The following is a 142,047-nucleotide window of genomic DNA, read 5'->3' as shown; positions in this document are numbered from 1 at the left end:
AAGCTGTGTTGAAACCCCGGAACAGAATTCGGTTGTTGAAAGGAAGCACCAACATATTCTGAATGTAACACGTGGTCTTATCTTCCAATCCAGTATTCCTAATGCTTACTGGTCTTATGCTGTTGGCCATGCTGTTTATCTGATAAACAGATTGCCTACTGCCACTCTCAACCACAAAACACCTCATGAAATTCTCTACAAACTACCTCCCACCTTTTTAGATCTCAAAACCTTTGGTTGTTTATGTTTTGCCTCCACTCTAGAAAATAACAGAAGCAAGCTTGACCCCAGAGCTAGAAAAGGAATTTTTCTAGGATACAAATATGGTGTGAAAGGATACATTGTGCTTGATCTACACAGTAAGGAATTGTTTATCAGCAGAAATGTCCTCTTTCATGAGGACATTTTCCCTTACAAAGAGCCACATGACAGTAGAGCCCACTGTGATGTTGGGAAGGACAAAGTCGATACCCTGACTGACCTCCTACAAGATCAGTACTCTACCAGTAATGGTGACCATGATGAACTCGACAATACTGACCAGGCAGCAGCAGGGCAGTCAGGAGAACAACCCTCAGATAATGAAGAAAACAGAGCTGGCACCAGCAGTAGTCCCAACAACCAGGAAAATAGAAGGTCTAACAGACCGAAAAGGACTCCCACATACTTGAAGCACTATGTCCACCAGGTGAATCAATCCTCAACTACTAAAAATAGTTTGAAAACTCCCTATCCCATCTCTGATTTATTGTGCTGTGATAACCTTTCAGAGAAACACTTCAAGTACACTATGGCTGTCACTGGGAACAAGGAACCCAGATCTTACAATGAAGCAAAAGAAATGACTGAATGGGTGGAGGCCATGCAGAGAGAAATCCAAGCTTTACAGGACAATAACACATGGGTTTTGACACCACTGCTTCCAGGGAAGGCCACAATAGGATGTAAATGGGTATACAAAACCAAATACAAGGCCGATGGTAGCATTGAAAGGTACAAAGCTCGTTTAGTGGCAAAGGGTTATACACAGCAGGAGGGGATAGACTATCTAGACACCTTCTCCCCTGTAGCTAAACTTACCACAGTCAGATTACTTATTGCACTAGCTGCCTCCAACAGCTGGTTTCTACACCAACTGGATGTAGACAATGCTTTCCTACACGGAGACCTCAATGAAGAGGTCTACATGGAACCACTTCCAGGTCTGGATGGGTGTAATGAAGGACAGGTTTGCAAGTTAACAAAGTCATTGTATGGCCTAAAACAAGCCAGTAGACAGTGGTTTGAAAAGCTCTCCTCCTTTCTAATTACTGCTAATTTTACCCAGTCTAAATCTGATCAATCTTTGTTTATTAAGAGGACACCTACAAGCTTTACTGCTTTACTTGTGTATGTGGATGATATTGTGTTGACAGGGGACTCTATGATGGAGATCAACAACATAAAGGAACTACTCCACAATAGGTTTCGAATAAAGAACCTAGGAGAACTTAAATACTTCCTCGGACTGGAAGTGGCCAGATCTAGAAAGGGCATCCACCTCTGCCAGAGAAAATACGCCTTAGACATACTAGAGGAAACGGGAATGTTGGGGTGCAAGCCTTCATCCACTCCCTTCCTGAGTGACACAAGCACCTTGTACAAAGTGGACAGCTACCTGGATGATCCAGGTCCTTACAGAAGGCTAATAGGGAAGTTACTTTACCTCACAAACACAAGACCTGATCTATGTTTTACAGTCAATTTACTTAGCCAATTTGTTCAATCACCTACTGATTATCACTACCGGGCCATTCAACACATTCTCAGGTACATCAAATCCAAGCCCTCTGAAGGATTGTTTTTCCCAGCTGACTCCCCTATGCAACTGAAGGCTTTTAGTGACTCTGACTGGGCAACATGTCCCAACACTAGAAGATCCACAACAGGGTTCTGTATCTTCCTTGGCTCCTCACTCATCTCTTGGAAATCAAAGAAGCAGAAGACTGTCTCCAGATCCTCCACTGAAGCCGAATGTAGAGCTCTTGCAGCCACTGTATGTGAGATACAGTGGCTCAGTTATCTACTTCAAGACCTTCAAATAGAAGAGTCAGGAACGCCTGCCTTGTATTGCGACAACAAGTCTGCAAGGCATATAGCTCACAACCAGAGCTTTCATGAACGGACTAAGCACATCGAACTTGACTGCCATGTCGTCCGTGAGAAAGTCCAAGAACATCTACTCAACCTTCTACCCATACGCTCCGACCAACAGTTGGCCGACATCTTCACAAAGTTCCCTCACCGCGTCAGATTTAGGTCAACGGTTCCCAAGCTTGGACTGACGACCATTCATCGTCCAGCTTGAGGGGAGGCTATTAGGAATTAAGTTTGATTCCTTACTGTCAAAGAAGACAGTAATCTTGTATTTAATGTTTTCTGTTTTGTTAGTTTTTAGCTTTTAATAGTTTGTTAACAGAGCTCTATAAATAGAGCTCTTCCTCTCTGATCAGAGCAAGAAAAACAATACACAGTTTTACAGTTTTCAATATACCAGACAAAATCATAGAATAAGAAAAGAGAACGTTTTTCTTACCTTTCGTGTTGTGTTCTTCATTTTTCCTTTCTCCGTCGTCGTCAACCGCCGTCTCCTCCGCCGTCGATCTGCACTGGAGTCCCGGAGCTTCATCGCCTGGAGAGTTCTCCCTTTCGCTCTGTTCTCTCTCATCTCACACCATTCTGACGATGCTTGCGTGGCTGGAGTACTACACATACGTTTACAACGTATGAGTCATAGTGGGCTGGGCCGTTTGTGTGTTTACACAGTGCTGGGCCAATCCTAAAAAATAATAGGTTTAATAGCCAATTTAGTCCCCACTTTGGTTGAAAAATCTCAATTTAGTCCCTCGTTATAAAAGTGTTTTACATTAGTCCTAACTTTTAAAATAGTGGGTCAGATTGGTCCCTTTCGTTAAATATAAATTAACGAAATTAATGGATGATGATGTGATACAGCTTAAAGCTGATGTGTTAGATTGGTCCCTCGTTAGCTTTAAGTTGTGTCACATCATCATCCATTAATTTTGTTAACTTATATTTAACAGAAAGGACCAATCTGACCCACTATTTTAAAAGTTAGGACTAATTCAAAACACTTTTATAACGAGGGACTAAATTGAGATTTTTCAACCAAAGTGAGGACTAAATTGGCTATTAAACCAAAATAATAATAATAATAACAATAATAATAATTAATGTTAATTTTTTATTTTTTATAGACATTTTTACAATTAACAATCATTATTTTATATTACTTTAATAATTAGGAGTATTTTAATAATTTTTAATTTCTATTAATTAAACAATTTTTTTTATCTATCACATCAATCAAATCTTAAACTAATTTTCATAAACTTTACTTTACTTTCATATTCATTATCATTTACCTCCAAATCTACTCAAATAAATAACAAAATATTCATCCTCAAATTTTATCAAATTCATCCATTCAGTCACCCCCAAAATCATTTCCTCCAAACAAAGCCTTAATCTCGTAACAATAAAACAACCTCGGAAGAACAACCAGAGAATTGCTGGAACAAAGGGTGAAGTTAGGTACCAGGACAAATTGCTGCTTGATTTTGCCTCTCGCTGACTGGTTGATTTACTCTTCTAACTCGTTTATTTACCTTATTCACTGAATCCTAATAGACTTCAAATTAATCCATGATTAAAAGTTTAAGCTCTTAGTTAGTTTGATTAGTTTAGAGGATAGAACTGATCTTTTACGCCGCCGATTGTAATTGGCTAGCGAAACCAACAGTAATTCACATTTTATGTAATCATCAACTACATTATCTAGTTTAGCAATTACATATGTTATTCACATTCTGTTTGGGAAACTAAGAATATCTTATGGTTTCATCCCGTATACAATTAAAAAATAGCATAATTATATGAGTAGGTTTCAGACAAAAATAAAAAATGAAAATTATTATGTGAACAAGAAGGTGACTTTGTTCTGAACCAAAAAAAAAATATACCTTTGCCGTGCCAACAAAAATAGAGTAAATGTTTAATAGAGAAGGAAATCTTGGATGGGAAGTTTATTTGTGTATACATCAAATTTTTATTTATCTATAACTATTAATAATGGGATTAATTTTCATAACTGCTTTTCATTTACATTTTCCTAATTTGTTTTATTTTTAATTCTAATAAACAATTTTGTTAGTTTTTTTTAATCTATATAACTGCTACTGTGTACAAAATTGTCTATTTTCTATCCCTTAACAAATATTTTAGGTTTTACAATATAACTGAATATTTTTATTTCTCAATTATAACAACTAATAAAATTAATTTTTGTTGTTACTATTTTAGTTTGAATATTTGCTTTCTACCCTGACTATGAGAAAATATATGAGATTATGTGTATTCAATTTTTTTTATGGTAACAAAATAATAAAATTATTATTACTATAATTGTAAAAGTAAATGTAAATAATTTTTACAATTTTATTGCATATAGATATTTTAATTTTAAAGGATAAAAAAACAGAATAAAAAACATTTTGTATAATAGTATAGATAATTGTATAAAACTTTCAATTATATTACCGTGTTTTATTTATATAAGAAGATGTGGACGTGAAAAAGCTATTGCAGTATATAAAACATGTAAACATTATTTCCGATGGAATTTAAAAAAAAAAAAGTGGAAGAATATTCATTTAAAATTTCATAAATAATATATCTGAAAATTCTTATTTAACGATAATTAAGAAACTAACAACTTTAGAGAATTAAAATAATATTTCATCTTCAACAATAAACAATACAGCTTTTGCAACATATGCTATATTGGGCTTCGAAGGGAAAGTGCTTGGGTTGAAGGGCCCAATTCCGGAATTCAACATGGATGAGAGAGAGTTATTCCCTGCACTCTTCACCCTTTTTCTTGAATTTCCACATTCCAAAAATACCAACAGCTTTTAAAATTCATTTAAAAAGAAAATATTTCAACAGATTTTAAAATTCACTCTGAAGAAAAAATCCAATCGAAGGATTTTTCAAAAACTTGAAAATATTTCGAAATTCGTCAAAAGTTTGAAAACTCTTTCAACTGAATTTTGAAATCTATGAAATTTTCTTTTTTAAATTCAAAATCAGTTAACAAAAAGAAATGAGAATGTAAAATTCTTAAAGGATGGTTTTGAAATTTTCAAAAAAATATGGGGTGTAGGAAGAAATGTGGGTGGTGAAGGGTGAAACTCTATCATAGAGAAGAGCCTAACCAAAACTGGAGCGATGCTCCCTCTACTATCATATGTTCTCCCTGCACCTCTTCAAATTTTTTTAAATTCCAAATTTATTTTTTTTACATTTTACTTTTTATTTTTTAAAACCTTAATCCGAATCTTTTCTTACTTTCACTTTCCTTTTCACTTTCAGCAGCAAGCCTTCACCTCCCACTGTCACTTTCTCTCTTCCACTTTCGTGAACACAACATCTTCTTTTTCTCTCTTTCTTCTCCAATGTAACTTATTATTTCTTTTTCAAATCATCTCAATAATCAACAATATGCACTTAATTAAGCTACAAAATAAATATTCTCTTAGTTGAGTTTTCACTGGTTGTGTTTACTAAAGTCTAAATTTCTTCCCCACATGGGCCTCCATGTGATCCCTTAAAATGGGGAACACAACAATGATGCTACTACCTATTTTCTTGTAATCACTTACGTTAATATTATTATTATAACAAGTTTTAATTATACCAATTGTTGCACTACCTAAAAGCTCCTTCTTATAAATGACTACAACTACACTAGCATTGCTTCAATGTCTCTAGCTCTGATGATGGTTGATGTTCCATGGTACAGTATCACATGCAATTAAACAATTATGACAATACGAACAAGAAGTATTTTTTTGAATGCATAGCGAAACGACGCACCACGCACCAAAGGAGAGAAGAAAGAAAGAAGAAACGGAAACAGAAAATGTTATCTTAATGGAAGTGGAAATTAAGAAAAAAAGAAAAAATGACAATGAGGGGGTATGGACTTGCTGCTGAGAGTGAAAAGAAAAGTGAAAGTGAGAGAGAATTAGAATTTTAGAAAATAAAAAGTAAAATTGGTAAAAGTAAGAAGTAAAAAAAGTAAATTTGGAATTAAAAAAAATTGGACAGGTGTGGAGAGAAAATAGGGTGGTGGAGGGAGCATCACTCTCAAAACTGCTATCACAAAGGCCCAATGAACTACGAAAAAGTGTCAAACCCAGACATTCATGCTGAAGTTTGTTGGGCTGGACAACGTACAGAAAGGATTATTGGGCTTTAGAATGCTTCTTTGACTAAGAATTTACGATGCTGAAATTGTGGACAATATCTTAAAGAACATTGTGTTTTTTTCAGGGCTAAAACAAAGGTTTTATATTTTTTAACGATTTAATAAGGATAAGTAAATGATGAATTTAATATCCAACATTACATGTTTCTGTAAGGTATACAAATACACAAGTTAGAGTTTTGTTATAACTTATAAATACTTTTATTTGAGAGAAAACCTTACCAGGCACTATTCACTATGTTTCTTGCGAATTTTCTTTTTTTAATACTATAATCACGAATTACTATTTTAAGTTAACAAATATATTTGAACATTTGTACCAAAATGATCCAGTTTCCTACAAATTAAAAAATTTATAACTAAAATTGGGAAAGGAATTAAAATAAATTTTTTATTTTAATCAAATTTCATGTTATTGTTGGCTTTTAATTTTTTTTGAAAAACTAAAGCAAACTCATGGAAGACTAAGAAAGTGATTAATTTTTAAGAGAAATTAATATTTTTCAAAAAAAGTACCGTAACAACTGTGCCCAATATTAAGAAATAATTTCATTCAGACATTCCCTAACAAGTTTTTGAGGTTTCACACGCATGCTGTTAGTTATACTTCAATTGTAATTGTAATTCCTTTTAAAAGAAAGTAAATAAAGAAGGAAACAATATTTGTAGAGAGAGACATGTTCATTTTCACCCATATACAGAAACTCTTTACACTTAAATTTTAAGTATAATTCATTAAAATCGTAATAAATTGTAATTGTAATTCCTTTTTTATAACTTAAATTTAGCTCTTTCAAAATAAAATTCTACTTATATCTTAAAGATGGGAATCCTATAAAACTCACGCGGTTGGGAATCAAAATTATGATTAAATTATTTAACAGTGTTGATGTTTTTCGTTTCTTATAAATTCATATATACACCTTTTAAACAATTAAAAATTTTAGGCAGATAATTGTATGGTTTAAGCATCACATAAATAGTTTTTATTTTAATTTTTGTAGTATTGAACTAGAGATTAATTTATTGTGTTAAAATAATTAGTGTAATGAGTTTTTTTATATGGCTGAACACGAATATGTCTCTCTCTACAAAAATTGTTTCTCTCTTTATATAACTATTATATTAACACATCATATTATTATAGATTAGTTTATTTTAATTTGTGAAGTTCCTTATTTATTTTCTATCAAGAGCTGATGTCATTCGAACTTGAATGATCTAATGATATTCTTTTTCTCTTTTTCATTTTTCTCCTCATTCTTTTTTCTCTCTCACTAATCTCCAATTAACATATAATAAATGTTTCGTGAAATTTAACCATCAAGAAAATCGACGCTATTTTATCAACAATTCTTTAAAAATTCTAATTACTATACAGTTTCAAAATTATAAAGGACTCATTTTCTAGAAGTAAAAATAAAATAAAAACTGGTCCTCCCACTTGAACTGAAATGCTATTAAAATGATAGCTGCAGATTCAATCTTCTCTTTCTCTCTTCTTCAGATATATATTGGGTTTTAAAGTTTCTTTGCTAGTTGTGAGTTTCTCGAAAATATTTTAAAAGCTCCTGATGTATGTTAGAGAATTTGTGTAAATCACCGCAATCAATTATATTCATTGTTCGAAATTGAAATCTTGAAATTAAAATTTGGAATTAATTTTAACAACAAAATAAATATATTACTCTAATAACGTATAGGAAGTAAAGAGATAACTGGAACACTGTGTAGGACCATGAACACTAACACAAAAGAAAGAAGACAAGAGAAAACAACAAATATAGGCAACGCCAATGTGGACAACCACTGAAGTAAAGATGATGTTAAATCTATTGTTTTTTTTTACTAGTGATAATAGTTACCTTGTGAAAAAGAAAATTGTCTATTTGAAAAGAAAAAAGACGTTTAGAAAAATGGTATTAGAATTCAAAGACACATGCAATGATCATTAGAACATCCATTGGAAGTATTGATGAAAATCACAAAAAAGTTGAATAAGCACAGCTACATATATTGTCAATTAAGGATTTAAATGTTAGGACGAAGTGATTGGAAAATAAATTTAGGAGAGAGTTACACACAATACTAAACGTGAGATATGAATCCAACCATATAAAAAATTGACACCATTCTTTACTTAAAATTTAAAAACAATGAACTAATGAGTCTTTTATCTTTATATAGTGTTATACTTTCTTATTTCTATCTAATGTGGGACTTAGATTCACGTTTGGATTTTCATATGATAATGCATTGGATTATGGGTAAGGAAGGGTTGTGGTAGAGGAAGATTTACATGATGAAGACAAAATGTGGGTGGGGTTTTGTCACGATCCATAAAGAATCAGAATTTTCTTTGGTATGGTTATCAGCTCTTCAATTCGCAGACAAAAAGTGTGCTAGAAACATGAGGAGTGGGTTCAATGTCATGTTTCACTCTGTCAGAGATTCCATAGCCATACACAAACTACACTTCCATCATCTTAGCTCCAATCGTATTCCATCTAATCACTCAGTAGTTTTCTTTTCTTCCTTACAACTACCATTAACACTTGTTCATCATCTTTTCATTGTCAGCCTTTGCGGATAACCAAATTATTTCATTTTGCTCTTTACATTGCTTGTGATCTTATGAGGCGAAACACTAATTTTTCAAACAAAAAATTTTCCCAAAGCAAACGATGGTATTTTGAAGGTGTTTAATTAAGCGTAGTTCCAAATGCAAGGCATGATGATGCTGCCCACCTGCTGCCAGAGAGAATCTTGAGGGTACCCACTGTATGTGCAAGCACAACGCTTTCATTTATTGCCGTATGGTCACGTACTATCATCAAGATCACAACTACCTAGATCAAAACAGCAAAAATATAATGTGGTTTAGTTTCTAAAATTAGACCAGTACGTTAGTTTCGTAGGTTAAATCGGAATTAGTTATGTCAATAATTCCGAGAACTCATACAATTCATTAAAAAAAATAATCCAAAAGGTCAACGGCTTGCCAAGAATTACTCAATAATGAGGAAACTGTTATATAAAAATTTTCGAACATTGTTTTCAACTGAAAATAAGTAAGGTTAAATAAGTTTGTAATCTAAACTAACAATTTCAAGTTTTAATTTATACAAAATCATTAAATACACATAAAAATAATTATAAAGAGTAGAAGTTCTGTATGAACTATAAATTTATATAATCCATCAAATTTATTAATTCGAATTATTATTGTTAGAAATCGGGAATTTAGTTTAAGAGCAATAGGAAAGTTGGAGAAGGAATACTAAAAATAAAATTATATTTAAAAGTTTAAGTTATAAAAAGATTAAAAAAAATTGAGTTCTCTTCTCTTAAAACAGCCATGTCTGAAACTCTTTTCCTATTTTTTTCTGTGGTTTTCTGTTCTCAATTGCTTGATCACTTTTCATTCTTTTGAATATCACATTCTGTAAAAATGTTTCTATTGGTGAGTATTATGAAAGTTATCGATAATTTTTTTTATTTGGGTAAGTTTATTTTTCTTTTTCATTGAGTTTCAATTTGATACGTTAGTGCATGCAACTTCTTTTGGTTGAATATAGTTATTTTACGCTTAAATTGAGTTTATGTTATTTTATAAGTTGAATGGTATGATCCAATGGTGAAATGGATGTTTCTTTGTGTAGGATCCTTTGAATTGTGAAGTGTATTAAAGTGATTATAGGAGGTCATCAATAGGTGAAGCTGATCATCTTATTTTAAATTGAGAGTTTATAATATACAAAATATTTAAATTATTTGGGAGTCTAATTGAATGTAAGTTTGTGCTTTTTGTTTTTATACTCTATGGACATATTTTTGTTTTTGTTGTATTGTATAATGATGAAAGAGAATCATAATTAAAAAGTTAGTGAAGTTAACTATGTTATCTCTTGGTTGGGAACATTAATCTTGTTAGAACATCACTAAAATTTGAAAGCAAGCATCTGCAAAGTGTCATAAGTCCATTTAATATATTAGTCTTCTAGAAACAACTTTTAGATGTATTCCTCGTTGAAGTCATGTTATACTTTGAACCATTTAAGTTTTTTGCTAGATTTTATAAAAATCTTTCAATGAGTGATTGAGTAATGTGGATGAAAAAGAAAGAAAACTGCGTGAGTATTTAACAAAAATAATTTTGAACACAATATAATGGTACAAATTTCTAATTATTTCTCACACCATTTATAATATGATGTATTTCTTTCCACTTTTCTTTTAAGAGTAGACGAGTAAGTAGTTTGGGAGCGGGAGTCACTAATTGCGGATAGCGATAGTTTAGAAAATTAAATCTTTATCGTTAAAAAATTATATCAAACCTATTTCTCATATACTTTAAAATACTTTGATAAGTTTACGAAATTTCATTTTAAAATATAATATTAAATATTGTAATAGTTTTTAAACTTATTCTACATAAATAAGTATGATATTTTGAGTATTGATCCGTAAAGATTTAAAAAATTTAGCTCATATTTTGGATGTTACAATTATTATTATTCAATTATTTATTTTAATTTTCATTGCATAAATTATACGATACAAGGTTTGTATTTTTTTTAAAAGAAAAATTATATATATTTTGTATTGATTTTATTATTTTAAATATTTCACAAGAATTGCTAGTGCACGGAGCATTAGTAGTCTGATAACAAACATCAAAAGTCTTATAAAAAATGAAGCTTGAAGAAGAAGAAAAATATATATTCTAAATAAAAGTTATGGTTTTTATTCTTAGAATTGAAAGACTTCGTGAAAAAGAAATGTCAGAAGTTTCACATAGATGAAATAAGGTACGAAAGAAGTTTTCAAAAATGTTATCTCTTCATAATTATCAGACTCGTGAATTTGAATTATGTTGCTGACAGAGATTTTGCGAGTAGTTCAGTTGTAAGAAATCCATCTTCCACTCTAATTTATAGATATATATAAAAGCAAATTTGGAATTGTTTTAATTTGCGATAATGTGGGTCCAGAAGATGATAGATGGAATGAGACTTTCATTAGACTTTGGTGGAAGATGAGTTAAACCTTGAAGCCTCTCACATGTAGGGGTCCAGAGGTGCTGCTAAACCATCATTTTAGGGGCAAGTATACTTCTATTTCGGAATTCAATAATTTAGACTTGGGAGCTATGGTAAGTACTATAATATGCTTCATTTTCAATGTAATGTTTCCGGACAGTGATCTCAACCAACTTTATCTTTTTGGTGTCCAATTGATACCTAATAACATAAATGCTCATATATTCGGTGTCTGTCAAATTTTATGGATCCGAATCACTTCACATGTTATCTGATTATTCTTCGTGGGTCGGAAGGCAATGGTTGTATATACTACGTCCTGTAAGACTGTGACCTCTGCATTGACTACCACCCCACAAAGCAAAATCCAATTACAGAAATAAAAAGAGGCACAAGCAAGAACCATCTATTTCAAAGGAAACATGCGTATACACAATAGGACGTGCATTCAGTTTCACTGCATTGACAATGAAATTTCCTAGAAATAAGACGAGCAGATGAAATACCCAAAAAAGTGTGGTGAATCTGATCAGGGTTTGATGGTCAAACAGGACTGGGAAAGGTGGTGGGTAAGAGAGGTCTGTCTGAAAGATAGATTTTGATAGATGGGAATAAAGATGTGAGTGAGTGAGTGTGGTGAGGGCTAAAACCACTTTCCCAGTTCACCGGCAATCCCAACAATACAATCTAATCAGACATCACATCTCGAGTTATCTCTCCCTCTTTTTCAGAAACTTAACCAGACTTTGAAGAACGTGGGGTGCTGTCATGTTCATGTGTGTGGTTTAATGGGCATCCTGATTAAGCCTCAGGATTTTGAATGTCAATTTTTGGAGCAAAACTGCTTCACCCATTACCCGTCTCATTGTCAATCTGTCTTGTCAAACGCTGAAATAAAACTACTAAATACATGTTTTTCTGTGGGACTGTGACATATTATAAGTGCAAAGAGAAGAAAAAAAACAAACAAAAAACAACAACACTGCCAGGCCTCGTGAAAAAGCAGACACATTTCTCGGGCTGTACATTTCTCTCTGGGTATCAGTGCCAGCTAATTTTTTAAAACCATAAAAATGTTACATATATATACATATATGTTAATGGATACACAAAATGATTAATATAGTAACGCAAATAGAGAAAAAAATGTATGTACTTATTGGATTGATGGGTGTTAGTAATTATTATCCATCCCTACAGAAAGATTGCTGTTTTAGGAGTGGAAATGTTCGAGATGAAATAGTGGTTTGAAAGAAAGAAGGGTTAAGTGGGTAGAGAGAGTTGTTGCGTTATTTTGTGAATGAGGGCTTTCCTTTTGCCAGTTTTTACTTTTACCTCAATTGATACAAGCAACACTGACACAGGGGTACCCAGCCAAAGCAACTCTGTATCTCTGTTCAACCCAATTGCAGAGAAAGGAGCTTTCTACCCCTCGTGTGTGTACTGCATTTTTAGGGGGAATTCCCCAATTCTCTCTTCTTCTCTTTCGAAACACTCGTCACTCACATGTCATCCACTACAATAATACTATCATCTATCCATAATTGTTGGCCCATTATTTTATTCTTCTTTAGGAAACATCAATTTTAAAGTCACACATATCTTAATCTAGGATTTATGAATTAGGTTCATTCAAAACACACATCAACTTCAATTTGCTCCCAAAAGTAAACAGGAAAGAGTGCGATAATGTGTCTCTCCGCCGTTTGATGTGCATCACTAATCCATTTGTCAACCAGTTTACGCAATGGTGGAGGAAGATGTGCATGGCATTTTCAGAAATACGCAATTTGAATCATGGGGCCTAGCTTCGTGTTTGGTTTCCTCAGTATAAGCATGGACCCCCGTTCAAAAAGTGAACAGGCTAAAATCAGAAATATTGGTTCCATTCATCGCTAAAACATCTCACAATAATTGAAACCTTTTTAAAATCAAATCTCACTTTCAATCATAAGAGCGTTATATTGGAGACGAATCGATGGTTACGACAAGATTACCGTCTCGCCCGTTAACTACACAACGAGTAATAATCGTGTAAAATATTTATGATACAAAACGCTAACCCCCGCATTTTGGGCATAATAACAAGTGTTTATGCATAAATTTCCTTCGAGTTATATGGAATAGAACCCACCTTGTATATATTGAACATGATTACGTACTTTTTAAACTTCATATATTTAATTGAACTAATCCAGGCTTCCATGTTACACAAACAGATGCACTTGGAATTGTTAAAATATAGGGTTTGAATTTAAGTGGTCATTCTGGCCGGTGGGAAACTCAAACTGATGCTTCCAAACAAAGAGAAAAGGAGGAATTCCCTTCGTTAGGTTAAATGTTACGTCGCCTGAGAATGAAAGGAATATGAATGAGGAAAAATGGCAACTTGTACGGTCAAAAAACAATAACTCTCGTCCATTATCAGACACTAATGAAAGAAACAAATGCATCCCCATATGACCTGTATTTCTTTTGTTACTTCGTCGTCCATTCTCCCCATATAATGGTAAGTATATCACTCCGAACTTGTTGCTGTGTCAAACGTTGCTTTCTGCAGAGGTGAAAACACCACTTGTTGGCATGTGCACATTTAATGGAAAACGAAAGGGGGGAGAAGGGGGAACCGGCGCGTGCGCATATAAACAACTCTCACATAGTTCAAATTAAACACTCTCGGCGAAGCAATCACTGAGAGCGATGAGACAGGTCGCGTGATAACAAATCCTCAAAAGTACAAAATCCAAACAATGAAAAATTAAGAATGCAACCTCAAAAACCTAAATGCCTTAAAACAGTAAGGTTCAACCCCTACAAATACAAACAAAAGTTGAGCAAGTTAACCCTGGTAGCCATCCAGCATCATTCAAATACATGTTAGCTCCGTCCTCCGCTATGTATCCGTACGATGGTTATCTGAAGAGAAACTACTCGTCATAATTACAGCTTACAACCTTCATTGACTTGTAATAATATATAGAGGATTGTGGGGTGATGCATGGAGAAGGGAAACAATAGATAGAGAGAAGTAGAAGTGTGTAGTGTGTTAAAAGCAGAGAAAGGTTTAAGATATTCGTCTCGGTAATCACACCTGAACATCTTACATTCCCAACACTCCCTTCCTGACTGTCCCTCCCTCCTTCCCTCAAAAGGTTAATCCAAAATTCAATACTATAAACATCAATAATACTATAAACATAGTACTCTTAAACAACCCAACCTCAGCAGCATTAATCAGTGCATGAAAGGCACTAACACTGAGATAAAAATAAACAAATACCCCAAAGGGAAAATTTAAGACGGCTGCTGCTAGTGTCTGCAATGTTCTCCTGCTCGCTTCTGCCAACGTTTGTGTTCATCTTTTGTACTACGATTTTTATAATCCATAACTATATATGCTAATTTATTAACGTCATGGCATAAAAAGCTTGTTCCCACACTTGCAACGCCATGCTTCTGGGTAGTACTCGAGGCGAATTATTAAACCGGGTTGGACTGGAACGTGAACCGGTATGCAAGGACTGCACCAACCGCACTTGGATCTGCACGACGGCGGCGACGACCCCGGCCCGCCGAATCTCTTTCCCCCAGCCACAAGTCTCTCCTCCGTCACCGCCGGTGACCCATTTTGTTTCTCTTCCCGGTTGAGGTGATTCACAGTCCCACCACCTGAGAAAACCAAAAAGAAAAAAAGAAAATACGTGAGAAGTTAGAACTGAAGCGTGAAAAAAGAAGTGGGGTGGGTTTGTCTTTGTTGAAGGGAGCCCTTACTGGGTTGTGGGATGAGAGTTGTTACGGCTGCAGCGGAATAGAAGAAGAGAAAATAGAAGGTGGTGAAGGCTTTCAACCAGTGGAAGTGATGGTGGTGGCGCATTACGCCTATGGGCGAGGTGGGGGTGCGCAGGTTAGGAAAGAGATGTGAGTTACGAGTTGAAGAGCGAGAAGGAGGATGACGATGTTGAAGGGAGGATATGTATGATTTGTTGTATTATTGTTGCAGAAGTGAAGAAAAGATTATTGCGTGAGAGAGTTGGTGTGGGAGAGAAAGTCCAAGTCAAAAAGAAGACAGTGAGAGAGAGAGAGAGAGAGAGAGAGAGAGAGAGAGATGGAAGTTGTTTGAGTATTAGGGGAAAAGGCCCAAATGGTAGGGGCATGGGTCCTACAAAACTCCACAATGATTGTGATAGGTGGGTTCCAACTAGGTGAATTGTATGAATTTCCTTCAAACAAACAAAGCCCTCATTTGAGTAATTTTCCATTTTAATTCTGTACTTTTTTGTATTTTATTTCTCACATTTTTATTCATTTTAAAAAATTTAACTCACATTATATTTATTACTCGCATCAACATTTACATCGCACATTGAATATTAAGTTATATAATCATAATTACAATTAAACATTATGACTCTAAAATTAAAAGTAATAATAAAAATACACATGTTACTGTTCTTCGTATTATGATTATTTATTTATCCTTTTCTTTCAAAAATAATTGCAGTTAATTTCTTTTCACCTTTTCATCTCTCTACCAGAAATGAAGTGTATGATTGTTATTTATCTCCCAAAAAATATTCACTAAATTATATGTGTTGCAGATATAGACATGTCAGAGGTATAAGTAAACGTCTTTTCATTTTCTGAGAGGGTCGGCCAACAATAAAATAAAATGAAATGAAGATTGGAAAATAGTTTGGATCCAATGTTATTCATCGCACTCGTATTACATGGAGATGTTATAGTTTCGTTTTCAAATATAATATATGGAAAATATGATGGCAAATACATATATTTGGGTTAAATATGTTTTTAGTCCCTGAACTATCAAGTGATTTTGGTTTTAGTCCCTACTCAAAACATTGATGGCATTTAATCCTTGTAGTATTAAAACATGTAAAAATAATCCTTAAAAATGGACGGCGTTAACTTTTGGTTGATCTGGCAAACGGCAATGCCACGTCCTCAGCCAGCTTCACTGTTCTCTATCTGCCACGTTGCTTATATCGTGAAAACCCCTATGTTCATCTTCCTCCGAGAGAAATGCCTAACCCAATAAATCCTCCGAGAGGCGGCAACTGGGTGCGGCGTGAATGGCTTGGATGCACTGTAGACTGTGGGGTTTGGCATCGGAATCCGGTTGGGGCAACTGTCGCCGGGAGTGGAGTACAGGCTTCACCGGATTTGTTATGTGTCAATTTTGTGTTTTCTCTTTCACCTTCAGCAACTGGATTAATTGGTTTGCATTTTCACTGGAAAGATTAAGACTCGCGGATCCCATAAATAATAAACAATAGCTAGTAACTACTTTTCTGATACTTATTTGAGGGGAAATTTCAATGTAACCTTTAAATGTATTCTTACAGACAAACACTCAAACCAATAACCTCAGCAAGACATGTAAACCATCAGAGGAAGACGATGACCTGCTAAAAGCCGATAAACATAGAGTTGAAGGTCAACTTGGTGGCAACTCTCAGAGAAGCGGCACAACTGTGGATATGTTCATATGTTTTGGTTTTGGTCTTCTTCTATTCTTCGTATGAATATGAGGAGTTGGGCCGTTTTCTGCAGAAAATCCAAGGAAGATAAGATGAGGAGAGAAGGGTTCATTGCAACTTCTCACAAAGGAACTTCATCTGCCATTCACAATTAACATTCATCTTTCATTTCAACTTTTTACTCAATTTTTTCTATTCAAATCCAATGATTTTCATTCATACATACATACACACCTTTGTCATTTTCTGTTTGATTCATGCAGTTTCGTTAATTTCCCCTTCTGTTATATAAACAAGATTTAGTGTCTTTTTAGATGGGTTGGATGCGCTGTAGAGGGTGAATGCGTCTTCCTCTCGCGCGAAGGAGAAGGGGCAAAGTGGTGGTGGTCCGCCGTGAAGGGCGGTGGCTTTTTCGGCGCAAGTACCGGCAACACCGTGGACAGCGGTGTGGTGGCTGAGGCAGCGTCCATGTGGTGGCGACCCGTATTTCCGGCAGCACCTCCAATCGGGTTCACATCATGTGTTGGTGACTTGATCTGGCAGATAGAGAACACTGAAGCTGGCGGAGAGGACGTGGCATTGCCGTTTGCCAAATCAACCAAAAGTTAACGCCGTCCATTTTTAAGGACTATTTTTACATGTTTTAATACTACAAGGACTAAATGCCATCAATGTTTTGAGTAGGGACTAAAACCAAAATCGCTTGATAGTTCAGGGACTAAAAACATATTTAACCCCATATATTTCTATGTAAGTACTTTTCGAGTCTATTTTACAGAAATTTCTTAGATTATTGGGAATGAATACGAATAATACCTCACTGTTTTAATTTCTTAGATAATTTAAAATATTATATATTAATTATTTCAGTATTTATTTTGTAATTTTTTTTACATATTTTTTCTTTCTTCTTTTAATTATTTGATTTATTCTATATTTGTTTTTTTAAGGTTTTTTTATCATCACAATATAAATTACAATATTTCTTTGTATAATTATATTTAAATAGTATCTTATTAATTTTAGATCTCACATTCAATTATTTTCATTTTTTTATTATTTTTATTTATTTTTTATTTTCTCATAAGAATGTTTAATTTCAAGAGTTCAGTTATGTAAATTCTTTATTTACTACTTAACATAAAAAAGTTGTCTTCTTTGTTATTTGATCTTTAATTATTGTATAATTTTGAATAATTTCTTCTTTCATTCAAACCATTTTTATTACTGACTTAACTATATTCATGTGTTTGAAAGGTTTATTAAATCTCTGATATATTTTCTATATTATAATATATTTAGTTATACATTTTTTAATTTAATTTTAGATTTAATTATTCAAATGTCTATATTTTTTGTAACTTCTTTTAAATAAGGATTTTTTTTTTCTCAATTGGATCCCAAATTTTGAAAAATAATAGAATTAGTTCCTTGACGCTAATTTCGTACTAACATAGTTAAAGAGATGTCATGTGTCAGCTCCTGATTTTTATTAATTTTTTAATGTTAGTACAAGAAAAATAAAACTTTAATTTGTATAAAAAAATTGTAAAGATTTATACACAAATTAATTTTTATTTGAATTTGGAGAGTAATAAAATTGTTTAGTTAAAAAAATGACTAAATGGAAACAAAATAAAAATACACAAATCAAACTAAGACAAAATAAAAATATTGGGACCAAATTGAGTATGCAACGACATGTGACACCATCAATGCCATGTCATGCAGTCAATTTCATGTGACACAATATCAGCTTGACATGTGGCAATTTTTTTTTAAACAAAAATAAAAATTTTAAAAATTCAAAAAACCCATTAGCTGACACGTGACATCCTCTTAACGATGTTAGTACGAAACTAATGGCAAGAACCTAATTGCTTCAATTTTTCAAAAATATAACTCGATTGAGAAAAAAAAATGAGAAACTTATTTGAGAAAAGTAGCTGAAAATATGAATTATTTGAATGATTAAATCTTAATTTTATGATATATCAAATTGTTTATAAAACACACATTTTATATTTTTGCCTTTTCTTTAATATTTTTATTTATTATTTTTCATTAGTTAAAATATTGTAATAATAATTTTTATTTTCTAATTCATTCTCATAAATTTAATTTCAAAACTAAATTATATAAAGATCTTTGATTTACTATCATATAATAATTTAATATCATACCAATATTTATATTCAAGTTATTATTAGTTTAATATATATATATATATATATATATATATATATATATATATATATATATCATTATAATTTAGGAAAAATTATGTAAAGAGACAATTGAAATATTACAAACTTGAATTGTTTTCTTTTTATATTTTCTTAAGAAATATTTTTTAACTTTGTGAACCTTCTTTCATTAATGTATTCAAAATTAATAAATGTTTCGGTAGTTATAAAATTTTATCTACTTAAAATTATGTAATTTTTTATATAATTCTTTCATTTTTATTCAATTCTTATTAATTACTCTTGATTTGAAATGTATATTGTTATCATTTTTTTTCTAAATATTCTACATTATATATGTAAAATATTTGATGATATAATATGTTTTTTTCTATTTTTTATTTTCTTTTAAAAATTCATTAATTTAATCATTTGAAAATAGTTCAAAGAAAAAAAAGGTATGAATGCACAAATTAGGTATACTCATTGTGTAGTAGGAATGAGATGAAACAAAAGTTTTATGTCCACTAAACATAAAAATGAGATGAATGTAATTTTTACTTTAAAGATGAAAATGAGATAATAACAGTTTAAAAACTTTTGACAAAATTTACATTCATTTTACCACCCATTTTAATAATATAACATATATTAGAATTTTAAATTAAAAATGAAATAAATTTGATGAAAACATTATTACTATTTTGAGATATTAATAGATGTGTTTTATTTGATAGATGTCCAAATATCCTCATCTATAATATATTTATCACAACACATCTTTTAACTTAAAAGTTTCTGTTCAGTTTCATTGAGATATAGATCTTAATTATATTTACGGATTTTAGTAAATTGTATTTTGAAGTAGCATATGCATAATTCATGTTCTCGAGTTGAATTTATATTTGTTGAATTCACTTTCAAACAATAAAAAATCAACCATTGGTTAAGTTATATGCATCGTTAGGTTGCCAGAAACCGAAACTCATGTAACAGTTTTTTTTTTTTCACTAATTAAAACATAACTCATGGGTAAATTTTGTAGTAGTATTACAACTTAATAAAAAAAATATTGTTCACAATAAAATAACATTATTAGACATTATTATGAATTTTAACATCTAAGTTAGGTTGTTATTTTAAAATTCATTGATTATTACATTAAAAATGTTTTAAAAAATTATATTTTGTGAGTCTGAAGATAGATTTGTATTTTTAGAGCAGGTTGAGCTATCTCGCATGTTAGAGAACTTACCAATGTATTTCCCACTACATTTCTAACAACTTTCATTTTTGGAGTGTCTCGATATCTGATGTTCATAACAAAAGTTATGACCTTCTGAAGTTTTTACCACCATAACTCTAAATCAGAGGCTATGTAATATGTGAACACTCTAGTTGTTTTATAAAAACCCTAAAAACGGGAAAGAATATGAGAAAACACCAACCTTTACAAAATACAATAGAAGAGAATGAAAGCTTGAGCACAAACCATCACCACAACATTAACATAGAGTGAAACAGATTAAAGATTAAGCTCCATCGCTAAGAGAACTTTCGTGCAAAATGAGAAAAAACAATAAAGAAATTTCGTCTAAATGGTCTTACACTATTTCTTTTATAAAACGAATTTAAAATATATACACGCACATAAGTTTGTGTATGTGGAGAGAAACTTACTTGAACTTTCATGTCGTTATCAAATATTTCACTTCATCACGATGATCAAAACTCATATATTCTTTTGACACTTCTTCCAAACAATGTCTATTAAGTAGGACGATTTAATTTCTTTTGTAATATTTTTCAAACAATATCCGTAATTTTTAAAATAAATTAACTTGTTTCATAAAAAAAAAGTCATTTATAATAATGTATTACACACTAATAAAAGATGTTGTGGATGAAAATATTTAATAATAAAGGACTATAATTATGTAATTATTATATATATATATATATATATATATATATATATATATATATATATATATATATATATATATATATATATATATATATATATATATATATATATATGTTTATTTCCTCTGAGTGAATTTAGATTGTATTTAAAAAAGAAAAGTAATATTGATAAAACACGGTAAAGATAATTATATTTATATAATTATTTATGTGATTTAAGATGCTTAGCGAAAGATTTAGTATAATGTAATTATTGAGTATAGCCGTTTACAGTAAACTAAAAAAAGATAATAATGATGTTTTTACTTAATATAAATTGTTACTTAATTCAAGTTAGAGAATTTTTCAAGGAGACTTATATTTTATATTTGTTTAATGTTTAGGTAGATCCATATTTTGGTTCGAAATCTCATATAAGTCTCATTTCTTTTCCGCGTATCAATTGGGTCCTTGTTTTTATAAAATTGAAGCAATTAGAGGCCTGCCGTCAAATTGAATAAACGGCCGTTTAAGTATGGGTTACGTGGCATGGTCAATGTATTTACCAAGCACACGTGGCATTAAACAGCCTTCACACATCATCTCCTCCAAACTGTAGACCTTAATTTCATCATCTGACCATGTTGCGCCGCCGCAAGGCCGTCACTGTCGAAAAGTTGTCGCCGTAGAGTCGCATAACCACACTCAACGGCCAGTTCCCATGGAGGCGCAGGGTGGTAATTTAAACGGCGCTGCTGCGGTGCGAAAAAGAAGCTCTGGGTGGCGGTGCGAAGAAGATGGAGCTTGCGAGATTGTGGGTTTTCCCTATTTCTGTTTTGGAATTCTTCTTCTTTGCAGGTTGCGCGAAGGAGATACGTGAGCATGATGGTGGCAGGCCGTGGAGTGTGGCTGCGATGAGATTATGGGTTTTCCCTATTTCTATTTTGGAATTCTTCTTCTCTGCAGGTTGCGCGAAGGATGATAGTGGCAGGCCGTGGAATGTGGTTGCGACGAAGATCACTCAAATGGTGATTGGCCGCGGAGTGTGGCTGGGCGACTCTGCAGCGGCAGCTTTTCGACAATGGTGCGGCAACGCGACATGGTGAGATGATGAAATTAGAATAGATGATGATGTGTCAAGGGTGTTAATGGCCACGTCATTTAAAACTATACTATTAGCATGTCACGTAACATCTCCTTAACGCGTCTTCTAAATTTGACGAAAAGTCTCTATTTGATTCAATTTTACAAAAATAAAGACTCAATTAAGACGTCGAAAAAAAAAAGAACCTATTTGAAATTCTTAACAAAAATAGGGACCTAGACTTTAAATTAAACCTTTTTATTTATAAAGCATGTATTTGAGATTTTAACTTTGTTTAAACATTAGTTATTTATAAACTAAAACTTTAGAATAATAGATAAAACACCATCGTTGATATAATTTTTTTAAATGATTATCAGTATGAATTGTTAAACAAGTCAAGATTCAAGAAATTTAAAAACTTACGACGCATCCAAACAACAGCATTAATATCAAGTGTAAACATTTTTATTGACGGGACGACGCTGTCTCCTGTTCAGAAGGCAAAGCACTAACCCATAGACAGAAAGCATGCACGAGTTTATAAAAAGTTACCTAAAAAAGTTCTAATTATGATGCTTCAACGATATCATCGTATTTAGAGTAATTGTAGGTGAGTGTTTTTCCTCATAAAATTCTATCAATTAATTTATACTCTAAAAAAATAATTATACTAGTTAAGAATAATAATTAAGAATGTTTAAAAGTAATAATTAATGCATCACAGTGACGTGAGTAGTATAAAAGTGAAGTTGATTAATTGAAAAGGAAAAAGGTGAAGCATAAGATATGAATCTTTATGCAGGTGCAGCAGGCCTATGGTACAGTGCCAGAATTCACAACTGAAATTTAATTAAAAGCATGTGACGTAAGTTGTGTGATTCAGGACTAATTGAGTTAGATTTTTTTTTGTATTATTCGAACTTATTTTTTTTCCTTCATTATTCTGTTATGAGTGTTTTTGTGTTGTTGCAGGATCATGGCATCGTAATGCTAAATTTTTGTGCTGTCATATTTGTTTTAAAGAAAATAGAGTGAAAAATAATTGGGGTTAGGTCTGAAAAATAAGGCCCTGTATGCAAAGTGGTCCTTATAGGCCCATTGTATTTCTCGTCTTCTGATTCTGGACTTGGCCGGCTACACATTTTAAGAAACTAAATCATACCATTACTCTTCCACTTGATAACGATATCTTTCGCCCACCAATTATAACCTTTTTCATGGATACCGTTTTATCAGGCATAACAAAGTTTAAGAAAAAGTTTTCTATCACTATTTTTCAGTAACAAATTCATATATTACTTTTTAGAAATGACTCACCCCTTTTAAGTGATGTATAGTGACTGTTTTTATTGTTCACTGTTGTTCAAGTAATAGTATTGATATGAATGACCATACAATTACATTACGACATTCAAGCTGCGTTTCGTTTCGTGTTATATAACTTGATTGAAGAGGTCCAACAAATACATTACTCCAAGATTACAAGAACGATCTCTAGCAATGAGTACTTAAACGTCAAAATGAATGTTTGAATAGAGAAGAGATATAACCAATTATGTTTTCTTTACGTATTTTGTTACAATGATACAGGTTTCTTTACTTAAAAGATTGAAGTTTTTTCTAACTGTGAAGAGTAAAGTCATTCAAATGAATAATTTTAATAAATTTAAAAAGGAAAGTCTGCGAAAATTTTAATAAATGTGATAGATAAAATATATATATATATAAAAATAAAATATTACACATTTCTCTTTCGTAATAACTACATCATAACACACAACGCTATAAAAAAAATAGATTTCATATAAGAAGGATCAGTTTCCTACATACCATAATTGATTTCACCTATGCCATAATCGATTCCCTTACCTGCAGAATTGGGTTCCTCACAACATATAAGAACTGGAGCATGGTCACTTTGGTAAAAACACCTACCATATACAGTATTTACCTTTAAATAACCTTCTCACATCAAAGATGTTTTCTCCCATCCATCCCTGAAATCAACACCCTCAGACATGAGCAAATTTGCTTAAAGGAAAACAAGATCCACTTGTCATTTCATCTTCTTCAACACTTGTCATTTCATCTTCTTGAACAATAAATATGTGGAAGTGAACACAAATGTTAAATATTAATAGGATAATAATACTTTTGACAACATTTTTTTACAACATTTTAACATCATCTATGTGTAATTCTCTGATTGGTCTAAAATTACTTCACAATCAATAATAATAATCATAAAACCCACATGGACCAATCACAGAAGAACACATAAATAGTCTTAAAATGTTGTCAAAAAAATATTATCAAATTATCCATGTTAATATTCAATACACAATCCACTTTAGTTTTAGTAACGTGAAAGGACAAATTTAATTTGATATTAACAATGTATTTATTTATCCAATGTATAAATACAATGTTGAGTGATAATTGATTGTCTTTTTCAATATTATTTATTATGTTTACATAATTAATTATATTTAAAAACATAACACATTATTATCTAAAGTTGTTTTTATATAACTTTTTTTTCACTCAACACTAATTTATGTGTACTGTAAAATTCAGAAAACATTGATGGAGATATAATATTATTCAACCATAAAATTAAGGGTTAAATATGTTTTTAGTCCCTAAACTATTGTCTGTTTCTGATTTTCGTCCATTTTCCAAAGTAAGGTACAATTTGGTCCTCATTCTTTAGAAAAACGTTCGTTTTAGTCCTCAAAATTTTGTTTTTAGTCCTCGTTTTAGTCCTCAAAACGTTCGTTTTTTCGACTAAAACGAACGTTTTTTAAAGATTGAGGACTAAATTGTACCCTACTTTGGAAGAGGGACGAAAACCAGAAACGATCAATAGTTTAGGGACTAAAAACATATTTAACCCTAAAATTAATAAATTCATGAGTCTTGATTTTTTTGTATGATATTCAATTTATACCAACTCTAAAATAGACAATGAATATTTCACTTTCTATATTATATCCTTTTATAACTGATACAAAAATGACACTTTTTATATCAATTTTAAACAATATATTTAATATACTCAATTATATTAAATATTAAATATTAATGAAGTTCAAATACCAAAATATAATTAAATTGCTATGCTAAAATTTTAATTTGTTTCATTAAAAAAAAAGCATATTAATACTCATTCTACTAAAACTACTATTTTAATCACATATCATGTGAGATATATATAAAAGTGAATCTACCCACTCCATCTATTTGTTAAGAGAACACATGTCAATTTATTTATGATGTGAAAAACGAAAATTGCGAACGGAAAGTATTTTGCTCTAATAGGTCAATTTGTTTATAATATTAGAAACGAAAATTGCCAGCAACGATGATAACTTTTTTTTTCTTTAAAGTTAAATGTTATTTGTTTTTTTAGATTATTGCCCAGGGAAATGAATATTTGAAAAAGATTGAAGGATAGTTTAGGATGATGTCTGAGATTTAAAAAAAAAATTGTTTGGGGAGAAGGCTCGAGTGACTCACAAAATACATTTTATGCTTTTACTTTTTTGTCTTATCCACGTCTGTTTTAAGTCCGAGGTACAGTCAAAAATACTTCTTTTAAGTCAGTAATAAATTCGACAGAAGAAAGTTTTAAATTTACAATAAATACGATAATATATCTCTTATTTTTTACTTTTTATTTATAATTTTTAAAATAAGTATAAGATTAATAAAATTCTAATCACAATTTAAATTTGATCAATTTCACTAATTAATACTTACATTTAATCTGGATTCCGATCATATATTTTGAGAAATGTTTTGATATTAAGAATGCTTCACTCATGTATGGCCAGATAGACTTCATCTTCATCTTATCCGATTTTGTTGCAATAAAAGTATGTTATATATATTATTGCATTATTTTTAGTTTATGAAAATCCAATTTAATGAGCTTTTTATCCAATCACTGTATTATTCTTATGAATTTATTGTTCAAAATAGGTTTCTCTTGTCATAAAACAATCAATAACATTTATCGTAGTTGAAATTAGTAAATAATTATCACTTGAAACGTCAAAAAAAAGTTACCAGTATCCCTTGTTTATTATTTCTATGAAGGTTAAATTCTGAACATTGAAGAATAAAATTGTTCACCTTTTTTCTTAATGATTTTTGAAAAACCAAACAAAATGGCAGGAGAGAAAACAAGAGCAGACACATGATCTGTCTTTTAGCAGAGAAATTATTACTGTTATTAATTATTATTATAAAAAAGAGGAGGCAGAGCACCTGATGATAAAATAATACCAAGTGTTAACGGCACAGCACTTTCCGTGGCGTGAGAAGTAATGCAATATTTGGCCATAAATGGAAGAATCTTCCTTCTGCAGTGAGACAACGACGAAGCTTTCAAGCTTCCCACCCTAACCGTAACTCATGCATTGCAAACCCACACGCATCATCTCTTTCTCTTTCGCCAGCTCCTTTTTACCACATCCAAAACTACTATTTTAAAACTCATTAAATGAGATTATCAAAACTTTAATTCAAAGAAAACATATATAAGAAACCAGACACCTTCTGCATCTCACAGCAAGAACTGCAAGAATTTATTTGGCGAAAAATGAAGGTATCTATGTGGTGATGATAACGAAGCCATAACTGAGAAGGGTGAAGAAGAAAGATTACGACGTGACATAGAAAACAACACGGTACATCTGAAAATCTTCCCTCGCCCCGAGGAGATCCAATGCTTCATTTCCTGCTACATCAAATGCCATTCAAGTAAACAAAAACAAAGAAAACACAGTTGGACCATGTTACCTTCTTCTTCTTCACTCTAGTCTTATCCTTTTCTTACCTGTTCGATTTCGCCTTTTATTTCTTCATAAAAAAACTCTTGTGCTGTCTTCAGTAAAATGCACCTTTTTCTTATATTTAATGTTCTTCTGAGTTTAACGTAGAGTAAGACAGATTTCCTGCTATTTACATGTTGCAGTAAATAAACAGTCAGTTTAGATGATTTTCTTTCAGAAAAGTATAAAAACAAAAGTTAATTTTTAATAATTTAAAAATTAGATGATATATTTCTTCATATACACTATCCACTATTTTCATTATTTAATCATGATTATTCTTCTGCCTTTGTCTACATAAATTAACCAGTATTTAAGTAATTTACATAAAAATTTACTCTATGTTTACACGTATCATTATGTGGTTTAATCAATTTTGAATGTCCTGCAAAATGTATATATTGTTCATGTATACTAATAGTGATACAATATGTCTTGTGTTGGTAGTCTTTAGTTTATGATCTTTGTGAGTAATATTTTTTTTTGTCAACAATAAAAAATTATAAATTAAAGGAGTAACGGGCTAAAAAAGATTAAACAAAATCTCCTCTTATTCAAGTGAGATGGCTTATCGATGGACAAAAGATGTGACAAGATCATTGTCAGAACCCTTAAAACCCCAATTTAGTAGAATACATGTGTAAGCGAAAGGAGTGTTTGAAATTCAGAAAGTGGAAGACAGGTGTGTGATGTAGATTGGACGAACGGTTTTGACGGTAGGAGTAAAACTTAAACTTTCAAATTTTTGTGCACTTCTCTGCATGCATCATTCATCTTCAACCTTCTGAATCTCCTCCTTCTCTCTATCGTCTCCACCTTCTCTCTAAGAAAATCTCATCTTTTCTTCTTCCGATCACCACTCAGGCACCGTTTGAACTCTCCCAGCGTCAAGAGCTTTCATTTAAACCGATCGAGTTGTGGTTCTAAGCCAGTGAGTTACTTTCTCCTTAGCACGTTCGTTTTATTTCACATGCAAACCTAGATTTCTGGTTGCATGAGTGGACCATCTTATTCTGAGTATTTCTGGTCTTCTGTTTGGTTTAGTTTCTTAAAGTGTGACTATCGAACGCTAAGGTCTCTGATAGTGGTGAGCTATATTCTGCATCTGTGAGTGTTCGGTTACGTTTAGACGTAAGGGAAGCTTATATAATTTGATTAAGATTCTTGTTTTGAATGGTTGTATGTTTGTATGATACTTTGTTTGATTATTTGAAGAATATGAAATATTCGTGTTACTGCATGTTTGGATGTGTGGATGGATGATTGATAAATGGTGTGAATTGAGTTGAAATAGGGTTTGATCTTCAAACTGCAGTATTCTGAGTAAATTTTGCAATTGTGGTTGAACGTCATTCGTGATCGTTAGATTCTTCATGGAAGTGTAGGGTCTTAACTGAATTCACATGCTTTAGGGATATTGTCTGCGAGTCACTCTGTAATACTCTGCATAATTATGTAAACTGTAACCGAGAGTCAGTATTGACCGTTCGATTTTCCTTTGAGCGTTCGTCTAAACTAAATTCTTCTTCCATAGAGAATTTAGTTAATGATGATCGATTTTATATTATTAAATATATGTAAATGAGTGTTCGGTCTCCATAGTGCTTCTACTGTACTAAGCGCTCGTTCTTGGTAAGTGTTTGGTCTTAGATCAACGCTCGTCCAATATGGTGCTCGGTTTTGTATTAATATTTATGTTAGTAATAGCGATCGATATTATTGAGTTGTGTGGTCTCTTATGAGTGTTCGTTCTTATATTAGTACTCAATATCTTACTTGTACTAAGTTGATAGTGTTCGGTCTTAGACTAGCACTCGGTCTCTTTAATGTTAGTCTCATACAAAAAGCTAAGTATAAATAACGTTCTTTTTCTTCATAGTATCTCATCAGTTATTAGTATTTGGTGTCAAACAGTATTGGTCTATAAATGATGTTCGGCCTAGAGTCTTAGTACTCGGCCTAGTCTTCGTGGCGTCCGGTTTGAACTCTTAAGGGTTAGTTCATTGAAGCGGAATTGTAAATAGCGATCGGTCATGTTAGTTTCTAAGGAGTGTTATTCCATTCAGACTTGTGCTATGATGAGAAAGTGTGATTTTATTTCAGTTGAATATATTGATGATGAAGTATAAGGGAATTTGAAATGTGATGCGAATGAAATAGTTTGGTTATAAAAGAGTATTCCATGGAGGAATATCTTAGAAAGTGGTTATTGAATGTAAAGTATGAATGTGCGCAAAGCTTAGCGGGCGTTTATCCTGATATTCCGTGATTACTCATTCTCATGTAGAGAAGAGTAAGTCATGTGTGAGAATGACAGGAGGTCATAGTCCATAAGGTTAACTTGGACGGAACGGATTAACCTCGGATGACAGCTGTTGAGGGTATCCTAGTTACTACATCACCCAGGTGCACAAATGTCGTAGCTACACATGATTCATACAATCCGGACAGTTAGAGTCAAGTGGTCGGTCCTTGCATGTCATGATGTATGAATTATGATTTGGTTGTTATTTGATTTAAAGATTAAACCAACATTTCTTACCATTATTCTTCACATATACTTTCAGAAAAGATCATGAATATATTTGAGCTCAACCCTATGGATAAAAAATCTTTGCCCAAGTTTATTCCATCACAACATAGGTGAATATATTTAGGGAAGAATATAAGATAAAGTGATATTGTTCGTTTTAAGAAAATTTGAAGGTGAAAATGAAGAGATTTAAAGATAAAATTTATATAAGTTTGTGAACGATTTGATAGATGTGAGAAATAAAAAAAATATTAAATAAATTAACTGGTAAGATTATATATTTGTCCTCGTGATTAAAATTAATAGAAAATAAAATGTAATTAGTTATTATTAATTTAAAATAAAATCTCAATGAATTTAAAAAAAAATTAACAGGTGTAATTAATTTAAAATAAAATGTAATTGGTTAAAAATATTTTTAATTAAATATTGAATTGTAAAAAAGTAATACTATTATTAATCAATTACTTTTGTCATGATAACTTTTATTGGTATTTTATTTTAATAATGTATTATTTTCTCCATTAATATTATTTTTAAATACTTTATATTTCATTATTATTGTTATTATTATATTTTTAATTTTTTTATTATGATTATTAGTTATTATAAATAAATGATTGTAAATTTTAGAAAAAAAGTTAAGGGTCATTTGATAATTACACTCTTATTACCCTTGAAATGACCTGCATAAAAAAGGATAAAATCTCATTTGATAATTGCCACCATCTACGTTTGGATGAGTAGGTAGATGGATTTGAAAGGGAGAGAGTTGTTTGTATACGTTGATTTTCAAGAAAATTTTACTCTAGAAATATAAGGATTTCCTTGTTATTGTGTGAATATTTAGAAGGAAAACCAGCTCGCAATTAATGAAAGACAAAATTGTCCTCTTATGAGACAAAAGAAAAAAAAAATACAAAGGAAGGAGAAGTTGGGTCTATAATAGGTGTGTGTGAATGGAAAGGAGCATAATACAAATAGATTGAAATATAAATAATAATAGTAGTAATTATTATTATTATAATAATAATCCAAACAATAATAATAAATACAAATAATAAAAATATAGATAATAGTAATAATATAAATACTAATAATATAAGTAATAATAAAGTTTTGTAATTTTTAAATTTTTTTTATTCATCTCTTTTATTTGGTTTAATATCTATTTTAGTCCAAAGTATATTTTAAGTTGTCTTTTTTTTTAAAGTTGACCAAGTTATTCATTTTTGTCAATCATTAATGTTATAAATAAAAACTATTAACGTGAACAGTTTTTTAAAAATATAGGACATTAATGAATTTTTGAAAAAAAAGAAGACAATTTTGAACACATTCTAAAAATCGATAGATTGAAATAGGTATCATACCTTTTTATTTTTATCCATGATATGTTGTTGTCTTTATTCTAATCTCATATAAAATATTTCTCAATCTTTTTCACCTCTTTTCTAACATTTACTTGGGTGATAATATTAACTATATTATTTCTATATTATAAATTTATTGATATTCTAATTATATAGATTATAATATCATATAATGAGAAGCTGAAATTATATATAATTTAGCTAGTATAGGTGCATAAGTTACCTTCTCTTTAAACGTGTACGGATCAAACATGTTTAATATATGTGAATATTTTTAAAGACGATTACAGTATCCATTAAAAAATATTGGAGATGTGATTGAGAGTTTTCATACGTTATATCTTATCAAGAATGTTTCAATATTTATTATTGATTATTAAAAAGAATTCTTTCATATAAATGACAATAATAATGTATTAATATAACTTGTATTGTTCTGTATGCTCAGAGTCATATGATATTATATATATGTGTGTAATATATTACTCATATGATATTGTTTTAAATTAAGTTAACTTATCATTCAAATTATTTTCGTTGAGAGCTATAATTATATAATTAAATAACATATGTGTTTTTTATATAAATTATATTGATTAATATGGGTATAATAAGATGCAGGGTGTTCCTCCCTCCACCACCACACCTTTCTCCATCCACCTTCTCTTTACTATTTTGTCCTCCGTAAAATTATTTTTAGGGTTATTATTTTTTAATTTTACCCATTCACAACCTATTTCACTAATAACCTATTATAGTCCCGTGCATGAGTAAAATACTTTTCTTTCATTTTAACATTATATTTCTTCCTCTCTTTCTTTCATCGTTATGAGATACTACAAGTTGCAAAGGTTGGTGGTGGTGGAAAGAATTATCAAGCAGTCTCCCTCTCGTGGTGCAGTATCGCTCTCGTGGTGCAGTATCGCTCTCGTGGTGCAGCGCGTGTCGTGCTTCCTCGTATTCGAATAAACCTTGAAATAAAACCCTAAAATAAAAAACGTAACCTTTAAACGTGACAACCTTCCACGGATGTCAACATCCGTTTAAGGATAAACGTATCCTTAAACGGATGTTGACATCCGTTGAAGATGTCACCTCCTTTTAAAGGTTACTTTTTTTATTTTAGAGCTTTTTTTGATGTATACTTCCTCACGCTGGTTGATGCTCTGGACGCTCTCGATGTTCCTCCACACCACGGCGGCAACGCTCCTTCACACCACGGCGGCAATGGAAGCTTTTAAACAAAAAAAAAACTGGAAAGAAAAAGGAATGGAAGTGTGGGAGGTGAAACAAAATGGGGAAAGGGGAAGAGAGTTCTGTGGGTGGGTGCTAAGAAAGTAAAATTATGGTTTCAAATTATTTAAAATAGGGTAAAAGTAAAAATCTTTTTAACTTAAAGATATAATTGTATTTAAAATAATGTGAGGAGGTGGAGGAAGTATAAAGTGGTGTTGGAGGGAACAACACCCTAAGATGCAAGATTAAGAAATGACTTAATGCATACATTTACCATATATCTAACCCAAATAGTTTTTATCCACCATTTGAAAGATAAATAAAAAAGTTAAACAATTGAATTTAAGTATTTACCTATTTATTATTTAGGGAATCAGTTGGCAAAAACCTCTATACATAAATTTGTTGAATTTATATCACATGCAAAACTAGACATGCCCAAATAAATGTTTCGTATGAAACAATTAAATATTAGTGAAATAAATTTTGTATTCTAATTTATATGGTGTTTGTTTAGAATGATGTACTGTAATAAAAAAAAGAAAAATTGATGTCAAAATTGTTTAGATGAAATGATTAACAAAATTGACTTAAGAGAAAATCATATCATTTTATATTAAATTACTCGAATGACCATCTTTTTTACAAGTTCCTAAACTATGCTTTTTCACTCACATTTAATAATAAATATTTTATTTAAACCAATCACTCGCCCACAATTTTATTTTGAATTTAAGTTTTACCAATCTCATTTTATTTTAATATAATTTTATCATTTTATTTTTTGTATTTCAAATAATAATTCACATTTTATTTTATTATAGTGTATACTTTATGACTAAGAGTAAAATAATACTACTCTAATTTTAATAATTCAAATATTTTTTTTTAATTTATCAAAATCATCATATCATTCACAAAAGTTTCATATATTTTATTTTTAATTTCTTTCGTTTCTTATCATCTTTCTCTTAATTTAAACAATCCCACTTTTATATCTCTAATCTCTCAAATTTCATTTTAAAAATAATTACATCCGTATTGTTTTCATTATCAAACATATTACACATATTTTATTTGAAATAAAAAAAATAACAGTTTTTTTTACATACTTTTAAAAATCTGACTTAAAAAATGATTTAAAGTTAACATATTTTTGAAACCAATTTAAATAATGTTTTAATATTGAAGTTAGCGTTAAAAGCTTTTATGTGCATCTAGCCATTGTAAATCCAGAAGGAATGCACAGTGTGTTTATCTTGAAAAGTGTGAAGGAGTGAAAGTGACGAGTGTGGGAGTGGAAACAGAGCAAGGTTTGGTTTGGTTGGCTTGGACGGAGCGCAAAAGCTAGCGGACAAACCCAATTTATTCACCCAACACAAATTATTACATACTGACGCCAACTCCCACGCCCATCCAACTTACCTTTTACCTTCTCCATTCCACATTTTGTACTCCTTCTGCCATCCAATTTTACATTTTCATACACAATCTTCTTAATCACTATCTTACAATCATTTCTTAATCTTTTTCTAATTATTTCTTTCACAGATAAATTAGACTGTGAAAAATATAACTAATTTGAAACCATTTTTTTTTTTAAAAATGTGAAGATGTGATATTATAAATAAAAATATAGGGAGATAGTAAAAAAAGTAAAAAAGATTGTAAAAAAGAAAAAAAAATGATAAAGATTAAGTGTAATGTATAGTGAGAAAGAAGATTAGTTGCTAATAATGAAGACAGAAACATACGTGGCAGCTTAGGGTTCACCCCAACTCCTAAAAAAGCCCCCCCCTACCCTTCCCCCATTTCCCCCCAACCCAACGCTGCCTGCCAACAACACTCTCTCACTCACTCACTCTCTCTCTCCCTCTCCCTCTCTCTTTCTCTCTCTACCTTTCTTAAATTCATGGTCCCACGCACCACCGGCTGCCGGAATCGGAGGCCATGAACGTCGGCGGAACCGCCACCTTCCGATCCATCCTCGACAAGCCCCTCAACCAACTCACGGAGGATGACATTTCTCAGCTCACTCGCGAAGACTGTCGCAGATTCCTCAAAGAAAAAGGTCTCAGTCTCTTTCTCTCTCCTCTTTTTTCCTCCATGATTTCCGGTACCTGAGAACCTCCATTTCCCTAACACATTATTATGCGACCATATTTTTTCTTTATTAAATGATGACATTAATCGGGATGCGGGTTATTTTTTAATTTAACCTCAATAATCGTAGTTATTTACTTTATTAATAAAGAAATAAATAATTAATAAAACGGAGAAGACACGTGTTCGTACAGGGATGCGCAGGCCTTCATGGAACAAATCGCAGGCGATCCAACAGGTCATTTCCCTCAAAGCGCTTCTCGAACCTTCCGACGATGATTCCCCTCCTCCTCCTCCCCCCATGCACCACCATCCTCATGCTCCTCAACCTCAAGTGAGTTTCTTTTCTTCTTCTTCTTTCGCCTTTGCTTCATCTTCACAGTAAATGTCATCAATAGTTACTCCGTCACTGATTGTAGGCCAATTTGACTCAGCCTCCGCCCAAGGCCCCTCCTCCTGAGGAACCCGCCTTTCTCGCCGCCGACGACATTCAGAAATCTGCCTCTTCTGGGGAAAAACCTACGGAGACTAATGACACCAACACCAACGCTAACGTTGCTAGCCCCAGGTCTGTTTTCCTTTTTCCTCTCTCCTTTCTTTCTTTCTTTCTTTATTTTTTTTAAGCTTGGGGTGTGGAATCCCGTCCAAGCCAGTTTCATCTTTTGATGATTTGTGGGAGAAAATAGTTGTTTTGAGGTTCAGTCAAGAGTGAGGGTTGCGTACTAGAGGGAGTGATACGAGGATTTGAGGTTCAGTGAAGGTTAGTTTTCAAGTGGATTAACTTTTGCTGTCAAGTTCGAATTGATTCATTGTTTTGTTACTTTTTTATTTTTCTGGGTCGGGAAATGATGCAAATGGTGGGTTTTTAGTATCCAGTGAATGTGAGAGGAAAAAGTGGTGGAAAAGCTGTTAGTGAGGTATTCTTAAAAGAATGTGAATGCTTTTTGTGTGTCTAAACACTTTGTGTATGCCTTACGGGATCATGGGCGGGATCTTGCTGTCAGTGCGACTAGAAAAGGTTTTAGGTCATTGGATGTTTGGAATTTTCTGGGATGTATTGGGTAGCACTATGGATTTATCCAATTTCAGACCACCAGTCAGCGCATTTGAAGCATATAACCGCTATTGCCAAATCTAGATAATCACGCAACTCCAATGTGGTTTATTCTATATCTGGTGCTTTGTATTTGTATTTAATGTTTAATTGATGTTTTTTGTTTTCCATTCATGTCTGTCATTCTACAATCTTGTCATTCTACTTAACTTAAAATATCCTATTTAGATATTGCACTAGATATCATGATTGAGTTGGAGACACGATTCATTCAGATTATGCATGTTAAATATCGATAGGAGGAAGACAAACTCTCTATGTTTAAAATTGATTTTAGGTTTAGCATCATCATTTCAAGATTCAAGAAACACAAACAATTAAGACCGAAAACCGAAATTGTGGCCACCAGGTTATTGGAAATTGTATGTTGTGTCTAGGGAATCTCTGGAAATTCTACTCAGTTGCAGCAAGTTGTAATCGTACCTTGCTGAAACTGAAAATGAAGCTGATCTGAGTGTTCTAAGTAGGTGTTATATAACATGAATGAGAAACAGAGAAAAAAAAGGAAAGAAGATTGTATTTTTTTATTAAAATGCATACAACGAAGAGAATCCAATCTCATCCAAGGGTTCCCCTTGATGAAGGTTTCCCTTTTTAAAACATAGCTGACTCTCAGTTTTCGAAATGATAGCAAAACAAAATGAAGGTTTCCCTTTTTAAAACATAGCCGACTCTCAGTTTTCCTTTGCTTCCTTTTATTTATTTATTTCAATTACCCCCTCTAACTATTTATCTCATATTCTAACTGTCTCTGACTAACTTCTACATCTCCACCGTCCTAACATTAAGTGTTCTAGAATTACTACAGTATCTTCATTGATTAATGGATAAATTTAAGCTGCTCTTGAGTCATTCTTTACAAAAAATAGAGTCCTGGATACTCATAAAGTGTACGCAACGATTAGAGCAATTTGGTGGCCTAAAATGTCGTATTGAATTCAATACATTTTGCATAAGTGTATGCAATTGGAGGTAAGCCAGTGTTTCTTTTAAGTATTGTTCATTCATGTTCTGAACATTGCTTGTAAACGTGGTCACAGGGGCTGTGCTACTAGTGGATCAATTGGCCAAATGACAATTTTCTATTGTGGTAAGGTGAACGTCTATGATGGAGTCCCACCTGATAAGGTTGGTAATGATTTATCATTTTGCATACCTGGTCATACATCATCCAATAAGGTTTCACCTTCCAATGCAACTGTACTCTGATTTTGCAGGCACGGGCAATCATGCAGCTTGCTGCAAGTCCTGTCCAGTTTACTCAGGATGATCCTTTACATGGACATGCATCAGCTTGGTCTTCTCCTTGCCACTTACCGATGGATAAGGATGTCCTCATCCCTGTTGATACAGCTATCCTTCAGGTTGCTCAAGCAGGTAGCAAGTAGGTAGAAAGATTACTTAATTTTGCTTTGAACTATCAGTACTCAGATGTGCGAGGGAATGAATCTTCAGTGCCCATTGCGTAAAAAATTTAAAACTTTTCATTGAATGATTTCAGCTGATGATTTGATGCAGAAAATTGCTGTAGCTTTTTTATTTTCTTGAATACCAGATTCAATTTATTTCTTGAAGGAGGATGAAGAGCCAACCTACCTTGCTTTGTCTGACTATGGGAATAAATCATGAAATAGGATTCAAGCTACTAATTGCTTTTTATTGTACTATTTCATTTTCCATTGTTTGTTGAGTTTTTAGTGCAACTGGTTGTTCCTTTTCTGTGCAAACTGATAAATAATTGGATGCCTAGTCATTATGACCAAATTCACTTTGGACGTAGATGTCCAAGCACATGTTCTTTTACGTGCTTAAATAATGACAACAATAATATCCGACTAGATGTTATAATCCACATATTACGCCTGCTGTGGTTTTGGTAACTTGATAATTGGTGTTCTGAATTGGATTTTACAGATAAGATGGTGGAATATCCTCTGCAATACAGAGAGAAAGGGAGCCTAACTCGTGATGCTGGTAGGTATAATTCACTAGATGGAATTTTTTTCTGCTAGAACTTTCCTTGTTCTGTTGTAATTTACCGAAAATTTCAAGTTAATTTTATTTATAAAATACTGGGCTGAATCTGGACCGATGCTGCATCCTTGTTTTTTGGTATAACTGCAAGTTTTACATTGGCTGTCAAGGGCCTAGCACAACCCTCCTTAAAACGCGCATGGGATTGGCTATGAAAAACACAGGCGGAGTTCTCTGGCTAAATATTACTCATGAAGCTTTGATCTCTAGGCATTTCAAATTAATGTCATCGATATAACTGGCTACACCTTTTGGAACAAGACTTTGTTGTTGTTGCTGCTACAGCCGCTCCCTTTGTTGAATTTATATTGATATTGAATTCCATTTATTTTTAGTTTGACTTGGCAAGTTCACTGTGGTCCTTTCTTTTTTTTATCTAGGCGTACTGGGTCACGATTCTTTTGAATCAAGAAAATAAAAAAGTCACCTACTTAGTTTAAGTTTCATTATTGGATAGATCTCAATGGCTTTGTTTGATTCATATTCCCCATGGGAAAAAGTGAAGGCTTTTGTTGTTATTGGTAGTGTTGGACTTATGTTGCAACTTTTCTACCTTAGTGTTGGATTTAAGCTCCACTTATATTTGCTAGAACCTCTTGTATATTTAAGTACCTTGTCTGCTGCTGGTAAAATTGCTATTTGTTAATAAGCACCCACTCTCAAAAGCTAACTATTAAGCAAGGAGAACCAAATGCTTTCCAACCAGCATCCCAAGCTATTCAATGTGGGACTTGCACACTACTCAACTCTCTATCACTTGTATTTAAGAATATTAGCAGTTATCATGTACGAATGGGTACTGGTGCTGATACTATTCATCAATTATGTTTTTACCCTGTGAAAAGGTTCAATGCTTGTACGAGATTGTGTGGAGATACTGGTGCTCATAATTGGCAGCTATTAAGTATCTAGGTAATAATGGGCACATGCTCCAACAATTAAATACCTGGTTAAGAGAACTTTTTGTTGCTTTTTGTGAATCTAAAAGCAATGAAGTATAATGAAATCTTGAGTGTTTGATGTACCATATCAGTATGGGTTAAAAACTCTAATAAATTTCCACACTTCCTATTCTTGAAACTTAAGTATTCATAATATATGTATGTTTTTTCACAAGATATAGATGGTCAAGCAAGCAGAAAAGTGTCATTGCAGCGATATCGTGAAAAGCGTAAGGACAGGTATTTGCAGAGCTGAGCTGCCAATTGTTTTCACATCAATTCTAGCCCCTGTGCTACAAGTGTATTTTTTGGGTGATAGCCTGCTGAATTATCCTCTTAATCTGCCTTCTATGTTAGGGGAAGATTTAAAGGCAAGAAATTGACTGGAATTACTTCATCTAACTTCGAGATGTATTTGAACCTTCCAGTGAAGGTCCATGCCTCAAATGGGAATTCAAGCCGTAGTAGCACTAGTTCTCCACCACAGCCTAGAGTGCCTCTAGCTTCCAGTGGTTCAGCTGACAACCAGCTCAAAGTTGCCCTTCCCATTGATCTCAATGACAAAGGTTTGTTAGTTGAAAATTTTCTTCAACTTCTAGTAGCAAGACAGTATATTTCTTGTATCTATCGAGAATGTGAAAATTTGACTCAAAGCCTTTAAAATTATATCAGAATTATAGTAATTGAAATAAATCAGATTCTCCTGTTTGCTGTATTGATATTTGGGGACGTGAGACTTGCAAACCATCTAACATGCAGGGGGAAATCCTTGTGTGGAGAGCTTCTATGAAAATCTTATAAACTAATGTTAACCTTTTGACTAGTTTACAAACTATTTTTTTTTTGTGATGGCTATTAAAATCTAAATGGTGAGCCAATATATGATTAAAGCGTCAATGCTAGGTTGCCATTTTTTTTTCAATATTTTCTGTTATAAATTTATGTTGTCTGTCTTTGCAGATGTTCAAGAATGCTAAAACATCAACTAGATAGATTATGCAGAATTGGGACTCGTAGATCATTGAAGAGAGATGATCGAAGTATAACTGAAGAGACGATAGCGTCTAGGAGCCTACTGCAAGAATTGACTGCTCTCAGACTGGTCAATTTTAGTATCTTTAACTGTTTTGCAAATTTCTGTTGTTTAGGATAGTGGAGTGCCCTGCTTACCATATCAATTTTGTAATATCAGCCATCTAATTTCGTCCTTCGGGAATTTCTTGTTACTGAAGTTTAAGGTTTTATTAGTAGTAATTTAGAGCCAAGGAGGAGCAGCCATTTTCCCAAGAATATATGATGTGTAAATTGATCTTGCTGCCTCGTTAAATGTTAATAGCTTTTGTGCAGATGCCAAAGTACCCTTACTCTTCTCTCGTGTATACTTTGTAATTGCTGATTTTTTATTTTGTTTCAGGATGAATGTCTCTAGTAATAACATTGATTGTTTGAAATGTTGTAGGATGTCTCATTCTTACTCCATTCTCCTTTGTGCTCCATGTGGTAGACAGGAGAGAAAAAGGGAATGGAAGAGTGAAAGAAGAAAAAGAGGGGGAAAATAAAGGTAGATTAATTGGAAAGAAATACTTGGGCAAGACAACGACGATAAGATTTTGATCTGCGTGTAATAAAAATCAATGAAATAATATTGTATGGGTTAGTTATTTTTAAATTTATTTTTCTAATTTTGATAATATTGTATGGGTTAGTTATTTTTAAATTTATTGGTACGTGCTACTCTTACAAAAGTAATCATATGTAGTTTTAAACAATTTTGTGCACCAAGAAATGAGATGGAGTTCAAACGAAAGTGGAGTCGGTCGTGTATGCAAGGAAATGCCGATAAAACAACAATCTGATGAAATGACGAAGATGATATTTTTTTTCTCCGTGAAAACACCAGCCACATGTACGCGTGCACGTCACATGACGGTCGAAGAGATGGTAAAAAAAAGATAGAAAGAAGTATATAATATGCGCCACAATAATATCGTGTGGTTTATAATTAATTTTTTTAGTGGCATGATAACAAATATATAGAAAGAATGAATGATAATTAGAGTAAGGAACAGGAGTGATTGAAACTTGGAAGTTATCATCATGGCGATTGAGGTGAGTTCTTTCTTCTGTTTTGTGTATATGGATGAATGAAGGTCTAGGTCTGGGTTAAGCATCGTTATTAATAAGACATTCTGACATCACAGGCATGGTTGATGGACGATACCAGTGAAGATCCAAGGCTTCCTCACCGTCGCAATCCCAACGAATCAGTTTCATTGGACCAATTGGCAGGTCACTTCGTCTCTCTCTCCCTCCAACTCTCTTTGATTTTTCTTCATTGTGACGTTTTTTTGAGTTTTTGCAGAATTGGGGGTCTTGTACTGGAAGCTGAATCCAACTATCTACGAGAACGATGAAGAGTTGAACAAAATTAGAGAAGCTAGGGGATACAACTTCATGGTAATATTTATTTTTTATTTCAATTCCTTTTATTTTGTTTTCTGCAATCAGATAACGGTCCATGGATTCCTACCTATTCATTCATTAGCGCCTGATAAGATTAGTATTAGAAGTTCCTGGATAATATATGCATTGAACAAATATATAGGATAGAGAGAGTTGCTACAGTTTTCAGATAAATCCCAGACTTTTGCCTCACATGCTTTTTAAGCCAATAATCGAATAAGAGAACGTTCTCCCTCCAAATACCAAAACCCTTGAATTCCCAGAGCATCATCAAATTTCTCTATATACAACTACAAAGATTGTGGTCTTGAACATTAGAAGGCCTCATTTTTTCAATATAAAGACTGTTATTTTTTTAAATCAGCATAAAGATTATTACTTTAAATAATTAAATAATGAGTTTTGTTATAAAAATTTTAGAAGCGTAAAACTATTTAAAAAGATTAATTTCTTTTTTTTCTATGTAAGTGTTGAGTTATGACAAAATGTTACGTTCTTTTCTAGATGTTCGTTACTTATAAAATATTATTGGTAACACCTATAGTTATTATTGTTTTTTTTTTCTTAAAACGCGTTTATTAAAATTACTTAAAAATTTGATTTGAAGTCAATTATGATGAAAGTTGGGTTAAATGGATTAGTTATATTATTTCTTCAAAATAAAATGACAGATAATAATTTATATTAGACTATTCCCATGTAAATTTTTGGTTAAAGTCCTCAATTTCCTAAACACGCTCCTGTTTTTTCGGTATGGGCGATTTTCATGCTGTATCTTGTTTATGAATTTTTAAGTTCTGATAAATAATTTTTACTTTTATTTTTAAAAGTTTATAAACAATTTTTTTCTTTAAAATAAGTTTAAACATCACACCTATCTTTTATGGGGTACACTAAAAATGTATGATATAAACAACTTAAGTATTTATTTGAAAAGCTTTTAGCAAAGGAGAGTTTAACTATAAATTTGATTGAGAAATTTATAAAAATAGATTAAAAAATAACTTATAAGAAGGTCAGTTAATTTTTTAAGCTCAAACCAGATCGTACGTACGTGATCCCAAAGACTGGATAGACAAAACTTAGTAGTCACACTATATTGTTCTGAGACAGTCCAATTTTCAGTACATAGTAGCAGAATTGCTGAGGTTAATAATGCTATTGTCCGTATAGAGATCTGACAATGTTGAGCTTTATTTATGACTTTTGTCGGAATAGACGTTAATACTGATTTATAATATATATAAGTAAATACGAAAATTAATTTTATGAAACTAAATTAAATTTAAAATTCATTTTTTACTGTTTCTATTCCAATAATTTAAGACAAATAAGGTGAGATCTTCCAGAGCTAATTGCTAAGTGATATTCTAAGTGCGGATGAAAGAAAACTTGAATATAAGTGTTTTATTTGGATGTGTTGTAGGACATGCTTGACTTATGCCCGGAAAAGGTAGAAAATTATGAAGAGAAGTTGAAGAATTTCTACACCGAGCACATTCACCAAGATGAAGAGATTCGGTATTGTTTGGAAGGAAGTGGCTACTTTGATGTGCGAGACAAGGATGATCGTTGGATTCGCATTTTGATCAAGGCTGGTGATCTTATCATTTTACCTGCTGGAATTTATCATCGGTTCACCCTAGACCCCAGTAACTACGTGAAGGTATGAAACCAAAACCATATATTCTCTTGTTAAGGTTTCATCTTCGGATGCAGAAGGAAGAAAACAATTATGTTACCTTAAAGATTGTTTAAATATATCAAGATTCATGAATTTTCTGGGTTGACTAATCATAGTTTTATTGTGTACATATATGTGCTTGCGTGCAGTTGATGAGGTTGTTTAAAGGAGAGCCAGTTTGGACACCATATAATCGACCACAGGAAGATAATCCTTCTCGAAAGGAATACATTAAGATCCTGAATGAAAAATTTGGAGTGCCACTTGCAGCTCATTAGGGCCCTGAAATTCTCTAAACTCTATATAGCTTATAGTTTGTGATGTATATGTTGGGATTTTATTACCTTAAAAGAATACCTATATATATGCGAACCTAAAACGAAGCATGAGATGAAACAGACTTAAGAGCTTATGATGTATGTTTACCTGCTATTAGCTTGTCTTTGTGGAACTGCTATTACATTCTCTTAACTCGTGTTTAGTAGTTTAAATCAAGTTTGTCTTTTTAAGAAGATTCTGACATTTACTCACGTTTGACGGGCTTTAAGAAATGTGTGATTCGTTAGTTATTAGTGTTAGGAATCATGAAAGGTTAATACTTTGAGGTTAGGGGGAAAACATGTTTTGAAATACTTCCTTCAAATCTTGTTTTCTCTCTTAGGCAAATATATGTGATAATGTCAAAAGTTAAATATGTGATATTGGAGATAAAATACTTTTTACACATCAAAGGTTCATCTTTAATAATTCTCGCAGTTGCATTTCTAATAATAAACTTCAATTTATATGCCTAATCCTCAAATAATTCTCACTACCGTCAAGCCTTTTCCAATTATTTTTTCTCCATCTATATTCTCTATTTTCCTTTATTCCGACACTGGTGAGTGATTCTGTTTCAAAATTTCTCTAAGGAACTATGAAATCTGACATTTCCTCAGTATCGCCCAAAACCATTTATTTGGTCTTAAAATATTCAAAGCAATGAACCGTTACTACTTTTGCTAACAGCAACAACACAGCGTTTTGACCTTAGTTATGTTTTAAATCCTTTGTATAAATATATGTATTACTGCTTCTCCTTTTTGTAATATACACGAGAACATCAGTTTTGCTTTTCCGTGTTTCCTTCTCTGTTTCTGGTTTATGTCTTACTTGCCTCTAGGATGGTGACTTTTAAGATTTGGTGCAGTGTTTTATTTTTTTATTGGGTAGTTGTGTTGGGAATTCAAGTATTAGTCTAAGTCTCAAATTGGATAGAAATATGAAAGTAGAATACTATATAAAAGATGAAAGATTTATTAATCTATTGTCTTAAACTTTTGGATAAAGAGTGATGTCTATCTTTTATATAGTTAGGGTCACATCTCATTGGTGTTTGTATATCCCTTTGAACGTACTCCTTGATAGATCCAACAATGGTATCAGAGCCGATGATTTGTCTTGTGTACATAATTAGAGACTGATTACTAAGGATGATTAAGTTCATGTCAGCAAACTTTTGGAAAAACTCGATCCACTCATATATATATATATATATATGCGGCTTGCTAACGCGCGTACGTCTGTTTTTTAATTGGTACATTTTAGCAATGTGTACCGGGTTTTAGTAGACAAAAATACCCTCATATATCATGGATTCTAAGTTTTAAGGTTAAGGGTATTTTAATAATTTTCATTTTCAAAACTAAAAAAAAAGAATCCCCAAAACCCTTACTCATCTCTCTTATTCCTCTAAACCCTTTCTCTTTCATCTCTCTCACTCCAACATTTTCTCTGTCATTTCTATTGTAGCCCCAATTGAAAAAATCAGAAACACCTGACGTTAAACAATTTGTCTTTGTAAAGAGTTGATTCACTGACATAAGCACCTTCAAGGAAAGATTCATTCAAGATTTCTTCAATTTCACCATCTTCACTAACCTATCTAATTTCATCATCTGCATATGTTGAATCATCATCTCTAAAAAAACCCTCCAGGCCAATTACCAATTCCTTTGAATGTCATTATGCTTGTGAAAATTAGATAAAATTATATAAGACAAAAATTATAAAATGAAAACTCATTATAAAATCTTTTTGTAAGAAATTGTTTAACAACGATTGTTTCTGATTTTTTCCAAGCCAATTACCAATTCCTTTGATGTCATTATGCTTGTGAAAATTAGATAAAATTAGATAAGACAAAAATTATAAAATGAAAACTCATTATAAAATCATTTTTTGTAAGAAATTGTTTAACAACAAGTATTTCTGATTTTTTCCTGGTTAATTACCAATTCCTTTATGCTTGTGAAAATGGGATAAAATTAGATAAAACAAAAATTATAAAATAAAAACTCATTATAAATTCATTTTTTTGTAAGATTGTTTAACCGCTAGTGTTTCTGATTTTTTTTAGTTGCGACTATCATAGGATGACAGAGAAAATGTTGGAGTGAGAGAGATGAAAGAGAAAGGGTTGAGAGGAATGAAGAAGGTTGGGACTATTATAGGATGACAGAGAAAATGTTGGAGTGAGAGAGATGAAAGAGAAACGAGGGAGGTGAACAAGGGTTTAATTTTTTTTTTGGCGTACGCATTAACGAACCCTATATATATATATATATTTATATATATATATATATATATATATATATATATATATATATATATATATATATATTTAAGATTTTACATTAAAGTTAAAGCAGGACACGTGTAAATGAATTCTAAAAAATAATAAAATAATGAAATTGTTAATATTCTAATATATTTCAAAAAATAACATTCGTTTGGATTTATATACAATATATTTTTATATATAAAAACTTTCAATCTTACAATAGATTTTACCCATCTCTTAATAATAATAATAATAATAATAATAATAATAATAAATATATAATGGAAGTACAATTCAATATTGACTCATCTAAAATGATTTACTTTTCTTTTTTTTAATATATTGATGAATTACTTCTGTTTATTAACGTCAAAATCTACTTTCTCATGCTCTAAGGGATACAATACAAATGAATTACTTCTACAAAACACTTATCCTTTTTTATCTAAACTACGTAAACTATTGAAATAATTCAAAAGTTCCAACATTTTCTTATATCATACCATTACCATGCGTAAATATACTTTCTAATTAAATATCTGCTACCTATATAGCCTGTTTTCCATTCTTGGCGCTCAGAATTAAAGGAATTCTAAAAGTCCCATGAAGCGACTGTGCATATAGTTTTAAATGCACTATATAAAAATAAAGTCACGATTCAAAATACACTCAATCCAATATATTACGAAAATACCAAAATTATTGTATGAATTTCTACAAAGGTATGGCTTAAAAAGTAATCGAGTGTAGAAATAGCATTCCATGTGAAAAATTTTAATTTGATTCATCATTAGTATGTTAAAAGTTGGATTTAAAAAAAATTATAAAAAAAAAACTAGGTAGTCAATCCCTCCTATCATGTTAATTTAATAAATTAGACGAAAAAGAAGAAGTAAACTGACAATTTAAAAATACCTACTGAATTTATCAAAATTTGACGAACTGCAAAATAACCTATCTCCGTAATAACCTTTACTTTTTCACTCCTAATTATGATGTTAAGAATAAAATAACATTTTAATTAGACATTACAGTACTACGATAAAATAGATAAAAGAAATAGTGAAATATATAATTTTTCAAAAAATTATTCTCTGAAATGAAAAAAAAAAATTATTATTTATTTTCAAATATTGATCGTTATAGACAGGTATTGGTGGATATTTTGTAAATTAAGAATTGTTGAAAGTATTGAAAATTAAGAATTGAGGTAATATAAAGGATAATATTATTGAATTTCTTTGTTTGGTGATTAACCCATCATAGGCCAAGCCATTCAGTAGCCAACTCTGCTCTCTCTGATTCCTTCCACAAATGGCTGCTTTCTCTGTGACAAACACCACTTCACCATCTTCATGCCTCCTTCAACCACACCCTTCCTCATCTTCATCCTATCCACTTGTATTTTTCTCCTTACCTCTGCTTCATGCTTCTGCTCTTTCTACCTCCTTGCTTTTGCGCTTTATGCTTAAAATTGTTATCTGTCTATAATTTAGGTCTCAGTGCCATATAATCGAAAATTTGGGGTTTCTGGGATGCTGGGACTTCCCTTCAATTGGAGGAGGAGGTATTGGATTTGCTATCTGAGCCTGTTTTTATTGAGATTTTTCAACTTGGTAGCAATTTGGGAATTGTTTCAACTTCTGGGGCGTGCTTGATTGGAGTGAAAGTGTGACATGTTAATGTATCTAAAGTTTATTATAAGTATTAGCAAGTAAATAACTTAGCTTCTTAAGCATTTTGTCAGGGTTCCTTTCTTGACCATGTGCATGGATTGATAAAAAGCACTTCGGGAATCTCTACCTATTGAAAGGAATTACTCTCCAGCGATTTGTTGGAGATACTTTTGGTGCCAAAAAACAGTTTATTTTAAGTTGTTATTTTTAATCTTACTATTTTGGTGTCCAAATGTAGCCCCTTATTGTTGTGTTATTTGATACTCTTATTACTGAAGTTGTGAGTAAGTTTGAATCTGAAAACAGGAGAACTTTGATGCGTGCAGTCAATCAAGATGCTGAAGAAGCAACTGTTGAAACTGATAGTCCAATCCGAAAAACAGATTCTTACCAAGTAAGAGTAGGGGCACCTTTCAGTGTGTTTCTCGCCTTTCCGTTTCGTGTTGTCATATCTTGCAGGGATTAGTTTTTGAGCAAGTGTACATTTTGGAAATCTTAAGAGTAAAGATACACGTATCATTATAATGGTCTTCCAATTGGTTCACCACAGGTATATACACGGCATCAATTTGGTCTGTTATTATCAGATTATTGCTCAGGCTGATCTTTGAAGAGTGAAACCAGTGGTATATAACTTTTTATTTGAAGACACGCATGTGATATAAGTAGAGGACTTGTGTGATGTAGCCTATATTTTTGAAGGATCAACATGGGTCCTCACTTTTCTTTTTTATCAAAAATAATTGTGAATTGTGACCCTGTAACTTGTGGGTGGTGTTGCTCTATTGATTTAACCAGCCTATCCCCCCAGTTTGGTAATGTATATTGTGCATGATTATGTAAATTTATGCTTCTTTTGTCTTGTTTAGAATTCATGCTATATTTAGTAGTTGGATACCAATTTGGCTATTCCATGTAGGATGGAAGAAGAACTACTTCCACGGTGTGGGACCCAAGTATTGAAGCCTGGTCTCAATTCGCGATTAGAGTCTCTGGTGAGTGGGATGGATTTGGAGCAGACTTCAGTAATGAAGGAAAGGCAATTGAACTACCCGAGTCCGTGGTGCCTGAAACATACCGGGAGTGGGAAGTTAAAGTATTCGATTGGCAGACTCAGTGCCCCACTCTTGCTGAACCAAATGAACGTGTTCTTCAATATAAATCCATTCAGTTACTTCCAACTGTGGGATGCGAGGCTGATGCTGCTACGCAGTACAGCGTGGATGAAAGGAAAGTGGGAGAAGGAAATAGTGGACTTACTGCCTTTGCTTACCAATCCAGTGGTTCTTATGTTGCTGTCTGGCAAAAGAAAGATAACTTACTAGAGTTTGAGTGCTGCATGGTCAATCCTCAAGATTGTGAATCTCGGGTTAGAGTTATACAGTTTATCCATGTATTAAATAACACAGAGATGGTGCTACAGGGTATTAGAGTATTTCGTGAGCGATGGTATGGGCCATTCAGAAATGGTGATCAACTAGGAGGTTGTGCTATGCGTGATTCTGCCTTTGCTGCTACCGCACCCATGATTGCTTCCGATGTTGCTGGTATCTGGAAGGGATCTACTGCTGTCGCCAGTGTTAGCACTTCAAATACTGTGAGTGCAAGGATCTCCTTTATTACCCTTTATATTTTGCAATCTGGATTGTCCTTGTTTATTGGATTCATTGCCATGATCTTTCTTTTTAATTACAGGGGATCTTTCAGGAGCTTTTTGATGAGAAAGTACAGGACTCTGTCAGAGATGGAGACAGCAACATATTACTTCCTAAGCAGCTGTGGTGTTCACTTAAACAAAGCAAGGAAGGTGAAACACTGAGCGAAGTGGGATGGCTTTTAGATCATGGACAGGCAATCACATCAAGTTGCTTATTCTCAAAGACTGCAAAACCACAGGCAAGTTAACGGTTTTGGTAAATGATTTTTATTTTGATCTAATGATAGACTTGGATAGATATTGAGGATCTATAGGGTTCCATTCCACTCTCATAATATTTTAACTTCATGTATGTGTGCAATATTGTATGTCCGAGTTGCTCTGGCTCTAATTTTGGTTTCCTAAATTTAAGAGTTGGTGTCCACATTTGGGTATGGAAGCACCAACTCTAATAATGCTCGTTTGTGATTTTAAGTTCATCTTTAATATCTAGTGGCAAGTCAGAGATGAACCTATTTACGGTAGAGAAAAAATAATGAAGAGAAAGTTGTCGAAACTAATTAGGAAATAATGAAGGAATAGATTAGTATGACTCTTCCAATCTCTCTCACTTTATCTCAATGTGAATTATTTACATGTTTGCTGGATCCCACCATTGAAAAACAGCACTTGGAAGGGTAACCTACAACAAAATGAATATATCGTATAACAAAATATATCAGTAGAACAACAGTAACAACATACGGGGATGACTCTTCTAGAAGAACACTCTTTTATTGCATCAACGTAGATAGTGAAAAAGCAGATGTTTAGCATATACTATTATGTGTCAGCATGAGATGTTTAAAATTTACGCCTATACCTTTTTGTTTGTTGTCTGGTTCCAATCAATTTTTATTTTTTTTGTTTTCTACTTTAGCCTTATTTCTTCTAACATAGACATGCCCTTCATTTTTCGCAGGAAATATCAATAGCATTAGAAACTAGAGCTTTGGAATATGCATAGCCGGCTATATTGGCAACCCATTCTGACCCAAATTTCTCTCCATCCTAAAAGACAGTACTATCCAAGGTGATTTATTCAAATATGAATAGTTATAATTAAGAGAGAAAGATAGAAAGAAAAAGGGAAGAAGAGAGAGGTGTATAAGATTTTACTTATAAACTAAAAGCTTTCCGTATATATAATTTATATTTCATGGCAAATGTTTAATCATATATACTATTTTTTTTTTATGTTTTAAAGCATCTTTCTTGAATTAGTATTAATTCATGTGTAGTTCCATTAAATATATTTAGATAGAATAAGTTGACCTGTAGAATGTATATAAAAATAGATGGAAGAAAATATTAAAAAATTGATATAACTAATTTATGTACGATGTTAAAATTGAACCATCTATATTGTATAGAGAAAAAAGAAATGTCTACCGTGTTCTTCATAAAATAACCTTGTTAATATTTGAAACATTTCTCCTACTTTGAAAGTTGAAATTATAAATAATAGTTTAATTGAGCTTTTTAAGTCTCAAAAGGATGTTTTGAATTGTAGGATATCTGAAATTCATTTCATAAGAACGTTTCACTAGCAAGGAAAGTATATTTACTGGTAAGAGCGTCAACTCGTTTAACAAATGAAAGTATTATATTCTGAGAATAGCAGACAGAAAAGTTCAAATTTTGTAGATATTCTATCGTTTGGTTTGATAAGAAAAAAAAAAAAAGAATGAATAAGATACAAGCAAGTTCTATAAAAAAAAGTTACTCACAAATTCACGTTCTGAAAATATGTAGCTGAAATTCCAGACACACCTTTTAATCTCCCAATTCCCACAATATAATCTTTACTAAACAAGTGTATAATGATTAAGTTATCGTTATTTTAAGTATTACTCTTTTTAAATCTGTAATAGAGAAACTTATGTTGTTAATGTATATGTATACTTTTTTTTTCCTTTCATTTTTTTGTAATTGATAAAAAGAAAAGAAAATTAACCTTTGTTTCTTTTATTTTACTAAACACACTAAAAAGTGTTTCTATCATTTCTTTTTTTTTCTATTTATTTATTTAATGAAACATGTCTTAAAAAGTGTCAAATTACATACTTACACGTAACATAAGGTATGTAAACACGTGTGGTGTGAAGGGAGTTTTTGAAGATTTCTTTAACCGTTGAGCTTTCAATTTATTGTTGATTAAATTTTATAAATTTGTATAGCGCATGCTTCGACATTTATTAATAAAAAGAAATAAGGACTTTTCTTTCCAAGATGGTGCCATCTTTGCATCTCCTTATTTTCAATCACGTTTATACGTTGCCTCGAAAAATCCTTTTTGTTCTTTTAATAATCGAATTATTATTTAATTATATTATTTTTTATGTTGAAAAATCATTTTTTAGAAAACAAATAACTATCAAACTTTGTAATTTCTTTTAAGGATTATCGTATAGTTACCATGTGATGCATGAGAAATAAAGTTTTTGATTCATTTAATTTTATTAAATAAAAAGCATTCAAAATGTCGGTACATTAATAAGGCGATGCAGGTGACTGTGACTGTTTACAGCAATGATAAAGAAAACAGTGAGAAAAAATTTAGTTGAAAAGAGGAGAACAAGTAATGTGAATGATACTACGACAGAATTTTTTATAAATTCATTCGTAACAATGTGAAAAAAATAAATATAGAAGTTAGAAAGAAAGCTAATAGAAAATATACATATTAAAACCAAAAAACTATATAAAAAACATAATTAGTATTTTTTTTGTCGTTGTTAACAGTGTGACCCATAAATACGCGCTATACCACAAATCACAAATAAGTTAATATTTTAGTATATTTCTTGCAAATAAAAGTTATAATAATGTACGAAAAATATAATAAAAATAAAATAAGAATGTTACCTGAAGACGTAATAAACACAACCTTTTTAATTTTTGGTTTTAGAAGAATACTTTTCAACAAAAAGTTCCTCTAGTCTTAAAAAACATTTTGAGTATTCTATAAGCTGACAACAGAGAACAAAGATTATGAACAAAGAATTTCCTGAGGCATGTAGATCGATTTATCCGCGGTGTATTGCGCAAATCTCCCAGGATACAACAGGAACTTCTCAGAATTTCTGAGGATCTCAGAACTAGCAAAGATTTCTTAAAAAGAGAATAAAAATAAACCCAAAATCTTTTTAGAAAAAGAAGAAAAGAGAAAGAATGAAACTAAGAGAAGAGAAAATGAGAGAGGAATAACTTCTCATGATATTCTTTTGGAGTGAAGGAAGTGCTCTATTTATAGAGTTGGTGAATCAGGCCCATGATCCAAAATATATAACAAAATATCTTTTGAGAAAAGATTTTTTTAATAATATGAACGTTGCAAACAAAAACAAAAGAACGTTGGCAACAATGAAGCACGAAACTTTCGGTAATATCACAACGTTAAAATAATAACGTTCATCCAAAAAAATAGGAAATGTATTTTGCAATATTTTATCCTGCGTGTACAACAACCCCCCACATATTGCAAAATATATATCCAAACGAAAGAGAAAAGAAATTATTTTGGGTTTCACAAGATATAATGCATCAGAGCTGGTATAGTAAGCTATATGACCCAGTCCTAGATCGAGAAACTTAACACACAGTATAGTTGGTATAGCAAGCTATATGAACCAAAGATACTTGAGTGTGTTAGAAGTTTATCAATCACAGTACACCCCCACAATCCTTGTTGTTATCGCTGTGATGCGCTTACTAGACCATGCGCGTGCCCGGTATTCATGAGTGCTCTAGAGATCATGCCAAGATCTCATGCAAGCGGCCCCACTTGACACTCGTATAGGTGATTTCATCAAGTGTATGCTGCAAATCATACATCACCCATAAGGGATATGAAAATCATTAAAAACTTTGTTTAAACTAAAATTATTTCACCACATAGAATTTTAATAACAAAGTTTAGCCTCTCAATAATGCAGTCTCTAGCACTTTCACACACACCATAGGAATGGACATGTTTGATTTAAAATCAAATTAGTGCTATCAAAACTAACAAGTGTCTTGTTTTTACCCATATGAACCTTATTCATGGGATCTCCAATCACAAAGGTTGTCACTTGTTTGTTTTCCAGTGGCTTAAGTCTCATTCCCCTCGATGTTTCTAAGATCATATTTCTTCCCAAGGGTTTTGTCAGAGGATCTGCTAGATTCCGTTCTGATTTCACAAGTCAATGGAAATAGTTCCACTCTTTAGCAGGCTGCTTCACCAAATTGTGTCTCAATTGAATATGTCTAATCTTTCCATTGCAATTCTTGTTTTTAGCTATAGCTATTGCTGATTGGCAATCACAATGTATTGATACCGATGGGTTGGTTTCATTCCTAGGGGAATGTTCGCTAAGAAGTTTTTCAACCACTCAGCCTCATTACCAGCTATCGCAAGAGCAACAAACTCAGATTCCATTGTTGATCTTGCAATAATTGCTTGTCTGGCTGATCTCCGTGTAATCGCACCACTCCCAAGTGTGAATACATAACCACTAGTGGATTTTGTCTCGTTTGAATCAGATATCCAGTTAGCATCACTGTACCCTTCTACTATAGCGGAAAATCCACTATATTCAATGACATAATCCATTGAACCTCTTAAGTATCTCATAAGCCTGGAAAGTGCATCCCAATGTTCTTGATTAGGATATTGAGTGTACCTACTCAGTCTACTTACTACATAAGCAATATCAGGTCTAAAAAAGTTCATCAAGTGTAATAAGCTCCCAATTATTTGGGCATACTGAGGCTGAAATAATGATTCTCTTCTATTTTTCATTAATTTAGATTTAGCATCATAAGGGATACTCACTGGTTTTAGGTCATAAAATCCAAACTTCTTAACAAGTTTCTCAACGTATTGTTCTTGTGATAGTAATATACTATATCTCTCATCTTATAATTCTAATACCTAAAATTACATTGGCTTCACTCATCACTGGTGTCTTTCATTTCAAAGTTTATTTAGTTCTAACAAGAATCATTCTCATTCTCTGTCTAACACTATTCATTCACCATTATCTCATTCAAAAATATAATATCCTAAATAGATTCTACTCAAACAATAATAAAAAAATATAAATAAATATAATTAAATATTAATTCAAAATAATAAATTTATAGTTCCAGTTCGCTGGACCTCTAAGTCCGATAGGTTTAACCTATAGCAATCCAAAGTCCTTAGAACACGTCGTCAGTGACCATCGTGAACTCTCACCGCCGTAAAGCAACAATGAAACACGGAATTTTCGATAATATCACAGCGTTAAAATAATAACGTTGATCCAAAAAATAGAAAATGTATTTTACAATACTTTATCCTACTATCCTACGTGTACAACAAGTAGATTATATGCACGTGTTTTTTGTTTTTGGAGAAGAAGAAAACCGAAAATAGATGAAGACGCTAAAGTTAAAAGCGATTTAGGTTTATTTGGTATTTTTACTTTTAATTGAAAAAATACATTTATATATAACAATTGATAGGATACACCTCTGTAATTTTATTCTTAAAATTGTGATAATTATTTTTTATTGTGCTATTATATTGTGTTTGAAATAAATGAACTAAAAATCATATTGTTACTGGAAATATTTTTTAATTATATTAACTGTTTTTTATTACTATAAAATTATTTTGCCACATCGATAATTACAAAACACTTTCTAGGACTTGATAGAAAACTAAAAAAAGGCAACACTTTTTTCCTACACCAGAAAAGGGTATTTTGGTAAAATCGCGATGCAATTGAAGGGTTTATAATTGGCGTGGGCATTAAGCGTAGGTTTGCAGAAATCTCATTGAAAAAACATTGCCTGGAACAAGCTGTAAGCAAACTCGTTGTCACCATGGTTTCCTCTGTCAAGGTAATCCTCCAACTTTCCTTTTATAACTTTTCAAAATCCTCATTTTTTAATCAGTAAATACTGCCTTTTATCGTAAAGAAATACTCGTTGTTTTCATCTGCTTTTGATAATTGAGCGCAGATTTAATCGTGAGCAACTATGTTAAAAATCTTAGTCTGTTATTTGAATTCAAGTTTTCCTATTTGTTTGTCTATGTGGGTTTTTTAGTTTTCAAGAGGAATAAGTGGCATTTTCGTGATTTGTTACATGCAAATTTGAGGAAAAAACAGGGGCCACGTGTTACCAACATAATTCCTAGGAATTTTGAAACAACCAGATTTATTTAATTTAAGCAATTAGAGGATGCTGTGAGAGGGTTTGGGTAATTTGCAGAAAGTCTTAAGGATGCTGTGTGTCAGGTTCGAAATAATGAACTCTTAATTGGTTGTTTACTTACTTTTCACCACCCAAGGATGAGCGGGTTTGATGTGGATCTGAATGGGTAGTAGGTTCGGAGTTTGGTTGCAAAAATTGGATGCTAACTATCATTCTTCCTGCTCGTAGAGAACTTACTTTTTGTCTAAATGTCTTATGCGATATCATAGCATTGGTGTGATGATATTTTTAGAGCCAACTGTTCTCTATTTGAAATGTTAAGTGCTTTCTGATTACAATTATATTCTTAATCAGTTAGATGTGTAATAAAGTTCTTCAATAGTCATAATACAAATGTATGAACAAATTGAAACAACTGGGTAGAAAACATGAATCAGATAATTATCAAATTTGTTCTGTAAAAGCCAAACGTGTAGTCATTTTGAATAATACATTTATTTTTTTTAAGAATTACAATACTTATAATGATCTTGGAGATACTAATAATACTGGAAAAGAAACTTGGAGATACATAATCTAAGGATCTATATGCGCTCAAAGAGAAAAATAGTTACTTAGAAAAAAAAATTAGAAAAAAGGGTGCAATTCGGTTGTTGCTGTGACTTTTGTGGCTGTGGAGAGGTTGTATGAGTTCCCCATTCAAAAATATGGAGAAATCTCTTCAATCAAATGTTATTCTTTTTTTCACAGGATCCACGAGAGGAAGTCCTTCAAGCATGGTACATGGATGATAGTGATGAAGATCAAAGACTACCCCACCACAAAGAACCCAAAGAGTTTGTCTCATTCGATCAACTTGCCGGTAAGTTTTGCTGCATGTGTTTATTAAATTTATGTGCAGATTAAGAGCTTTACATCCGAATGATCTTTGGTTTGTTTTTTAAATTGCAGAACTTGGAGTTCTTAGCTGGAAACTAGATGCTGATAACTATGAGACTGATCCAGAGCTGAAAAAGATTCGTGAAGAACGTGGTTACACTTACATGGTTTGTTATACTAATGTTTCCTTATAGTTGTTTAGAATTAACTTTCGTTCTACTCAGTAAATAAACTCATGCAGAGAAATAAACAATATGCAAAATAATTGCTATACTTTTTTTATTTCAAACATTGTGCTTTTTGTACGCAAAAGTTAACATTTAAAATTTTTTTATTTCATGTCTAACACGTTTCATTTTGACATCCTGATTATGATTATGTTTTTTATAATTTAACCCGTCACACGTTTTCTTCAGGATGTTTGTGAGGTCTGCCCAGAAAAGTTGCCAAATTATGAACAGAAAATCAAAAGCTTCTTTGAAGAGCATCTTCACACTGATGAGGAAATCCGCTTTTGTGCTGCTGGAAGTGGTACAGACTAATTCTGAAGTTGACTTTGATTGATTTCCTTGCCTCCGTACCCTGTTAAGTTGCTAAAATACACTGCTTTTGTTTAGGCTATTTTGATGTCAGGGATCGAAATGATGCTTGGATTCGCGTGTGGGTCAAGAAAGGAGGAATGATCATCTTACCTGCTGGAATTTATCATCGCTTTACCCTAGATGAGAGCAACTACATTAAGGTATTGGTTGCATGTTTACGAGAGAATTTGTACTTTTACTTTTCTGTTGCAAATGGAAAAGTTCTATGTTCTTATACTTTCATTCCTCTATCCCATTGTTTGCGAACTTGATGTTTTGAACTTGGTTCTCAGAATATATTATAACATTGTCCTGTGCTATTTGGAACGCTTTTTGTGAGTCTATTTGTGTATATAAATTTAAGGAAAGAGCACATGGGTGCAAAAAAAAAAAATAGTTGCATTCTTGTAGATATGTTAAGATTAAGATGTAACTTGGATAATTATCAAAAGAATTTGTATATCTAGTATAGGTGATGAAGTGTTTGTCTTCTTTCTGTCTATTATTTTTCATTGTAGCATTCGGATATCTATCCAGAATCCTGTAACGGCTATAGGGATCTTGAGTTGGCTGCTATATCTAGGATCGAGGACTATGGCAACTTGAAATATGATATCTTACAAGCTTAATTTTGTTATTTTCCGGCAATTAATGTGCACTCTCAAGCGTTCTTATGTTAACTTTTCTGAGTTCAGGCTTCTTACTATTTTATGATCTGCAGGCACTGCGATTTTTTGTTGGTGAGCCAGTTTGGACTCCACACAATCGCCCAAATGACCATCTCCCAGCAAGGTATGACTTGATAAATTAACTAGTCAGGGAAACAACACATGCTTTTTTGCCAAACCTCATAGTATGATTTCGATGCGCAGACAGCAGTATCTAAAGGATTTTGTGGAAAACGATGCCGGTAATCACGCTGTTAATGCTGCTGCGTAAAGATCTTGTCTGCCTTATCTATGCAAGTTGGTGAAAAGGATTAAGACTTTGTTGCTAAAGTAGTATCGTTTGAAAAAGGAAAATAATATGGCTCTTTAAATAAAGATTTCCGTTCTTTTATGTATCGGTTTGTGATGTTGTTAGCTTTGATGTATCCTCGCGTGTTGTTCTTCCCTGTCACTGTATAAAGATTGCATTGTATTATTACAAGAAGTTAGTACAGAATATGCATAAACATGTTTTAGTATCGTATGCTTTGGCTGCATTAAAATTTTACTAGTTTAAAAAATATATTTGATAGAAATCCCAGAATAAGAGAAAACTCAGAAGTTGGCAGGAGGAATCAGTCGTGTTTGTCTAGGTTTCGTTAAATTACGAGTCTTATATAATAAATTCCGCTTATCATTTAATTAAGTTTGCTTGAACTTTATTGAATGTATCATGTCTAAGAAAATGTTTGCTAATGTAATGTGCAGATCTTTTTACCGTTAGTTGTTTTTTTTTTTACATTTAGTAAGTTCTCATGATCTTCTAACAATAGTATTAGTTATGGTAAAGTCTGCTGCTATACATGTTAATGTCTCTATACTTTAAAGCTGCCTATGTTGTATTGTTTTTTTTTAATCTGTGGGAAATATGATATTAATTAATTTTACTTTTAATTCCATTAAATTGGAGATTGGACTTAGGTGGTCGTTAAATTTTTAGAACAATCAAAATAAAAATTTGCTAATGAAATACAAAACAAAGAGATAATTAGACGAGCATCTAAATCTATTTTTTGATAGCGCACCCATTTCAATTCAAGCAGTTCCTGTGCCTGTTATGGCCATCAACGGTGGTGCTGTGTTGCCATTTTCAAGATTGGGCATGTTGGTCTTGGGATTAGGTTAGTAGTCATGTGTGACATTTATAACTTTTGCATAATAACATTTGATATTTTTTCTTATTATATAATTCTTATTTTTCTATACTAAACAAGTTTAATGAGATAAATTTTTTAACAATATATATATATTATAATGATTTGGTTTCTTGTCTGTTGATTCAGGCTTTGTTACCAAAGTAGGCAAAAATGTGGTATTTATTACCAAAGTAGGCAAAAATTGACTAAAAGTGAAGTCGTGGGGGTCCAAACGACTTCAAATGAAGAAGTCGAACCCCCCTGCACGACTTCACACTGTTCATAGCAACAGTGTTGAAGTCGTGCACCCCAAAAACGACTTCTGGGTCCTGTAATCGATTACCATTTTTTGGTAATCGATTACACAATGTTGAAATCCTGACCCCTGCAAGACTGGAAATGTGAAGGCAGAAAACGTACTGGTAATCGATGACGCCATTTTGGTAATCGATTACCAGGTGGGTTATGTTGGAAGAAGCACTCTTGCGTGAAACTTTCTAGAAAAATCGCGCCCGGCGCCCCTCTCTCGCGTCTGGGCACGGACGATCTGTATGTGGACGAGCGTTCACTGAAAATGGACGAGCGTCCACTTCTCTTGCCGAGCGTCCACTGAGCGCATCTCGACGAGCGTCCTCTTAGCTAGATGGACGAACGTTCTCTTAGCTTTCTGGACGAGCGTTCTCTCTGCCTGGCTGGACGAGCGTCCTCTTCTGCCTGGACGAGAGTCCGCTTCTGCCTGGACGAGTGTCCTCTTCTGCCTTGCACCAAAACAACCTGGTAATCGATTACACATGTTTTGTAATCGATTACCAGTGCTTTTGGTGGCATACAAATTTGAAGTCGTGCAGGGTGGTCATGATTTCAACACTCTGTAATCGATTACCATTACATTGTAATTGATTACAAAGTCTTGAAGTCGTTTTTGGAGTGCACGACTTCAACACTGTTGCTATGAACAGTGTGAAGTCGTGCAGGGGGCACGACTTATTCATTTGAAGTCGTTTGGGCCCCCACGACTTCCCTATTTTCGTAAATTTGGTTGAATTTGCCCATTTTGGTAATATTATAGGCAAATATGCCTAGTTTGGTGCAAAAACCGTTGATTCACGTTTCTTTATTTGCATTTTTCATTGTATTTGTCTAATGTATAGAAGGAGGTTCGAGAATTTAATTTTGCATTATTTATAGATTTATTATGTGAGCTCGGGAATTTGTAGTTAATTAGGAGGTGATTAGGACAGTATAAACATATAAATAATATGTTAAAAAATGTAAAAAAATAGCAGAAATATCAATGGTTTTATTTGATGAAAGTTTTCTAGCAGAAGTAATAAGAAATACATTCGTATCGTGTTTAACTTGTAGAAATTTTGATAAGAAATCCTGCATTCATGGTATTTAAGTTTTTAAACTAACTGTGATAAAATAATATTCACGTCCTATCATAAAGGAATTTAGACCAGGCAAAAGAAAAAGAAAAGGCCTGTTACTTTGAGTGACTGAGCTTTCATTTCCTTTGTGGTGGGTCGGGTATATTCTACGTGCTTCTACACAGATCTTTAATCTTTAATATTATAATTATTAATTAGACTAAAATATTGCTTAAGGGCTTACAGGTGTCTTTCCGTTCTAGATGCAAAAAGTTTGGCCACGTGTCCCCTGCATTTCCTTTACTGGTCTCTTTTTTAATGTTCAGCAATGTGTAAAGCTTACATTTTACTCAAATTATTAACATTTTTCACCTATTTCAGTTACATTATTATTTATTTATTTTAAAATTAGTGCGTGTAAAAGCCAAATATCTTACACTTGACTTTCTTTTTCTTTTCTTTCTGTTTCAATTATTATTGAATCTAATTTATTTTATAGCGTTTTAGAGAACTAACTTTAAAAGTATCATTAAATTAAATTTTTAATTTTAAAAAGTGTTTAATAAAGATGGTGGAAATTGTAATATTTCAAAATACAGTATAAACTATAGAAGAGAATCATCACATACATGATAAGGTAGAACAGTTGTCCATTTAGAATATAAACTATTCTCTTTACAGTTATCCAAAAATAACTATAAATTTAAAACTTTATATATGTGCATTAGGATACTCAAAACTATCTACAACATTTAACTAAACTAACTACTTCGCAGCATCATCTTCATCCAATGTCTGTTCCAGGGATACCTCATCTCCCTCTGCTCACATCCATAAGATGATCCTTGCAAAAGAAAGAACACCAATACAAACAAGACACAAACACACAACATAGTAAGCTAGTTTAAACAAGATTAATCATATATTCAGTTACTAAGTTTCATACAATCATACATATTCATTCACATCATATAAACTCTTCATACATGACACTACACTGACTTTGACTGTCCGGATTTAGAATGATTACCGAGCTATGGCAGGTCATGCACTTGTGGTGGCTTGTACTGCTTTGCAAAGCCATTGCCAATGGGTTTCACCTTACTACACTCACGAGGTTAGTCTGTACCACGCCTTGGAGCATACTGAAAGTCCCCAAGACTAAGATCTCCTGCTATTCCTCACGACATGGATCAATCCTTTCTACTTGAGAATGAAAGACCATTGGAGTTTCAGGATAACCCCCAAGACTGAGCTCCTGCATTCATTCTAAACATACTCGAATCTTAACAAGAGAGTTCACTTTGGATTACAACATAGGGTACCACCATGTAACCTCTCCGTGAGGTTCATGGAATTACATCCATCAACCATACTTTGAAATCACCAACTTTCACTTTGGAACATAACTCATAACAATAATCAATGATGTAATGTAAGACAACTCAAACATACTTCATAGTGCACTCAAATATTCATTTAAAACAACTTAGAACTAAAAGAAAAGAGTGAACTAAACCTGGCCCATTCGCACAACGCACACATTCGCAGAGCGAATCCACAGGTATCTCGCACAGCGACCCAACTCGTTGTGCGAATCCTCAAACAGACTCCCCTTTAGAACCATTCGCACAGCGGTTAAACTTGCTATGCAAATAAACTTCTAATTGTATCATACCCAAACCCCTCGCATAGTGCCCCAAATCGCCATGCGAGAGCCCCAGGCAGTAGCACAGACTCCCTAAACACTCACAGAGCGCACCTATTCGCTATTCGAATAAAATTAGCAATAGTTCCAGACCCAATCAGTCACACAACATCCTAATTCGCCATGCAGATCATCAAACAGAGAGCAAACCTCTCGAACCATTCGCACAGCGCGCCCATTTACTGTGCGAATGTCCTCGCAGAGAGCATCTCACCAGGGTGACTCGCTAAGCGAATCCTTTCGCACAGCGAGTCTGCATAATCTGCAAAACGAAATTCTGCAAAATTATGCAACTCAACCACCAATTACCAATTCTAACTATTTTTCCCAACTTCAAACACCTCTAGATTGTTTTATAAACTTAATTAGACTTGACTAAGTGATTCTAAACCTTCCTAACATCAATCTAAGGTGTTTATGAACCAATTCCTACTCTAAAACATCAAATTCATCAACTTAGGGACCCAAATTCCAATCTACCACTTTGAACCTGTTTTTGACCATTTTGATAACTCGAACAATTCACATATAACTTACTAAAGCTATCCCAACAAACCAAAACAACTTCTAACTTCAAATTCTCATTTTCACTACTCCACTTTTTCATAATGACTTAAACAAATACAACCTACTATCATTCAAAATCAATCAACCTTAGTACAACTTTCCTTTCATAGATTCCCAACCTTTATACCACTAAAACAGATTAATTCATAATTTAAGACAGTCCAGAATCTCAATTCATGCAATTCATTCAAATTCATCATTTCACATATTGTTCATATACCACAAAACATTATTTCAGTTCAAATAACTCAAGGATCTTCTTTTCCATAAACATACATAAAAAATTACACAAATTAAAGAAATTTTCTAGCTCCCCTTACCTTAGAGATAAACTGCCCAGCTCACAGAATCACTCCAACAGTACCTTGTACCGCAAGGAAACTCAACAGAAACCTACAACTCATCAATTGGTGACAGAGAACATCTCTTAGAGCTTGAATTGAACTAGGAACTTAAGAACAAAACTACAAGACACATGCAACAGAAGAATTCGCATGATCTTGACCCAAGAACATACGGTGGAAAGGGGAAAACAGCTTACTAGCTAGAATCGAGAAATTGATCGATCAGTTGTGTAACCCTCTACCTCGTGAACGTTTGGGCACCTCCTGATCGTCAATCAAACAGTTCAAATGAGAGAAACTCTAGAAAGATGTCAAAGAACTCTGAAGAATAATGTTCTAGAGAAATGAATTGTATTTAGATAATGAATCGAGCTTTAAAAAGTTATATTTATATTATAAGATTATTTTAAATTAAAATTGCTCGTCTCATTAGTTTAGTACACTGATTTATCTAATACTCTATTTTTTAGTTTCTTACACAAATATGATAAAGTAATATTTAAAATATTTATTTAAAACTGCATATTTAAGTGTATTTGTTTAATTTAAAAGATTAGCATGTTTGAGCATTTAATAGGTTTCAATGAATATTAATCTAATTAGATAAATTGATCCCATGTAGCGTAAAAATATATGGATGCTATCTTACTTACCATTTATTGGAGTCTGCTTGCTCTCTTGGACAGACATAAGAATAAAAATTATATTATTTTAGGCTTTCTTCGAATGATTTTAATATAAAACTACTAAAATATTTGATAAAAATAAAATCATAAATATATTTAATTTATTTTGGAGAGTAGGTGCAGTCCCGTGAATGTGGCGCTATGATCGAATAAATAATAAATAATTATATTAATAAAATAAAAGATGTATTGGAATAAAATAGTATTGTTTTCGGTAGATGTTTATTCTGGCAACCTACCCACAACACAACACTGTCTTTATTTTCAAAATGATTTTAGAATAATTGTCATAAAAATCTAATAGTCTTATGATATATTATTTCACAAAAAAATATTTATAATGATGTGAAGATTTTAAACTGCAATACATTTTAGTAAAATTTTAAAATTAAAATTAAATATAATTTGAATTTTTAAACTTAAATATATGAATTTTGAATTCGTTATTATATAAAATTTTGGTAAAATTTAGTTTTTAAATTTAAAAAATAAATATATTAGATATGTTAAACAACAAAAAATTAACATCTTATATTATTCGATTTTGAAGTTTGAAAAAAATATCTAAACTGAAAAAAAAAGATAATTTTACATCAAATTTAAAAATCACACGTCTCTGGATTTCAGAATCATTGGCTCAGAATTGAGAATTGACCAAACTCCAATACTAGAAAAATGTGTAAAACCAAACAAATATAAATGTCTTATCACCAAGATGTGTTTATTTATTTTTTTCAAAATCTATAATTTGATTTTTCATTTTCTTATTTTCAGAACTAGAAGGCGAAACAATTCCTCTATTTTTATTTATCACCTTTTGTACCGAAAACAAGCACATCTATTAGGATTGCGAAATGAAAAAAATATCGTGCACCTTAACGTTAGCTGTTTGACCTATCATTCTGGCAGAAAGGTTGTGTAGGCGAATCTTCTTAGAATAAATAAATAATTTTATATTTTAATTGGTCGACCTAATACGAAAGCAAGAAATAATTACATTTCTCAATACACAGGCGTAAGTTCAAACAATTACAAAAAAAGATTGGTTGAGATATAAAGCTTATTTATATATAAAAAATGATTTTGATTAAGAGAAGTGAAAATAAATTAAAAATAGTGTACAAATAAGGATGATTTTCTCTCTTTTAGTGTGTTGGGAGGTGAGGGAAAACTGCTCATAAAATGGAAGCCATGGAAATTCCTCCACTGAAGAAGCTACACCTGCAAACCACACAGAAGAGGAAATAAAAAGGTGACAACAGGTGACAGAATCAAACAGAAGAAATTATAAAGTAAATGGGTCTGGTAAGTTCTTGGTTTTCACATGTGGCGGTGTCCCACTTCACTACCCTACGCGTTGACAAAAAAGAAAAGAAAAGAAAAGAAAAGAAAAAGGGAATTCTATATTTTAATGTTGAAATATCTTATCCTTCTTCTGCCTCTTCTTTGGGTCACTCAACTAAACTAATTAATGCAACACAAGGGCTTTCCCAAAGGAGAAATAAACAAAAACAGGCATAATGAATCAGAGAAGAAAAAAAACTGTGTTAGATTTCCCTTGCCATCTACTTTACCTTCTCCATTAGGCATATGACTCATAATAATACATCAGCCTAAAAGAAAAAGCGAAAAGGGAAAAGAACACCAAATTATAATATTATACTGTACTTGCTTCTCCTTCCTCCACGTCGCTCCCATCCAAACTTTCCTTCCCATCATCATGCCATAACATCATCCAAAGTCCACATTCAATGACCTATACCCAATTCCATGGCAATACACCTGTTCTTTCTTTTCACTTTGTCCTATTCAAACCTCATCACCCAAATTGCTTTATCAATACTTTAACTGCACTGCTTCCCTACTTCTTTCACTATAACAACAATCCTATTCCTGTCAAGATTCAAGATACAACATTTCATTTTTATTTTTCGAACATATATACGAGGTGGACAACTATAGTAAATTTCTTCTACTTCCCATAATCCCTGTTGGTGTTCCTCCTTCCATAGCTATAATTAAAAAGGTCAAAGGCAAGCCCATATCTTTGTTTCACGTTGCTAGATCAAAGCTTGAGCTCTACTTACATTCCAACATGAATCCTCAAGGTCGAGTGAAGGAAGAGTTTCTTGGAGAAAGTTCTTCCTTTTATGGTGGCTATGATCCGCCCCCGATAATGATTGTTCCTCAACCGGTTAAGGGGCTTCATGAAACTGGTCCTCCGCCATTCCTAACAAAAACGTACGACATTGTTGATGACCCTTCCACTGACCATATAATTTCCTGGAGCAAGGGGAATAATAGCTTCATTGTGTGGGATCCACAGGCCTTTTCCGTGACCCTTTTGCCCAGATTCTTCAAGCACAACAATTTCTCCAGTTTTGTCCGGCAACTCAACACCTATGTCAGTAACACCTCTTTCTACTTACCAATCATCCAATATTATGATGTATATTTTATTCTACTTCTAGCTAGCTTTTCTTACTGTGGTCAGATGAAATGTTATTTTCACTATGGATTGCTTCTACATGCAACGATATAACCTTAATCATCTTCCTTGTCATGAATAATTGATGTGTTGGTATTAATTCTTCCATCTTCAGTTATCGTATTTGGCACTGGTAGGTTTGGTTGGGCTCGATTTTTTGTGTTTCTTAATTAGGTTCCCCACTTCCCTATTATTATTCTTGAAAAGGAAAGGTAGAAAAGTTGCAGCATAAAACGATACAAGACAGTATTGATATTCACCTTTAGTTTGCAGTGATGTTACATCTTAACATATTAAGGCGTTATAGGTGGTTAGGTAAAGAGTTTTATCGATCATATATATAGATACATGCGTTTGTCAAACCATTATAAGACCGTATTTTTAATAGATTTGAAAATGAATTAGAAGGAATTTGGCATGACTGTAGGGGTTTAAAAAGGTTGATCCAGATAAGTGGGAGTTTGCTAATGAGATGTTTCTCAGAGGGCAAAGGATTCTTCTGAAGAGCATTAGAAGGCGGAAAACAAATCACCAATCTCATGCGATGCAGCAAGCGGTGGATCCTTGTGTTGAGGTGGGGCTGTTTGGATTAGATGGAGAAGTCGATAGGTTGAAGCGTGACAGGCAAGTTCTTATGGCGGAGTTGGTGAAACTCAGACAACAGCAACAGAATACTAGAGTTCACATTCAAGCAATGGAAGGAAGGCTTAAAAGGACTGAGCAGAAACAGCAGCAGACGATGAATTTCTTAGCCAGGGCAATGCAGAATCCCAACTTCGTGCAACAATTGGTTCAGCAAAAGGAGCTTAGAAAGGAGCTCAAGGAAGCTTTTTCTAAGAAGAGGAGGTGTCTTGATCAAGGGCCTAGTAATGTTGTTGAAGTAGGAGAGTTGGCTTGCGGTGAAGAGTACTCAAGTTTGGTTAAACTTGAAGCACAAGTGTTGGATTTTGAGGTACCAGATATTGACCTTGGTTTGAATCTGGGGGAGCAAATTGGAAGCCAGAAGAGAATGGAGGGAGATTATGTTCAAGTTGAAAGTATGGATAAAGATATTGATGAAGTGTTTTGGCAAGATTTGCTGAATGAGGGCATTGAAGAACAAGGTGTAATGGGTGTAGATGTATTGGCTCAGCAACTTGGTTATTTGGCCTCAAGTTCCAAATAGGAGATTGTAAAGGGTTGCTGCATTTCCATTGCTTCATTGAATGCCAAGATCTCCTTAGTTAATTACTTTTAGATACATACACTTCTCTAACCAGTTATTGTATTGATACTGAGATGCTAAACTGACTTTCTTGTCAATATGTTATTGGTCCACATTTAAAGCAGCAGCTTATCAAGAAATGGACTCCTTTTGATGACAGTTAGCAAAAGGGTGGTTGTTCTCGTGGTTTTCTCAATTATTGTATGTCAAATTTATTTCAAGTTAATATCTCAGTGAAATGTGGAGAAACTCTCTTGTTTAGCTACTTATATGATTTCATACAATTATTACAAGGTAGGGTTGCAACTTGAATTTTTCTTTTTTAAGGACCAACTAAAGAAAATTGTGACTAAGAAAATAAAATCACATTACTATATTCATGAGACATTAAATCTATTATCCTATGTGAAAAAAAAAATATATTGAACATTATATAGTGTAGTATAGTATATATGTCTCTTAATATTTTAATTCAGTTTAAAAACTTTCAAGCGTGGTAGTGTTTTGTTATCTTTTTCCTAGCATAATCTCGAGTACAATATTAGTCAATTTATTTATGTTATCATCACGAAAATTTTCGCATCAACCCTCTTCAATTTTTCTATACTTATGAAATACTTAATAAAAAATTACTTTTAACTTTTAGTTGATTCTTTTTAAATTGTTTTATATTTAGAACAAAAACATTACATTAATAGTATTGAATGAGTGTTTATTAAAACAAAATTATATATGTTTGTGTCTCGTCACCTATTACCATTAAAAATGTTAATTTATATGTATCAAACAATATTCTTTTATAATAACTTTCTTAATTATTAAGGTACATTAAGAAGTGAAATTTTAGCCTAACTCAACCTCACAAAAGGAGATATTATAAAATTGACATTGTCTCTAGTTAAGGTGGGATTTTCAACTCACTCTCACACTGAGGTATATATATCTCGAGTGTTAGACTAAACATTAATGGGTGATCCGATAACGGGTGGAACAATATGCCTAACAAACTCGCTAGGATATGTTCTAACCTGACTTTGATACCATGTTAAAAGGTTTAAAGAACAATTCTTATATGAGTAAAGTACCATATATATATATATATATATATATATATATATATATATATATATATATATATATATATATATATATATAAAAGAATCCTATAATTCTTCCTTACCAAAAGAAATATAAATATGTACACATTATAATAATATCTAAATTATAACTAATACAATATTTAATTTTATTATATATATATCAATAGAATATTTGATACTTTTTAACATAAACTTGTATAAAAATAAAATTTTATAAAACAAAAGTAATGTGAATTTCTTTTATATTATAAATTTCGATGTTTTAGAAGACAAATTTCTTTAATAAGTTATCACAGAAATTATATATCATCAAGTTCAATATCACATTCAGGTTCATAAAATTCAAGTTCTTATTTTAGGTCTTTAAAGAAAAGGAAATTCTACAATTTTTTTAATATTATAATTTTATTATATTAATTATAAACTTATGTTTGAGAATAAATTTAATTAAATTGTTATAAATGACTATTAATTTTTACAATAAATTGTTTTATTAGTAAAATTGTTTTATTCTTAGATCTCTTCACTAGTAATACATAATAACATAAATTATTTTTTTACTAGTAAATAAAAGGGTTTTACTTTTAAGTTTGTTTTAAGTTCCTTTAAATCGAAGCGCTGACTTTTGTTGTAGTGAAGTTTTTTCAACTGTTTGTAAACAATGTGATATGTTGTAATGGATTGAAGTACTCCCTTATTAATAATATTTTTTAGTATTAAAAATAATTAGTGAAATGTTAGTTAAAAAAATTAGTTAGCGTATATTAATATTGCAAGTAAAAGGTGATTATCACATGTGAGTCACATGCGTAACAACACGAAGCACATGTAACAGTGATAACAATATATGGAAGTGAAATTCTTTGAAGAATGTTAATTTATTTCCTTTAGTGGAAAAAAATTTGAAAAGGTATTGTCGCCCTCGAATTGCATAGGTTGCTTGCTGCAATTTTCTGTCTTGGTGATAAGGTTCCACATGACATGGATGAGCAGTGTTGGTGGCAGGACACGTGTATCTTCATAATCTTCGAAATTCTTATGACTAATCTTAAATTTTTTCATACTCTGACCTTGTCTTGTGACCCAGGCCAAATAACTTTTTATCTTTTAATTAAAGATCTTGAATTTGGCTATTGCAAAAACTGAACTCATAGTATTACAGAATGATGATTGAATAATATTTTTCTCATGTAATATTTCGGGGACTGACAATAAAAGCATTTTAAATTGGTGAGTATTATTTGTTTAGAACAATATGTCAGTATCAAAATAAAACTGTGATTATTTTATTAAAAAGTTGATAATAATTAATTTAAAACATTTGAAAAATCTAAATAATTGAGAAAAGTAAACGGTGATTAAACAATGAATATGTTATAGAATGGCGAGCATGTTGAAGCGAAGGCAGCATTGATTTCCGCATTTGTTGACACTTCCATCCATCATCGGATCCGCCAACACCCAATACCTCAAACTTTATTATCTGTGGAAAAAATGTATTCAAAATTAATATATACTCTAATAATCTCTACTGTTTATAAAAAAATGTTTTAGAATTTATATAATTTCTATAAATATCATTAGTACAAAATTAAGAAAAAGATAAACGATTAATATGTCTAATGTGAAAATTCAATGAAATTTTTTCTCCAGTGTTACTAATAAACAATTTTTTTTTCTTATTCTCTTTTAATTTCCTATCATATTAATAATAATAACTATGGCGGTGACGGACATCAAATGAAAAAGGTTAAATAAATTATATAATTATTATTATATATACGCGTGGCAACTAATAGTGGAATAGTACAAAAATCAGCAAATGGACCCAGTCACTTGTCATTCTTTGACATTTTAAAATAAAACTTTGTTTTCTTTCGTATTAATTATTCATTAACATTTTTTAATGGCATTAATCAGCTTTGGGTTTCAACTTCACTATTTTCTTAGAAATTTATTATTTTACAAACAGTATTAAAAAAAATAACTTCTGTTATATGGTTGATTATTTAAGATATTATCACACACTCTATATTGCATGGATTTAAATATGTTGCTTGTTTGCAAAAATTTAGGATGCAAACACATTAATATAAATGATTATTCTACAAAAATGTGACCTTGAATCTCAGTTATCAGTGTATAACACCATACTGGTGAAGAATAGAGATTCAATTTATTTAAACATTTTTATATAAGAAATAGAAACTAAAGTTATACCCATACCTATCAAAATCCTATAAATGATATAAAAATACAAAATAAACCCAATTTAGAGCATAAAAAATATTAAATTCTTCAAAACTAAAAAAAATCACAATAAAATAATTTAATAAGTAAATATGCAGCCATCATTATTATAACATTTAAACGTGACTACAAATATTAAACATTAGTCATTCAGTATCCTCATTTTCTTATTATACATAACAAAAGTACATGATATTAAAAGAAGCCTAGTTTTTAATTATGAATACTTTTTATCGAGCATATTCGAAATACGAATCTAATACATATTTATGCACTAAAATATTTTTTTATGTTATTTATTATGTTTTTTGTGTGTGCACACCATAATACATCACATGAAGTGTTTAATTTACTATCAGTGTTCCACTCACATGTTTGGCACACAATCAGGCGGAACCGCATTGGATTATAGTCAAGCATTAGGCTAAATGCACATTGCATCATGAAAATAATCGCCGTAATGTTTTATTTTCTATTAATATTAAGTTTTATTATCTGCCATAATACGTGATTAAGATAATTGGAGCTTTAACAAGGTTTCAGATCTTTTACATTTTCATATCAAACATAAATCTCCATACTAATTTTTTGTTTCGACAAAATGGGGACGAAAATTTGAATACGATACTTTATTACTATTTTTTGTCTTATTAGCGACGATATTTATAAAATTAAAAGAAGAAAAAATATATTTGTATTTTGTCGGAAGTAAAATGTATCCTGTTTGGGTTTTAACAATTTAAAAGTACGATTTCGCCAAATAAAAACGCAAAACGCGTAAACATCCAAACAAGACCTTAATTTCTCTGCAAAACCTTCGTTCGGAAGCTCTTAGTCGTTGTTGCCGTTCTTCACCCTTCTACACTCTCTGTGTTCCCTTCACTAGCTCTCGAGATTTTAAAAATCTACCTCTGTTTTTTCCTTCGGATCAAATCCTTTTGATCTCTCCGCTTGTTTTCGCGCAATGCCGTTGCCCTGAATCTGACACCAAATTAGAGTCCACGAGATTTCACAAAGTAGCGACGACCGCATCGCGGGAAAAAACCCTTATTTCTTCGAATGGGGTCGGTGCCGTCAACGCCGCGCAAGAGTGGCACATTCTCTCCGGAGACGGCGGAGTATCTGATCGGAACTTTAGTCGATAACCAGCCCTTCCCTCTCTCGTCAGAGTTCTGGCAGAAATTGCTGGAGCTTCCTCTCAATGTCCAATGGCCGGCTCAACGTGTTCAACAAGCTTGCGAGCTATTAGGTTTGCCATGTTCTAATTACTTTATTTGGTCATCGTTTTAGACTTAGAATGGTAATGATTTGAAGGAGAGGTTTCAATTGTTCAATTCTTGGCACATTCTGTTGGTTAATGGCTCAGAATGTTGAAGGGGTACGGTTTTCCTATATCGCAATTACGATAATGTCAAGAACTTCATAATGATGATTATATTCTCTAAAGAAATTGAGTTTTTAATTGAAGTAATTCTTAATGATTTTTAGTTTGACTCTGTTTTAAATTTTAGTTTATGTTATGATTTGTTAATTGATGTTCGACTGTTTATGAGTGATTTTTTCCCCGTGGCAAGATCTTGTTTTGAACACTTGGTTATTGTTTTTCTCCTAATTATGATAATGTCAAGAACTTCATAATGGTAATTATATGTTCTAAAGAAATTGGGTTTTTAATTGAAGTAATTCTTAATGATTTATAGTTTGACTCTGTTTTAAAGTTTAGTTTATGTTATGATTTGTTAATTGATGTTCGGCTGTTTAGGAGTGATTTTTTCCCCGTGGTAAGATCTTGTTTTGAACACTTGGTTATTGTTTTTCTCCTAATTGTTTTGCAGCCAAAAATAATTGTCACACCAGACATCTCGCTAAGATTTTGTTCCATCTAGCTTGCTGCTTGCAACAGTCCGTGTCTTCTTCTGGTGTATCGCCCTTGGTCTATAAAAAAGCTGTTAATGCAGTGTACTTCAGTTCAATATTTTTAAAGTACTTGATTGAAAGTGTCCAAGGGGATATCCAGTTATACCTGTCAATTGAAGATAATGAGGCTGTACCGAAGGACGTTTTGAGAGGTATGTATGACTCTTTGTTTCAGATATACAATTAAACCGCGCAAACGTAGCATTAAAATTATATTGAACTCAAGATTCGTTAGAAAGCTGAAACTTAATTTTGATTCCTACTGAGTGAGAAATATTGGGTTCAGTATCCGCTTATTATTTTTATGTGACACAAACATGGGTTTTAATCGGTACTTCCTTACTTTTATTGGATTTCTGAATTATGTCATATACCCCTTTCAAAACTTTTTTTGGTTTTTATGTGTGTGTTTCCAGTATTATTCAAATCTCTTAATTGTTTTTAAATTTTATTTTAATGCAGATCAAACCATTGAAAATTTTGTTATGCGGAATGTGCTGAACTTTATAGCATCAGTAGAAGTGAGGTATATCATTACCCATGAATAATTTAACGTGCTAATTCTTGTTGAGTTATTTAGTAAGCTATCTGTCCTGACAATTTAATATTATTATTATAGTCCAGACACATTTCTCCTACACCTAGAGCTGCTTAATTTCATGATTATTGCAATGTCAACTCAGCTTCTCTGTGGGTCATCTCCTGGGCCCAATGATGTGAACCCCTTTCTTGATGCAGCAATGGCTCAGGTTAAAACTTCATATTTTAGCATCAAACTTCAGTTGTTTAGTTATTGTGTATTAGCAGATAGATTGTAAACATCTATGCTTGTGGTTTTTGCAGGACAGCTCTCTGATTGGTTCAGTTGTTCGCAGATTGCTTCTAAACTTCATGATGCGTTCTGATGTTCCATTTAATAGGGCTACTTATTCCATCTTATCTGATGGAAGTCAGAGTAGTGTGCTACAGAGAGTTGGTTCTGCAGCTGGTATGATGACTGCAGATACTTTTCTTAGTATTTATGGATTTTTTGAAGTCAAATAAGCATTTTGAATATAATTAATATAATTGCTCAAAGATTACTTTGTGAAGTTTGGGAGCTCACTGATATGTAGTTTTTTGTATTTTTACCTTGCAGCAAATATTGTTTTATTTCCATTTAGTTATTTGGTCAGTTCGAGTGGTGAAGGATCGAAAGGTCCAATTGCAGATATCAGTATTCATGTGCTGCTTGTTCTTGTTCATTATCACAAATGTGTCATGAGTGAGGACTATGCAAATAACAAATCTTCGACGTCAGATTTTTTACTCAAAGAAAATTCCCACTTCTCTGAAAATCCTTACTGCAAGGCGTTGGAACATGCAAATGATTGTGAATGTAATGTATTTTTCATATCTCTTCATATTATTTTAATTGATTAAGGATGCTAGCAATTTTTTTATCAGACCTATAAATGCAGTGGATCGTGTAGACATTGAGGGCAATGCGCATAGTGCTCAACACATAAAGCTTCCCTTTGCTTTGTTGTTTGATACACTTGGGATGTGAGTTTCTTGCTCTGGTGGTTTTTTACAATTAACATACTACATTCATTTCATGCTTAGCTATGGTTTTAATTGAGTCCATCTCTGCAAAGTATGGTAGTATAATCTGCATGTTTGTAAACTGTTTCTTATCACTATAAGTCAAAACTTCTGCATCTCAAATGTCACATAATTAGCATGTGTGCCGTCCATCAGTCTTATTATGACATTTAGAGAACTTGTTTCTTACACTCTGTTCACCAATTGATTCTCACATCAAAGTGAGGGAGGGAAAAGGTAAAATAAACTAGAAATAAGAATTAGATCCTTATTTTCCTCACCTACTATCATGTTTGGTCTTCAATTAGCTACAAATTTCTTTGTCGTGCATGTTTCTGGCATATTTGCGTAGAATATACACATAGAGCAATGCATTTATAATAATGAATCATACAAAAAATTTGGCTTAGTTCACATACAAATGATATTACACCTGACATCATCTAATGATATCTTAATAATATCTAATATTTTCTCTGAAATTGATACATATAAATCTTATGTACCTAGTTTGTTACAAATATAATCAATTATAGGTCCTTATAAAGACTTAATAAAAATATCTACTAATTGATAATTTGGGTTGACAAACTCAATCTTCATCTCCAAATATAATCCTTCCTCGAATGAAATGACAATCATTTTCAATGTGTTTGGTCCTTTCATGACAAATGAGATTAGAGCTAATATGAAGAATAGCTTGAATGTCACATATAAGTGTCATTGAGTGACATCTCCAAATTGCAATTCTTTAAGTAATTGTTTTAAGTCAAATAAGCTCACAAGTGGCTAAGACCATAACTTTATATTTTGCTTACGCACTAGATTTGACCCCAACATTTTGTTTATTCCTCTTCCAAGATATCAAGTTATCACCACTGGAGACACAATATTTAGAAGTAGATATTTTATCAAACGGAGATCATGTCCAATCAGTATATGAACAATAGATAACTTTAGTATGGTTATTGTGACCATATAACTAACTTTTTCTAGGATATTTTTTAATGTACTTTAATATATGTATGACTACATTCCAATGATTTGGACATTAAGAAGTAGACTTTAAACTGAACTCAACCTTACTAAACCGACTTGTAAGATGAGATTTGCATCCACTTATATATAGTAAATTTTTCTTATTTCTAATCGATGTAGAATATCCAACACACCTTCACACCAAGGCACATACATTTTGATCATGAGATTAGATATTTATAGATATTTTTGGATTTTGCTCAATAGTTTGTTTTTTCTAACTTTTCAATGTTTATTCCTCTACAGATGCTTAGCTGATGAGGCAGCTGTACTGCTGCTTTACTCGTTGTTGCAAGGGAATTCTGCCTTTTTGGAGTATGTATTGGTGCGGACAGATCTGGATACATTGGTACGAAGCAGCAAATTTAAGTTTCTCCTGTGAAGCAATTGGGAAAGAATTAATTATTTATATATGTAAAAGTCAGGAAGAACTTCGGATAAAGCTATGTTGAGGATTATTGCTTTTTAAAACATGTATTTACTTGATTACCGTCTGATATATTAACAACCTGCTAATACTGTAGAATGACGGATGATTAGCCTAATTCTAATACCTGTTTATCTTATGAAATTAACAGTTAATGCCAATTCTGGAAGCTTTGTACAATGCTTCTACAAGGACGGCTAATCAAATTTACATGTTGCTAATTATTCTTCTCATACTCAGTCAAGATTCTTCTTTTAATGCGAGCATTCATAAGCTGGTAAAAGTTGTTGTTTGACATTAGATTTTGTTCTAAAAATGTGTGGACTGTGCTACATGCTAACGTGGTATATGAATGGACAGATATTGACTGGTGTCCCATGGTACAAAGAACGCCTTCTCCATCAGACATCTCTTGGTTCTTTCATGGTCATAATTCTTATCAGAACTGTACAGTATAATTTGTCGAAACTCCGGGTATACATCTTAAACACAGATGTACTGTCAATTCATTTCATGATTATTTAATTCAGACATACATATATTGTATGAAAAAAATACCTAATATATTGGCCAATTAATATGGTTATTACCGAGATACGTGTCACTGTTCTGAGTTTGTATGAATTATGTCTTTATTAGTTGAATGAAGTGATTGATTCTATTAATTTCAATGTTTCTGTTTTATGTGAAATACTTCATTCCATCATAGTTGAATTATGGATACTTTACCTCATGTTGAAAACTGGATTTGTTTCTGCTGATGAATTGCACTGGACTTGGACATGTATTTATACCGTTCACCCAAATAAATTAGAACAACCCCTGTGAAATTCTAATGTATATTTGGGGAGGGCATCCATTGGGATTTTCCTTTTCTATCATTGTGAACTCATATTCAACAAATATTAAACCTTAAAGTCTCTATCTCGGTTATATAATTTTCACTCAAGTACGTGAATTATAAGTTGCATTTGTTGAGTTGGTGTTGCTATCTTTAGTTAGTATGAGAAAATAGGATATTTGGACATTATGTATTAAAAGTAGTATTCATGAATAAAACCCGTACTTTTAAGGACAGACATTAAGTTTACAACTGTACAAGCCTTGGATTGAGACTCCAAAATCATTGAAGTATGTTAGTTAATGTCTACCTATGTAGTTTACGTTTATAAAACTAATAAAATTGTTTGTTTTATTTATATATATCTCCTCCGATCATTCTGTTTTTTGTTGAATTATGGTAGGATGTCTATCTCCAAACAACATGTTTGGCAACCTTGGCAAACATGGCACCTCATGTTCATCGTTTGAGTGCATATGCATCTCAGAGACTAGTCAGCCTTTTTGACATGCTTTCACGCAAGTATGTCACTCTTTTGCTGGCCTTCATAATCTTCCATTCTCAATTTTATGGAACATTGTAATCTGTGGTTTAAAATGAGGTCAAATATTTTCTTCTTAACAGGTATAACAAATTAGCTGAACACAAAGATAATAAACTGCATGCAGCAAAAGGTAACTCATTTGAAGGAAACAACCTTGTAGAAGATATGGTATGTACTGCCTTCGTGCTTTTTTTATTCTACTGATTACAAACTTAGATTATTCCTTTTTATAAACTATCTAATTTGTTGGTGCAGTCAACTGAATTGCACATTTACACTGACTTCTTGAGGCTTGTACTAGAAATAATAAATGCAATCCTGACTTATGCACTGCCTCGGAATCCTGAGGTAGATGATTTTTATTTGATTGATTGAGAAGACATATGATATAATGTCTATTTTTGATCTAGTTTGCGGTATCTGTAATTTACATTATAACCTTATACATCCATCTTACTGACCTCTTATGTGACCGGGGCAGGTAGTATATGCAATAATGCACAGGCAGGAAGTCTTTCAGCCATTCAAGAATCATCCACGCTTCAATGAATTGATTGATAACATTTATACTGTACGTGTTATTTGTTATACTTAAATGAAAGTTACAAGCTATCCTGACCCTTTTGAAATCTTGTAACTCTTGAAGGAGCAAGTTTTGTTATATCTTTAGTCACATTAATGAAGAATTATCTATTAAATATTTACAGGTATTAGATTTTTTCAATAGTCATATGGATGCTCAAAGAGAGAACGGTGACTGGTCAGTCAATGAAGTACTCCAAGTCATAACTGTCAATTGTCGTTCTTGGAGGGGTGATGGAATGAAGGTAAGGTGGAATATGGTTTTCTGATTTGTGGTTTGCTTTCTGTGATGAAATATCATTAGGTGGATTATTGTCTTGGTTCTCTGAGGTTGTATCTTTTTTGGCAGATGTTTACTCAACTGCGCTTTACATATGAACAAGAGAGTCATCCAGAGGAGTTTTTTATCCCGTATGTCTGGCAGCTAGTGCTATCCCATTGGTATGATTCCTAAAGCATTTTATTCACGTTGTTTGAGGGCTATTCATTATTATTTTACTCAGTTTGAATTATGTTGGTATTGTTTCATTTCGTCCTGCTTGTAAATTGCATATGCATGCTCATTAAGTAGCAAACCTTGATAATCTTTATGCATTGAGACTTGAAAAACACTAGCTCCAGGAATTGGTTGTAGTAGTATCTAGGTAATCATTATTCATTGAGACTTGAAAAAACGCTAGCTCCTGGAATTGATTGTATTATCGATCTTATTTTTTATCTTAACTTTTTGTCAATCGTTTTCGCCCATGTTCTTTTTCCCATTGTGCATGCACTAATGTAAAAGTTGTGTCCTCTTCAGTGGATTCTCATTCAATACAGGAGCCATAAATTTGTTTCCAGTTGATCTACAAACGGAAGTATGTATCTGAACCTCTCTGCTTTTTTTGTTATTGTCTGTGCGTACATACAACATCAAACATTACATTTTCTTTTTCTTTTTTTCATGAGTGGCAGCCTTCCTTTAGCTTTTTCTTATTATGTTGTTGTTTTTATGATGGATTAATGCCTACCATCATTGTCATTCTTGCATCCCATCTGTGTAGTGCACAGTGGGAGAGACATTTATTTATTAAGTACAAAACCAAGGTCGTACCCCCGCTGGACCAAATTTGAATCATCCCGTTATATTTGACGTATTAAACACGTAATTAAAGGGATAGTTCTGGTTCCCACCTTCCGTCTTATAGCATTGTCCTGTGTAGTGTAGTGTTAGGTCAACATCAATTTATTGTAGTATGGTCTTAATTTCATTTGTATTGGATGCGACACTGCTTCCTTCTATTGTTTTGGTCTTTGACTTGAAATTATTTGCAGGGACTTGAAAATGGGGTGGTGGGAAGCACCCTCCAAAATGGTGATTTTGACAAGCCTGAATATCAGCTTGATCCATAAACGAGGGGTTTTACAAATGTGGCTGAAGATATAGTTTCTATTGGTGAATATTTGTACATACGCAATAGATACAATTTCTGAAAAAAGAAGAAAACTGCCGAGATGTGTATTGTTCTCATTCTTTTCTGTTCATAAATTTGAGTGTAGAGATCCATACCCGTAGATGAAGTTCAGATATCGTGTAATTAATAAGGGGGTGACACTAATATATCCATGTCATATCATAAGTTTTTTGGGCTCACTTCCTTGTGCTTCGGTACCTAACGCCTTTTTTCATCTTGGAACTTCTCGTTTTGTATTGCCTCTGTATTTTGTGTCAGCATGATAAACAGGTCTGTATCATTCATCAACATTGTTTTAATTGAACAATAATGGAATGTTGCATAATAATTATGATATGTATTTTTTTTCAATTATGCCTTTTACTAATACGATTGAGAATTCCTTTTTATATATTCTGAATAAAACTTAGGCAGTTATTATGATAATTATTGTAGCATTTTTTACATTGTAATGTATTCCTTTTTTATACTCGAGTTAGATTTTTGTTTATTCGAATACTTGCATTGTTCCATCCTTGAAAAAGTGATGCTTTGGTAAAAGTGTTTACCACAATTTACCCCTAAATTAGAAACCTCTGGACGAATTCAAAATATGAACTACCAGTGCTTTCTACAATTGTGATAAACATTAACTTGAAACAATTTTATAAATAATTTTCTTTAATTTTTTTGTAAGACATTATTGTAAAATATGTTCGTATTTGGTATTTAACAATAAAATTAAAAATATATTTTTCCTTTAAATCAGGTTTTCAAATATGGAAAATCACTTACAATGTCACATTTTTTGTCTTTTTACAAATGAGGTTAATTTATTTTGAAAATTATATATATGGATTTTGTTTAAAAAATTAACAAAATAAATGGTTAAGTCGTGTTGTGTAACAGTAATATTATTTGAAAATGAAAAAAATCGTGAGAAGGAAAATAGTTAGTAATCAAATTTTCAGTTAAAATATAAATTTTACTGAAACTGTTATGGATAGCACGAGTTCTCTTATATAAAAGTTTTAATTGAAATTGTGAATTCCTATTATAATTTTTTTTATTAATTAGATTTTAACCTAATTACATTGTAAAATGTGTTTGTATTTGAAATTTAAAAATTATATTAAAAACATTTTTTCTTTAAATCAGTTTTTAAAATACGAAAATTCACTCGCAATGTCACACTTTCAGTTTTTTTACAAAACGAGGTTAATTTATTGTGATTTTTTTTAATACATTGTAAAATATGTTTGTATTTGGTATTTAAAAATTAAATTAAAAATATATTTTTTCTTTAAATCAGATTTTGAAATACGGAAATTACTCACAATGTCACACTTTTGTTTTTTTTTTTACAAATGGAGTTAGTTTATTTTAAAAATTATGCATATGGATTTCGTTTAAAAAATATTACAAAAATGGTTAAATCGTGTTACTTAATAATAGTAATATTATTTGGAAAAGTTGTGAGAAGGATAATAATTAGAAGTGAATATAACTTTAACTAAAATATAAATCTCATTAAAGTTGAAATTGCTGTAGACTGACACCAATTCTCTTATGCAAAAAATTTATTTTATGCAAAAAATTAAATTGAAATTATCAATTGTTAAAACAATTTTTTTTATCAATTAATGTTTAACTTAATTACGCTTTTAATCAAATTACCCCAAAAATAACCGATTTGAACTTACACTAAAATCATCGCGATGTACTACAATACAACTACAATACGTACGTCAAAACTTATACTTTTCCCAAACAACATCACAATTACACTACGACTTAACTTCTTTTATTATTTTTTTAAAACAAGACCCATAATTTTCAAAATAAATTAACTTTAAAGAAACCTACACTTTCTCTTACGATGTAAGTTCGCTATGAAACCTTTTCTCTTTTTTTTTTTTTCAGTTTACAAGGTTATCAAATTATTGTATTACTATGTTGAAGGAAAGTCTCGAACAAAACACTATTAGCACGATACCTACTTGTTAGCCATGTTTGTTGTGTTTTCATGTTCTCTGTTGTTGCATGTGGGGGTTGCGGCAGTTATATGGTGTGAAACAGTTTATAATGTACACTTAGACTACTCTTTAATTCTGTTACTCTATTTATATAATAATTTTCTTTTTGAAATAGTGTTCAGAAACTTTCCTCAATATATGTTAACACAGAAAAATCATGTTGTTCCAAAATATTTGTATTTCAATTTCGATGGATAATATCGCTGTTTCTTTATATTCACTGTCCTAACATCTTACATTAATTTTTTTTTTATTTCATTTTTAAAACAAAATTCCTTTTACTTTATTATGCCATTCATCTCTGCACATACTTCAATTCTGATTATTGGCAATCTAAGACACTGCGTCTATACTGTGTAGTTAACTCTGCTTAAAGAAGAAGCTTCGTTAAGATAATTGATATTACATATTCCTATGCAAGACAGACAAGAAATCGATGTCATGAATTTTGTTTACGTTCATTGATATGTAGTTTAAGAAAACACAGGTACAGATAGATTGGTCTCTCTAACCACGAATGATTATTAGACCATTTGTGTGAGTCACTGTGGTATTTACACCAGGGTGCCTCCCTTGACATACTCTGTAAAAGCCAGCGCAATTAAACCCAACATAGCAAACCTCCCATTCCAAAGTTCTGCATCTGATGACATGAACCCTTTGGATTTTGACTCCACACTGACCCCTTGGAACAGAGGCACCAAGGAAGCAAGTGTAAAAACCACACTTGTCCCCAAGAACCATGGGATGCCACCATTCGATATTTGTTCAAACACACCCTGCCCTTTCGCTACTTCCACTGCCATTGCAGCTACAAACCCAATCATCGCCAGCCTTCCATTGATCCTCTCTGGTGCTGGTCCACTGAATGCCAACACATCCGAGAACTTCGTGCTCACCTGTCAATTACCACCTTCTCAATATTATAAACTCAAATGAATAAATGTGAAATCTCCTTCCACCTTCAGAGGCCAAACCTCAAAGCAGAAAGAACGACAAAAGTCATAATGTTTTGTTAAACATTTAACACTGAGCTCACCTTTGGTGAGGCAGTAGTGGCTGGTTGTTTCACAGGTTCTACTGATGGTGGTGGTGTAACTGAGCCTGCTGGCTCACTTTGTTGCTCTTCCTGCATATAACAAAAGAAAAATGACAGTTAATAACAGATGATAGTACCATAATGATAAGGAACAATTCAAATAACATTACGACATGAAAGAAACATTATATATACTATAATATCTGAAACCATGGTGAGATCCCCTACCTCAGCCATGGACCTAACTCTCAGGCTAACGTTCCTTCTCAAGTACATAGCAGGAATACCAAAATGGTTCACCCTAGATCTGGTGGACATGCCCATCATAGGGTTTGCCAGGATCGATTGCATGGCATAAGATGAGACAGCCATAGATGAGTTGGTTGAGTGAGAAAGTTCCAAGTTACACACAATGTGACACTATGACAGATGCTAGAGACGAGGACTTATAATAAAGAAGCTTCTGCAACCTAAAGACTTGGAAATAATGAGGAAAACTTGATGAACTAGGCTTCAGTGCTCTAACAATCCTTGCTACGGTAGAAGAAGTGGAGAAGAAGGGTGGTTAAATAGAATTAGATGGCAAGTATTGTGGTGGATATTTAGGTTCCACGTCACGTGTATCTAGGTCCTAAAGCTCATTGGTTCACGTGGGTTCACTTGTCCACACATGCTCAACTAGAAGACGTGGCTTTCATAAGAACCATAAAGAAACACTAGGTCAATATCAGGTCTTTCCGCTTTTTAATGCTCCCGCCCTTCACTTTTTCTTACCGCTTCTTCTTTGGTGAGACCTAGAACATTCTACACACATCTACGTAATAATCAACCCAACAACATATGATTTCTTTTAATAATATAATGTTAAAGGTATTTTATTTTTTCTCTGTGATACAATATTACGCTGAATATATATAATAGAGTTTTCAAAATTATAAAATATAATGATAAACCATGTAAAATAGTTTCATAGTAAATTTATAAAGAAATAGTGATGAAATAATGAGACGTGAGATTAAGCAGTGTTGAGGGAGGAACGTAAGCGTAATTCGTTGAAATTTTGACGCAATTAAGATGACATGCCTTCTAAGAATTTGATTGGACCTATGACTTCAAGTTGTGGATGAAGTGTAAGATTAGTTTACAGGATTTAATCCCGATTCCACCTACATATATTTAAATATAAAATACTTTTTTATATTTAGATCTCAATTTAGTAAATTGGTTGGACGGCAGTACAATTTTCATGAAGTCTTATTTTTTCAATCTATGTAACAACTAATGTTATTAGACAATGCATTGGATGAGATTGTTCATCGGATTAGATTGTTCGACAATCCAATTTCAAACTTATTTATTTTTATATAAATTGGATGATGAATTTAGTATAAATAGTCAGAGACCATTTTTATACTCGTGCTTATTGATTTTTTTTATAAAGTTAATAAATCCATTAACACCTTGCTGCTACTAACATAATCACCTTTTGAAAGGAAAAAAAAGTATTGAATACTTCAAAATTATTTATTACATTATTTAATTCTTATATACGTATATTATTTTTAATACATACGTTTATTTCCTTAATTGTTCGGTAGTTAATTATTAATTGTTACTGTATTTGTTCAAGTAAAAAAAAAGCAAGGCAATTACTTTCTGTACCCTATCATTTTCTTCCTACACCCTATCAACTCCAGAATTTCTTTTCCGAAAAAACAAATAAACAATTTCGCCAGAAATCAATCAACCCCTCCTTTTACGAAAACATTTTCCAGGAAGCTTTTTGATTGAGTGGGAGGAGAAATTTGATGTGGTGCAGGAAGCAACAGCCGAAAAGTAATTCATCACCTTGGATCGGCCCTGATCCTGGAATAGTATTTGGTCACGGGCAGTTTCTTTCTACACCTCCATAATTTATTTCTGCACCTCCATACACTCAAAAATTTGAGTTCCAGAATAAACAATCTGAAAATGTTCCAGAATGCACATGTAAATATGAAATCATATCAAAGTCCAGAATAATCGATTACTTTGTTTAAGGGGAAGAGAAAATATCATCAATTTCCATGCACACCGAGGACAGTACTCCAGTTAGAATTTTATTGTGATAGGCATAAGGAGTGAATACAAATACAACATTATCATGACAGAGTTGCACGATTCCTCTCAGCTCAATTACTTGGGTGGTGTAGTTGCAAACTTCCAACTGTAGTTACTTAACATACCATACTCTCGTGTCCCAGCAACTTCATAATCAGGAACTGCTTCAGAAATTTCCCTCAAATCCTCATCTGTAAGCTTAACAGTCAGAGATCCAACGTTGTTTTCAAAGTTCTTCAGTTTAGTAGTCCCTGATAGCATCAAGGAATACACAATAAAAGCACTTGGTCGTTGGAATTAATCTACAAATTCTCGTGCTTACAATAGTTACACATTTCATGAACCAGATCTAGATATCATGTTATTTTTCTCCTTCTTTACGAGCGGTAATTTTTTCAGACAAATAAATTGGCATAATTTGTTAAGCACGTTTGACAAAAGAAAAGTAAGAAAATGGACAGCAAAATTAGATAGTAAGGGACTCATCAAACATGTAGAAATGAAAGTCTTTGTAAATGTAATAAAGACATACCAGGTATGGGGATTAAGTCGTTTCCCTGATGGAGAAGCCATGCTAAGGCTAATTGTGAAGGAGTGCATGCATGCTTAGAAGCCAGGTCATCAAGTCGTTTATAGAAAAGCTTGTTCTTCTCCAAATTTTCTCCAGTGAACCTGGGATGCATAGTCTGTTACAGAAAATAATAGCAAATTTCAATAGACAGTGACTGCAGAAATAGAAATAACTCGAGTCTCGTATCTCATTTTCCCTCTCCGTATATGTGATCCAACAAGTAGCTTAAACTTCCCTTGGTGTTATTTTCTTAACCATCGCAACAGGAAAAAGCTACAACTTGATGCAAACATGAAAAATGTACTTCTTAGTCATTAGCTGCATACCAGAAGGCTCTGACTAGGCAACGTCTCCACCACTGCCTTTCCTGCAAAAAAGCCACGGCCAAGAGGGCTATATGCTACAATTCCTATCCCAAGTTCTCTACAAGTACAAACTGCATCCTAGTTAGACATTAGACAATAACAAAATTCTTTGAGATACTTTTTAGATAATGCAAGTTAAAAGCATAACTGAAAGAACTAGATAGAAAATACATCAGATTAAAACTCAAGAAAAATGTATAATTTGTAGTCAGAAAATAGAATAGGAGTTAATCTTCCTACTTTAATACCTGCAGAGTGGAATTATTTCTTCTTCAATGTCACGGGACCACAAGGAATACTCCATTTGCAAAGCAGTAATAGGATGAACAGCATGAGCTCTCCTTATAGTGTCAGCATTAGCCTCAGACAACCCAATATATTTTATCTTTCCTTCATTTACCAGCTGCTTGAGCTCTCCCATCTTCCATGCAGAGTTCAATGTTAAAACACATAATCATCCACAATTTAAAAATGTTGAAAATTGGAATGGTATACATAACTAACAGGAAAGGAAAAGCATTCAAAGCTTACAGTGTCTTCAATTGGCACTGAAGTATCAACTCTGTGTTGATAGTATAAATCAATGTGGTCCACATCAAGCCGCTTAAGACTAGCTTCACAGCATTCTCGCACATATTCAGGGGTACCCTTTACCCCGAAAACCAACCCTTCAGATACAGTAACACCAAATTTTGTAGCCAACTGGACTTGTTCTCGGGGAAGTTGTTTTAAAGCCTGCTTACAGTATTAAAGACACTTTTAATTATATTATGATACAATTCTACTAGATAAGAATGCTCCACCGCCTTAAATGCACAGCTTGGCAAATTTACAATATTTTAATGTATGAAATTTGCCTATAAAATTGCCAACTAAACTACTGTATTGAGAATAGTATGAAGTGAGTTGGAGTAAATACAGTGGTTTTAACTATCGTCCTCTCCCTTTTTACTCTTATTAGGTCACAATTATATCATAATGGACTTGAACTTTCCACAAGTTTGTTATTCCTGCACTAGAAGATTGTCTGAAAAAATTTATATTTATGTTGTCATTTTATAATGAGATTTTTAAGGCATAAATACAGGCAATTTGCGTCGTATGTTGAGTGATTTATTTGAGTCAGCTGACTAATCAAGTTACTACGATATAATACTTGTTCAAGTGCTTATGTGTTTCTACCACTTAGTATTAAAAGAAAATTAAAAAAAAAAACTAATTAGTTAGATGATGTAATACCTTGCCAACCATGATTTCGTTATCATGATTATCTCCATAAAGATCCGATGTATCGAAGAAGGTGACACCCTTATTGAATATTTCTTTAATGATTGAACACCCTTCTTCATGTGAAAGGGGAGCATTATAAATTCCAGATAATCCTCCACATCCAAATCCCAGCCTAGAAACCTGCATTCCACAAATGAATATACATAGCAGGTTCTGTTTTTATCACAACTATTGAATCACGGACCAGGTCTGCTGAAGGTTTTTGGACTCTTTTCAATAGCATTGAAACCCTAATCATATTGAAATCGTAGTTACTGTCTCATCAATCTCATTTATCTGTAATTATTAATATCATGGATTGTAACAAAACGGCAACAACGACTGCAGTTAAAAACCCTGTTTAAGGTATACCAACCAACTGCATTTCTATGAAGAAGCAGGAAAAGTTACCAAAATGCCAAAACTGGAGGAGTCTGTTAGATCAGTGAACACCTCCCAACAGAAAATAAAATTATGATGCTACAGTTGAGTAAGAGCAGATGGATTTATGACATTAGTATAGATAAGCAGCAACAGCAGCAACAGAAGAGGAGAATTGATGATTCATTTAAATAATATTTTCCACAATTCATTTGTAATTTACGCATTGGAATTATGTATTTTTTTTTCAAAATAATCCCTTGAGTTGATGATCATGAAAACAGACATTCTGAAGAGATTAACAAAAACAAGCATATGATGAGAATTGAAGATACTAAAAAAGGCAGAATACATTCTTCCAATTGTGTTGAGTTACCCAGTTTACCTCTAAGCCCTGGCTACCCAGTTTAATTCTGGGGACTCGCATCTGTGCCTTCTCCATTTTTCAACGCCTTTGAATGCAAAGTTAAGACTTTGAAACAGAATAATGCTAAGTCGAAAATTTTCCATTAGTTGGTGAAGTGTTTCACTCTGTACATATCACTACCAACCCAAACTTTTTCTTATTTAAAAATCTCCCAAACATGTTCCCACCGCGTCAAAGTATAAATTAATTATTTCATAGCATCTGTGAGCTCGCTTTTAGCAATGAAGAATTTGTTTTTCCAATATTATATATTAATTATTTGAAGAGAAGAAAAAACGAAGCAAGTAGATTCTGAATTTATAGTCGGAAGTAGGTGCATCTGAATATAAGCTCACCAATGGTTCCAATCTTTGCTTATTCAGAATATAATCTAATTTAAATTATTACTATCGAAATCATAGTTCAATATACTTTAATTACCAAAATTAAAGAGAAAAAACTTATATTTCTACAAAAAACATAAATAAAACATGATGTCATATTCACGTATTCATGTACTTATAAGCAATAATTATAAGATAATTAAAAGAGCATGCATTCAATCTCCAACATTTTTTAGGAACTTTAAACTTTTTAATGTAATATTTAAAATAATTTAAATATTAAAACAACATATATTCTGTTACGGAATAGTTACTTGTGTTAAGCTATTTATATTTTCAAACTATACAAGAAAACCAAAACAATAATTTCAAAGTCCAAATTTTACATTTATGTTTTTTTCTAGTTTGTTTTCTCTCTTCGTTCGGCCAAATATAAACTCAGTTTCAATATAATTAAAGTTTGTAATTTGAATGCATACATTGTATTATAATTTTATAAAAGTTAAGTATATAACCCTTTATATTTATTAATGTTTTAAAATTTATCAAGACTAAATTTGGAAATATAAAAAATCAAAAGCAACACATAAATAAGAAAAAATAAATAATATATATATATATATATATATATTATATATATATATATATATATTCGGTTAAGAAAATTATGTGTACGTTTACTTTTATGTCATGAGGAAAATAAGTATATAAAAATAAAAATAAAAATAAAACCATTTGGAATGGTGGAGAAGAAAGTTTTGCTTTTTAATTGCAATTTTTCATTAGGGTGTGTCAAATATATTTAAAGGAGAAAAAAGTGTTACTTTTGTTTTGGTTAAGTTCGAAATTTTCGTTATTAATACTTTTTTTTCTTCTAATCCAGACGATATTGTATATCTTTCAGTTAAATGTTAATTTGATTGTTATTTTTACATATTTATCAATTGTTTATCCAAATTATTTGGATAGTTATGTCTGTTAATGTGTATGTACAGTAATATATTATTAGAATATTTTATTATGGTCTTATAAAAGAGATAGAGATATGCACGGAAAATAAGACGATTTTCCTTTTCTAAAAATCCTTGTCTTTTCGACCAATTTCTATCTAATAAAAAGAAAAATTAAACAGAAACACACGAGATATTTATAAGTAGCAAACAATTAACCTTAAGATTAAATTTAACGCACCAATTTATATAAAATCTCTACCGATTTATACCACTTCATTTATTAAAAACAAAAACAATGTACACAATAAAATGATAAAAATTCTTTCTTCCACCACAAAACTTCAAAAACTATCTTCATACGTTTAAATTAAATACAGTCAAAAATACAAAACTAATCAACTTAATTGTATAAATACAAAAAAATGTTACGCACCAAACAAATAACAAAAGTCAAAGTTATCATTAATCTGTACTATGAAAATTTTATGTAAAAAAATACTTTTACTAGATACTTCTAATCAAAGATTCAAACAATTAAAATAAGAAATTATATGACTATGATCAGTTGTAAAAACTTCAGCTTTGGCAATTAATAAAGCGAAAATCCAAAATTATAATTATATATCAATTTCAATTTAGATTCATATACGTATACAACTTAATTAAGTTATAAAATCAACAATTTTTTCTATTCAAAAAGATACCAATTTCGTAACATAATAATATTGAACTTGAAAAAAACAATTTTGAAAAAAAGAATTATAACTTGCCTATATATATATATATATATATATATTCCTTAAAGCTTAACTTTTATATTTGAAGAAAATCAAATGATCGGTCTAAAACATTCATGGTCTAAAACATTCAGTGACACTTTAACTATCATAGCATACAAATAATTTATAGGGTTAAATGTTTACCTCGTTTCGCATGTTAAGAGGTGAATTTTTGTTTAGTACCCGATTTTAAAAATGAAGACATTGGATCCCTATGCTATGAAAAATGTATGAATAAGATCATGTCCATTAAGTTGACAGCAACGGCGTTAAGTCCATACTGATGTGGTCGTATTTTTTCTCTTTTATCTTCTGCTGTCCAGTTTTTTCTCTCTTTTGTTCAACTTTTTCTTTGATGATTTGTTGAATTTGTTCTTTATTTGTAGACCTTATTCATATATTTTTCATAATATAGGGACACAATGTCTTCATTTTTAAAACCAGCTACTGATCAGAAATTCACCTTACGAAGTAAGCATTTAAGCCTAATTTATAAAATGGACGAAGAGAAAAATATGAATTTGAGATAACAAAATAAAAAATATATAATTAGGTTATAGAGGACAAAAGGAAAAATAACAGAGTGTATAATCTCTTATTTCCTTGTCTTGTTTGATGTTTATTATTTTATAATAATATTTCTTTTACTATTTTCTTTGTTTTCCATAAAAGACAACATAAAAACATTAATAGATAATTAATGTTATGGATACATTCTAAAAAATTTGACATAAAAGAATAAGCTAACAAAAATGGGTGTTGAAAAATGAAGTAAAGAAAGAAAAAAATGACTTAGGAGAGTTCAGACAACAGTTAACAAAATTTACATTAAAAGTCAAAATAAAAGTTATAAATTAAGTAAAATAACATATTAAGTCGAAAATTGAAAAGATAGAGACTTTTACAGATTGACCGTTGTCACTCTTTTTTTTTTTGTATTTTTTAATGATTAATGTTGATTTGTTATTACTTGATATACCAAAGGTAGATAGAGTCTCTCAGCTATTCGGATTAAAAAATATCGAATATAATTTTTATTTTGAAAGAATATACTTTTTACTAATTGGAAAGGTGAATTCCAAGATAAACTCAAAAGAAAAAGGGTTAGAGTGTATTTTTCAAAATATGTATTATAGTTCTTTTATTACCAAAACATGTATTTTAATTTATAAATCAAGAGCAACTTAGGATAATGATATATATATATATATATATATATATATATATATATATATATATATATATATTATATATATATATATATATATATATATATATATATATATATATATATATATATATATATATATATATATATAGACACGCAAAAACATTTAATATTAATTATTTTCATTAAAATGTAATAAATTAATTTTAATTTGTGTAATACGATAATCAAATATGAACATATTTAGTATGTATATTTGAAATGAATTAAAATACCAATTTTGAATTGATTTATATAATTTTGTTTTTGACACTGTTTAGTAAGAAATTTATTTTCATGTTTTTAGTCGAATTAAAATATAACATTTTAGAGGTGATTAATTTTTTCCCTTAAATTTAAAAGTATAACGTTTAATTTTTTATTTTAAGTAAGTTTTCTGACTTATTTAAATATTTATTTGATAAAAATATATACTTTGACTAATTTGAAAAAGTATAATTGGCATTTTAAAATATTATTTAAACTAAAAAAAAGGAACGTGTATATATATATATATTTTTTGGTTCCATCTGTGCCATATAGCACCTGCTCCGTTCTCTGATTGGCTAGTGCACGTACGCATTTTACACGTCAGCTCTATAAACGACGGCTCCATCAACCATAGGGCGCCGTTTTGTTGTGTTGCATTCGCCGAGGAAGAAAGGAGAAAAAGAGAGAGAAAGAAGCAAGCTTCGCCAGAGGGTGTCACAGTCGTTCTTTAAGATCTGAAAGCGCCTCTTATTTCCCGGCAACCAAAAATTCTCTTACTTTCAATTATTTGCTTTCAAAATAATAAAACCCTAAGGGAGGGGTGCAAACACAATGAGAAGCGCCAACATGTGGACGGTTTTGATGTGTTTGATTATGAGTTTATTCACTCGCATTGAATCGCTGTCTGTGACAGTGAACGACGTCGAGTGCGTCTACGAGTACGTGCTTTACGAGGGAGACACCGTTTCGGGGAATTTTGTTGTCGTCGACCATGACATTTTCTGGAGTTCCGATCACCCCGGCATTGATTTCACGGTCAGTGCCAATTGTTTCAGTTGCCCTAATTGCTTGCCAATTGCTTCAATTGTTAACTTATTGGTGGTCTGATTTTTTTCGTCGGGTTTTAATTTTTGGGGCTCGGTGATAGTTGACATTTTGATTTTCTAGAGGAATTTTGTTATATCTTTATCGATTATGATCCATTTATGTACATAATTACCAAACCTAGTTAAATCAGCATGCTTGCAGGAGACACGGACAAAATTCAGTGATAGTTTTGCTCTTGCTTTTTCTACGGTTGTCCAATAAGAATTAGAGTTTTATGATAAAATTGTAGAACTTTAATGTACACCTTTATTTATCTATTATCGAGGTGAAACTCCCATTCTATTGAGAAAATAACACTAAAACCATCTGTGAAATTGTGTATAAATTTTACATGGGGTATATGTTCCTTTTTGTCTATGCTTCAGAAAGTCAATTTTCTCTTCTTTTTTCTTTTCAATAGAAATCACTCATTTCACTTCACTGAAAGTTTATGACTGATATTTGTTGAGGCGCCATCAAATTCAATTGTGCAAAACTTTAAAACAAACAGGCCCTGACTTGGAATTTGGAAATCATTCTCCATTCCCTACTTGATGTACTTATGCTGAAGTCGGTTTGCAAATTGAAAGGCCAAAAATGGTGACTGGGGAAGGGATTACCTTTATTTTCTGCACATAATTAGATTTAAGCTCATGTATTGCACACTTTTTGTTTACACTGGAGTTTGGGACCTTGAGGCCTTTTGATGGTTTAATACATCGTTATAAGCTGTGGAACACTCTGGTTGGTAAGCTCTGCATGATGGGGCATTATTGCGTAAAATCTCTCTGTGCTGATGTGAAGTATACGAATTAGATGTGACTTAGCAGTAATTACTTGTCAGATCACCTATCCAGAAATCGTAAATTGTTTTGTAACTTTAGTTTTGTAGATATCCTAATTTTGTAGCTATTATGCAGGTGACATCCCCCGCTGGGAATACTGTCAAAAGTATAAAGGGAACCTCTGGTGACAAGTTTGATTTCAAAGCCCCAGCACATGGAATGTATAAATTTTGTTTCCATAACCCATACTCAACACCTGAGACTGTCTCTTTCTACATCCATGTTGGTCATATTCCCTCTGAGCATGACCTTGCCAAAGATGGTACGTAATTTGTGAGAGGGTTTTCTTAGTAGATTCTACTATCCTACTTCATAAATTACAAGTTTAGGTGTTAATCACACAGCTTTTAATATATAGTATATACATGAGGTACTTCTTGATGTTTATGGAGAATGGTCCAATTGTCCTTTATTTGTTCTATTTGTTGATTATCAAACTTCCATTGGACTCTAATGGCTTGCAGAGCATTTGGACCCAATTAATGTTAAAATTGCTGAACTCAGAGAAGCACTAGAGTCTGTTACTGCTGAACAAAAGTACTTGAAAGCTCGTGATGCAAGGCATCGTCACAGTAAGTATTTTTTTTCCTTTGTTTATGAGCTGGTATGATGCAAGCCACTGTTCTAGTTATGGAATTTTGATCTAGTAATTGTGTTGTGATATTATATTTGCAATGATATATGGGCATTTGTAGAATTTATGCAGTGTGGAAATATTTTTTTCCTAAGCCTCTTCATAGCAGGGATGATTCCCAGACGTTCAGTATCTTTACCTTTTATCGATTTTGAGATTAAACAAATGCTGCAAATGAAGAACATATCTATTTAAGTTATCCTGGTACTCATTCAGTCATTTAATTGTAAAGTGCTAGATGTTTCAGCCAAAGTGAAGCCTACTTGTGCCAGATCCTATTGGCGTGTTTGTGAAGTTCCTGAAACTTTTTGGCCAATGAAATGTTCAGATTGTTTTTTCATATTCTGAAAGTATGACAAATCATACCTAAAAGTAGTGTAGTAACAAGCTGCCATTGCAGACTTCTGTTATAACTACCGTTGCTTCTGCTAGAAAGGGATATTTTTAGGGTTATTCCTGTCTATTACAGTTCTGATAAGATGTAGCGTTATATTCTTGGCGTTTATTTCATATTTTATAAACGATCTGAACATTTTCTGTGAGGATAAAAACAGTTCAGACATTGATGAATATAAGAACCAGCTTGTTTGAACAGCATATTGTTGTGTGTTATTGGCTTAGAACACTAATGTTATATCTGATGCTTGTATATCCTAGTCTTGTCACTCGTGGATATATCTTATCTCCTTTGTGTCCTATTAAGAAAAAATAGTTACGAACATAATAGTAACTTTCACTGACTCAATCCTCTTTGTTTGTAGCGAACGAGAGCACTCGGAAGCGTGTTGTATTCTACACAGTAGGAGAGTATTTTCTCTTGGCCGCTGTTAGTGCTCTGCAAGTCCTATACATCAGGCGCCTTTTCAGCAAGTCAGTGGCATACAACCGTGTTTGAGTTCCCTTCATTATTAACCTTATGCTTTCCTTCATTACCATCAGTATTAGGTTTACATGTGCTCTCTATTTAAAAGTATGATTTCTTGGTGAACACTTTTTTTACAGAAACACGACCTGTATTTTGATACCCAACAAGATTTTTAAATTCCTTAGTTTGAATTTCAATGGGTTGACAGAAATTAAACCATGTGAGAATCAATACTAAGTTTGTAAAAGGGTAATCTACAAGTTCTCTAACGTTTGATGCAAACTTGAAGTACAAGCCTAGTAAGACATGTTTTGGTAACTGAACCTATACTGCTTATTTTGTTGCGTTTAAGGATTTATTGTTTCACTTTTGCGTGTTGTTAATTGGTTTGGATGAGTGGTGAAATATAGCGCAAATAAAGAGAATAATATAATAGGAATGATAGAATAGAAAAGATATTTTATTTGATTGGATGATAATGGGATGGAACAAAGCAAGAAAATTTCTCTCTACCAGGTTGTATGAATAAAAAATTTAGAAATAAAAACTGAATTAAATGAAAATTATTTACCATGGTCAAACAATATATTTTAATAGGATATTTTTCTTAACAGAAATTTATTTATTATTTTAAAAATATATTATAGCTAAAATAGAGTTAAAGCCATAATCAGTTTTCTTTAATTTCGTTAGTTGGGATTTGTTTTGTTGGCTTTCATAAATAAAATTTGCTTGTTTTATTTGTCTTTCTCTTACGCTGTCTTCACTTGTGAACATAGTTTTGAAAGTGAGGAGATGAAAGAATTTGAAAGTAAAATTTTTGTGTTTGTTTAAAAGGATTTAGAAGTGAAAATAGATAAATTTGGACGTCAAATTTGTGAAAAATCTATGGATAGATGTAATAAAATAAAATAAGATGTTTTAATAGATTAAAATATAATATTTTTTTTATCCTTTATAGTTATTATTTATTATTATTATTTAATTTTATTATTGTCAATATTATTTTAATTATTATTATTTAATAATATTATTATCTTTATTTATATATATATATATATATATATATATATATATATATATATATATATATATATATATATATATATATATATATATAAATTCAATGGGATATTCAACGTGGTAGGTTGCAACACAAAACAATAAAGTCAAATCCATGGAATCGGATCCATCCACAAGAGAATCGGTTCTTATGAATCCTTTTCAACTTTTTCTGGAATTGATTACCTCCTTCCACAATTGTCCAGAATCCATGCAACATTTATCACTTCTCTGAATCCCATCATCTTTCATTTCACATTTCATTCTCACCTCAAATATGGATAACAAATTTATAGATATGAAAGAAGACACTCTTAATAGGTGACAACACACAATCAGTTTACCATCACTCTTCATCACTATTGAGGACACTTTGGTAAAAACATTCACTTTATCTTCAAATCGCAAAATCTCCTTTCCCACGTCTAAGATGTTTTATCTTTTCTAGTTTACCTTCAAATCTCCTTCTCATATGGAAGATGCTCTATGTCTTGCAGTCATGTAACTTGTAACTCTTAACTTGTAACCTATAATCTGCAACCTGTAACTTGAAACCTATGACTTGTACCCTCTAACTTGTTACTTGTAACTAGCAACTCTTAACTTGTAACCTGTACCCTGTAATTTGTAACATGTAATATGTAGCCTGTAACTTATAACATGTAAAATGTAACCTGTAACATTGTAACTTGTAACTTAAAACTTGTAACTTGTAAATTGTAACTTGAAACCTGTCACCTATGGGGTGTAACCCGTGACGTGTAACCTGTAACTTGTAATTTGTAGCTTGTAACCTATAGTATGTAATCTGTAAAATGTAACTTGTCACTGGTAACCCGTAATAACTTGTAACTTTTAACTTGTAACCTGTGACTTGTAACTTGTAACTTGTACCCTGTAACCTGTAAGTTGTAACAAGTAACCTCTAACCTCTATCTTGTAACATGTAAAATGTAACCTGCAACATGTAACCTGTAACCTATAACTTGTAACATGTAACTTGTGACCTGTGACCTGCAACCTGCAACTTGTATCTTGTATCATGTATCCTGTATCATATATTTGTACCGTATAACTTGTAACCTGTGACATATACTGTAATCCTCTAACATGTAAACTGTAACATGTAACCTGTAACCTATAATCTGTAACATGTAGCATGTAACTTGTCATCTGTAACCTGTATAGTGTAACATTGTAACTTGTAACTTGTAAATTGAAGCTTGTAACTTGTAACTTGTAATTTGTAATTTCTAACTTGTAACTTGTAACTTGTACCTTGTAACCTGTAACTTAAAACTTTTAACATGTAACTTCTAACTTGTGACTTGTGACCTATGACCTATGACCTGTAACCTCTAACCCGTAACCTGTAACCTGTAATATGTAACCTGTAAGGCTGTAACATATAACTCGTAACATGTAACATGTGACCTGTCACTTGTCACCTCTAACCCGTAACCTGTAACCTGTAATATGTAACCTGTAAGGCTGTAACATATAACATGTAACATGTGACCTGTCACTTGTCATCTCTAATTCGTAACATGTAACTTGTATCCTTTAACTTGTAACCTATAATCTAAAACATGTAATATGTAATCATGTAACTTCTAACTTCTAATTTGTAATCTGTAATCTATAATTTATAATTTGTAATATGTAAAATCAACATTCACATTGCTCTGAATTTTGTTTGCTTTAACTTTAAATCTAACAACATAAACACAATCTTAGTGATAATATAAATCCAGTATTTTTTTTATCCTATCTATCTCTTATACGTCTTCTACCCAAGTGAAAAATTACCAATTTAGTATTATTAGAGTGTAATATTTGTAGATCGATAACAAAAAGAAAACATTATTTTACAGTTATTTAGTCATAAAGCACTTAGAATGATTCCTAAAATTACTATTGTAAAAGTCGATGAACTTATAAATAATTAATTTGTGATTGAATCACAATAAAACCATTATAGATATATTATGTTCACATTCCATTATGTTTTTCACGATTGTTTACATTTTTTTTATTGCAAGAAATTACTTATCGAAATAATTAGTGATTGATGGTGACATTGACAAATTTGATATCGTTCCACGATTTCTTTTATTGAATTATTTTTCTTTTTTTTATTGATGACTGTTTATATATGAATTTTTTTTTTCCAATACTAAATGTTGGAATATATGGTTCTTCTCTAGATCTGGTTGTTGAATATTTTTTGAGCAAAATTTATTTATTCAACTACCTTTTTAAACTTTTATTTTCCTAATTTATTTCAATAGTATTTTTAATTATCATGAATTAATTTGGTTAAATTATTTATTTTTATTTATTTTATAATTCTGTTTTTCTAATTAATTGTAAAAATATTTATAATCATTATGAATTAATTTGATTAGATTATTCTTTTCTTAATATTTATCGACTGATATAGAAATTCATTTAAACTATAATTCTATATCTCATTGGGCGTTATCAAAGCTTACTGAATTTTAAGTTTAATTTTGTGCATTTTCAATACACATTTAAAAACGGCACATTTAAAAACGGTTATTGTAAAAAATTCACAAATTTGTTAGATATCATCATTTGTGTCTGAATGACATTTTTTTCTTACAATTGAAAAATAGCTATATTTAATTGAAAAATATTTAAATTCATTATAAACTAAACTCATGTAATAAATACACTTCCTAATTGTTTTATATAGTTTTATAAAATATTGATGTTGATGTGTATGTTAAAAATGATAACTTGTATGAAAAAAGCGAGATAAAAATAAACGAGTTACACAGACAACAGTGAGAACTTTTCACCGACATGGTCACAAACAGTGATAGGAAAATGATCAGTTAGAAAGAAGCTTACCATTTGTTCATTATAAATCATAGATTTAATTTCATTGAAGAAAGGTAAATATATATATATATACTTTCCAATTTAATTTATCGAACTTTATCCGTGAATCAAATGAGATTTTAATATTTATTTAATTCATATGCCCGCAAAAAGTGTGGAATCCCCACGGGAGAAACCAGAATTAACTTCATGAAAAAACAACGACCCATGCTTTCATCTCTTCGTCTAAATTAAACCAAAAGCTATGCTAAACTGGTAGGTAGCTCTTATTCATTCTTGCTTTTACTAAAACGAATAATCTCCGGGAAAATATTTGTTAGGTAATAATGTTCATAAAAAATAAAGTTACGTTGTCATAACATGTGTTGTTTAAATATAAAATTTATAAGAAACTAAAATTTAAGATCGTGGAAAATAACTAAATTACTTAAAATAATATAATTTTAAATTTTACTTGAAATAAAAAAAGTAAGAATATGAATTTGTTTATTAACTATTTTCTTATATATATTTTTAGCTCAGTTGTGATTGAGACATTATGATCTTGATTTTAGTTGGAACATCATCTACTAGTCATAGTTGATTTTATGTTCTTTCTATTCATGTAAGACGAAGCTTCTTTCAAACAAAAATTAATCGTGATTAATTTCGATTATATCACCAAGATTATTCTTTTTCCCATAAACAAATCTTATTTATCAATTGTAGTTAGTTTTTTTTTTGTTAATATTAGTAATTCTTTTCAATCAAGGTCAACTATAATTTTATTTATTTATTAATATCAATTAAGATAATTTTGTAGTTGTTATTTAATTAATGTTGATGAAAATATACCTTAGTCAAATATGTTTTTAGTGCGTAAAATTAAAATTTGTTAAATTCCAAGTTTGATATTGTAAGGGCCTGAAAATATATGACAGTTGGGCCTTATGTTGAAGTAGTCAGACCCATAACACTAAGGGCACTATGACCTTAGAAGGGGCTTTTCAGATATGAGCTCATTATCTCAGTTTCTCATTCTCTCTCTAAAAAGCTTGTTCCTCCATTTCTCTCTGCCTTCTCTCTACCTTTCCCTCACGTTTAGTGGTTGTATGTTGGATTAGGTGGTGCTGAAGTGACCGCGGCGTAGAGACATTCGCAACCATCCGAATAGATTTTTCGTTCTTCAGCGGGTAAATAGCTCTTCATTGTTCTCCGTTGTTTGGGACCTAGGGCAAGTTGCATGTGCCTAGTGTACCCTTCTTTATGTTTTCCCCCGTTCATTCTAGCTATAAGAGTTGTTCTTGGTCACCGCATTGCGGGTTGTAGGGTGTTGTCTAGATTATTCGCGTGTGGGGTACTGGAGTTGTGGGTCTTAGAGCTGAGCAAAGAAGTTCCAAGGTAAGGGTAACTAGGTTTTCTTTAAGTTTATTATTATGAAATGTGCAAATGTGCTGATCTTTGTGCAATTATGTTGTTTTGGTTGAAATTGTGTTTCTGAGATTTGTTGTATGAACTTTATGCTGGAAATTTGTTACTGTGGATTTGGTTGGGCTGAGGTGATATTTGAGATTGATATGTTTGATGTATGCACTATTTTGAGTAAACTGATAGTGTTTTGGGGTCACTTGAGAGGAAGTGAGGTAGTGGTTTTGGGAAGTAGGGGTTCTAGGCACAATTGGACTGTGGGGACATCTTAGGCAAGTCATTTGTGACCTGTTATGATCATAAAACTGGACTAGAACATGTTAGAAGTGGTAAAAATCGAAATTGGGTCCTTAAGTTGTGGAAATTGATGTTCGAAAGACAAAACTTGATCTTAATCACTTTAGAATGGCAGTAGGAATGTTCAGAACCATTTAGATGAGTTTAGTTAAGTATAAAACAAGAATTAAGGGTGTTAGAAGTTAGTAAAAATGGTTAGGTGTTGTTCATAATTCTGCAGAAATTCTGCAGAATTATGCAGTTTCGCAACTGATAACCGTTCGGTCGTAATAGCATTCGGTCTTAAGTGGAGTTCAGCCTTAGTACTCCGTCTTGTTGAGCGTTCGGTCTTAGCGTCTGTCTTAGCGTTCGGTCTGAGGTGGAGTTCGGCCTTAGTGCTCTGTCTTGTTGAGTGTTCGGTCGAAATAACATTCGGTCTTAGTGCTCAGTCTTAAGTGGAATTCGACCTTAGTGCTCTTTCTTGTTGAGCGTTCGGTCTTAGTGGATGGTCTCAGGTAGCGTTCGGTCTCTTAAAGAGAGTTTGGTCTCTTAAGTAGCGCACGGTCTTAGTGGGTGGTCTTGGTAGCGTTCGATCTTAGTGGATGGTCTCTTAAGTGGCATTCGGTCTCCGGTAGCGTTTGGTCTCTCTTAGTGAGCGGTCCTGAATAATGTTCGGTCACTTCTTCAGTCTTACCATTTATGGACCGTTCGGTCCTGTCCTTTGGGAAGTGAGATACCGTTCGGTCTCCCCCATTCACAGGTCTTGCCCTTTAAGTGTTGATGTTTCCTGTTCGACTTTTATTCCTGTTTATTCCAGTATGCTATTTTACTTAATAATTCCAGTTGCTTTAAGGGTTTATATGTGCATCAACATGTTGGTGTTAGAGTGGAAAGTATTAGTATTGGACGTAATTCCATGATCCTCGAGGGGGATACATGGTGGTGCCCTTTCACTGTGTTTAGAATGATTTGCACGGTAGCTCAGTCTTGGAGATTTTCTTGACGCTCCAATGGTCTTTCATTCTCAAGTAGAGAGGATTAATCCATGTGGTGAGGAGTAGTAGGAGGTCCTAGTCTTGGGTGCTTCCAGTATGGCCCAAGGTGAGTGATAACGGACTAACCTCGTGAGTGTGGTAAGATGAAACCCATTGACAATGGCTTTACAAAGCAGTAGAAGCCACCACGAGTGCATAACCCGCCATAGCTCGACAATCATTCTAAGTCCGGGCGAGTCAAGTTTAAGTGCAACAAGTCATGTTTGTATAGTATAGTATATTCGCCTTTACTTGCATGTTGCCTATGTCTGTTATTAACATGATTTTTATATCTAGCTCACCCTTGCTTGTGTGTTTGTGTTTGCTTAGGTATGTTTTCTTTTGCAATGATCATCCACTTGGAGGTGAGCAGAGATGGATGAGGTGCCTCTAGAGCAGGCTTTGGAGGAAAGCGATGTTGCGGCTTAGTCTCTTAGTATTTCTTGTATTTTGAATTACTATTTAGGTGTTAAGGATTCTCCCGGTGACTCCTATCCTTTTGAAACACTCTACTTGCATTTAAGTTTTAAATTATGTCTCGTTCTGGGATGATTGTAAGCTTAACTACTTTGTTTAGAGTGTACTCTAACTGTTCTCTTTTATTTAAATGTGAACTTACTAGAGCTTCTATATAATATGGAATGTTACATATTTTTTTATCTAAAACTTAAAAAATAATTAAATATAGAAATTTTAATTTGATTTTTTAAATGATTCATATTTGAATATAAATAGTATAAACAATTTAAATATTAAGTTAAAACATTATTTAACATGGAAAAAACATTTTACACTTTTAAATTTAAATGATTATATTTATTCGTTTTTTTTTAATTTTAAAATTATTTTGTGTGGAAATATATGACAGAGACAAAAAATTTGAGACTAAAAACTTATTTTATCTTATATGCATTAGAATTGTATTTTTATTAGTTTCAATTAGACTTTTGTTTTCCAACATTTAAAAAGAAATTCAACTAATGGAAAAAGTTTTATTGACACGAATAAATCTATTTTTCCATGATGTAAATCAAGATTTTTTAATTTAATATTGATGAGTTATTTTCTAATTAATATTGACTAATGTTAATTAAATTTTTTCTTTTAAAAATTTGTAGTGATATAATAATTACCTTATTGAATTTATAAAGATTATTTTTCTATGAATGTGTTATTTGATAGAAAAATTTCTATTTAATGATAAATGAAATACTCTAGTCAAAATTATAAAATTAAAATATAATAAATTTGAATTATTTATTTAAATAAGATATTTAAAAAATTATATAATTTAAAATGAAAGAAATTCGAAAAGTGTAACAAATCAAACTATTTATAATACTTAGGTGGAATTTCTTGGTATTAAGTTAGTCTTTATAAAAAAATTGATGGATTTAATGGTTATTTACTAGTAGTATAAATATTCTTACACTATTAGTTAATTAAAATGTTTGCGCTGGATTGGGAGTTTACTACCTGTATTTACTTGTGCTATGAAATGACTGAATTGACCTTCATATTTAACACCGGAGAAGAGAGCGTCGACGGTGGGAGAAGCATGAGTGAATCAGAGAGAGGGCATGAGAAATGGGTGAGTTGACTCAGTAGAGCGAATCGATGGAGGAAGAGAGTGAATGCTTCGAGTGCCTCCAACTTCGAATAAAGTCGGATTTCTCGGAGCAAGTCTTCTTCAATTATGCCATCTCCAATTCTGCTTTTCCTTTCGGATCCTCAGCTATCGTCAATGTCTATCTCTCTCTCTCTCTCTCTCTCTCTCATTCAATTTCTTGATAAATTTTTATTTTTAACTTAATATATTTCATTTTAATTTCCTTTTCTTCTTTTTGGAAAAATAGATTTCTGGTACAACTGATGTAGAAGCTTCGGGCGGTCAATTTATATTGCAATACATGCCGAGTCGTGATAAGAATTGTTTTATCAATTATGTGTAAGATTTTTGTTCTGCATTTTTGGTGCTGATTACTTTTCTTTTTTAATTTTAATGATGATACTTTGTGATATGTTTTGACATGGTCTGTTTGTGCTTTTGTTGCATTCTTTTAATTAAAATCTGGAAAAGAAAATGTATTCTTGTTTTAGTCTTTGGTTAGATTTGTTGTTGGCTGGTGGAAATTGGAAGTGATAAAATCTTCCTCTTTATGCAGAAATGAATATAGTTTGGACAGTGGTGAAATTACTACTGGGAGTGGTGATCCTGATATTGGTGGAAGTAAAAATGATGTTATTAAGGGTAGAATTACTTCATCAGATGATTCTGACTGTGACAAAGTTTTTTCTGGAAACACAAATTGTAGTCATTCTGGAAGGTTTTCTTGCTTGAGGACAATCACCTCACTCTTGCCGATTGCTCATGTGGGAAATTCTTCCTATTCTACGTTTCAAAAGGTGTCCTCTGATTTCTTGTCTGGGCTAATCGAAGACCATGTCTTAAATTCACTTGATCTCTTCATTGAAGAGAAAGGATCTGGACGGGACAGTATAAATTTCCTGGGTTTAATTGGGTTGCCATCATTTGAAGAGGATGCTTTGCCAGGCTCTTTGAGGCATCCTAACATAGCTCCAGTCCTTGCAATTTTTAAAACATCCGATCATGTTAATGTGGTGCTTCCAAAGACTCCATACAACTTGGAAAGTATTCTTCATTTTAATCCCAATTCCTTAAAATCTGATTGGCATAGAAGATTTCTTATATATCAACTACTCTCAGCCTTATCGTACCTACATGGTTTAGGGGTTTCTCATGGTAATATATGCCCATCCAATATCATGTTGAGTGATTCGTTATGGTGTTGGCTGAGATTATGGAATGAGCCCGTATTGGAATCTAATTTAACTTTGCAGGAGAGTGAAAGCGTTAATTCTGAACCTGCAAGAATTGGTTGTTGTAATGTTGGTTGTCATTCTTATGGCCTTTATGCTGATCTAAAGCTTTCTCCAACAATAGATTGGCATGCTTGCTTTCAGCAGTGGTGGAGAGGAGAACTAAGTAATTTTGAATATTTACTCATCTTAAACAGATTAGCAGGAAGAAGGTGGGGGGACCATACATTTCATCCAGTAATGCCTTGGGTAATTGATTTTAGCTCAAAACCTGATGATAATTGTGATGTAGGGTGGCGCGACTTGAGCAAGAGTAAATGGCGCTTGGCAAAAGGTGATGAACAATTGGATTTCACATATTCAACATCTGAAATCCCTCATCATGTATCAGATGAATGTCTGTCTGAATTGGCTGTCTGCAGTTATAAAGCAAGAAGACTGCCTTTGAGTGTTCTGAGAATGGCTGTTCGTTCTGTGTATGAACCTAATGAGTATCCTTCCACAATGCAGAGGCTCTATCAATGGACTCCCGATGAATGCATTCCAGAGTTTTACTGTGATGCTCAAATTTTTATATCAATACATGATGGTATGGCTGATTTGGCTGTACCCTCTTGGGCAGAGAGTCCTGAGGATTTCATTAAATTGCATTTTGATGCATTAGAAAGTGATAGGGTGTCATTTCAGCTCCATCATTGGATAGATATAACCTTTGGTTACAAAATGTCTGGCCAGGAAGCTATCGCTGCTAAGAATGTTATGCTTCCTCTATCAGAACCCTCAATGCCAAGATCAACAGGACGTCGTCAGCTCTTTACACAACCACACCCCATACGTCATGCCACTACCAAAACAAAACGTCACAGTTCCAATAAATATGCCAAAGTTTGGAGTCAGGCATATGAAATGCACCGAGAGACATCTCTTCTAGCTGGAACTGCTTATCTACAAGAACTAGAGCAAGCATCTAAATTTTCTGAACATGCTAGGCATTTGAATGCCTGTTACCATTATCCCTCAAATCAAATGACGGGGAAGAACATCTCATCTTTGAGAGATCCAACAACAAAGACATTTAGTGAAAATATAAGCAAACTATCTTTGATTGACAGAAATTACCAGGTACCTTATAAAATGAATCTAATTTCTTTTCTTCAACATATGAAAGAGGAAGATGAAGGCTCCTTAGGGTATCCAGACTTGCTACTCTGGAAGCAGAAATTATCTTCTTCAAGACTTTGCTCTGAAGATGTTGCTGGGGACATATTTTCTATTGGTTGTCTCTTGGCTGAACTTCATCTTTCCAGGCCACTCTTTGATCCAATCTCATTGTCGATATACTTGGAAGATGGAACCTTTCCAGGATTTCTGCAGGATCTACCTCCTAATATTAGATTACTTGTTGAAGCATGCATCCAAAAGGATTGGACGAGGTATCATTGTGTTTGCACACATACAACCGACTTTTTGTGGTTGTTTTTTTTGTCTATCTATGTTAATTAAGTATTTATTTTTGCTATATAGGAGGCCTTCTACAAAATTTCTACTGGAATCACCTTATTTTCCAAAGAGTGTCAAGTCCTCCTACTTGTTTCTTGCTCCACTTCAGCTTGTAGCTAAAGACGAAACCCGTCTTCGTTATGCTGCAAATCTTGCAAAGTGTGGAGCCCTCAGGGAAATGGGTGCATTCGCAACTGAAATGTGCACTACTTATTGCTTACCGCTTATTGTGAATGCTGTGAGTGATGTTGAAGCCGAATGGGCATATATGCTTCTGAAGGAATTCATGAAATGCTTAACAGTGCCAGCAGTGAAAACATTAATCCTGCCAACAATACAGAAAATTTTACAGGCAAGTTGCTCACTTGATTTTGTGGTTTTGTTTAGCCTGTGGATTTTTCCCTTTTTTTCTAAAAAGAAATAGAAATCTTAGAAGACATATTTTTACAGACCACAGGTTATTTACGATTAAAGGTTGCACTTCTACAAGATTCATTTGTGAGGGAAATATGGAATCAAGTTGGTAAACAAGCATACCTGGAAACTATTCATCCATTGGTCTTGTCAAACTTGTACAATTCTCCAGATAAAAGTTCAGCTGCCTCTGCTTCAGTGCTTCTAATCAGTTCTAGCGAGGAGCTTGGAGTACCTATTACCATCCATCAGGTTTTTCGGTTTTGCAACAATCTTCCATACTACGTTTTCCTTCATCCACATTCTTCAATCCTACTTATGTGTGAACATTATTGTTTTTCTCATTCTTGAATCAGACTATCTTGCCTCTTGTTCACTGCTTTGGGAAAGGACTATGTGCTGATGGCATTGATGTGCTGGTCAGAATTGGTATTCTTAGTTTATTGACTTTTGTATTTTTCTATCTTTCCTCCACTTGGACCTTCAATTTATAATGCCCTTCCATTTTTTGAGTTCTCAGGTGGCATTTTTGGGGAATTGTTTATTGTCAAACAGTTGGTACCTTTACTCAAAAATGTTGTTCGTTCCTTCATTGATGTGTCATGCATGAATAAGCCTGATCCTGTCCAGAGTTGGACTGCTTTGGCACTTATTGATTGCATGATGACTTTAGATGGCCTTGTAGCTTACCTGACAGAAGAGGTCATTGTAAAGCAGCTTCTTGAAGTATGTTTCTTATTGCTTTTAGGTTTCAAAATGCTTTAATTGCCAATAAATACTGCGTAACAGCTTATTGTTCAATTTACTGAAAAATACACAGGATCTAAGTTGCATACACATAGGGGTTCTTATGCAGAAACATATGGACATTGCAGTGCTTCAGGTTCTTCAAATTATCCATTGGTTTGTTTTGGATCCATCACTCATTCCTTGATTCTGTTGGCTCTAATTGGCATCTTAGCTTAAACCCTTGCCAGGGACTCTAACTTTTTAGTCACAAGTCACTGGGTAATGAGACAGTTATATGTGGAAACATCAGAATTATTTTATGATTTGTTTTAATTGGAAGGACAAAAATAAAGTGTTACGGTTGTCAATGATTTTGTTCATTGGTTCATGGCCATTAAACTTATCATTGTGCTTAAAACAAAATTTGACACTCCTTCCAAACTGTTTTTTCACAATTCCCCAAAGTTGTAGTTCAAACAGATTGATTGCTCTGGCCTTTTATTTGACCTGAACCCTGCCAGTGTGGTGATGTCTGCTCCTTTTCATCATCATAATGCATCTCATTCTATTGATAATCACTTAAATTGTTAAATGATCCTAGTTGCCTTCCCCCTTTCAGATTGCTGCCTCTACTCTTTTTGGAATTTGTCAGCGGATTGGAGCAGATTTAACAGCATTGCATATTCTTCCAAAACTTAAAGAACTATTTGATGAGCTGGCTTTCTCCCAGGAAGTTTCTAAAGGTTCAACTTCTGTTAGCAAAAACTTGAAGGCTAGCAAAATAAAAATTGGAGGGGACTTGCATATTGAAAGTCGTACGGATCTAGTGTGAGTTTCAGTTATGCTTTCTAGGCTAGGTGTTATACTGGCAAATTACTCTCCTGCTATTCACTGCAAAATTATAAGAACTCTTGGTAGAGAAATGGAAATAGTAAATAAGAAAATTGACGGAGAAGGAATCATGCAAGACTAAATAGATTGAATAAATTGAGTCATATTAGTGGTTTATGTCAAATATAAAAGTACTGTGCTAAACCTCTTTATAATTTAAGGTGATATGACCATATGTGATTTGAAGATTTCCCCCACAAGAAATGCCGGATCACTTTGATAGAACCACTATCTTTGGCTAGGCAATCTCATTGTTAACTGTGTAGGGATGCTTTTCTTTGTAATATTATTTTAGTTCTGTATCTTCAGCTTCACTTATTAATTCATATGATATTTTACAGCTGTAAAAGCTTGTAAAACAATCTCTATTGCTTTGATAAAATTCAGAGCACAGTATCTCAAGACAACAACTCTATTTTTCACCTTTGGCTTCATATCTTTCTTCCAATTCTAATAAGGAAAATCCATATTTCTAACACAATAAAAATTAAATGCATTATGTAATATGCTTAACTAAACAAATATATAATAATAAATTCCACGAGTACGTTCCTAAAGATCCTTACTAATCTAGTTTTTCAACCCAGTTGCAATGTCCTGTTTTGGAAAAGTTATGCAAATTTCTACCTGATTTAATATATTGCATCTTGTAGTGTCCCACCTATCATCAGTATTCGGAGTTAATTATCATAATTTGAGACACAAGCAAAACTATAGATTTGAAAGATAAATTATTTCCGTTAAATCATCATTTCTTGGAGACACAAGCTTATAGTCTTTTCTTTCAAGTAAAAAATGTCCTATGCTCTGCACATTCTACTGAAACCATGGGAGTTAATTTGGACATGATGTTGGGCATTGCAAATCGTCAAACGTGCTTTTGCACTATTATGGGAAAATGCAATTGGATCATTAAATCAAGTTTGTCATCAAATTGCATTGATTCCCTACTGTAAATAGGTTGTATCTTGACCTCCTAGAGTCACTTTCAAGTTTATTTTGTTTTATGACATGCCACTTCAATTGGCCTTGTTTTTTCTTTTAGAGTGTATAAAAAAGTCTTCTTGGTCATATGTAGGTTGGTCCTCTATCCTTCCTTTGCATCTCTTCTTGGGATAGAGAAACTTCGTCAATGCTGTGCTACTTGGTTGATTCTTGAACAGTATCTTCTACATCATCATAATTGGAAGGTATGATGCTATACATTTTTCTTTTCTTTTCCCCTATGTGAATGGAAAATTACATGGTTTTATTGGTGTTATAACTTCTTGTTTGCTTATTTCTAAACCTATTGTGATTCAGTGGGAATATGCAGGAGAATCATCAAAAAATGGTTCAGAAATTATTCTTGCCAGAAGACCGGTAATATCCCAAGGATTTACATCTGAATACAATCCTGCAAAGCTGTTGCTTAATGGAGTTGGATGGTCAATTCCACAATCCCAAGGAAGTAGAAGTGCCAGAAATTTGATTCCTCAAAGACGACCATTTAAAGTTCATCAAAGTCCAGTAGTAGTGCATGAAGGAATGACATACCAAATGAACCAAGAACCCTGGTTTTGGTTCCCTAGTCCAGCCACCATCTGGGATGGGCCTGAATTTCTTGGGAGGGTGGGGATTCAGAAAGATGATCTGCCATGGAAGATCAGAGCATCTGTTATATACTCTATACGCGCACATCATGGAGCTCTAAGGTCTCTGGCTGTTAACCAAGATGAATGCACTGTTTTTACTGCTGGAATTGGTCAAGGATACAAGGGAACTGTTCAGAAATGGGAATTGAGCCGAACTAACTGTTTGTCCGGCTATTATGGCCATGAGGAGGTTTGTTTTGTTATTCTTTGCTGAAAATGACATTCTTCAACCATGGAGAACTGCTGCATGGTATAGATCCCTGTAGTGTGTGTGTGTGTGTGTGTATTACTATAGGAGAGAACTAAACGGTACTGTCATGGATCAACTCTGGTTTCAAATTATCAATATCCAAATTGCATAGTAAAAAGTGGAGGACGATGGATGACTATTTAAAACAAAACAGATTACAATGTGACTTAATATATGAGCAACTAGTCCAATAAAATACAATTAATTAGTTTAGTTGATCTATGAACTACTCATTACTTCTCCAATTTCAGGTTGTGAATGATATTTGCGTCTTATCATCAAGTGGAAGAGTGGCATCTTGTGATGGAACAATTCACATTTGGAATAGCCAAACAGGGAAGCAAATATTAGTATTTGCTGAGTCGCAAACAGAATCTAGCCATCCTACAAGCCATCCATCCTCTGGATCAAAGATAAATAGTGACCAGGCAAATGTGCTGAATTTGAATACACTATCAAATGGAATATTGTCTAGTGCTTTCGATTCAAGTCTTTATACTTGTATGCATCAATTATGCTCCACTGAAACTCTTGTAGTTGGCACTGGAAATGGTTCTCTGAGGTAAAATTAACTCTTCATAATGAATGTCATTTCAATAAGATATTTAGAAAAATATGTTAATGCCTACCGACTTTTGAATCTTGTACAGGTTCATTGATGTTTCTCGAGGTCAAAAGCTTCATATCTGGAGAGGCGAATCTACTGAATCTAGTTTTCCTTCACTTATTTCTGCCATCTGCTCTACTGGCTCTGACAAGATGCAAGCAGGTGGAATTTCCTCTTCGCCGTCTTTTATTGCAGCTGGGCTAAGTTCTGGGCACTGTAAATTATTTGATGCTAAGAGTGGAAATGTCATTAGCTCTTGGCGAGCTCACGATGGATACGTGACAAAGGTATTTTGTTGAAAATATAAGGTTTACGTAATTTGATTTTACACACAGCTTCATCCATGTCTTTGTCTATAGTTGGCAGCACCGGAAGAACATCTGCTCATTTCCAGCTCTCTGGACAGAACTTTACGAGTCTGGGATATAAGAATGTAAGAGCTATCAAGATTGTATGACCATTTAAAACTGTCTCTCTTAATTTGAGAGATTAAATTTTGTGCATTTGGACACATGAAAGTGGTTGATTGAGGTTTGAATAATTATTACCCCTTATTGCATATATTCCTGATTGTAGTTAATAAACTATTTGGTAATAACGGTAAGAATATTTTCTTAAGGTGCAGGTGACCTGGTGCATATAGTTTCGCGTAGGAAATTAAAGAATTCATCAACTATCAAGATTAGCAAACCAAAAAAAAACTAACTGGACCTCTACTCTTCTCTGTTTATTTCTTCATTGTATGTCCGTATTGGAGTGTTGGACTTTCATTATGTGTCAGTTGTTTCTCGTTCATAATTTGAGTCTGTGCAGACTGTGCTTCATATATTGCATGCTTTTATTTGAAGATGTATTATCACAAGAACGTAAATGAAAGTGATCAGCTTTCTTCCTCATTTCCAGAAGGATATATCTTGAAGCTCGTTTTTACTACCCTTGCAGGAATTTGCCGTCGCAGCCCGTTATTTTCAGAGGTCATTCAGATGGTATATGCAGCTTCTCCGTTTGGGGCCATGATGTTATTTCGATTTCCCGGAGTAGGATTGGGCTTCTCTCCTTGTCAAAATCTGCCAATGAAGCAGTAAGCTTCTCTTTTAAGGACCCACAACATGACAGGAATAGGAATTAAGAAGGAATATCGTTTGTCTAGCATTTAATTTAAATGTTAATATGATGGTTCATTATTGCTTTAGTTGTATCTTGTTGCTTTATGCGATCCTTCTTGCTGATTCAAGGTTTCAGCTTCTTGATAAAATATGAATCTGCTTTTACATTTGCTTAAATCCCAACTTCCAGCCACTCATCTCTTCTTCACAGATTTAGCAATTCATATGCTTGAGATGTTGTGTCTTGCAGCCTTAAAGTGACTATATTCCGTGGCTTGAGTTCTCAGCCATATGAGCCTGAATTCTTTTATGTTTGCTATGCATCTATTTGATTCATTTGAGGTTCCTCCCTTGCTTTTATGTTAATTTCTTTTGGTACTCATCACGAAGAAAGCCCGATAACTATACAGATCTAGTTTTGTGCTCAGATTTTGAAATTTGTTTCCTGATTATATGATTCCATGACGCAGGATGGGCAGCACCATATTATCCCCCAGAGACTCTACGTTTCTGATAACGGTCAGAGAAGCTTGTCAGCGTTATCAAGTATTAGTATACTTCCATTCTCCCGATTGTTTCTCATTGGAACCGAAGATGGTTATCTGAGAATCTGTTGTTAAATATACTTCACCGTTTTCCTTATCTTTCTCTGTACGTATGAATGATCAGCCATATCAGAGGAACCAACTGCATAGTACATAATTTAATGCTACTCATCGGTTCAGGCTTTCAGCCAAAATGTCCCTGTATAATTGTCTTTTTTATTATTTCATGAGATCTCAACTTTGAAGTAAAAAATTGGTTGTTGGTTTCCTAGTCTAATTGTGCCCCTTGTATATTTTTGACACAATGATGTTCTGATTATTCAAACTTGTATTTGGGATGTGTGAACCGTCACGTAGAAATCCATACTAGCATGTCGGACAATAAAACGTAAACTTAACAGGTAGTGTGCGCAAATGTTACTCGGTGCTATTTTAAGCGCATTAATTAAGGATAATATATTGAAGTTTTTATTTAAATATTATGAATACACCACCTAAGCATACATGCCCTTTGTTTTTTATATGATTTTTAATTAAAAAATTATTTTATTATTGGAGTGTTGGTAAACGATAAACTTAGTCAAAGATGAGTTGCATTTGGACATTGACTTCGATTTTGATGTATCTCTATTATAAAACGGAATTCTGTCGTGCTATTGCTCAAATGTCGGTTTACTTGTCTTGTAGTTTTAAAATAATACGAAATAGTTTCATTTTAATCTATCTATGATAAATAAGCAATTCAAGAGTTTAGTTGTCATCTCATATTATGTTGATTAATTGTGACTTAGCTTGTGGTAAAATACTAAAGTTTTTATTTTTCATCTTTATAAAAGGAATATTTCTCTCTCTCTAAAATTAAAATATTGTTTTTATTCATAATAATTTATCGGTTTATCTATCTCGTTATACATCATTTACTAACTTCTTTTTTATCATCTTTTAATTAGACAATTCTAATTTTTATCAAATAAAAATTAGATTATTTATTTAGTAAAATAAGTAATTAAATAATTTCTATATATTTAAAAATTACTAAACAATTTATCTTTTTAAAAATTGTCACGTAATTCTTTTAATACAATTCTTATACAATCATATATATTTTCATGTTTTTCAATTAACTACATATAGACATTGTGAAACCATATATATTGGACCAACAAATTTATTAATTTTGTTTTTTAAATTAAACGTCCAAAATTGCTTAGGAAGACTTGTTGCAATTTATTGGACATACTGTACATAAAATATTTCTATTGGAAATTGAGTAAATAAACTAGGTTACATTACATATTCTAATTTTTATTGTATAGAGAAAGAAAATTAAACATGAATTGCAATGTTTTTTCTCCAAAAATGAATTTCCGAGAATAGAAAACACAAAAGAATCATAGAAAAAAAAGAAGACAAAAAGTAAACGGCTAAACGCCAAGAAAGGTCGTTGGAACTTGCAACAGAGTGGTGTACGATGGGCATTGGCCATAGAAAAATTCTAAAAATTATCCAAAAAGAGAAGGGGCATAATGGGTAAAAATTGAAGTGATGTTGAATTGCAGAGAAGCTTATATTTAGTTCGTCGCATCGTTCATTGTTTAGGATCTGGTTTCGATTTCTGCTGCTGACTGCGTTTTATCTGTTGTATCATTTCACATCTTCACACCCAACCAACCATCCACCAAAAATGTTGGCGGTTTTTGACAAATCGGTGGCAAAGAGCCCTGAGGGTCTTCAGAGCCCTCAATCAAATTCCGTTTCAGCCTTAAAAGATGGGTTTCTCGCACAGCACTTCTCTTCCGTTCACCCTGGTTCCGTCACCGTTAATCTTGGCACTTCGGGTCTCCTCGCCTATTCTCTTCACAAACAGAACCCCCTTCTCCCAAGGTCCATCATTTTCTCTTCTTTTTTCGATGTCTTATTTCCCCTTCATTTTGGATCCAAAAGAAGGACTCATTTGAGTGTGTGTTTCTTTATGTTCATTTTCCTTACCCTTTTATTTTCATTATTTTTTTTTCCTTCTCGGGTCATCGTCTTAGACGTTTGAACTGAAGGGAGATTAAAGTTGATTCTTTTTCTTGGTAAACTCATTAGGTTTCCGTTTTGTATTTCTTGATCTTGGAAGTAAATTTGTCGCCGATGTCTTTGTAAACTCAACCTGCTTGTTATTTTATGTTTCTGAGTTTGAATCTCAAACTTTTTAGGATAACGGTGTGTAGTTGAAGCTTTCATATTGCTTGACATTTTATTGTAGAATTCGATTATTGATTAATGGAAAATGTTGGATTCTTTTTTCTTTTCTTTTTATGTTCTTGAGAGTTATTCTTGTTTGTTTTCATCATCTTGATCGTTATTGATTATTATTGTTCTGGCTGGACCTTTGACCGAACATTAGATTTCATCTCCTTAGCTTATTAGCACGCGCGTGATTCTGTGTTTCAATTTTTATTTTTATTTTTGTTCTGGCATTATCTATCTTGTTTCTGTTGATGGCATTAAGTCCGAATACAAGAAAAAAGTAGTAACTACCATGTATGAGAATCCTTTAGATATAGCACCTCTTTTTAGCTTTCTCACAGATCTTAAAATATATTTTGTTAGAATATTAACTGTGTATTCTCAGTCCTCGCCCTTCCTTTTGTCTTCCTTTCCCAGTTCCCACCAGTAGAAGTCATTCTAAGGTAGTTTTGCTGTACCATTTGTAATCTTTCTACCTTAGTCTTAACTGTTTTCTATTGCTTCTTGTTATGTTACTTCAGTGGTTTTAATGAGATCAAAGTAAGTTCACATGTCACAAGGTTGTAGTTCTTCAGCTTGAGCCTTAGAGCAATACCTACCTAATCATTCATGTTCAATGTTAAACTGAAATTCTCCTCTACTTTCTCTTTGATCAGTAAAATGACAATTTTGAAAATCCTGAATTCTTGTCATCTAATTTTATGAAAGAAACTGGACACTATAAAGTTGTGAAAGATTTCTCTCGTAAAGATTACTCTCTTGATATACTGATTTTCTTACGTTGCCAGGCTGTTCGCTGTTGTGGATGACATTTTCTGCTTGTTTCAAGGTCACCTTGAGAACGTTGCGAATCTTAAGCAACAATATGGATTGAATAAAACGGCTACTGAGGTAACCATTATCATAGAGGCATACAGAACTCTAAGAGATCGTGGTCCCTATCCTGCTGCTCAAGTTGTGAGAGATTTCCAGGGAAAATTTGCGTTTATTCTGTATGACAGTAGTGCTAACACTGCATTTATTGCTGCAGTGAGTTATCCTCGATTCAGCTCATTTCCTGTCTATTTGCCAATGTTTTTCTTTTCTAACTTGAGATACATATCCTGGTTGTTGAAAGGATGCTGATGGGAATGTTCCCTTTGCTTGGGGAACTGATTCCGATGGAAATCTTGTTCTTTCAGACGAGGCAGAGATCGTAACTAAGAGCTGTGGGAATTCCTTTGCACCATTCCCCAAAGGTAATATTAAGATTTGTTTTGAAAAGGCAATCTGAACTAAATAAGAACCCAGTGCTGAACATCACACCACCCTTAGAATCACTCTAGTTGTGCTACAATTGATGGTTTCTTTTCTTTCTGGACTACCATTGTGTAATCGTTTATTTTGCAATTACGTTTGTTCCATATTGGGCATCAATGTAACATTTGATCCCCATGTTCAGGATTTTTCTTTACAACATCCGGAGGATTGAGCAGTTTTGAGCATCCACTTAATGAGGTGAGGCCTGTGCCGAGGGTTGGTAGTTCAGGACAGGTGTATGGTGCCAATTTCAAGGTGGATGCTGAGACTAAGAAGGAATCAACTGGCATGCCAAGGGTTGGGAGTGCTGCTAACTGGTCAAATAATATATGATTGCGACCCCGTTCTGTTTGAATTAAGGCTTTTATCATAGCCGATTTCGGCTGAATTTTAAAATTCTGGTTCTGTTCCCATGATTTTACTTTGAGGCTCTAGCGAGGCTTGGCTTATCATATTAAGCTATACAATTTGCTTGGAGCAAATATTGCGCTCATTCTCTCTTGTCACAGGTCATGTAATAATATCAACTTGTGGACAGGTTCATCCTAGAAATTATGATTGTACGGCTTTTTTTTTTGTCTCGAATTTTAGCCATATCTGTACCATACTTTGACCATTAATATATAATAATATGAAAACATGATCTCTCTATGAAGTCAACTGCAGTGAGAATGTTAATGTTTGTGAGACGTTGAAAATGCAAAATATTTTGCTACTTGCTATAAAGGAAACGTTTATAACTAAGGGGAACTCGTCACTGAAATATACTAAGTAACAACACTTTTCATACAAGCCGTGAGCAAATATCTAGAAGATTAAGGTTAATAGAAATATTCAGCCACTGTTGTCGCTTTTGTGATTCGTCCCAGAAGTTAGAATCGCCTTTTTAGTCCTTAGCGTCTGCAATGCCCCCTGGTGTTATCTGGAACACGTAACCCTGTCAAGAAAATACACGCTGATGATAGAACCTCATTCTCAAAAGCATTGCAACTGTTTTCAGTGGCTATAATAATGCTTTTGCCCCCATTTTTAAAATCCAGCTAACGTGACTTGGTTATTTAGAATTACGATAAAGGTCCCTTTGTTTTTAACAATCATAGTTTCATAACTATTTGGGGTGGATTTGATTAATTTTGTGATTACTGGACGAGTAGATTATTTTTAAAGGAGCAAAAAAAAGGATATTGCTTCAGCCTCTGGCAGGTTGGGGGCGTCAAACACTTTGCAAATCCGCTGTTCCCCTTTTCCTTTCCTGAACATCAACCTTACTGTGGCTGCATGGGCTAGCACATGCCCTCCTGCTGGTTTCTTTGGATCAGTTACGAACACCCCGCCTCCTGGATCAGCTATGACTGCAACCAAAACACAAAATATCGTGTAGATAAATATACACTTTATTCTCATAAAAGCCCCAACTAAAACTCGAATGCTACTGCTATTACTTGTCATAAATTACAAGCTTCAAAACAACCAATTTGGAACTTGGGAGTGAAAACCTAATCCCCTTCCTCCAAAAGCAAACTCTTATATCAACAAACGGAGAATTTACCTTGATTTGTCATATAAACTGCAACATTGAACTCCTCAGCTATCTTTATTAATCGAGAAAGCATCTGTGCCAGTCTTTGCTGAAAACGATTGTTCAAGTCAGCAAAAGTTGACTCAGGGAGCGGATAAGTGCTAAATAACAGACCTGACGCTCTGCAAGCTCTCCTCTTCCAGAAAAGTCTACCCGAAACAGAGCAATCACCGAATCCACAATCTGCCACAAATCAAAATTCCTTAACTGTCCATATCCATGCATGATTCCTGATATTACAAACTGCGAAGATAACGTTGTTACTAAGTTAATAAGACCTCACCAGAAGTCTGAATGGCTCCTCGGACATTTTAGCAGCCAACCCAAGCAGGAGATTGTACTGATGCTCGTAAGTGTAGGCACGAGCATATATAATCTTGTGCGACAAACAGAATATGTTTAGGTGTCAACAGCAAATTATTTCCCTTCAGATCCTAATTATGATATATGGTTTCGAGAATACTTACATTGTCCAGTACAGCCCCAGGATCCATGCCAAATCTCTCAGCTATGGGAACAATTCGGTCAGGTCGGCTGCAGTTATTTGTGGATGAATGGGAAACATTTATATAATTTGGATGACGTCAGTTGAAAAAACAGTCACAAGTTATCGATTGAGAGAGGTCACTATTTAAGTTCTTAAGTAGTTGTTAAAATAAGAAAGAAAACATACAAAGTTCCTTCTGTGTCAATGTAAGCAACTTTTCCGTTGCCTCCCCTCATATTAGTTGGCAGCTGGAGAGGTCAGGAAAGATCAGTATGCAGTATACACCAAATAGGCAAATATTTCAATGTGCGTGGAAATAAGACTACCACGTACGCATACCAAATTAGTATTTAAGAAGCTACCATATTTGTTCTATGCATACAATAGATAGAATAATGTGATTCAGAAAAAGGGAAAAAAAAATAGTCGCAATCCCAATGCCATAGGTTACAAGAAAACACGACAGAGCAGCTTTTCAATCACAAATACTCATTTATAGCAATTAACGCCTAACATGTCATGACCAAACATCGAGCATAGAATATAAACCTGAGTGGAAACACAGAGAGTATGAGCAAGCTGTGTTTTCCCCGATCTGAAACAGTAAACAATATTCTTAGAATGAACATCTCAAACTGAAATGTATCAAATCTATCAGAAACTTTATACGAGCTGTGTTCTCACCGGAATTCTCCAAACGCTTCTGTAATGGCTAATGTCTCGATCCCACCTATTTAGAAAGAAGAATTCAGAGGGAAAACATATAGGACCAATAGAGAATCAGATTTTCTAGTCACAAAACAGTACGAGATTCATTCAGTGTAAGGCTACCTCCTAGCAATTCATCAAGCGCTTGGCTTCCAGTAGTGATTCGGATCACTGACTTCCTCTGTGGTAACAAAGGAAGAATAAATGCACACTCAAAGAAAATTAATTACGATTACTTAAGCCTAATGAAAGCTATTGTAATTCTTAAAACATCACAGACATGCAGATCTAAATGGAATCCAAAATTCAAAAAACTTCCAAAAACAATAAACAACGTACTTTGAGCAATGCGTCGCTTCCGGTAATATATCCAAAATTCTGCATCGCAGGAAAGGTCAAATTATGAAGAGCTGAAATAGTATTAAGGAATAACTTAGATTTCATACGCTACGATATCTTACCACAATCTTCTCAGCAGCCTCGCAGATCTTATCGACCTTGGCCTCGGATAGACCTTTGATTCCAGTCAAGTTCTACGAAAATATAACAATTATGTTAGCAATTAAAGTACAGAGCTACTCCACGTCCTAGATATTTAAATTAGAGATGTGTTTTAAGTTAAACCTTCTTTGTGTGCATCATCAAGCCATTGCAGGTATATATCCCTGCGTCCTGAAGCTTCTTCACATCTCCGGCATTGATGCCTTGAGCAATCACTGCGTAGAAGCGTATGGATGTGAATCGAATGCAAACGAATATTCCACTAATCAAACGAGTGCAGAATTGAGTTTTTCAAACTAGATCGTTGTTCTATGAAAAATTGAATCTAACAAGAACTCTCGGCAAAGAACGGAAAAAATGAAAATAGAAAATAACTGTAAAATGAAGAGCGAAGAGCAGTTAAGAATATATATATAGAGAGAAATCGAACGAGAAACTAGAGTAGAGAACGACAATACATTTGTCGATAGCTTCGAAGAGGTCTTCATCGTCTTCGATGTCTTCTCGTTCGACGAGCTGTAACTGGCCGCTGGATTCTTCGGATCTGAAAAGTCATCGCCGATCAAACTGTGAGGTAGAGTTCAGATTCTGAGATGAGAAGAAATGGCAATAGATTATGTGACTTACTTGAGCGTCGCAAGCATCGTGACTCCGGAAAGAAAGTATAAATGTGTCTAAAGAACAGTGAGAGAGTTTTTGAATTATGAATGAGGACTGAAGAAGTGAGGGGGATCAACATATATAGGGCTCGAAACGAGAAGGACATATTCTTTGAAGCTGAAAGGGAGAGCATACGCAAACGGTTAGCGTTCCCGCGTTTCTATTTCTCTCTCTAACTTGCCATTTTCATTTGCTTTTTTTTTATTCATGTTTAAATAAATTTGTAAAAATACGATCAAATTAAAATTGAAATACAAATAAGAAATATAATAAAAAATTTAAATGATAAAAGATTATGATGTTATTTGTCACGTGAAAATCCATACTAATTTTTACGTTTTCAGTTTATATTTATAAAGTTTATTATAAATTTTAATTTGCTGTCTGAGTTTATTCAATTTAGTATTAATATTTTTTTCTCAAATTCATCTTCATTTTCTTTGATTGTATTTTTTGATCTTTGATCTTTGTGTTGATATCGTTAAAATAATTAATAAAAAAGAATCTCAGTTTCATTTGAATTAATAGTTTTTCGATCTTAATTTTTTTAAAAATATTCAAAATATTCACGTTAGGCTATCACGTCGCATATTAAGATATTTTAAAAAATATTCACAATATTCACGTTAGACTATCATGTCGCATATCAAGATAAATGACATGTCAGGATTAATGCTTTATATTTAATTTGATTATTTTTATTTTTATTTAATTTAATTTTGTTTAAATATAATAATTTTGTTCATCTTTAATTTGACATCAAATTTAATTTTTATTTAAATATTATATTGATATTTTTGTTAAAATTTAAAATTTTTTAAAATATTTTTTAATTAGGATTATAATTAATTTAAAATTAGAATGAAAATTTACAATTTAGGATTAATGCTATGGATTTAAATTTTTAAGAGGTTAAAAAATTACCTAAAGTAATGTTATTATCTACTTTTTAACCTCATAAAATTTTAAAAATTTCATGTGATTGTTAACCTTTTAGAATTTAAACCAATAATATTATTCTTTACTTTTAAAATTTTCAATCTGATTTTAAACCAACTTTAACTCTAAACTAAAAATATTTATTAAACTATCAATATAACATTTATATAAAAGTTAAAGTTAGTTTGAGTTTAAAGAAAAACAAAATTATTTTACATTTTGATTAAATTGAATATAAAATACTAACCTAATATATTACATTACAATACGATGTTGACTTAACATATTAAGAATTTTTTATATTAAAAAATTAAAATTTTAAGAAAGTAACTAAAAAGTCACAGACATTCTTCACATATAATTATTTAAACAATGTTGGAGAAAAAATTAAATTAATAAAAATTAAAATTAAATTAAAATTAAATTAAAAATGTATATTAAAATTAAATTAAATAAAATAGAAATCAATATTTAAACTATAAATTTAATGTAAGAAGTGGGAAGTAGAACATAATTAAAATGAGTTTGGTATACAGGAGAAAAATGAGTTATACGGTAAAAAAATATATAAAAGAAATAAAATAAAGTATAAATATTCATTTCCACTCTTTTATTCTCTTTCATAAAAGTCTTATCAATCCATCCTTTTACCGGTAATTCTGGCACGCCCTGAGACATGAATTAGCTAGAGTTCAGAAAAACTAGCAAATTTATTGTTCCAATTTTAGTTTAGCTGTCCATTTTAATTTTTTTTTAGTCTGCGTTTTTATGTTGTATCTAGTTTTGTAAGACATCGTAAGTTATAATAATCTGGTCTCGTCTCATAATTTTACATAAGATTTTCAAAACTACAAGATAAACCATGAATATAACGAGACATACAAGTTTAATATTTTTATAAACTTAATGTTTATAGTCTCGAAACTTAAACACAAATTAAAATTTGTCGTTCTTATTAAATTTGATACTTTTTAGTTTTCAAACTTAAAAAATTAAATAAATGTATATTTTTTGAACTGATATTTAAACCGAAATGTACTAATGTTTGTAATTAAGTCAAACGTTAGGTTGATAACTATTTAAAAATTTTAACTGAGTTGGTTCAGAAAAATTATATTTATTCCTTTTTAAAATTTAAAAAATCAAAGTTTATGACACGAATGTATTCCAATTTCACATTAAGATTTAAGAACTAAACACGTTTAAATTTAATTTTATCATGAACTTGACTACATCTTTATTTATATGAAGCGCTGAATTTATAAGAGAATTTCACACATTAGTTGTGACAATTTCTGGTGACAGGGAAATATATAATTCTTAAATAACAATGACGAGTAATTGATTTGCAAAAGCAAATGAGTATATCACACAGGGTACGTACAGTATGTTAGATAGCTACGTAACATACTTCTTTCACTGAGGGAAGAAAAAGACAAGATCCTTGGGCTTGTCCAAATATTCTGACGGATCTCAGTTACCTAGCTGTTTACATCTTCCACCTGATCTAGGTGTTGCCTCCTTTGATTTCTTATTCCTAAGTCGTCATAATTTGATTCAGTTTTCCATGGAGGTGGGGTTAAACAATCAGAAACTCCCGGTACCCTTTGGGAAGGATCACCCGCCGGTGTCCTAGTTAGAGGAGAATCAAAATGGCCCACTCGCAGTTTTTGAAGTGCTGCAAATGACTCTCTTGTGGCAGACATGGCTTCAAAGAACCGAGTGCAAGATGCCAAAGCTACAGGAATGGGTCGAAGCATTTCCTGGGAAAAAGGCAAAAAGTAATTTCATTTTAAATGCAAGAAGCAAACAAAATAAAGTTTGGCCAAAATTACTACACATGATGTACTCAATGCAATGTCTGCACACCTTCCGAACATACAACAAAATTATGGTTTGTTATGCTCAAAATAAGAAATACTACAGGCTTATGTTTCACATGTCAATGAATCATGGTGCCTTTTCTCAAAACTCCATTTATAGTATCGCAGGCTAATTGATCGGACTTAAATAGACTTCTAAATTTAGTATGTCAAAGTGGACTTAAATAGACTTGTAATTACTCACTGAGTCATATTCTTGATGTACTCACGTCACAATTATATGGATGCATATTGGTTTAAGAATTAAGACAAAATGGAAACAGAATGCCCAAACATCTAATCGTGATTAGCTTATAACAAGAAAAGGAATCTAGAAGCCTACCCCCCAAACTGAAGGAGGTTCTTTGAAATTCTGACTCCACTGAAAATCTGCCACTGAAGCTGTCAAAGCACCATAATCACTAGCTGCCTTCATCAGAAGTTCAGAGAATTGTTTCTGCACAAATAAGAGAAATGTATCAAAAAAATTACAATGCCTGTCTTATATTGATTAAAATTTTCCACTTAAAAATAATTAAACATTTATATCAATCTTCAACTAAAGTTGGTCGTAAGGATATATGGTAATATTAGAACTAATTTGTTCTTGCCCCCCGAAATTTAATTACAATTAGTTTTAGTCCCCATAGTTTTTCTTTTGGTTGTCATGCTTACAAATTGTTTAATTCTTGAAAATGATCCTAGTGGTTTATTGATAACGTAGCATAAATTTAGTGATGCCACGTCGTGTGTAATCTCAGTTGTTGCTAATGTGGCATGTTTAGAATCTAGATGCATGTCAAGATCATTAAATGATAATAGTTGTTGTAAAAGATAAATTTACGAGGACAACCAAAACCAACAAATTTTTTTACAATAAAATAAAACCAAAATTTCGTCATATCTGTAAGGAACAGAACTAAACATTTAAGGCAAGAATCAATCATATCAATTGATCACATGGTAGCACAATTGGACAGTAATGATTCAATTTCGAAATTAGCAGAAGTCGGGTATAAATTTAAGTATAATCCTTAACTTTAGTTCTAATTTTACAGAAATAGCTTGTAAAAAAACAGTGCACTTCAGCGGAGCAAATAACCAGAATAATTGAACACACTCATGTAAGCTCAGTGGCTGATAAAGCACAGTACATAAATATTTCAGCCTATGTACATCATACTGCATAGGTAGTATATTGACATGCAAAGAGATGAACTATATTCCAATTACAATGGATGGCGAGGCAACATAGCCTCTCAATGAGTAATTTATGATGGATAGAGACTTTTATTTCATATCTAACAGTTTCAAATGAAGTCACTATATCACGTTTTTCCCACAATGCTGCATTTTGTAACAAGCTTTATTTAAGAAAAGTAATGAAACTATCACATTATAGACTTCATCTAGCAAACTCAGAAATTAAACACAATAAGATAATGTATACTAGCACAATGGTTAAGAGAACAGACAAATACAGGCACATGTGCCTATGCATGCCACAGGATGGCCAATCCGTGATCAAATTAACTTTGTAGAGATTTATAGTGCATTAGTTTAATATTAATTTAACCTGATATTCTGCTTCAACAGGAATGCAATCAAGGGAATATGGCTGCTGCAAGCGAGCTATAATGCGGTCCTGTCAAATTTGATAATGAAATCGTGTCAGAGAGCATATAATAGGTTGTCTAATTATATCTAGATAACTTAAGCCCTAACTCTAACTGTTCATCAGGAAAGCGAACAAGAGAATAACCAAGCATAAAGTGAGACTTGTGAAGAAATTCTCTTATTATTGTCTAAATGTTACTAAGTAAGCCTCTCCAGGGATGTTCATGGAATTTCGTCACTGATGCCCTTGCTCTTCTCAATTGATAAATGTGAAGAATAATGGACTCAACCTAGAAAATATGATTCTGATACACTAAGGCAGTGGTAGATGAAGGGGGCAAATCTTATATTACCTTGTTCTGAATAACATCTTTGAGTATAGTAGTAATCCTCGCCAATGTCTCAATCTTCTTTTCCATTTCACTCACATGAGTCAAATGTGCAACATTTTTGTCATCCTACAAATTTTACAAATCTCAAGATGAGTATAAAAATATAAGTTAGAATAAAACATCAAAAGAAGCCATTGGTTTTACTATGTAAACAACCAAATGTCTAAGCCTGACCTTTCGACCTTGAAGTTCAACTTGCAAGTCTGCGATTTTTCTTTGGACAGTAGTTAGTTCTCTCAAAACCCTGATCAAGTCCTCCCCCTTTTCCCCAGTTGTGGGGGATGAATTCTGAAGTCCTTCCTGGAAAGAAAGAGAATGATGTGACACAATTTTTCAAACAAATAGTGAGAATTGGATGAAAAAATAGACGAGTGCTAGCAATTCACCCTTCTACTCATTAATATTTATTGAAAACTACAGAAGCATCAGTAAGGTTCATTAGATTAGTAAGACCTGCAGAATTTTATGATTTTCAATAAATTCAAACTATTAGAGTGTTTGCAAACTTTTTGCAAAGACAATATCGTACCTGGGATGGGGGAGGGGACATGGAGAAACCAAGATCAGCAGCAATTGATAGAGCATCGGACATTCCCCCAATACGTTTCACTGGCTTCCTCCCCACCCAACTTGATTCGCTTGCCATTGACATTTTCAAATCCTAACACAAACAACAGCAGTTTTTTTAATTAAAGTTCCACCTTAACTAAAACCTGTAAAAATAAACAGGCATTGAAAATTTAATTTTGAGGAATTATATAAGCCTCCAACAATGGTTTCTATAAACATAATATATATTACATGGTGGGTAAGACACTGTTAAACTACTTTTTAGTCGCCTAAAGCATAACAAATTCAGTTTCCGCACTAATAAAGTATAGGGATAACCAAGCATCAATCCAAGAACTTGGCAAAATTAAGTTTTAAAATGTAAAGTTAAGTCTTATATTTACTATTTATTAACTACAAAACAAGGTGGGGAAAAGAAATGAAATTAAAAAGAAAAAAAAAAATTAAAGAATCTAACTCAAACTGATCTTAAACTAAACTAAGCCTATATGAAAAATAAGAAAAAGAATTTAAGAATCTCCTAACCTTGTAAACATTATTATGCATGCAATTCAAAAACAGCAACTAAAACTAACCTATGAATGCTATGAATTAATGATACAAGAAGACTAGAAGTAAAACTTGATATGGAAACTAATGATGCATGAAAGCAACGAACAGTTTAATGAAAAGAAACGGTATATACACATATCAGAACCAAAAGAATGGAAAATTTCACCATCTAAGCTAATGAACCTAATCTCTATTCAACAGGAATACCAAAATCAAAGAATCAGAACAAGAAGAATTGGTTAGAACAGAAATTAGAATCAAACTCATATAGGATTAGTGCAAAGAATGTTTGATCACAATTCAGGAAGACATCCTGTGAAAATAAGCCCACTTTGGGGTCTTAAAGTTCATTTTCAGAACTTAAAAACAGTGATCTCTACTCAATTCACCAAACCAAAGTGAATCCAACTCAAATTTGTGATTCTAACCAATATCAGATGCTACAATATACTCTAACAACTATTACCTATTCTACAATCATCATTATCAACATATCAACTTGAATTCTCTCAACAGAAGCTGACTAAAATATGCAGAAAGAGTACCTAAGTTCTAATCATTGTAGCCAAATTTAAAAGCATAACCTAAACTTCTTTCAATCAAAACGAACACATAAACATTTCATCTACTCAGAACATTGCAAGAAACTAAGCAGAATTAATACAAGAAATATAAAAGCAACATGTTCGAAATAAAATTTAAGTAAAAACCTAAATTTAAATGCAAAATCAAAGCTTAACACTAAATCACAAATTATCAGATGCGTAAAACTAATTTCCAAAACAATAGAAGTCAAAACAATGGAAACTATCATTATCTAAAACATTCAACAATCTAAAAGCACAACTGAAACTATAGAAAGTGTAAAAACTGAGTAAAACTCCAAAATAGAACCAGAATTGAAAGTCAGAATAGAACAAGTGCACAAAATTGAAATGAAAATAGAATTACAAGTAAAAAGTCACCGAGAAAAGCACGCGGAGATGCTCATGGGCTGTCACCACTGTGAATCTCGATCAACAGTCCAAGAGCACAAAATCTACTCTCTAATCGCGCAGAGAAAAAAAATCTAAGAGAAACCTAAATCGCGCTCTCTATGCTACACTATCTCCTTCTAAACTAAAGGAAATGGGGTGCAAACACTGAACAGAGGTGAATGGGGTGCAGGTTTTCTAAACAATATATTCAACGCTGAAAAAGGCTTCATTTAATGCACACACATAATTTCCCAACAAATCAATTTCTTATGTATAACAACATCTATTAATTAGAAGGTATTTATGAAAATTGGAGATGCAAGATGAAAGAGTTGGAAGTGCAGAGTGAAACACCCTTAGCTCAATTAGCCCAGGTGCAGCCCAATTATCCAAGGGCACCATTGCAATAAAATCAAGTATGAATAGGGATTGATCAACAATTAAGGAAAAGACTTTTTAGCAATAACAAAAACAAAAAAAATATAATAAAATAAAACCTAATTAAACAAAAATTAAAGAAAAAGATTTTTTTATTAAAAATTTCAGAAAAAGATTAATTTTCTAAACACTAAAAATACATCTAAAAACCTATTTTTAACTAAAACTCTATAAAACTAAAGAATTAAAGGAAAAACTAAAAATTAATCATAATTCTATACCATTAAAAACAAAGATGAACTAAAAATGACTTCTAAACACAAATAAAAGTGCAAATTAGATAGTTATCAGACAAAGTCTGCAATCTGGTACCTAAACCTAGCTTCAATTTGATGAAATACTAACCAAAGTGTTAAGTGCATGCTCAGTCGCAATCAATATTTGGAAAATAATCACTTCTTTTAACAGCTCTTCCAGAAAACTATGAGATGACAAGTAATGTTCCAGCACTTTGAATTGAACTATATTTTCATGTTCAAACAGACTTAAAAGTTCAATACACAGGGAGTAAATTAATAAACTAATAGGTCCGATCCCAAACTCATTAAACATGTATATTCCATCACCTGATAAAAACAGTACTCTGAACCATGACTACAAAAGATACAAACTAAATTTAACTAAAATAAATCCATGCAGAATCTCAGTTTAACATCCAACTATATTACCCAATCTAAAATCAAAGAGAGAAAAGACACTAAAGAAATAAAGAATGTAAGACAATGAATTTATTTCAAACTATGCTGAGACATAGTATTTTTTTTCATGCAAATTGACTGGCTAACAAATTATGAACAAGGTTAATTGTCAATTTGCTGTGGGAAGCAGCATTGGCACAACGGTTAGGATGGTGCCACGTGACTAAGAGGTCACAAATTCAAGGCATGAAATCAACCTCTTACAAAATGCAAGGTAAGATTGCCTATAATAGATCCAAAATGCGGCCGACCCTGCCATGGCAATAATTTTATAGGACTGGGTAGCCTCTTTTTGTTAATGCGGTCTGTCAACTAAAAAGAAACTGTCTACAAACTAATGGATTTTGGCCACAAAGGGCATGCAAACCCATAAGGAAAGATTTTTCTTTTTCTGACAACTGCTGAACCATACCTCTTTGGTCTTTGTTGAGGATAGAGGTTTGTTGCATAATGAATGTTTAGAGTAATGCTATTAAACCTGGTGTGGTCATTAAGACTCAGCTGTAGCACTGGGTCACTGGTTCAAGTAGTGAGTCATTAATTGAACTATATATGTGCAGGTGCCATGTCTGTAATTCATACTCAACGTAAATAATTCATGACGAGTAGCAAACTAGCAACAAGCAAGTATTCTTTTATCTTCAAAACATAACGTAATTTGTTTGCTAATAGAACAGAACAGATCACAGAAATTACATAAAAAAGGAAATCAATCGCCGCACCCATATTCCTTAAGCGAACAATAAGGAAATTACAATGAATAAAATATTACTACCTACTAAAGATTTGAAAAGTCATAATATAATCAAGAAGTTTAATGTAGTCAACAAGTTAAATAGGTGTACATAGCAAAGAACAAATAAGTGACAATATAATTCCAAATAATTCTAGCAGCAGAAAAAAAATAAGCAGGCAGCAAACACTTTGAGATTCCCTTGACATTAGATAAGACGGGTAGTTCTCTTTACAGAACTCAAGAAGCAATTGCCAATCCAGAAATTTGTCAAAATAGCATAAATCTATGACAATGATCTTCAACATATGCAAAATGAGTGTGTAATTCAGCCAAATAAATAGGATTTATTTACCTATAAAGCTTCACAAGATCACCCTTAAAGCCACTCCAGCCACGAGCCCAGAAAGTTGAGATAAAGCTAAAAAAAATTCCGGCGTGCGAGACCGGCCCGATTTACTGTCCAAGCTCTTTTACAAAATCAGAAGAAGGTTTAGACGAGGGAATGGGGGAAGGATTCGGGTGAGGGAAGGGAGGAAAGTTCTATTGATAAAATCTTTATCCCTTTCATTCACTGATTCACCCGAGCTCTTGATCATGGAAATAACACTCCATTTTAAATGTTCCTCCTCTTACATCTTATATGATAAAATTCAAAGCATTAAAAACAAAAAGGTAAAAGCATGACAAAAATTACACCAACGGGAAAGTGTGGGTTGAGGGAAGAGTACCTGCGCCGGGAAGAAAAGAAGAAATCGTCTATTGCGGACTCGCCAACTGAATTCCAAGAACAATGGTTCCGACGGATTGATTTTCCGGTGAGATTCCAGCGAGTAAGGACACGTGCGTCTGTCTCGATTTGAACCGATGTTCGACGAGGTTCAAACGATTTCAAGTGCTAACTGCGTCTGTATTTCGGATCTGACTTAGAATACACGATGGCTGACATTGAAGAACAGAGTAGAAGAGAAATCATTCGCCCTTCGCCTATTTTCCTCCCTTTAACGGCAACACTGAGAAGACATTTGAATATGGGTTTTCTTAAAATAAACATGAGGAATAGTTCATTATTTTTCTATTGATTATGCTTCCTATTAACTTTATGTTCTATTTGTAATTTTTCTTTTTTATTTTAATATATGTATTAAAATAAAAAATAAAATTCAGGTTGGAAAACTTCCACTTTTTTCAGAACTTCCTTTTCAAACTTCTCTGAATATTTCCCATGGTATTTATAAAAGAATAATGAGTAAATACAAATAAAAAAACTAAAAAATGTAAAGATAACTAAACTCACACATTATGTAAACTTATAGGTCGTGGGAACCATCTTGAGAACATTGATCATGGCCTCAAAAACCTCCACCAGAGTTCAACTATTGAGATTTCTCAAGAAAAAACATCACAAACACAGAAAGGAAGGCTCGTATAAAGGTCATGAAAGAAGCATCTATATCTTACAGCTCATAAATATTCAAATCTAAAAAGATCATCAACCTAATAACACATAGATGAGATGTTTCATGGGATTTAATACAACACCCCATTCCTTCTTAATAATGTATGGAGCTAAAACCCTTTAACATACTTCTGAATAATCCTTAATGAGAGACAAATGCGAAAAAACCCATAACTTTTTTGTCATCCATATCATGGTTATAAAATAAAAATAAGCTTTTTAATCTATAAAAGTACGTCATGTTTGTGTTTGTGTTTATATTGTTGGACGGTCACCGGTTTATTGGATGACATTGACTTGTATAAAAATATAAGTGTTTTTTTTTTGGACTGGTATCCTGTTATATGACCTAAAAGAATGCATAATGTTTAAATTAGGATTTTTTGGAGATCAAAAGATGAAAATTGAGTATCTTTAAGAAAATAAATCACTAAGAGACACTTAGATAAGAGAATGGTGAAAGTGTGTGCTATATATATATATTGTTACTTTTTTAAATAGGTTAACCAGTTCATATTATATAGAAGCATATAATATAGTAAGTCCACATTTTAATATAAGAGAACAATTAGAAGTAGACTGTAAGTAAAGTATTAAAATTACAGTCATCCCAAAAAAAGTCATAATTTAAAAACTTCCTACTTAACAGAGTATTTCAAAACAATACTCAGTTAAGAAATTCCTAAACAAACTAAGCAGCAACATCATCTTCCTCCAAAGCCTGCTCCAGAGGCACCTCATTCACCTCTGCTCACATCTAAGTGGATGATCATTGCAAAAGAAAAGCATACCCGGGCAAAACACAAACACAGAAGCAAGGGTGAGCTAGATATACAAAAATCATGTTATAACAGTCACAAGCAACATGCAAGTAAGAACAGATATACTACACTACACAAACATGACTTGTTGCACTCAAACTTGACTCGTCCGGACTTAGAATGATTGCCGAGCTATGGCGGGTCATGCACTCGTGGTGGCCTTTACTGCTTTGCAAAGTCACTGCCAATGGGTTTCACCCTACCACACTCACGAGGTTAGTCCGTTATCACTTACCCTAGGCCATACTGGAAGCACCCAATACTAGGACCTTCTACTACTACTCGCGACATGATTCAATCCTCACTACTGGAGAATGATTGACCCTTGTAGTTTCAGAATAACCCCCAAGTAGGAAGCTACCATGCAAATCATTTTAAACACTAAGGGCACCACCATGTAACCTTCCTTTGAGATCCATGGAATTACGTCCAATAACATAAGGCACCACCATGTAACCTCCTTTGAGATCCATGGAATTACGTCCATCAACCACACTTTTAAAACCACATACTTTCAATCACCAAACATGTCTCATACACTCGCATACTTTCAATATAATCACATTACCACCATCATATTATGCATTCCAAACATTCCACACACTTAATTCAACCAAAACAAGAGCAAAAGATAACTTTGGACTCAGAGGATTCGCACAGCGCACCCTATTCGCAAGGCAAATTAACTCGCTGAGGTGTTGTACCTCATGTCCCTCGCACAACGCACCCACTTAATTCGCTATGCGAATTAACTCGCTGAGGCTATAGGCCTCAGGTCTCTCGCATAGCGACAGGATTCGCTAGGCGAATCCACAAACAGAGAGCAGCACCCTCTGGTCATCCACACAGTGCATTAGCTCACACAGCGAATGACCCATACAGTGAGCACCTTCTACATGGTCTCGCTATGCGTGACAGCTCGCATAGCGAGTCTGCATAATCTGCAGAAAGCAAATTCTGCAGAATTATGCAACTCACACACCCTTTGCCATTTCTAGTCATTTTTCCCAACTTCTAACAATCATAATTCGTGTTTTATACTTAATTAAACTTATCTACACGATCCCAACCCTCCTTACTACAAATCTATAGTGGTTTAGACTCAAATTCTACTCTAGAACACCAAAATCCACAACTTAGGGACCCAAATCCAATTTTACTACTTGTAACTTGTTTTAGACCAGTTTGAAGTTCCTAACAAGTCAGAATTGACCTATCTGAGCTACCCAAACAGCCCAAACCCACACAAGATCTCCCATGCCCAAAATCGCTACCTCACTACCTTCAATTTGCCCCAAAACACTACAGTTTCACTTGACCCCTTATCTAATCACCTTCATAACATCTCTACCTCGCCAATGAACCCAAATCACAACAATACATTTTCCCCAGATCAATTTACAACAGTAATTTACAATTCCACATTTACTCATACAGATGCATACAAAACAAGGTCACTCTAAACACAAACTTGTTCATCAAACAGCAGAATATTACAGATTTCAACACATGCATTGTTCATACAACCCATAGAAAAGTATCTAACTCCCCTTACCTTAGAGTAACTTGACTGAACATCTCACAAGACCCCTTCAATCGAACCTTGAGTTGTGAGAACTCAACAAAACCCTACAGAACACCACATTGGTGACAGAAACAACTCTTAGAGCTAGAATAAAGTGGAAAATTGAAGAAAATGAAAGCACGAGACACATGCAACTAACAGAGATTGCATGTGCTGGTTGAAGGACATAGAAGAGGTTGCATGGAGGGACTTCCTAACTTAGAACCCGAAATGAATCGGTTAGTTATGAAGCCCTTTACGTCGCGGACGTTTGAGCGTCACCTAATCAGGAATTCACTGGCTTAGTGAAAAAGAGATTGAAGAGAGAAGACAAAGATGTGGTAGAGAGAAGACAAAGATGTGGTAGAGAGAAGACAAAGAAAAAAGAGAAGAGACGAGTTTTTAAAGAAAGAATGGGGTTGGATTAATGAACCAAAATGTGTCTGAAAGGTGCTTTTAAAGAAACAATTTCTGGTTTTATTAACTTAATACCCTATTAAATTTTCTAATTCATTTTGAGGTTCTTACAATCACAATAAAAAATACCAACAATAACATTATTTAATTTTATAATTAGTTTTTATGGATGTATCTATACTATTATATATAAAGTGTTTTTACATCTCCAATTTTAACCTTTAAGTACTTTTTAAATCAAAATAATTATTTTATAAAATTTACCTTTTTAATTTTTTTTTTCTAAATTTAATAATTTTCTTTACCGTTTTCTTAAATTTAACAAATTTTTAAAACTAAAATAGCTATCTATAACAAAACAATTATCTACAAAAACAATTAAAAATGACTTACAATAAAGTTGTAAGAATTATTTAATTTATTTTATAATTATATAATAATAATTTTATTATTTTTCATCATCATAAATAAAGACAAGTTTTCACTAATCTTTTATAAATTTAATAATATTTTATTTGAATAATCTACTTTTTGTTTTCATTAAGAAAAAGTGAACGCATATTATGGGTACTTATATCCAGAAGTAATCAAAAGGCTCTTAAATAACTGTAAACACTAACATGTAGCCGTTCTCCGACTTAATCTTAAATTTGGTTTGAAGAGACGATGTTTAGTATCAATCCAATCTAGAACAAATTTGGTGTTTTAGAAAATGCTCTGAGAGATAATTGAAACGAAGTTTTTCCTGTCTCTTTTTTTTTTATTCTTAGTATTCACCCCGCAGCCTCTTTTGACTGACTCCCCATACCTAGTAATTAGTGCTGAAAACGAGGGCTATTATCGTAAATCCTCCTTAACGCCGCGTTTGGTAATCAGCATATCGAACGGCGACTACCCCCAAATATTCAAATCCATCGCAAACACTGCCTCTAGAATCTAGGGTTTTCTTTCCCTCTTTCATTCTCCACTCCTAATTTGCGAACCTCGTCGGATTCAGCCAATGCAGCTTCTTCACTCCGACGAACCCGCGTCCGAGCGGCGCGAGTCGCCGGAGAAGCCCGAGGATTCTAGCACTTTCTCCGATTCTCTGGACTCCGTAACCGACGACAGCGCGGCTCTCGACGTCACCGGGAAGAGCGTGGAGTTTCCGGAGGCGGAGAACGCCGAGGACTCGGCGGAGAGCCTTTACGTGTACAAGAACATTTACAGTCTTATTCCGAAGTCGGTTTCGCGCCTAGCACAATTGCGAACGCTTAAATTCTTCGGAAATGAGATTAACCTGTTCGCGCCCGAGGTTGGGAACTTGACGGCGTTGGAGTGCTTGCAGATGAAGATTTCCTCGCCGGGGATCGGAGGCTTGCCGTTGCACTCGCTCCAGGGTTTGAAGGAACTCGAACTCTCCAAAGGACCTCCCAGAACGTCTGCTTTTCCGATTTTGACAGAGATTTCTGGTCTCCAGTGTTTGACTAAGCTTTCCATTTGTCATTTTTCCATAAGGTTAGCGTTCGTTCCCCTGTCATTTAATTTGTCTGAATTATAATTTTTAACACAATTGTTGTTTAAGATTATAAATAATGTGGTATGTGGGTCATTAAGATATGAGCATGTCTGTGTTTTGTAACTACTATAGATACCTTCCTCCGGAAATTGGATGCTTGAAAAAACTGGAGTATCTTGATCTTTCGTTTAATAAAATGAAGACGTTGCCAGTGGAGATTAGTTACTTGAGTGGCTTGATATCCATGAAAGTCGCGAATAATAAATTGATGGAGCTGCCGTCAGCTATATCTTCTCTGTCAAGACTGGAGAGTTTGGACCTGTCGAATAATAAGTTGACTTCGTTAGGGTCCCTTGAACTTGCCTCCATGCATAGACTTAAGAAGTTAAATCTTCAGGTACCTAGTTATGATTTGTTACCATTTTGCTGTCCAGTCTGTGTTATTCTAGGACGTGAATTCTATTGGTTCTTTTAACACGCTGAAGATAAATTTGTTTACCCTAAACCACCCACACTATAAAAGTATATTCTACTATGTTGATGCGTTGTTTGGATATTTTTGGCTGTTTATGATAGTTGTTTTAAGTTTCTGGTAGTCCATAAGTCTACACTTTTATTTTGGACTTCTGGTTTGTTAGGTCAGCTTTGTGGTCTAAATTATTGGTCTATCTGAAAAATATTACTGTCAGTGCGTCCCCTTTATGGCTGATTGTGTGTCCCGGTGTCTGATATGCAATTTTTTCCTGTTTCCTTTGCTTGAAAGTGTTTAATATGCATTTAATTTGGTGGCATCTGATCTGACAGTGTTTTACATGGAGGGGCCGCATTGAAGGTGCCTTTGTGCATCCAAGGTATTCATTTTGTAGCTGTAGCTTGCATATGAAACAAACGACAATGAATCTGGGTGTTAATGGGAGTTCAGATTTTTTATCTAGGTTCTTAATACTTCTGTGTGTTATTAAGTTCTAACTTCATAGTTTAGTATTGGATTTTTGAAAAAAAAATAAAAAATCACATGCTGAACTTGTTTGTATGTGTATTTATTGTTCAAGTACAACAAGCTTCTCAGGACTTTTCAAGTTCCTTCATGGATATGTTGTAATATGGAGGGAAATGATGAAGCTAGATGCAAAGATGATTGTAGCAGCTCTTCTGTTGAAATGGATCTCAATGAAAGCAACTTTCAGGAAAATGACGAAACCCTTTCTGAGGGTGAGACCTATAATGAATACCTATCTTTGGTTTTCTTGCTCACGTTTGCTGTATATTTGGTTGGAACTAAACATTAAAGAATGGAAGAGAGGTTACAGTGCTAAAAAAATTCCTTAGTTTTGAAGAGAAGAATGTTGGAGAAATTTGTAAAAAACATGTAGGGCCCATGCAAAAAACATTTCCATGCCCAAGAGCTCTAGATGGTTCATTTTTTAGTGAATTATATAAAACAATATAATCAACTATATTTTTATGAGAAAATTTACTGTATAAATGTCTAAATAAAATTATTATATAGTTATATGTATAATCAATCATTTTAACCCACGATCGATAATATATGTGTGTGTGTGTGTGTATATATATATATATATGTTTGTACATATACATATGTAACTTATCATCCCCATTCTTATATAATCGGTCATGTAATAACATAATCAATTTTATATGTAATCAAACATCGAATATATAAATATTTATATTTATATAATAAATTATTATTAATTTTTATTTCTTTTTTATCTCTACTCTATTTCTCTTCTACCAATTACATTTCTTTTCACTCCATTTCTCTTAATTTCTTTCCTCACTCATGTACTTCCCCTCCATTTTCACCTTTCCAAACCTAGCATCTGTGTTTGCACTTCCCTTTTTGCGGTGTGAATGATTGAATTTATGTATTAAGAGCCAAGTACTCTTCTATGATTTCTTTTGCAGGTTGTCAGCATATCTCATCAACCATGCTAACAAGCTCCTCATCTAGTAGTAGATGTTTTGTATCCCGGAAGTCAGGTAAGCGGTGGAAAAGACGGTATTATTTACAGCAGAAAGCTCGTCAAGAGCGCTTGAACAATAGTAGGAAGTGGAAAGCTGTAGATCATGACCAGTTGTTGAGCAAGAAGATTCACAAAATTTCTGAACCAGGAAATTGTGATAGTCTTGATTCTGAAACTCGTTCAGAAATTGTATCAGAGAATGGGAACCTGGATAATAGTAAAAGAATATTTTCTGAACACGCAATAAATGACAATGAAGTTGATAATGTTAACAATGATGAAGTAATTATTGAGAAGCGTTTTTCTGGGGAAGATTGCTGCACTACTGAAAGCAAAGATGAAAAGGATGCATGCTTGTGCTCCATAGAGAACAAGCAAAGTGAACAGGATGAAGTATCTTGTTTTGAACTTTTAGAGTGTGTCTCTAAATCAAAGAGACATTTAGACCGTGATCTTGATAATCCTAAACCGTGCAAGTCTAGAAAATCTATTAGTACTTGTTCATCATTGTCTAACAGGTACAGCAAAATCTCATTTTGTGGCATTGAAGACCATCTATCAGATGGATTTTATGATGCAGGACGAGATCGGCCATTTTTTCCTCTAGAGAGATATGAGCAAAATCAGTGTCTTGCTTCTCGTGAAGTCATCCTTTTAGACAGGTTTTTTTTTTTACTACTATTATTATTATTAGTAGTAGTAGTAATGGCTGTATATTATACTCTAGTTTTATTCCTAATGTGATTGGATTGTTTGTTATCTTTCAGAAAAAGAGATGAAGAATTGGATGCTGTTTTTCTAGCTGCGCAGGCATTGGTCCATAATTTGAATCAGTTAAATGGTTTAAACAGACATGGGAACCAGGATGTGGTTGATAACTTGCAGAGAGCATCACTGCTTGCACTCTTTGTATCAGATCATTTTGGTGGCAGTGATAGAGGTGCTATCATAGAACAGACACGGAAATCTGTGTCTGGTTCAAACTATAATAAACCTTTTATCTGTACATGCTCGGTTGGAAGCAGCACCAGTATAAGGGCTTCCACCGAACCAGTTGTAAACACCACAGAAGATATTACTCTTTCTAAGATATGTGAGAAATCTCTGGACAATATTAAAAAAAGGCGAAATTCAATCATAGTTCCAATTGGCTCTGTGCAGTATGGTGTATGCAGACACAGAGCTCTGCTTTTCAAGGTAATCGTTGATACTAAAAATGTACTATAGAATTGTGCACTCATTTTGTGTTGTAGTTTTTTCAATTTGTGCCTTATTTTAATGGTCTAATGCTAGATGATTTGTTTTACAGTATTTATGTGATCACATGGAGCCACCAATTCCTTGTGAGCTTGTCAGGGGTTACCTAGATTTTTCACCACATGCCTGGAATATTGTTATGATTAAGAGGGGTGCCAAGTGGGTTCGAATGCTGATTGATGCTTGTCGACCTCTTGATATAAGAGAAGAGAAAGATACTGAATACTTTTGCAGGTATGTACCTCCTCGGAGTCAGAAGTGGATGCAGAACATATTACCTTTTCTTAAAACACATTTTTCTTGGTATTGTGTAGTAGTCTTCTCTCACTTGCGTTGGCTTGGCTACATTTAAGATAAATTTGTTATGCTAAATAATTTTGTTATTGGTTTCATGTTGAAATATAGCTTTTGATACCGGTTTTATTTCTGTTATAAGTTTTGTCATGTTAAATAATCACCGATTATTTGACATTTTTTAAATTAAATCTTGTATCATGTTGTACAGTGTAAAGAATTTTGCTTATGGTTTGAAATTAGTAAACTAAAACAATCAGTAAGCCTGGCTCCAATTTTAGTCCAAATATTTATGTAATATCTTCATGGCAATTATTAACCTTGTGTAAATTAAAGAATATGAATGAATATCATAGTTTTCTCCAAACTAAGTCTTAGCGAATCTTTAGATAATGTGTCCAAACATACTTTTTAAGTCAGCATCACACAATATTTAAAAAATATCTTTATGGAACTCTACCCTGTATGAAACTAAATGAATATTGGTGCTTTGAATATCATAGCTGGTCAGCATTACATTTGCAATGATGAATACAATTGTGCATTCTTCTGGTTAATTAAAATTTCTCAATAATTTGTTCATCACATGAGAACTTTATTTAAATTTGACTTCTGTGAAATTATAAGGGATTATGAGGACTCTGCTGATTTGAATTGCAGGTATATACCTCTTAATCGAACCACGATCCCTCTTTCTTCTAGAGGAATTCCAGATTCTGCTTATTCTGTTCCATCACTTACTGCATGTGATGAGCTTGAGACAAAAGCTTCAACTACTTTAATTAAATGCAAAATTGGATCAGTTGAGGCTGCAGCAAAGGTTTGTAGTTGAACACAATGGCCATAACTTGTTCTACTTGTTAGTTTAAATTCTTGTTGTGGTTATTTGGATATAATATAAATATAATACGGTTGCTTCACACACATCTTGTGTGGCATTGTAGGTGCGTACTTTGGCAGATCAGGGGAGTTCGGCTGACAAAATTAAAAACTTTGAGTATAATTGTCTGGGAGAAATAAGAATTCTTGGTGCTTTAAAACACCCCTGCATAGTGGAAATGTATGGACACAAAATGTCATGTCAATGGTCTGTCTCAGCCGATGGTAATCCTGAACACCGTGTGTTAAGATCTGCCATTTTTATGGAGTATGTGGAAGGGGGCTCTTTAAAAGTAAGATTTTATATGCCATTTCTTTGTTATTATTGACACATATCTGTTTTCTTTATTAAATTCACACTTATTTTTATGCAGAACTATCTGGAGAAGCTGTCAGAAACTGGAAAAACATATGTTCCTGTGGAGTTGGCTTTGCATGTTGCTAAAGATGTCTCATGTGCTTTGTCAGAGCTGCACTCGAGGCACATAATTCATCGTGACATAAAAAGTGAAAATATTCTGCTTGATTTGGATAGGAAGAGAGACAATGGAGCTCCCACTGTAAAGCTCTGTGATTTTGATAGTGCAGTGCCACTAAGATCAACTTTACATGCATGTTGTATTGCTCATGTGGGAACACCTCCTCCCTGTGTATGTGTTGGAACACCTAGGTGGATGGCTCCAGAGGTTATGCAGACTATGTACGAAAAAAAATCTTATGGATTGGTATGATCCTCCTACTGGTCAGCCATTTATTGTATTTTTGAAATATATGAACAGTATAAATTTTTTTATAACTGGCCATTTGCATAAGTTTAACTATAGGTCCAGGTCCTTTGATTTTGAAGCTCACTGATTTTGGAAAAGGATATTCTGTTTATGTCAACATGTTATCAATAAAAGAATAGTTCTCTATGATGTCAAAGCCAAATATATTTTGGAATAATAACTTTTCCTCTATTACGATGATTTCTTAACTTTCTTGAGCCCTCTTTTTATTCACTGTCCCTATTATTGTATTTCTGCATTTATCTCCCATCCATTTATGCACATAACACATTTTTGCACTTATATATCACATGCTAACTCGTATATTGGGAATGTCATACATATGTTTGATATGTCTAAAATATGTTCGGGAATGTCATACATATGTTTGATATGTCTAGCAACAACATTTTGTTTCTTGGTCTTCTAAGAGAATATCTTCCTCCAATGAATACACTTTCTTGTGGTGAATCTCCTGTCAATAAGACAACCAACAAAATTGGCATCACAATACCCTAAGATTTGAGTATTTTCCCTTGTTCTCATACAACAATCAAAGCCCTGTAGCCTTTTTGATACATCAGTGATTGCAAACCACAACATTCCAATGGTCAATGCAAGGATTTGATATGAATTGACTAAAAACTCTAATTGCATAAGAAATATGAAGTCTTTTAATAATGAGATAAATAAGTTTTCCCACCAATCTCATACGGATTATATATATCTGGATTTGAAAAAGTTTTCCTTGGTTCACCATTAGCTTCTGATTTAGGTCCATATGACTATCAATGGACTTGCAATTTGCTAGCCCTATCTCCTCCAAAATATCAAGAGCACACCTTTCTTTGACCTAGGCCACTTCAATACCAAGAAAGTATTTCTAATAGCCAAGATCTTTGGTTTGAAAATGACTAAATTAGTGCTCTTTTACTTGAAAAATCCTAGTGGCGTCATTTATTGTAATAAATATATCCTTAACATAGACAATTTGATGACTTCCTAGTAGAAGCACGGGAGTAGAAAAATGAATGATTTGTCTCACTTTGTTTCAATCCATAAATCTGCAAGTATGACTAAATTTACCGAACCAAGCTATGGCCATTGCTTTGGTCCATAGAGTGACTGACCTTATTTACAAATTAGACTATACTCCCCTTGAGAAAGTAATATACTCCTGTTAATTTCCTCTTCAAGGGCACTATGAAGGAATGCATTTTTAATGTTAGTTGGTGGAGTGACCCATGATAGATAGTAGGCTTAGCAAAAATGAGTTGAACTGTGTTGATGTTGGCCACGGGAGAAATAAAGTATCAAAATAATCATGACCATAAATTTTAGTGCATCTCCTGTTCATCAATTGAGCTTTAAATCAATCAACATCACTAGGCTGAACTTTAACAACATAGACCCATCTAGAATCAGCCATCTTGACAGGGGGATAGAGTGACAAGCTCCTAGGTGCTATCTCTGCAAGACCCAGCATTTCATTGCCATCCTGGATGATCAAGTGGCTTATAGATAGTTTTAGGAACAATGTGGACAAAGAGAAAATATAATAAAGAGTATAATGGGGATAGATGATGGTAACTCAAAATTTGGGATTTATGGATAGTCTTAGGAACAATAGTAGTGGACAAAGGGGAAAAAAAAGTGTAATTGGAGGGACAAGGATGAGTCAAAATTATGAATTCATGGATTGTTTTAGGAACAATTGTAGTAATGAGTATAATGGAGACAAATGACGATAACTCAAAATATTAATAGTATACTGAATACCTTTCCGAAGAGGCATGAGCCTACTTTAATTGGAGTCATTGGAATAAGATTGGATGTGGAAGAAGCTCTTTGGCTTTGCATTGATATGTAAGTCCTAGAAATGGTCTCTAAGTGTAACTCAGCCTTGCAAAGATTGGATTTTGAATAAATCTTACTTTGTGTGCTCTAAACCAAGACCTTCTTAATGATTTTGTCAACACATCTGCAAGTTGATCATTGAATCTGATAAACTCAGTACCGATTTCCTTGGATAGTAACTTTTCTAGAATGAATTGATAGTTGATCTTTGTGTTTGGACCTCTCATAGAATGCAGGATTAGAAGCATTGTGAGGAGTTGCTTGATTATCATAATTCATCTTCATTTGTTGAATTTCACAAAAATCTAATTCTTGGAGGAATTGTTTTACCCACACAAGCTCAACAGTTGATTAAGCGGCTACATTTTGTTTCTTTCCTTTTTAAGAAATAATATCTTTTCCAATGAAAACATAATACCTAGAGGGTTGGTTATTTCCATTATCTTCATAAAGTATGCCTTGTCCTAGAGCCATTTTGAGGTATCTTATGATACATACAAGCGTTTCAATGATCAATACTACAGGAGTCTACATGGATTGACTCACAACACCAACTACAAAAGGCAAATTTGGTCTTGAAATAGTAAGATGAATGAGTTTTCCAACTAGTCTTATATATCTTTCTGGATTAAAGAAAGCTTCACCTTGTTCTGTCATTAATATTTAAATTGGGTCTGAAGGACTATCCACTGTTTTACTATCAATCATATTTGTATTTTTTAGAATATCTAGAGCATATTTTCTTTGAGAAATTACGACACTTTCTTTTGATTGGACTACATCAATGCCAAAAAATTATGGGACTTCCAAGATCCATTATCGGAAAATGATTGCATAAGTGTTCCTTTAGCTAAGAAATTAAAGCAGTTGCCTCATGTAGACTTCTTTTTCTAGATTGCCATGAAGAAAAACATTTTTTATATCGAACTGATGAAAAGGCCATGAAGAATTGTTGCCATGGCAGGAAAATATTGACAATTGGCCACTGAATTTTGGAGAATGATCAAAACTCAGTTAGAGTTGACTAAATTGATGTGTTATGTTTTTAAGAGAAAGAGTGAGTACAAGTATATAAAGGTACACTAAAAAAAGTAGCTTTATAAAAGCTTAACAACAAAATGATAAACAACTATTTAACAAAACTAAATCATATTCTTAAAATGAATAATTAGTATTATGGATTCTATTATTGAATAAAAACTGATTCACAGAGAAAAAAACTATTTAGTTTTTACATAATGTGATAACTTGTGTTTTACGGTATTGTGATGGGAACATTAAGAGTATTGTGTTCTGATGACTATCATTGTATGATACCGTCATTTTTGTTTTCCCTAGGAACTTGGGTGGGGCTAGAGATACTTCTCATACAAACTTTACCGAAAAATGTGTTATTGGATTTTCAATTCTTAATTTAGAATGTGTTCCTTAGGACAGCAAGTCAATAATTTGGATGCACACTTCGTGCAATTCATTATGTGGAAGAGATTACAATCGCATTGGGACAAAACATAAAAGATGATAAATTATTTTATAGAACTATTGTTGGCTGTTGTTGCCTTGGAAAATTTTCTTTTCATGAAAATTGTGCGATATTCCCCTTCCTAGCAGGGACATATTTGCTGTTCCATTTCCCCCTTTTGTTGTGCTTAAAGGTGGAAGTGCACATGTTTCTTCATGAGTTAAGAATATATGTTTAGTGAACAAAATTGCTCAGCAACCAGAAATAGTATCTTGGGTTTGTATTTTATATTTTCTTTATCTTGTGACAGGAAGCGGACATTTGGTCGTTTGGATGTTTACTTCTGGAGATGCTTACTTTGCAAATTCCATATTCTGGGCTTTCTGATTCACACTTCCTTGATAGTCTGCAGGTGTGGTCATCATTTGTTCCTTTATGTACTCCAGGGGATGTTCTTGTACTAACTGGTTTATTAGTAACTTCAACTTGCCTTTTTTAATAAATTTTAGTACAATGGTCAATGCAGATGGGTAAACGACCACAGTTAACTGATGAGCTGGAGGCATTGAGTTCAGTGGACGAACCCTCAATGATTCCATCGGGTGAAGAGATAGAAAAATCAGATCTTGAGGTTGACATGTTGAAATTCCTTGTTGATTTGTTTCACAAGTGCGTAGAAGAAAATCCTAACAAGCGTCCTACAGCTGAAGAAATCCATAAAATGCTGCTTGCACACACACACAAAGATCGTTTACAAGTTTAAGATTATAGGAAGTTTTAGATGGTTTACCCGGGTGACCCTGTCCTAGGGAAATATATTATTTTTCCTTTTCTTCATAAAGTCTACTAGGGATTATCCAAGAATAATTTTATTGCATGTAGTTTGTTGTTTTAGGTCTATGTCTTCGTGAGTTGTATCGTTTGTACATCTTCAAAGGGTGAGATCCATGCGGCTCTAATGTAGTCTGATTGAGATCTGTATATTGCAGCTAGATCTCTTTCGGATAGTAAACGTGGAGATGAACATGAGTTCCAACCATTCCTCAATTGTATCTTATTTTTATTGATGCCATTGAATTCTCGGATTAATTTATTGATTCCTTTGAATTGTATGCTGTCTTATAGGAGCCTATTTTTCCCCCCCAATTTTGGTACTATCAAGCTAGGCGTGGGTTTCTTTTCCTTTAAATAATCTGACGGTACGACATTTGGAGGGTTGCATGATTGCTTCATCGGCTGTTTCGAAGAACCGTGAATCCTATTTTCCTTATATATCAAGAACCGTATGCTGTAAAAATGCAGGGAAATGCAAAGATGGAGTTGACAAACCATTCTATCTTGGACAAGTTGACGATAAAGATGCTTGCTAAGTTGAAATTTAACAATAAATATAAATTTTATGGGTCTTATTTTTTAAAATTGAGTTTTATTATGATTGTACAGGTTCTAATAAATTTTAATTAACATGATAGAATTGTAACAAAGGTTGTGATTCTAACAAAGAAAGGTTACTGTATGCTATCTCAGTTCGTTGGTTTCAAAAGGCTGGAGTATTTCAAATGACTTTGATTGGCTTTTATTC

General features: G+C 32.7%; 15 protein-coding genes across 25 annotated transcripts; 10 read left to right on the top strand and 5 right to left on the bottom strand.

Moving 5' to 3' along the window:
• Positions 1-14,417: 14,417 nt before the first annotated feature.
• On the bottom strand, positions 14,418-15,452 carry LOC124836299 (EPIDERMAL PATTERNING FACTOR-like protein 4). The gene is made up of 2 exons (XM_047311439.2): positions 15,145-15,452; positions 14,418-15,042 (listed from the first exon to the last, which is right to left on the bottom strand). Exons 1-2 carry the CDS (start codon positions 15,245-15,247, stop codon positions 14,786-14,788), a joined length of 360 nt encoding a protein of 119 aa, XP_047167395.1. The 5' UTR covers positions 15,248-15,452; the 3' UTR covers positions 14,418-14,785.
• An 18,384-nt stretch (positions 15,453-33,836) lies between these two features.
• On the top strand, positions 33,837-39,567 carry LOC124836267 (protein TIFY 4B-like). Of its 7 annotated transcripts, none has more exons than XM_088095684.1 (9): positions 33,837-34,100; positions 34,327-34,466; positions 34,567-34,700; positions 36,287-36,374; positions 36,464-36,623; positions 37,161-37,220; positions 38,404-38,461; positions 38,579-38,787; positions 39,182-39,567. In XM_088095684.1, exons 1-9 carry the CDS (start codon positions 33,980-33,982, stop codon positions 39,196-39,198), a joined length of 987 nt encoding a protein of 328 aa, XP_087951810.1. In that variant the 5' UTR covers positions 33,837-33,979; the 3' UTR covers positions 39,199-39,567. The 7 variants fall into 7 exon arrangements, with proteins under 7 accessions (XP_087951810.1, XP_087951808.1, XP_087951809.1 ...); XM_088095682.1 differs by having other exon boundaries at positions 36,464-36,626; positions 38,398-38,461; XM_088095683.1 differs by having other exon boundaries at positions 33,838-34,100; positions 38,398-38,461.
• A 611-nt stretch (positions 39,568-40,178) lies between these two features.
• On the top strand, positions 40,179-42,839 carry ARD4 (RmlC-like cupins superfamily protein). The gene is made up of 5 exons (XM_047311428.2): positions 40,179-40,330; positions 40,423-40,510; positions 40,584-40,678; positions 42,111-42,350; positions 42,518-42,839. Exons 1-5 carry the CDS (start codon positions 40,319-40,321, stop codon positions 42,644-42,646), a joined length of 564 nt encoding a protein of 187 aa, XP_047167384.1. The 5' UTR covers positions 40,179-40,318; the 3' UTR covers positions 42,647-42,839.
• Positions 42,840-46,219: 3,380 nt separating this feature from the next.
• On the top strand, positions 46,220-49,521 carry LOC124836246 (glycerol kinase). The gene is made up of 6 exons (XM_047311374.2): positions 46,220-46,371; positions 46,467-46,537; positions 46,953-47,040; positions 47,566-48,243; positions 48,342-48,542; positions 49,265-49,521. The coding sequence occupies exons 1-6, from the start codon at positions 46,285-46,287 to the stop codon at positions 49,307-49,309; spliced, it is 1,170 nt and encodes a 389-aa protein (XP_047167330.1). The 5' UTR covers positions 46,220-46,284; the 3' UTR covers positions 49,310-49,521.
• A 4,535-nt stretch (positions 49,522-54,056) lies between these two features.
• On the top strand, positions 54,057-57,182 carry LOC124836238 (acireductone dioxygenase 2-like). Its single transcript, XM_047311367.2, has 7 exons — positions 54,057-54,216; positions 55,282-55,393; positions 55,483-55,577; positions 55,827-55,941; positions 56,028-56,152; positions 56,713-56,783; positions 56,864-57,182. Exons 1-7 carry the CDS (start codon positions 54,199-54,201, stop codon positions 56,928-56,930), a joined length of 603 nt encoding a protein of 200 aa, XP_047167323.1. The 5' UTR covers positions 54,057-54,198; the 3' UTR covers positions 56,931-57,182.
• A 7,066-nt stretch (positions 57,183-64,248) lies between these two features.
• LOC124836227 (heat stress transcription factor A-6b-like) lies at positions 64,249-66,360 on the top strand. The gene is made up of 2 exons (XM_047311357.2): positions 64,249-64,913; positions 65,425-66,360. Exons 1-2 carry the CDS (start codon positions 64,605-64,607, stop codon positions 66,160-66,162), a joined length of 1,047 nt encoding a protein of 348 aa, XP_047167313.1. The 5' UTR covers positions 64,249-64,604; the 3' UTR covers positions 66,163-66,360.
• A 3,956-nt stretch (positions 66,361-70,316) lies between these two features.
• LOC124836219 (dyggve-melchior-clausen syndrome protein) lies at positions 70,317-78,289 on the top strand. The gene is made up of 18 exons (XM_047311345.2): positions 70,317-70,800; positions 71,387-71,620; positions 71,931-71,994; positions 72,088-72,217; positions 72,312-72,456; positions 72,607-72,846; positions 72,929-73,013; positions 74,337-74,439; positions 74,669-74,794; positions 74,878-74,991; positions 75,762-75,880; positions 75,983-76,070; positions 76,158-76,250; positions 76,384-76,473; positions 76,610-76,729; positions 76,834-76,925; positions 77,284-77,341; positions 77,799-78,289. The coding sequence occupies exons 1-18, from the start codon at positions 70,611-70,613 to the stop codon at positions 77,874-77,876; spliced, it is 2,169 nt and encodes a 722-aa protein (XP_047167301.1). The 5' UTR covers positions 70,317-70,610; the 3' UTR covers positions 77,877-78,289.
• Positions 78,290-80,392: 2,103 nt separating this feature from the next.
• Positions 80,393-81,546, bottom strand: LOC124836215 (early light-induced protein, chloroplastic-like). Its single transcript, XM_047311332.2, has 3 exons — positions 81,221-81,546; positions 80,993-81,082; positions 80,393-80,852 (listed from the first exon to the last, which is right to left on the bottom strand). The coding sequence occupies exons 1-3, from the start codon at positions 81,362-81,364 to the stop codon at positions 80,508-80,510; spliced, it is 579 nt and encodes a 192-aa protein (XP_047167288.1). The 5' UTR covers positions 81,365-81,546; the 3' UTR covers positions 80,393-80,507.
• A 1,440-nt stretch (positions 81,547-82,986) lies between these two features.
• Positions 82,987-86,291, bottom strand: LOC124836204 (perakine reductase-like). Of its 2 annotated transcripts, none has more exons than XM_088097219.1 (7): positions 86,064-86,291; positions 85,268-85,438; positions 84,560-84,763; positions 84,277-84,449; positions 83,990-84,086; positions 83,625-83,778; positions 82,987-83,283 (listed from the first exon to the last, which is right to left on the bottom strand). In XM_088097219.1, exons 1-7 carry the CDS (start codon positions 86,118-86,120, stop codon positions 83,168-83,170), a joined length of 972 nt encoding a protein of 323 aa, XP_087953345.1. In that variant the 5' UTR covers positions 86,121-86,291; the 3' UTR covers positions 82,987-83,167. The 2 variants fall into 2 exon arrangements, with proteins under 2 accessions (XP_087953345.1, XP_047167274.1); XM_047311318.2 differs by having other exon boundaries at positions 82,987-83,343; positions 86,064-86,283.
• A 3,692-nt stretch (positions 86,292-89,983) lies between these two features.
• Positions 89,984-93,154, top strand: LOC124836196 (emp24/gp25L/p24 family/GOLD family protein). The gene is made up of 4 exons (XM_047311308.2): positions 89,984-90,393; positions 91,365-91,551; positions 91,754-91,861; positions 92,685-93,154. Exons 1-4 carry the CDS (start codon positions 90,190-90,192, stop codon positions 92,816-92,818), a joined length of 633 nt encoding a protein of 210 aa, XP_047167264.1. The 5' UTR covers positions 89,984-90,189; the 3' UTR covers positions 92,819-93,154.
• Positions 93,155-100,900: 7,746 nt separating this feature from the next.
• On the top strand, positions 100,901-110,229 carry LOC124836188 (protein serine/threonine kinase). 2 transcript variants are annotated; one of them, XM_047311295.2, is made up of 16 exons: positions 100,906-101,181; positions 101,292-101,383; positions 101,601-103,709; positions 103,801-104,128; positions 104,227-104,442; positions 104,547-104,619; positions 104,711-104,916; positions 105,011-105,073; positions 105,539-105,747; positions 106,889-107,000; positions 107,113-107,634; positions 107,946-108,256; positions 108,345-108,588; positions 108,661-108,734; positions 109,244-109,382; positions 109,878-110,229. In XM_047311295.2, the coding sequence occupies exons 1-16, from the start codon at positions 101,053-101,055 to the stop codon at positions 110,025-110,027; spliced, it is 4,977 nt and encodes a 1,658-aa protein (XP_047167251.2). In that variant the 5' UTR covers positions 100,906-101,052; the 3' UTR covers positions 110,028-110,229. The 2 variants fall into 2 exon arrangements, 1 of the variants encoding a protein (XP_047167251.2); XR_015781773.1 differs by lacking the exon at positions 108,661-108,734 and having other exon boundaries at positions 100,901-101,181; positions 109,878-110,018.
• A 1,240-nt stretch (positions 110,230-111,469) lies between these two features.
• Positions 111,470-114,141, top strand: LOC124836177 (aluminum induced protein with YGL and LRDR motifs). The gene is made up of 4 exons (XM_047311283.2): positions 111,470-111,836; positions 112,976-113,216; positions 113,305-113,425; positions 113,629-114,141. The coding sequence occupies exons 1-4, from the start codon at positions 111,637-111,639 to the stop codon at positions 113,817-113,819; spliced, it is 753 nt and encodes a 250-aa protein (XP_047167239.1). The 5' UTR covers positions 111,470-111,636; the 3' UTR covers positions 113,820-114,141.
• A 73-nt stretch (positions 114,142-114,214) lies between these two features.
• On the bottom strand, positions 114,215-117,504 carry DMC1 (DNA repair (Rad51) family protein). The gene is made up of 15 exons (XM_047311265.2): positions 117,389-117,504; positions 117,220-117,305; positions 116,885-116,976; positions 116,722-116,793; positions 116,600-116,638; positions 116,384-116,441; positions 116,237-116,282; positions 116,102-116,147; positions 115,739-115,800; positions 115,533-115,599; positions 115,349-115,441; positions 115,180-115,248; positions 115,036-115,114; positions 114,672-114,838; positions 114,215-114,417 (listed from the first exon to the last, which is right to left on the bottom strand). Exons 1-15 carry the CDS (start codon positions 117,403-117,405, stop codon positions 114,373-114,375), a joined length of 1,038 nt encoding a protein of 345 aa, XP_047167221.2. The 5' UTR covers positions 117,406-117,504; the 3' UTR covers positions 114,215-114,372.
• A 2,155-nt stretch (positions 117,505-119,659) lies between these two features.
• AUG2 (HAUS augmin-like complex subunit) lies at positions 119,660-127,252 on the bottom strand. Of its 3 annotated transcripts, none has more exons than XM_047311245.2 (8): positions 126,931-127,252; positions 126,555-126,837; positions 122,761-122,892; positions 122,406-122,531; positions 122,193-122,297; positions 121,799-121,867; positions 120,566-120,679; positions 119,660-120,123 (listed from the first exon to the last, which is right to left on the bottom strand). In XM_047311245.2, the coding sequence occupies exons 3-8, from the start codon at positions 122,881-122,883 to the stop codon at positions 119,842-119,844; spliced, it is 819 nt and encodes a 272-aa protein (XP_047167201.1). In that variant the 5' UTR covers positions 122,884-122,892; positions 126,555-126,837; positions 126,931-127,252; the 3' UTR covers positions 119,660-119,841. The 3 variants fall into 3 exon arrangements, with proteins under 3 accessions (XP_047167201.1, XP_047167209.1, XP_087953527.1); XM_047311253.2 differs by having other exon boundaries at positions 126,555-126,669; XM_088097401.1 differs by having other exon boundaries at positions 126,555-126,658.
• Positions 127,253-131,353: 4,101 nt separating this feature from the next.
• On the top strand, positions 131,354-141,575 carry LOC124836139 (Leucine-rich repeat protein kinase family protein). The gene is made up of 11 exons (XM_047311234.2): positions 131,354-131,957; positions 132,091-132,355; positions 133,011-133,170; positions 133,891-134,611; positions 134,717-135,146; positions 135,259-135,440; positions 136,161-136,320; positions 136,445-136,672; positions 136,754-137,104; positions 140,776-140,877; positions 140,992-141,575. Exons 1-11 carry the CDS (start codon positions 131,461-131,463, stop codon positions 141,226-141,228), a joined length of 3,333 nt encoding a protein of 1,110 aa, XP_047167190.1. The 5' UTR covers positions 131,354-131,460; the 3' UTR covers positions 141,229-141,575.
• The last annotated feature ends 472 nt before the right edge of the window (positions 141,576-142,047 follow it).

This window comes from Vigna umbellata, chromosome 8 (genome assembly GCF_029865625.1).
Source record: "Vigna umbellata cultivar VRB3 chromosome 8, Vumbellata_1.0, whole genome shotgun sequence".
Classification (NCBI taxonomy): Eukaryota; Viridiplantae; Streptophyta; class Magnoliopsida; order Fabales; family Fabaceae; genus Vigna; species Vigna umbellata.
This window is presented reverse-complemented; position numbering and strand designations above follow the sequence as displayed.

Coding starts and splice junctions, on each gene's coding strand:
- LOC124836215 (XM_047311332.2), bottom strand. CDS start 81,364: ATGGCTGTCTCATCTTATGCCATGCAATCGATCCTGGCAAACCCTATG. Junction 81,083..81,220: donor GAGTTAGGTCCATGGCTGAG/GTAGGGGATCTC, acceptor TGTTATATGCAG/GAAGAGCAACAAAGTGAGCC. Junction 80,853..80,992: donor CCACTACTGCCTCACCAAAG/GTGAGCTCAGTG, acceptor GGTAATTGACAG/GTGAGCACGAAGTTCTCGGA.
- ARD4 (XM_047311428.2), top strand. Junction 40,679..42,110: donor CTAGGGGATACAACTTCATG/GTAATATTTATT, acceptor GATGTGTTGTAG/GACATGCTTGACTTATGCCC. Junction 42,351..42,517: donor ACCCCAGTAACTACGTGAAG/GTATGAAACCAA, acceptor GCTTGCGTGCAG/TTGATGAGGTTGTTTAAAGG.
- LOC124836139 (XM_047311234.2), top strand. CDS start 131,461: ATGCAGCTTCTTCACTCCGACGAACCCGCGTCCGAGCGGCGCGAGTCG. Junction 133,171..133,890: donor TGACGAAACCCTTTCTGAGG/GTGAGACCTATA, acceptor TTTCTTTTGCAG/GTTGTCAGCATATCTCATCA. Junction 136,673..136,753: donor TGGAAGGGGGCTCTTTAAAA/GTAAGATTTTAT, acceptor ATTTTTATGCAG/AACTATCTGGAGAAGCTGTC.
- LOC124836267 (XM_047311397.2), top strand. CDS start 33,980: ATGAACGTCGGCGGAACCGCCACCTTCCGATCCATCCTCGACAAGCCC. Junction 34,701..36,286: donor GCTAACGTTGCTAGCCCCAG/GTCTGTTTTCCT, acceptor ACGTGGTCACAG/GGGCTGTGCTACTAGTGGAT. Junction 36,375..36,463: donor ATGGAGTCCCACCTGATAAG/GTTGGTAATGAT, acceptor CTGATTTTGCAG/GCACGGGCAATCATGCAGCT.
- DMC1 (XM_047311265.2), bottom strand. Junction 115,801..116,101: donor CTCTCTGTGTTTCCACTCAG/GTTTATATTCTA, acceptor TGACCTCTCCAG/CTGCCAACTAATATGAGGGG. Junction 115,442..115,532: donor CTGGGGCTGTACTGGACAAT/GTAAGTATTCTC, acceptor TTGTCGCACAAG/ATTATATATGCTCGTGCCTA.
- LOC124836227 (XM_047311357.2), top strand. CDS start 64,605: ATGAATCCTCAAGGTCGAGTGAAGGAAGAGTTTCTTGGAGAAAGTTCT. Junction 64,914..65,424: donor TCCGGCAACTCAACACCTAT/GTCAGTAACACC, acceptor GCATGACTGTAG/GGGTTTAAAAAGGTTGATCC.
- LOC124836177 (XM_047311283.2), top strand. CDS start 111,637: ATGTTGGCGGTTTTTGACAAATCGGTGGCAAAGAGCCCTGAGGGTCTT. Junction 111,837..112,975: donor CAGAACCCCCTTCTCCCAAG/GTCCATCATTTT, acceptor TTACGTTGCCAG/GCTGTTCGCTGTTGTGGATG. Junction 113,426..113,628: donor CTTTGCACCATTCCCCAAAG/GTAATATTAAGA, acceptor CCCCATGTTCAG/GATTTTTCTTTACAACATCC.
- LOC124836238 (XM_047311367.2), top strand. Junction 55,942..56,027: donor CTTTTGTGCTGCTGGAAGTG/GTACAGACTAAT, acceptor GCTTTTGTTTAG/GCTATTTTGATGTCAGGGAT. Junction 56,153..56,712: donor ATGAGAGCAACTACATTAAG/GTATTGGTTGCA, acceptor TATGATCTGCAG/GCACTGCGATTTTTTGTTGG.
- LOC124836196 (XM_047311308.2), top strand. CDS start 90,190: ATGAGAAGCGCCAACATGTGGACGGTTTTGATGTGTTTGATTATGAGT. Junction 91,552..91,753: donor GCATGACCTTGCCAAAGATG/GTACGTAATTTG, acceptor AATGGCTTGCAG/AGCATTTGGACCCAATTAAT. Junction 91,862..92,684: donor TGATGCAAGGCATCGTCACA/GTAAGTATTTTT, acceptor CTTTGTTTGTAG/CGAACGAGAGCACTCGGAAG.
- AUG2 (XM_047311245.2), bottom strand. CDS start 122,883: ATGTCAATGGCAAGCGAATCAAGTTGGGTGGGGAGGAAGCCAGTGAAA. Junction 122,298..122,405: donor TTGAACTTCAAGGTCGAAAG/GTCAGGCTTAGA, acceptor TAAAATTTGTAG/GATGACAAAAATGTTGCACA. Junction 120,680..121,798: donor CTGTTGAAGCAGAATATCAG/GTTAAATTAATA, acceptor TTATTTGTGCAG/AAACAATTCTCTGAACTTCT.
- LOC124836219 (XM_047311345.2), top strand. CDS start 70,611: ATGGGGTCGGTGCCGTCAACGCCGCGCAAGAGTGGCACATTCTCTCCG. Junction 72,218..72,311: donor TTGATGCAGCAATGGCTCAG/GTTAAAACTTCA, acceptor TGGTTTTTGCAG/GACAGCTCTCTGATTGGTTC. Junction 73,014..74,336: donor TTGTTTGATACACTTGGGAT/GTGAGTTTCTTG, acceptor ATTCCTCTACAG/ATGCTTAGCTGATGAGGCAG.
- LOC124836299 (XM_047311439.2), bottom strand. CDS start 15,247: ATGCGCCACCACCATCACTTCCACTGGTTGAAAGCCTTCACCACCTTC. Junction 15,043..15,144: donor AACTCTCATCCCACAACCCA/GTAAGGGCTCCC, acceptor TGGTTTTCTCAG/GTGGTGGGACTGTGAATCAC.
- LOC124836204 (XM_047311318.2), bottom strand. CDS start 86,120: ATGGAGAAGGCACAGATGCGAGTCCCCAGAATTAAACTGGGTAGCCAG. Junction 84,087..84,276: donor GAAATAATTCCACTCTGCAG/GTATTAAAGTAG, acceptor TTGTACTTGTAG/AGAACTTGGGATAGGAATTG. Junction 83,779..83,989: donor TGCCTAGTCAGAGCCTTCTG/GTATGCAGCTAA, acceptor TTTCTGTAACAG/ACTATGCATCCCAGGTTCAC.
- LOC124836188 (XM_047311295.2), top strand. CDS start 101,053: ATGGAGGAAGAGAGTGAATGCTTCGAGTGCCTCCAACTTCGAATAAAG. Junction 104,620..104,710: donor TGATGTGCTGGTCAGAATTG/GTATTCTTAGTT, acceptor TTGAGTTCTCAG/GTGGCATTTTTGGGGAATTG. Junction 104,917..105,010: donor TTGTAAAGCAGCTTCTTGAA/GTATGTTTCTTA, acceptor AAAAATACACAG/GATCTAAGTTGCATACACAT.
- LOC124836246 (XM_047311374.2), top strand. CDS start 46,285: ATGGCTGCTTTCTCTGTGACAAACACCACTTCACCATCTTCATGCCTC. Junction 47,041..47,565: donor GAAAAACAGATTCTTACCAA/GTAAGAGTAGGG, acceptor TATTCCATGTAG/GATGGAAGAAGAACTACTTC. Junction 48,244..48,341: donor GTGTTAGCACTTCAAATACT/GTGAGTGCAAGG, acceptor TTTTAATTACAG/GGGATCTTTCAGGAGCTTTT.